Below are 144,179 nucleotides of genomic sequence, written 5' to 3' on the forward strand. Positions count from 1 at the left end.
AGTATAACAAATAATAATACCCCGACTCTATATCTCTTACCTACAAGAATTCTATTCACGCCTACTCACAAAACACTATCTCCATGCATTGGAAACATCTCTCCACGCATAATAACATGTAAGAGGATGAGATGTTCCCCATTTGTGACAATTATGTTATGTGGGTAAAGTTGTCATGGGTAAGAAATCCAGACTCTAATACCCCACTTCATCAACCACAAAAGTATATATGCCCCCACAACCATTTGATCATGCCTATTATGAGATCGTAGGACAATCCAGAGGCAACGGAATTCCCTGCAAGCTAAAACTCTGGACACACTCATACAAACATGGGGATTCATCCTAGGAACATCTCGTGAATTTAACACAAATGTATGAGAGATTTTCCCAATGTGTGACTGGATTTTATGTATGGAGAGTTTTTCCTTGTAGATTTGGGTTCAATCTGAAGACCCCTCAATACCAAGTAAAAGAAAAAAAATAAAAGGGTAAATTGTTGAAACCTCCCATGCACTTTCTAATAGTTGCAGTTCGATACCCATGTTGATAGTACGATCCTCCCCTAAACTTTCAACATTGTTGCATCTACACGCCCTCCCATTAATTCAATGTTAGATGTCATCAGAAATTGCTGATGTCATTATCTCAACATTTTTAAATGTCAAGATTGTTCTTATATTGTATTATATTATATTATATTATATTCTGTAGTATAATATATAATATAAAAATAGGACTCACCACCATGTGTGAGATGTGCAAAGTCAAACCATGTTGGTAAGGTGTTGGAACATTTTTTTGTTGGCAGGAGATCCCCAATTTTTCTCCGTTTTAGATGTGGTGTTATATGAGTGTTTGCAAGGTTTTTGACTTAGTTATTGAGGGCAGGTTTGATTAACTAATAAGATTTATTTATTTATTTATTTATTGGGGGGTGGGGTTGTAGAAAGTCAATATAAACCACTTTACGCTGGTCAAAGTCAAAGTTGGCAGTTAATCAAAGTGATGGTTGTGATAGTGACTATAATATAATAAATAGTAAGCATGATGCGTTAATAATTATTTATATTTTATATATTACTTTTAATAATTTTTTATAATATAAAAATAACAATAATTATTTTTAGATAGGATTGTTTATCAAACCTAAGGATGTAAAGTTTTCCCATTTCCCTGATTTCTATGGGAATCTACCCCAAATGGGGCAGGGATGGGAATAATTTTTCTCCTGTTGGGATGGAGATGGAGAAATTTTCATTCCCGTTGGCGAGGACGGGGAGAGTACTCCCTGCCTCACGTGGACCCCAATCCCCGCTAATATATATATATATATATATATATATCCGAATGGGGCAGGGATGGGGATGATTTTCCTCCTGTGGGGATGGAGATGGAGAAATTTTCATCCCCGTTGGCGAGGACGGGGAGAGCACTCCCTGCCTCACGTGGACCCCAATCCCCGCTAATATCTATATCTATATCTATATCTATATCTATCTATCTATCTATCTATATATATATGTATATCTATATGTATGTATGTATGTATGTATGTATGTATGTATGTATGTATGTATGTATGTATGTATGTATGTATGTATGTTTGTATGTATGTATGTATGTATGTATGTATGTATGTATGTATGTATGTATGTATGTATGTATGTATGTATGTATGTATGTATGTATATGTATATATATATTTTTAAAAATATGGTTGAATATGCTTGAATCTTTTCTAATAGGATTATAAATTCTAATTATTTTATTTTTATTTTTTAAATAAAATAAAAAACAAAAACATAATGGTTGACATTATAAAGAATCACGGGGAGTGGGGATCCTTATGGAGATGGGGATGGGGATTTTCACAGGGACGGGGATGGGGAGAGGCTCTTCGTCCCCACCCCCACTCCGTTGCCATTCCGAATCAAACTAATGAAACTGACCAACCCGATTTCTAGTATTTCAAGTCGGCTTGGGTTCAACAATTTCCCAACCCAACTAGGTTGGATCAGTTTCTCTTTGACCATTTGTAAACTGATTAAAATCGAATGACCCAACCATAGATATATATTAATATTTTATATTTTAAATATATTTTTTAATACGGGAAAGTGGGAAAATTTCAATATTTCTTAGGCTAAAATAGTTTATATCATAAATTTAATTTTTTTAAATTTTAAATTTAATTTTTAAGTTTAAATCTTTTGAACTGACTGACCAAACCGATATAACCTGAGTGACCAACCCCCCAACCTGACCAAGTCGATTTCTTTGGCCAAACAACCTACAACTGAACCGAACCAACCTGTGAACAATAGTTTAATCTCCAATAATCATTAAAACTTTGTAGCGAAAATACACAATAAATTAAATTTAAACTCCAGTAACAGTAGTTTAAACTTCAATAGCTAAATAACAATAGTTTAAACTCCAATAATTATTGAAAATTTTCTATTAAATAACAAAACAAAAATAGATTTGTACATAATTATTGAAAATATATTTATCACAAAAAACAAAAAATAGTTACTGAAATACAATAAATATTAATTTTAGTATAGATAAATATATAATAAATAAAGATTAAGTTTTTAAAATTATTATTAATAAACAATAATTTTTTTTGAAATTTATTTTCTCAAATTATTAATTGGTATAATTGAAAATAGTTAGTTACAATATTATTTATTTATTGAAATAATATCATTATTTAAATTTTAAAATATTAATTATTTGTTGAATTTAATAATCCATAAAATTATAGTACTATTAATGCATAATTTTGTTATTTTCACTATTTAAAATCTAGTTATGTTAAATATTTAGTTATTTAATTAATATTTAAAATCTTAATCTATTTATTATAACTGAAAGTTATTTAGTAAATTTTTAAAGTATATTATTAATTGATTGAAAATATAAATTTTAATATTTTTTTATTTAAGATATTTAGTTATTGAAATATTTACATAATATTTCATTTTTAATGTTAGACTTTTATTATTTGAATAACATTTAGACTAATAATCTAGAAGATTTTAATTTATCTAGAATTTTGTAAAAATATATAATTATTAATAGTATGAATATTATTAATTCGATTATAATTTTTTGTCTTTTTAATAAATATTTTAGAGTTATTATATAATTTTGTTAGAATATTTAAATAATTCTTAAATTTTTTAATTCAAACTTTGTTTAGATAGATGTAAATAAAAAGTGGGGGAGAAGATAAATAAGAATTAGAGATCGTTTAGGAGAAATGATCTCTAGTAAATTAGAGATAGCTTAGGAGAAAGTTGGGGATAGTGGGAAAGGTTGTTTAGGAGAAATTTTAGGATATTAGATTATTTAGGTTATTGGAACCTATGGGAGAGAGAGAGATTTTAGTAAGATTTTTTTGGGGAAAGTAAAGTTCTAATTGGCGGTTTCGAAAATAACATGGATTAAAAAAATTAAAAAATTCTAAAAAGGAGAAAAGTTTTAGACTTCCTTGTTTATATATATATATAATACACCACTTCTGGAACATTGTGCAAATAATATAATAAATAATAATTCCTTACAAGCTAAAACTCTGCAAACTCCTGCAATATGGAAATTCATTTGCACATTGGGAAACATCTCCCCATGAATTTAACATAGATGTACAGGCGGTATTCCCAATGTATGGCTAGATTTTATGTATGCAGAGTTTTTATTTATCGGAGGTTTGGGCTTAATGCGAAGACCCCTCGATAACAAGTAAAAGAAAAAAAATTAAAAGGGTAAATAGTTGAAACCTCCCATGCACTTTCTAATAGTTGCGGTTCGGTACCATGCTCTATGTTAATAGTACTGTTCTCCCCTAAACTTTCTACATTGTTGCATCTACACCCCTCCCACTAATTCAACATTAGCATCTTAGCAGAAATTGCTAATGTCATCATCTCAACATTTTTAAATGTCAAGATTGCCTTTAGATGAAAATATATGGTTTTACACTAACCATATACCTTAAAAAGTGCCATCTATATCCTAATGGATTAGAACCCACCTTGACCCTCACCCACCTCAATCCACTTGCTTTGATCCATATATATATATATCCACCACACTCAACAATTTTCTCAAAACACAAAAAAATAAAAGTATGAGACATAAAAATTTTAAAAATTATACAAAAAAAAGGGTAAATTTTCAGAAAAAAGAACATAAAAATCATAGGTTTTTTGGAAAATATATTTCAACCAAAAAATATCAGAATTGTAGAAAAAACATAAAATGATAAAATTATATATATATATATATATATATATATATATATATATCAAGTAAAAAAGAAAATTTTGGAAAAAACAAAGAAAATGATAAAAAATTGAAAAATATATAGTTCAATAAAAATGTAGAAAATACATAAAATTCATAATTTTTTCACAAATATATATAATTCAAAAAAATATACAGAAATTGTAGAAAAAAAATACAAATTTATGAAATTTATGACGAATAAAAGGGCAAATTTAAAAGCCAATTTACCATTCAAACAATTAAAATTGGGTATTTTGGTAATATTACGTTCAAGATAATGAAGGGAGTATAGATGCAATAATGTCAAAAAGTTCAGGGGAATACAATGCTATTAGCATAAAATATGGTATTGACCTGCAACTACCAGGAAGCATAGGGTAGGTTTCAGTAATTTATCCATAATTAAAACATTAAAAAAACTGAATATAAGGGACACTGATGAGACTTCAAAGTTCTTCAATCACCATCAATATCACCTTTATCACCATCAATATCAATGTTCTCCCTATAGTAAAGTTTTTTTTTTTTAATTTTTGAAACGACCAGGGAATTCCTATCAAACCAAAAGAAAAGATAGAGCGAAGAAAACAATGTGCTTTTAATATTTCTTGGGAGAATGACTATTAATATTGCATTTACCTTTTCAAAAGAAGTAACCTAATTAATTATCAAGCATAGAATGTAAATTTCTAAAGGCTTAATTAATTATATATAGCTTGTAGCTATATTAAAATATGGTTGATGGAAAGAATAAATGAAAAGACAAAAGTGCCCTTAATTTCATAAAATTTTCAAGTGCCCCTCCTCTTCTCGTTAAATTCACTCAATTTGTGATTGGAGCTTTAGGCATCCCACCATTCCAACGAACTTACAATCATGAACTCGATACTCCTTTATGCTCCAATAATTTTCAAAGAGCCTGGGTATGGGATTGGGCATATCTTCATATTAATCCATTATAACCAGTGGGATGCTGGTTATAACCAGTGGCACAAATCATGTTTCTTCTCTGAATCACACCCCAAACCGGTGGTCTGCTGGACCCAATTTACAAGCTCGCAGAGGTTGCCACTCAAGAGCACTTCTGCAGGGTCTAGCACACTTACCTAGACCCTCCAATCATGTTTTGCCACGTCTTCACTCTTTTTTTTTTCTCATTATTTCAAAATTAATGGAAAAGGGAAGACTTAACACTGTTTTCAGTTTTCACTATTCATTTTTCCTACTAGCGATAGAGTTTGGCTTCGGTCAGTGAAACCCTGTGCTTACGCCGTTCGAACAGCCTCTTGCAATCTTGCATTGAGAATATGATATTCCCAATGCAAAGTTGCTCTGTAAAGGTTGTTTGTCGTTGTTTGTCTCATTGTCTTATTTAAGAGATTTACTCATTCTGGACAAAGAAAGAGAGCTTGGGGATTGGGAAAGAGGCGGTAGAATTAGGTTTTTTATTGTAAGATAGGCTTGGATATGTTTTAAGAGGAAGAGTTTTAGGTGGTGGATATGGTATAGGAGAACTTTTAAGAGAGGGGATGATTCAGTTGATTGGGAATATAACAAGAGAGAAGAGAGAGAGAGAGGATTTTAGGAATAAGATAAAGGGAAAAGGAGAGTCTCTAATTGTTGTTTAAAAAATATAGATAAAAATTAAGTTAAAAAAAAAAGAAGGATAGACTTCCTTGTTATATGGAGTGATTGCTTTCTTTCTTTATTTATATAATTGCTTTCATAACTCAGTTGGTTAGAGCACCCGTTTAGTAAGCGAGAGGTCTTGAGTTTGAATCTCAATGAAAGTAATTATTTTATATGTGGTTGTTGCTTGGTTAAAAAAATAATTAAGGGCATGTTTCTTAAAGTACTCCTATGGTTTATAAAATTAATTAACTCGTGATTTATACTTTTTTTCAAAAATTCCTACAATACCCTTTTATGTTTATGATATTAGATTGTAAATGACAAAGAAAACAGACTTCTAAGTCCACTCCATCTCTGCCTCCGCCTGTCTCTGTCTTCATTTTTGTCTCTATCTCGCCTTCCTCAAAATTTTATATAAAGAATGAACCTCCGCCAAAACAAGTATGGAGGTAATCTCTCGGTTTCAATATTGATCAAGTATGAATCTCCTGGTTTCTTTATTTTTATAGTTGCTTTCATAGCTCAGTTGTATTGAGTTTGAATCTCAATGAAACTTTCCTTGCTGTTACTTTTTGTCATTGACTGATTTTTTTTGATAATTCCTAAAATACCCCTTTATGATTACAGTGTTAGACTGTAATTGACAAAGAAAACATGCATTTAAGTCCACTCCATCTCTGTCTTTGTAGAAATTTTATATAAAGAATGAACCTCCGCCGAAACAGGTATGAGGTAATCTCCCGGTTTCAATACTGATCAAAGTATGAATTTGAAATAATGAAACCGGGATATTACTGCCATACTTGTTTGGGTGGAGGTGTTCATTTGTTACATAAAAATTCTAGAAATCTCAGATAAAGCATCTCAAGTTAACAATCTAAACCAATAAACAATCAAAACCCATTGATGATAAAGGGGAGAAAAACAGAGAAAAATGTTGCTCGAATCAAGAAAAAAACATTAAAGACCTCAAATCAATAGTCCAAACCAATAAACAACAATCAAAACGCAAAGAGAAGTTAAACTAGAAAACTAAACAAAGGAAGGTCGTTGGGCATTTGGACTTTTGGAATGCTCGAATCAAGAACAAAAGTGATGAGGGCAGATTTGGCCCTCCAGTGAAATTGCGACACATGGCACTTCGTGACAACTAGGCAAGCACCCAGGCAACAACTTACCAAGTTGGTGTCCCCCTTGGGCACCGGTTTGGTTGGCCTGGCGCGACCTACACGCGGCCTGGCGCGGCCTGCAGGCGACTTGCGCAGCCTGCACGACCTGCGCAGCCTGCGCGACCTAGCCGGATCAGCCTGCCACAGGCGCCGACCTGACAACCTGGCCCGGACACAGGCGCCGACCTGGCAATCTGACCCGGACACAAGCGCCAACCTGACAACCTGACCCGGACACAACGCAGGCCTGGCAACCTGGCCCGGACACCGACCCGCCGACTGACACAGGCGCCGACCTGACAACCTGGCCCGGACACAGGCGTCGACCTGGCAACCTGGCCCAGACACCGACCTGTCGACAGACACAGGCGCCGACCTGGCAATCTGGCTCGGACACAGGCGCCGACCTGACAACCTGGCCCGGACACAGGCGCCGACCTGGCAACCTGGCCCGGACACCGACCCGCCGACTGACATAGGCGCCGGCCTGGCAACCTGGCCCGGACACCGACCCGCCGACTGACATAGGCGCCGACCTGACAACCTGGCCCAGGTGCCGACCTGGCCGCCTGGCACAAGCGCCAGCCTGACAGCCTCGAGGAGTTCATCACCGTACCCCAGTTCTGACGGGATATGACGTCTTACCATTTGAAGGCTTTTCACCCACCTAACCCGCGAGGGCACCACTATATAAGGACTCCGACCCCCAAAGCCAGAGGAGAGAAAAAAGGACGGTAACCCCCACTTTCTAGCTCTCTCATTTCTCTCCAAGCCCTCTGTAATCAGAATGCTAACTTAGGCATCGGAGAGTCCCCGTCGGGAAAATACCCCCGGGTCCTCTGATTCAGTTCTCGCAGGTCCCTCAGCTCCCGCCGTCTACAAAGGAGAGAAAATCACCTCACGTGGAGGGTAGTCGGGTTGCGCTGCACCAGGGAGCTCCACCATCCTCTGAGTTGCAGACCGCCTAGGAGCAAGTCAAGTGACGAGTTCGCCATCAGGCAGTTCGCCACCAGGGAGCACCACCAGGCAGTTTGCTAGCAGGTAGTTCGCCACTAGGGAGCACTACCAGGCAGTTCGCCACCAGGCAGTTCGCCCCCAAGCAGTTCGCCACCAGGTAGCTCGCCACCACGCAGTTTGCCATCAGGTAGCTTGCCACCAAGCAGTTCGCCACCAGGGAGCACTACCAGGCAGTTCGCCATCAGGCAGTTCGCCACCAGGCAGTTCGCCCCAGGCAGTTCGCCACCAGGTAGCTCGCCACCAGGCAGTTCGCCATCAGGCAGTTCGCCACCAGGGAGCACTACCAGGCGGTTCGCCATCAGGCAGTTCGCCACTAGGCAGTTCACCATCGGGCAGTTCGCCACCAGGGAGCACTACCAGGCAGTTCGCCACCAGGGAGCACTACCAGGCAGTTCGCCACCAGGGAGCACTACTAGTCAGTTTTCCACCAGGCAGTTCGCCACTAGGCAGCTCGCCACCGGGCAGTTCGCCACCAGGGAGCACCACTAGGCAGTTTGCCACCAGGCAGTTCGCCCCCAGGTAGTTCGCCACCAGGGAGCACCACCAGGCAGTTCGCCACCCGGCAATTCGTCACCAAGTAGCTCTCCACCAGGGAGCTCGCCACTGGGTAGTTCGCCACCAAGCAGTTCGTCACAAAGTAGTTCTCTCCTAGGGAGTTCGCCACCAAGTAGCTCATCACCAAGGCACGTCACCACCGGGTCAAACAACGAGGTACTTACCCAAAAAATTTATACATCACAAAAAATGGTACGTGACCAAAAGCGGTTACATCAATTGGCACCGTCTGTGGGAAACGCTACGAAAAGCTAAGTTCTCATCCTACAAAAGCTAAGTTCTCATCTTACCAAAGCTAAGTCCTCACTTTTTTGAAGCTATCACTTTATAGTTTACATTTTTTATGAACTCAAAAACTATGCAGGGGGCTAACAGACTAAGTAGCTCTACCAACCTTACTTTCAATTCAGATAATGCCTCATCAGTCCTCTCCGCAAGGTCCCCCCTACAAAGATGAGCTCTTCGTGGCTTCCGTGGGAGTTGACGGCCAACTGACTACATAGGCGCCCTTACCGGTCGAGCCTTCCAAGGCTCCCGTGTGAGCTGGCAACCTAAAGTTAGTAGTGCTGCCCCCGAAGGTCGAGCTCCTAGTAGCTTCTTGTAAGAGTGGGTGACCGGCATTACGAAGCTGATGCAGCACAATCATAGCTCGACACCTCACAGGCAAAGCCTACGGGCCACATTACTGCTTAAGACCCGGTTGCCTCTCCGGCACGGGAAAGTCAAAAAAGAGTAGACTACGAGTCACTCCCAAAGCCTATGGGCCACATTACTGCTTAAGGCCCGGTCGCCTCTCCGGCACGAGCAAAAGTCAAAAAAGAGTAGACAACGAGTCACTCCCAAAGCCTGCGGGCCACACTATTGCTAAATATCCAGTCGCTTTCTCAGCAGGAACAAAATCAACAAAAGTGAACTATAAGTTGCCCTAGAGCCTAAGGGCTACACTACTGAACTGGCGGAGACCCCCTCGTCCTACTGGCAGCTCGCCACATACAGGCAGCTCCCAAAGCCTAAGGAATTGGATCAAAACTTACTAGCTCGTCGACTTACGGGCCAAAAGAAATCTACTCCCTTCGCAGAGTTACTCTCAGCTCGGGAGTGGGGGGCAATTGATGAGGGCAGATTTAGCCCTCCAGTGAAATTGCGACACGTGGCACCTCGTGACAACTAGGCAAGCACCCAGGCAACAACTTACCAAGTTGGTGTCCCCCCGGGCACCGGTCTGGCTGGCCTAGCGCGACCTGCATGCGGCCCACGGGCGGCCTGCGCGCGACCTGGCCGGATCAGCCTGCCACAGGCGCCGACCTGGCAACCTGGCCCAGACACAGGCGCCGACCTGGCAATCTGACCCGGACACAGGCGCCGACCTGACAACCTGACCCGGACACAGGCGCCGGCCTGGCAACCTGGCCCGGACACCGACTCGCCGACTGACACAGGCGCCGACCTAACAACCTGGCCCGGACACAAGCGCAGACCTGGCAACCTGGCCCGGACATCGACCCACCGACAGACACAGGCGCCGGCCTGGCAACCTGGCCCGGACACCGACCCACCGACTGACATAGGTGCTGACCTGACAACCTGGCCCAGGCGCCGACCTGGCTGGCTGGCACAAGCGCCAGCCTAACAACCTCGAGGAGTTCATCACCGTACCCCGGTTCTGACGGGATATGACGTCTTACCATTTGAAGGCTTTTCACCCACCTAACCCGCGAGGGCACCACTATATAAGGACTCCGACCCCCAACGACAGAGGAGAGAAAAAAGGATGGTAACCCCCGTTCTCTAGCTCTCTCATTTCTCTCCAAGCCCTCTGTAATCAGAATGCTAACTTAGGCATCGGAGAGTCCCCGCCGGGAAAATACCCCCGGGTCCTCTGATTCAGTTCTCGCAGGTCCCTCAGCTCCCACCGTCTACAAAGGAGAGAAAATCACCTCACGCGGAGGGTAGTCAGGTTGCGCTGCACTAGGGAGCTCCACCATCCTCTGAGTTGCAGACCGCCTAGGAGCAAGTCAAGTGACGAGTTTGCCATCAGGCAATTCGCCACCAGGAAGCACCACCAGGCAGTTCGCTAGCAGGGAGCACTACCAGGCAGTTCGCCATCAGGCAGTTTGCCCCCAGCCAGTTCGCCACCAGGTAGCTCGCCACCAGGCAGTTCGCCATCAGGTAGCTCGCCACCAGGCAGTTCGCCACCAGGGAGCACTACCAGGCAATTCGTCATCAGGCAGTTCGCCACCAGGCAGTTTGCCCCCAGGCAGTTTGCCCCCAGGCAGTTTGCCACCAGGTAGCTCGCCACCAGGCAGTTCGCCATCAGGTAGCTCGCCACCAGGCAGTTCGCTACCAGGTAGTTCGCCACTAGGGAGCACTACCAGGCGGTTCGCCATCAGGCAGTTCGCCACCAGGCAGTTCGCCACCAGGGAGCACTACCAGGCAGTTCGCCACCAGGCAGTTCGCCACCAGGGAGCACTACCAGGTAGTTCGCCACCGGGCAGTTCGCCCCCAGGCAATTCGCCACCAGGGAGCACCACTAGGCAGTTCGCCCCCAGGCAGTTCGCCACCAGTGAGCAGCTCACTATTCATCGTCTCCTTCGTTGAACAGTGGCAGCACTCCTTGTTCGCTGCGCCTGTGGTTTCTGAACTGTTCACCGCCACTATTCATTGTCTCCTTCGTTGAACATCGGCGACACTTGTAAAATGGACCAGTGATCAGCGGCGGCAGCGATGATTGTTCGGCGCCGGCAAAGGACAAGCCTTGCGCACCAGATACAGTTCGGCACTGTGACAAACTCACTTTCCTGGCCACTACAAATCTTGGTCGCACGGAGGCTGTTGGCCGCTGCTACTGCCGCTGCAAGTCCGACAGTTGCTCTGCCAAATCTTGTGGTCTTCTCTTTACCTAGAACTGGTGACTCCACCGTGATCGCCGGTGGTTGGCCGCTGCTATTGCCGCTGCAAGTCCTTGCTGAATGGAAACCGCCTGGTATGAAGTTCACAACTGCTTGCCTCTTCACAATCTGCCCTACAAGTCAGTCTCCGTTCTTCGTGTATGCAACGACCGAAGGCGTCGTTCTCTGACTCTCAACATTAGTAGCAATTTTCGGCTACCCACCTTCCATCGCCGCCATTGCTGAGTTCGTCGTCCCAAGGAAAGCCGAATGTGGAATCCCCAACAATGCGCCACTGCCATTAAATCCCTGACCGCTGCGACTCCTCTTTGATAGCGGTTCTCGAGTCTTACGGTGAGATCACCACGGAGACTTCCACAGTTGAGACACAGAAAGCCATACCGGTCAACAGTTTCAGTTGGTAGAGGCCATGTGGAGGATCAAATCAATTACACGGGAGCTATAACCCCATTCGTTGTCATACCAAGAAACGAGCTTAACAAAGTTATCGTTCAAGGCAATTCCAGCCTTGGCATTGAAGATGCTTGACCTGTTGTCACCCGCGAAGTCAGTGGAAACCAGGTAAGTTTGGATTTTCACCTCACCAGGTAAGAGTAGAGAACTCGGGGGTTCATTCTCGATCAGAACGTCCTGATCTTTAACAGGTTTTCGGTGAGTCGAAGTTCTGCGGCAGGTTTTAGGGAGATCCAGAGATCGGTTCTCTATCTTTTGTGGTGATTCTGCCGCCGATTGTGGGCTTTTAGACACAATAGTTGGCATGACTGAAAACAAAGAAAAAGGAGCAGAGGCAAAAGGTCGTGGCGGCCAAGTCAAGGCCAATACAGCCAAAGCCTCCACGCAAGGCAATGCGTCTCAAGGAGAATCAATTGATCCAGCCAAGACTGGGTTAAATGGACTGAGTAGTGAGTAGTGGAACATGTTGCTCAACCTTTTGAACACACAAAAAGAGGGGAATCAACAACTAAGTGGTAAGCAAAAACTGTCAGAATGGATAATAGACACAGGGGCTTCTCATCATATGACAGGAAGCCTCGAGTCGATGAGAGACATAAAGAATGTCATAAAGTGCTCTGTCGGGCTACCAGACGGGAAAGCGACAATAGCAGAGAAAGAACGCACAGTTGCACTGGATGATCATCTGAAATTGATTAGTGTTTTATATGTGCCTAGTTTGAATTGCAACTTACTTTTTGTATCGCAAATGATTAAGGAATCAAATTGTATTGTCCAGTTCACTAATAAATTCTATGTGATAAGGACTGCACTACGAGGATGCTTATTGGAGCGGGTGAGCAGCAAGAGGGACTCTATTATTTTCGAAGCATTGCATCAACAAGAGCAATGAAGACTACAGAGAGCAGGACGTGTGATATTTGGCATCAAAGGTTAGGGCATCCTTCTTACAGAATTGTTAAGTTGCTGCCTTTTATTAGTACTAAGAATAATAATGATGATAGTATTAAGGGTTGTGATGCATGCTTCCAAGTTAAACAATGTCGAGAAGAGTTTGTTTATAGTAATAATAAAGCATTCGATATTTTTGAATTAATTCATTGTGATTTGTGGGGTCCTTATAGAACTGCAGCTTCTTGTGGTGCTCATTATTTCTTAACCATAGTAGACGATTTTTCTAGAGGTGTTTGGATTTATCTTCTGGTTGATAAGACGGAAGTGGGATGAGTTCTTCGAAATTTTTTTTCTATGGTTCAAAGGCAATTTAACAAACCTATAAAGGTGATCCATACTGATAATGGGATTGAGTTTGTATGCTTGGCTAGTTATTTTGTTGAAAGTGGTATTATTCATCAAACCACTTGTGTCGGGACCTCTCAACAAAACGGGAGGGTTGAACGCAAGCACCGCCACATACTCAATGTTGCCCAAGCTTTGCGCTTTCAAGCCAGTTTGCCTATTGATTTTTGGGGGGAATGCGTCCTGACCGCATGTTATTTTATCAATCGGACACCGTTCATTCTGTTGAAGGGAAGGACTCCCTATGAAATGTTATTTGGGCGACCTCCTTCTTATGATAATGTGAGAGTTTTTGGTTGCTTAGCATATGCGCATAATCATGGACATGGAGGGGATAAATTTGGCAGTCGAAGCAGACAGTGTGTTTTTGGTGGATATCCTTTTGGAAATAAAGGATGGAGCTTGTATGATTTAGAGTCTGGCATGTTCTTTGCATCAAGAGATGTTACTTTCTTTGAGCATGAATTCCCATATGCACACAAAGATGATGCACAATCGAACAAAGCACAAGGTCAATTTAATTGTGGAATAAGTGAGACAGATGATATGTTGGTACCATCCACTTATTCACCTAGACTAGTAAATGGCGAGATGGAGACTAACCAGCGAGGTGAACTCGCTGAAGAAAGAATCAATGTAGAAGAAAGAACCCACGTAGACCCGAATGCAAATACTAGTGAACCTATGCATTCTTCTGACGTCACCACAAAAAATGCAAGCGAAGACAGTCCTGACGTCAGGGGGGTGGCAATGTTGAGCAACAACAGTACTCTGATTCTCATTTGGGGTGTGGGCATCGACAAAAATAGCAGTCCACAAGGTTAAGAGACTATGTGCTTCACACCACACAGCACTTGAGTCCTTCTCCGCGTCCCTTTGTGAGCTCACTCGGCCAATCACATTCTACAGGTAGTCCTTACCCCATAGATAACTATGTGAATTGTAACAATTTTTCTTGTCGACATCGTGCTTTCTTGGCAACTATTACTGCAGGGGTTGAACCTACTTCTTTTGCTGAGGCCGTAAAGGATGAAAAATGGAGGTATGCTATGCAGAAAGAAATACAGGCACTTGAAAATAATCAAACATGGACTATGGAGCCTTTGCCATCCAGAAAACGAGCCATAGGACGCAAATGGGTGTGTCGAATCAAGTATAACGCTGATGGAACAGTGGAAATATATAAAGCTCGTTTCGTGATTTTTGGAAACAAGCAGGTTGAGGGAATTGATTATAATGAAACTTTTGCCCCAGTTGCAAAAATGGTTATTGTCCATACCTTCCTTGCAGTCACAACAGCTAGAAATTGGGAGCTTCATCAAATGGACATACATAACGCATTCCTGCATGGTGACCTTCATGAAGAAGTCTACATGCAAATGCCTCCGGGTTTCCAATCAAATAAACCAGGTATGGTGTGTCGGTTGCGAAAATCTTTGTATGGCTTGAAACAAGCGCCGAGATGTTGGTTTGCTAAATTAACCACAACCTTGAAGATATATGGGTTTTAGCAATTATGTTCAGATTACTCCCTCTTCACCTTTCGTCGAGACAGGGTGCATGTGCTTGTTTTCGTATATGTGGACGACATTATCGTGTCAGGTAATGATCGAAATATTTGAGTGACTGCTTCCATATGAAAGACTTGGGACCATTGAAATATTTTTTGGGCATTAAAGTTGCCTGAAACTCAACAGGAATTTTTCTGTCTCAACGTAAGTATGTTTTGGATATTATCTCTGAAGTGGGATTACTTGGTGCAAAACTTGCTCATTTTCCTTTGGAGCAGAATCACAATCTCGCCTTGACAGATAGACCTCTCTTATCTGATCCTGAGCGATATAGGTGCTTTTTGAGCAGGCTTATTTATCTCTCAGCAACTCGTCAAGAGTTGTCTTATTGTGTGCATGTTTTGTCCCAATTTATGCAGCAACCGCAAGAAAGATATTGGGAGGCTGCATTGCGAGTGGTGCACTGCTTGAAAGCAAATCCTAGTTAAGGAATTCTCTTGCGTTCAGATTGTGACTTGCAGTTATATGCATGGTGTGATTCAAACTGGGTGAGCTATCTTTTGTCCTGAGGTTCTCTGTTTGGGTGGTTTATTATGCTTGGGAAATTGCCGATTTTCTAGAAAACTAAGAAACAACACACTGTGGCTCGTTCTTCAGTGGAAGCAGAGTATCGGTCTATGGCCACAGCCACGTGTGAATTAAAATGGCTGAAGGGATTGTTATTGGCTCTTGGAGTTACGCATTCAAACCCAATGCGATTATATTGTGATAGTCAGGCAGCCTTGCATATTGCAACAAACCCAGTGTTTCATGAGCGTACGAAACATATTGAAGTTGATTGCCATTTTGTACGTGATGAGATTCAAAATGGCTGCATTTATCTTGCTTATGTGTCGACTACCGTTCAGCTGGCTGACATTTTTACAAAGGCACTGGATCGCAGAGAATTTGAGTACTTTCTCCGCAAGTTGGACATTCACAATCTACATGCTCCAACTTAAGGGGGGGGGTGTTAGGATTGAATTAGGAGTCTCCGTCAAAGATTGAATTAGGAGTCTCCGTCATGTATAGTTCAGTTAGGAAAGATAGATTTGAGTCCTTGTAAACGTAGGAGACTCGACTGTATTCATGTATATATATATCGAGCGTTCTCAGTGAATAAGAACAAGAAAGTAGAAACCAGAAAAGCTATGGTTTTACATTGTATGCAAGGTAAATAAAAATTCAACGATAGAAACTAAATAATGAACAACTAATTAAAATCCAACGATAATGAATTCGTTGATGCTAAAAACACCTTCCTGCTTGTAATGCAGAGACCGTACGAGGCCTTGTAATCCACTCAATGGTCCATTTGAAGGCCTCAAGAATCTTTTGCAATAGAACCATCGCTGGAAAGAATTAATATTTATATAACGAATGACGCCTCTGTGATAGAACCACCGCTCGAAAGAAATAATATTTATGAATCTTCTGTCATTAGTAGTTCAGGTTGCTTCTACACGTTCAGTGGAGAACTTTCTTTGACTTGCAGCGATGGCTAGGACGAAGATTAAAAGAGGAAAGTTTACTTTGCCAATGGATTTAGATTATCTTAGGATTCTTAAAATTTTTTATCAGTTGAGTTTTACTTTGAAAATTTGAGGAATAGTGAAGGGTAAATTTGAAATTTTATTTTTTTAGTTAGTGATTAACAACAATGATGTCAATTGTTAGAAAATTTAGAAATACTTTAAGATAATATGTAAACAAAGGTTTTTAAAACCAGACCGGACAGGAAATTGCTTTGGGGTCTAATTCCCAGGTCGAACAGTCTGACCATATAGTCTCAACAGACGACCTGCTCTGACAAAAAAAAATTAAAAAGCAAAAAATGCAGCCAAAAACCGTTGTTCGGGTTGACAGTTTGATTGCCCGGGATTGTAGTTCGCTGACTAAATCAACAATTTTTGGGCCAAAAAGCGGTTTTGGGGTGAAATAGAATTGGTCAAGTGACCAGCTAGTTCCCGATTTTTCTAGTCTGACTCTCCGGTCTGGTCTGGTTTTGAAAACATTGATGTAAACAATAAGGGTAGAATTAGTCAATTTCATAAACCATAGGAGTACTGTAAGAATTTTTATACTAAACTATTTTATAATAAATTTTTAAATTTTTAATGACAATGAAAAATATTTTGTGTAATTATTATAATATTTAATTATTAAATTTTATTACTTTTATTATTTGTTTCATTGTATTATTTATTTCATTCTTATTAGTCTTTTAGATATTTTTACTTATCTTATTAGTATTTTAGATATAGAAAGAGAGATAGATGATTGGGAAAGAGGCGTTAGAATTAGGTTGTTTATTGTGAGATAGGTTTGGATATATTTTAGTAGGAAGTTATAAGGGCAAATTCTGCATTGGCATCAAAAAACTTCCATAGTTTTAGTACAATCTTTCTAAATTAGAAAGAAAAAAATGAAGTAGCGGATAGAATTATCCAAAGCTTTAAATTTCTCAGGGGAAATGTTTTGAGGCCCATTCAAACATCTGCTTTGCTGAAATTTACCATTTCAAGTATACTATTTAAGAATTTCAATATGCACACAGTATTAGGACGAAAGGAGTAGGAGGGGAAAACCAAGAACCTTGAGATTATAGATAATAAAATATGTGTAGAAGGCAAAAATAAAGAAGAAAAAAAAAAAGAACAAGAAAAGTCTTACCTACAGTCACTTGGAATTTTTATGACAACAACATATAAAGGTCACAACTCACAACAAATCAGCTTTTACATAAAGTACGAACAAAATTGACTCTCATCCTCTACAATTATTGTTTTTGAGATGGAATGGGAGAAAGAAGAGTAACTTCCATCCTCACTTCTTGCTACTTTCTGATGATTATAGTAATTGCAGGAGTCTAGTGTGTTTGTTAATTGAGAATTGAAGGAAGTTTTGTGGTTCTAATTTATTACTCCCAAATGGTGGTTCTGAAAGCCTAAACCCTATTTTTTATTATATTAGAATTTTTTTATTTATCAGCAACACGGAAAAGGATTCATTAAAATTAGATAATATTATGTTAGAATCTCACACTACAACAAAATTGACATTTAGTGGTTGCCAGATCAATGCCTAGACATTGATTACTGGATGCATTGCCTAGGAAAGGCACAATGACTAGTTATGACCCAATTGCATTGATTACTGATGAGAATAAAAATTATCATATTTTTATCTCTTAATATTCAGTATTTTACACTTATTTAGTACCTAATTTGACTCATTACACTTTTTTAGGTTAACAAAAGAAGAAGGGGGCGGCAACCTTGAGCAGACACACATTCAGATCCTCTTTAGTGCTGAAATCAAAAGAATGAAGAATTAAGCATCCCTGCAGAATTCTTTCTTGCCGCCTCCCTGTTCTTGCCGCCCCTGTTTGCCAGTTCGATCTCTAGTTGTGGGAGAGGTCAAGATTTGATCTTGACATCAGTTCTTTCAGAAATGATTGATAGGAAGTTGTCCCCACGTGCCATCCTGCTGATTCTTGCGAAGGACAGAGTTCTTGGAGAAGAACACTGTTGATTCTGCTCCATCCTGCACTGCACCATCTTCAGTGGGAGTAGTCTTTGGATCCTTCCTTGGGCGTGAACACCTTCGTTGGGGATATTACTTCTCCGTATCAGGTATAATCCTCTCCTACTCCTTTTGGTTCAGATCTGGTTCAGTTTATGGTTCAAGAATGATCCTTGAAAATATGATTTTCTAAATAAGGATTGCGATTCCCAGTTGAGGGGAGAGAAAAATTATTTAAATTCGCCCCCTTATTCCGCAATCTTTGGGTGTCCATAGGATGGATCTCTCATCCCTTCAATATTTGCACCATGACTGTTGTACACAAACAGTGCATTAAGACATAAAATCCAGTAACATACTCCTGGATGAAAATCTGGAGCCTCGTGTTTCTGACTTTGGCCTTTCTGAAGTGTTGGTTGATGAGTAGTAGGTCACTTAACTGATATTTTGCTTCCAAGTGTGTTTCTTCATCTTTCTGATCTAATTATAGTCATTTAGGGTTGCCACATGGGAAATATCTGGATTGTTTAGGAAGCTATATAATCCAACACACGTCTTTGGTTTGAAAGAAAATAAGAGTAACATAAATCAAAACTTTCAACATCTAGAACAAGGTCTATAGTTTCTAATCTATTCAGAGGATATGCTTCCTTTAATATGTTTAAATTTCAAAAAATTAGACTTTATTGGCTAGAACAAGGTCTATAGTTCCTTAAATAAGTTTTTATTCTCTAACACTCGAAGCCCCCAACCCGACTCAGAATTGGATTTGGGTCAATTGGGTTTTAGTCTTTTAGATTGAGCGTACTCAGCACATTGAACACCTGAACTACACTCTCGAACTCAAACCACATTTCATTGTTCGTAGATGGAATTCCAAAAACTATAGGGAGAAAATAGGAAGAAAAGATATGAGGAATGAGTCAGTTAATAAACTTGGAGGAATCCTGTCACCAATCCTTGGCAAGCTCAGTAGGTTGCAGAAACTAGCACTTCACCAAAACTACTTACATGGATCAATTCCTACTGAAATTGTTATTGTACTGAACTCAGAGTGTTAGACAGTTTTGTGTGCCCTTAGCTTCAATCAGAATGATGTACTTTATGAGTTTATTGTAAATGAATAAAGATACATATTTGATTCATGTTCCCTTGGTATGTTTCTGTGTAATACCCTTAAACTGGACACTTAATGAGACTCGTGTTAGTTTAGAATGTTCACAGCCAGTGGGTCGGTCTGGGGAGACCTATCCTGACAAGGCTGACACTGTAGTGCCACCAAGTCGGTTGGGGTGGCTTGTCTCAGCTGCCAGGGTGAGACCCTAGGCACATACAGTGTAGGATTAATAGAATCTTTGAACTGGACCAGATTTCCAGTATTGCCCTGGACCTTGGAGATTGATGGGCAAAACTGGAAAGTTACACCCGACCCCTAGACTCGATTATGATACTACACAAGGTGTCGGATTGGGCTGCCTTTGATGTACCAATTAGTGAGATCCTTAGCGGGGGTCAAAACCTGGGTATGTTGGGACAGTCCGAGAATTCATCTGAGTGGGTGATCATAGTGACAGGATCAGCCCCTTTGTCGGACAAAGGTAATGATCGGGGATGCACTCTCACTGATGGAAACCAAGACTGCCGGCAGCCGATTTCAACCGTTGAGATTTGTTTTGCAAAATATATTTTATATAAGATATAAAAGTATATATGTACGGTTTCTAAATTGTTTGCAAGAAGGTTTTAATTCCCGGGATCCATATAAGTGGAGAGTGCAACACTGTTCCTTGCAGCCGAGGGAGAGGTCCTCTCTTGTCGGGCAGTGTATGATCATTATGGGCTGAGAGGTTAAGTGTAAGACCATTGAGGATAATACCTGATGGGCTAATCTTGCATCTGCCCACAGTCCCTGGGTGTTACAAGGTGGCTTGGCCCAGGGACCACTTAGTGTAAGTGTTGGGCCCATAGAGCCCATTTGATGGGTTTCAGGGGGTGCACTGTCATTAACAGTGTATTCGGCCAGGCCTTGTAACAAAGGCTGGGCCGAACTCATGTGGCTGATGTGTAGATCAATGCTTGGGTCCCACGCCATACAAGGAAGCCCAACTGGGCAGCAATTTGGAAGCCTTTTGAGTACATAACCTTAAATGGGCCTTAAGCCCATTTCGAACTGGGCTGATTTGATCAGTCATTTAAAGGGGGCGAATTCTTAAGAGGGTCAGCTGAAAGGATTGGGCTTAGACCCTATCCACTCAGAGAGTCCAAGATCTAAATGAGATTTAGATCTGGAAACCTCCTAATTAGATTAGGAGACAGCTGATCTGATCTGCAGATAAGATAAGGGTTATCCCTTAGGGACTTCTAACCCAAATATGATTTGGATTAGCAGCTCCTAATCTGATTAGGAGCTGATCCCTTTAAGATTATAAAAGGGGAAGGGGGCGGCAGCCTAAAAACACAACAAGATCAACAACATTCTTCTCTTTGAAGAAAGAGAAATTGAGAGATTTCTATATACTGCGAATTCTCTCCTGCCGCCACCTTCCTGCTATTGCCATTCCTTCAGTTCGATCTCCAGTTCTAGGGAGCAATCAAGATTGGATCTTGATTTCAATCTTTTGTGAAAAGATTGGTTGGAGCTATACTCAAGTCGTCCAGTTGATCCTTACGAAGGGTCAAGTTCTTTTGAAGAACGTTGCTGATTCTGCTCCACCCTGCACTGCGCCATCTTCAGTGGGAGCAGTCTTTGGATCCTTCCTTGGGCGTGAACATCTCCATTGGGAGATATTACTTCTCTGTATCAGGTATAATCCTCTCCCATTATTTTTGGTTCAGATCTGGTTTAGTTTATGGTTCAAGATTGATCATTGAAAATACGATTTTCTAAATAGGGAATACGATTCCCAGTTGAAGGGAGAGAAAAATTTTTGAAATTCGCCCCTTATTCCGCAATCTTTGGGCGTCCATAGGATGGATCTCTCCTCCCCTTCACAGAGCACTATACTTGAGGGCCAATTACCGCCAAGGAAGTATTCCACTAGAACTTGGAAATCTTTTCCAATCTCACTATATTAGACTTATCTTGAATTTGTTGAAGGGATCCATACCATCTTTTATTGGACATCTCACATGTTTACATTTTTCTAAACTTATCCACCAATTTCTTTCTTAGAGAAATTCCAATTTTTGGAGTACTGGGCACCTTTGGTAAAAGGTTGTTTATTGGAAATTTAGATCTATGTCATTTAGATCAGTGTAGCAAACAAGTTAAGAAGCCATGTCTAAGTTCATTGGGATTCCTTGTAGTACTACCAAATGTAGATACTGGTGAACCACCAGTCCCTACTAAACGATTTCCTAATTTCCTCAATGAAATCCTTATTGGTGCTATAAAATGGGTCTAGCACTTGTTCTGCTACTTGCATTCCTTTGGATATGTTTACTTTCAAAACAAGAAAGAATTGCCAAGAAATATACAGAAGTCAATAAGCAAACTGATTAGGATTCAGGTACAAAGCTCATCACATTCCATGGGGAACTTCCAAATTCCTCCTGTGAAATCATAGAAAAATGTAGACCTTTAGCCTGAAACCTTGATGCTCTCATATAGAATCGCAGTCCTTGTATCAAAATAACAGTTCTACTCTCATAGGGCTATGATTTGTCCATGTACAATACCTTTAGGACATCTAACACTTTCCCTATAATCTACCTTCATTACATTAAATTTTTCTAACATATCCTTTGCATTTCGGATTATATTATCTTCAAATCTCAGGCACAACACCTTCAGGACATCTAACACTTTCCACTCCTAATCCTAGAATTTCCACTCCTAGTCCTAGCTTCTCCTATTGCACTAGGACACTTCTTCCTATTGTACAGGTTATGTATACATTCTACAATTGCATCAGGGGAGTAATCAGCTACGCTCTTGGAATCATATCAAGGGCTATAGGTAGCAGCCATATATGATTCACTCTAGATGATAAATGGGCAGATGTATCATTGACTTTGTTCTTCAACTTGTATTAGAGTTATTTCTTTTATCATTATAATTCCTTCTTACCAATGTGACCAGGGCACTCTTAGAAGGTTATAGGGAGCTTCAATTGGGCATTGAGTAGTTGATGAATTTTAATTCTATGAACAAGAATTGGATTTATTGACCAAGGTACCTTAGTAAAAAAAAATTCACAATGAATTTTTATCTCTAACTTAAAATTTCTTCCCTAGATAATTGCCTCAGGACACGCATGGCTTACTTGGAATGAATTTTTATCTCTAACCATTGTTTGCTTTGGACTTTTTGTTTTACAATCTTAGTTCCAAATCAATTGCTCTAAAGCAAAACACTAAAATGATGTAAACAATGGTGCAACTAATTAACAACATTAACATCTTTTAGTTAATTGGCTATGAGCTCATGTGCCTATTTTGATGAATTTATACCTTAAAATATGTCCCTTGGTCATAATACAATGTTATGAACCATTAGAATCTTGATTGCCACTTATACAAAAAGTTTTGCATAAAGTTCCTTATGCTTTGTTTCAATAACTTATTGGAGACTTTTTCCTTTTTTATTTTATTTATTATTATTATTATTTTTTTCTAAAGAGAGTGGGATAACTAACATACCCAATTTCTTAACCAACTAAGGTTCTCATTAATAAATTAAGTGTTTATATTATTACATATGCACTTAGAAATTACATTATTTGTTAGAAAATTTACATTATTCTTTGATCATTAATTGATCAGTGAGACTCTAATGATTTAGCAAAAGCAAGTGCACAAAACAGGTTTACCATTGCAAGAGTAAAATTCAGCTGCTTGGCTCAGCCCCTATCTAGCACTTATTTTTACAGGGAAAAAATTGCCTACCTGGAAACAATATGGCCCTAGTACAACTTCTCCCAATTGAACTTCCTTCCTGGTTACTCATCTTTTTAACAGTTGGCTATTCTTCTAACTTGCCTGAACAAAGTATTCAAGTTTGAAGCTAGATATCTGATCTCACTTAGAGTGTACCCATGGGATTTATACCCTTCTTTGCATCCACACTATGATTCTATTAATTGGCATATCCACCCTATGACACTTTAGAATCTCTTACTTTCAACCTTCTCAACTTCAAGGAGTAGCACTGATATAGACCACAATACAATTACAATTTAAACATTGTTACTTTGTTTTCCTATGACACATTAAAAGTTTTTAAAATGTTTTGAAATGGAAATCTCATTTTACCTGATGGAGGGTGATTTGACCCGACCTCTTCATAAGAGGACACGTGGATGTGACTCAGCATAAGTGACAACTCAGCACGATCAGTCTGCCAAGATCTAGCGTAGCAGCTCGGTACCAGATGACACTCCGATTACCCCGAGCTAAGATTCTTCCAAGGAAGCACCTTGAGCTAAGATTCTCCCAAGACAGGAATCTCCCAAGCTCAAGGCACTTCGGGTTGAGCTCGGGAGCCACCTAAGTTAGAAAAAATTTACTCTTGCCCAAACCTAAGTAGGCCATCTCGGGTAGAAGCACCTCGATATGGCACCTGCAGTTCGGCACAGGGTAGCTTGGTACAAGGCAGCTCGCGGAAGAGAAGCTCGGCGTATCACAGGAAGATCTCCTGTCTGACAACCATACTTGCCAAATCTGGAGACTGCACCCACGTCTCTCGCCAGGCGGCGTCGTGCCTGCCAACCCTGAGAGGTGTCCCCCGCCTGGCAGGGCCGTACTCTGCAACAGTTACCTGCGCAACCCTGGCAAGTAACAGTTGCGGCAGAGAATTAGAGGCGGTTATGCCTGATTTGACAGGACACCGCTATATAAGAGCTCCGACCCCCAAAGAGCAAAGGTATTGCAACTTGCGTGATCTGCACTCTAGCCCTTTTATTTTTCTCTGCAACTATCTCTTTCAGTTCTCAGCTTTCTCTCCCAGTTACTAACTTAAGCATTGGAGTGTTCCCGCCGGGCAAGCCCCCCCTGGGACCCTTCACCTTCTTCTTCTTCTCAGGCATCCCGTCTGACGCCAGCTAGGAGCACAGCCGCTGCCAACTGGGAGTGACCAGGTCGTGCATCATCAATTGGTGTTGTCTATGGGAATCGCTTCAAAAAGCCTTCTTCCACTAAACTTGCAGACTTCAGTTTCCATGGCTTCCTCCAGCAACGTAGAAATGAACACTGCCGGAGAGCAACACTAGGTCCCAATGGTGTGCATTGGACAATTCACCGTCCCCCTCTCTGCAGATGGAGTTCCTACTCTGAACATGTCTCAGATAATGGCACCTACGAACGCTCCACTTCCCTCCATGGTAGGAGCAACCTTCGCCGAACCTTCTATTGTTCCTCCGGTGACCGACCAAAGCCAGCTTGAAGACTTGGTGCACTGCATGTAGGCTATGCAGGCTCAAATGCAATAGTTTTAACAGTTTCAGCTGTATCAGCAGCAAGTGTTGCACCAAGTCTATCAGCACCAGCATCAACAACAATTTCCACCACTGCCCTAGAACCAGCAACAAGTTCCCCCTCGACACCCCACTGCGCAGCAGGCCAAGCCCCGTCGTTGCAACGAGCAACCCCCTCGCCGAGGCGAGACCTCCCAAACTCAAAACCCTCTTGGGAGTCAGGTCTCATCCTGCGGGAGGGAAATACAAGTCACTCCTCCCACCTCGCAACATGTGGTCAGGTCGGGGGACTCTCAACCAACCAGGCCCGCATCACCTCGGCCTTCGTAGTTCAAGATCCCGCTTGATGAGAACCAGTTTGAAGTCTTGGCTGTGGATTATAGACAAGGCCCTTCGGTCCACAGCCATCGGCAATAGTCTGAGCCCCTTCTCGGGCTTACCGTGCCTGATAACACAAAGGCTAGCAGCACTAATGCAGAGCCAACAAAGAAGCAGCGGAGACGTCGCCGAGCTCGCCGAGCTATAGCCCAGCACCTGCCCGAACTCCCCAAAGAAGAGGCGAGCTCGGGAGCGGTGAAGACCACCCCGCTCCCCTATGTACCATCTCCTCTATCTCCCGAGCTCCTAGTCGTCCCAATGCCCAAAGACTTCAAGGTACCTCCCCTAGACAAATACGATGGATCATTCGACTCGAACGATCATGCAGATGCTTTTCAGTCACAGATGCATTTAGCCGGGGCAAGTAAGCCCTGCATGTGTGTAGCCTTCTCCACCACCTTCAAGGGAGTAGCTCACACGTGGTACAAGAACCTCGTGCTCGGGTCAATCAAAAGCTGGGTACAGTTTGTGCAGGTTTTTACCTCCCACTTTGTCTCCAGCAAGAGATGCCCGAGGACACAAGAAAGCCTTCTCGGCATAGTCCAGAGGGATGGGGAGTCCATCTGCAGCTACATCAAAAGATTCAACGATGCATGTCTACAGATACCCGACTTGAACCCTGTAGTGAGGCTCACAGTAGCCAAGAGAAGCATAACGCACAAGGAGTTCAAGTGGCATGTGGTTGTCAATAGACCTAAGGCTGTAACTGAATTTCTCAAGCTCGCGGACCGGTTCATCGGAACAGAGGAGGAGATGAACTAGAAAAATGAGAACCCGCCTAAAAAGAGGAAAAGAGAAAGTGAGTCCTCGACACACGGGGATAGCAAGAAGAAGAAAGAACTAGCTCAGGGAGGAAGGCCAGACTAGTCTTTTCGAGCTCCTCCAGTCGACAGACCAAACTACATGCCATTGAACACGAAGCGAGCTGAGATCCTCATGGCGATCAAGGGCATGCCTTACGTGAAGTGGCCACCCCGATTGAGAGGAGACCCAAATGTTAGAAATAAGAACTTGTATTGTCATTTTCATAAAGATCACGGTCATAGTACCGAAAGTTGTAAAAACCTCCGCGATGAGATAGAAGAACTCATCCGTCGCGGATATTTAAGAAATTTTGTACAAAATGATAACAAAACAGGACGACAGGGGAAGAAAAGTAGAAACGCTCCCGAGTCCAACAGCAGACAAGGCGAGCAGCCACAGAGGCCGCCCCCTGAAGAGAGGCCAGTTCGGGGAACAATCCACATGATCACCGACGGGTCGATCGTCGCGGGCTGCACCTCAGCTACAGCCAGGACCTCGGCCCGCGAGGTTGAAAGAGAAGGGCAAAATCCCCTAAAGCGACTGAGGACGGAGGAGCCGATTTTCTTCACCGAAGACAACGCACGCGGAATCCACTACCCTCATGACGACGCGCTCGTTGTGAAGATAAGAATCAATAATTTCGAGGTGAAGCATGTCCTCGTCGACTCCAGTAGCTCGACAGACATCCTCTTCAAAGCAGCGTTTGACAAGCTTTAACTTCAGGAAAGCAACCTCAAGCCCGCGAGCACTCCCTTGGTGGGCTTCAGCGGAGAGGAAGTCAGGCCATTGGGGAGGATTTCCATACTTGTGGAGGTCAGCACCTGGCCTAGCATAGTGAGGCTTGAGCATAGATTTTTGGTGGTCGCAAGTCCCTCCCCGTACAACACCATAATAGGTCGGCCCATCACCCATGCTCTACGAGCGGTGGTCTCCACCTATTATTTGGCCATGAAGTTCCCCACGGACTTTGGAGTTGGGGTAGTGCGAGGCGATCAGCTCGAGTCTCGCAAGTGCTATGTTGCCGCTCTCAAAGGAAAAACCAAGGTGGCAAACGACCTCGAGTTGGAGCGACCTGTGGAGCACTATGAAGAGCGAGCTGCACCTATAGAAGAAACGGCTTCCGTGCCTGCTTCAACAGAGGACCCAACTTGTACCCTCCAGATCGGCATTTTAATCGATGAGCCTCTACGATCTCAATTGGTAAGCTTGTTGGCGAAGAAAAAACGGCCTTCATAACCGAGCTCGGCCTGTACTGCAACTAGGTCATGCCCTTCGGACTGAAAAATGTTGGGGCAACATTTCAGAGACATGTAAACCGACTGTTTGAGCCGTTGATCGGAAAAAAAGTAGAATGTTATGTAGACGACATGGTCGTCAAAACTCAATTTTCAAGCGAATTAACAAAATATTTGCACTCTGTTTTTGAAATTTTGCGCAAGTTTAATATGAAGTTAAACCCGAACAAGTACGTTTTCGGTGTCACCTCGGGTAAATTCCTATGTTACATCGTTAATCGACGTGGTATTGAGGCCAACCCTGATAAAATCAAGGCCATCTTAGATATGAGACCACCCCAAAATTTGAAGGAGGTTCAGAGGCTGAACGGCCGCATAGCCACTCTGAGCCACTTCATGTCTAAATCGGAAGATCGTTGCCTGCCTTTCTTTAAGGCAATTAAAAGAAGCAAAGACTTTGAGTGGACCAAAGAGTGTCAGCTCACTTTTGACAAGCTCAAAAGGTACATCACTAGTATCCCGGTGTTAACCCAACCCGAGGAGGGAGACATTTTGGAGTTGTACCTCTCCGCGAGTGACAAGGTAATCAGCTTGGTACAGACAAAAGTAGTAGATTGGGTCCAACGACCCATCTACTATGTTAGCAAAGTGATGTAGGAAGCAGAGATGAGGTATCCTGAGATCGAAAAGTTGGCGTATGCGCTACTTGTTGCAGCTCGGAAACTACGACCGTACTTCCAAGCTCATACAATCGTTGTCCTCACCAACGATCACAGCACGGAATGTGCAGAACTTCTTCTAGAAGAATATAGTTTGTCGTTTCGGACTACCCCAAGTACTCATCTCTGACAACGGCAAGCAGTTCGACATTAAATTCCAGAACTGGTGCAAAGATATGGGAATACAACAAAATTTTACCTCAGTGGCGCACCCTCAAGCGAATGGTCAAGCGGAGGTCACAAACAGAGCCATTCTCCGCGGACTGAAGGCATGCCTAGACCGAGCTAAGGGACTGTGGCTAGATGAGCTACCCAGTGTACTATGGGCTAAACGAACCACGGTGAAGACCAAAACAGGCGAGACCCCCTTCAACCTCACATACGGCACCGAGGTCGTGATCCCCACCGAAATCGAGGTCCCCATGTTACGCTTGGAAGCATACGACGACAAGGCAAACAAGGATGAGCTATGCACCAACCTCAACATACTTGATGAGGTACGGGACCTTGCATACATTAAGACCGTGGCCTACCAACAGAGAGTAGCTCGGTACTATAACGCCAGGGTCAAGAAGCGGAACCTCATCGTCGGTGACCTAGTTCTTCGTAAAGTCATGGTATCTAAGCCCGGTGTTGGTAATCTCAGCCCAAATTGGGAAGGACCCTACCGAGTAAAGCGGGTACTCGGGGAAGGAACGTATGAGCTCAAAACCCTAGAAGGGAAGCAGGTACCTCGAGCATGGAATATTGTCAACCTAAGGCAATATTACATGTAATTACCGAACTCTAGGAGAGTGGACTATAAGTCGCTCCCTCAGCCTAAGGGCCAAAACGCCGAGCTAAGGGCCTCGGTGCTGAGTCGCCTCTTCGGCATGGGCAAACCCTAGAAGAGTGGACTATAAGTCGCTCCCTCAGCCTAAGGGCCAAAATGCCGAGCTAAGGACCTCGGTGCCCAGTCACCTCTTCGGCATGGGCAAACCCTAGAAGAGTGGACCATAAGTCACTCCCTCAGCCTAAGGGCCAAAACGCCGAGCTAAGGACCTCGGCGCCCAGTCACCTCTTCGGCATGGGCGAACTCTAGAGAGTGGACCATAAGTTGCTCCCTCAACCTAAGGGCTAAAACAACGAGCTAACGAAAGACCTCGGTACCGTGTAAGACCTAATCGCCTCCTCGGCATAGGCTAAGTACTTGTAATGCCCAAGGTGCGGGCAGCTCTGGTATGAACCTAATGATGCATAGCCTGCCCCGGCATACAACAGGTTGAACTCGTTAGGGATAGCCGATGTCATCTTAAGTAACCTGGGTGCAGACAGGTCGGGCATATACCCTACTATGTTGCTCGCCTCGGTGTAGATAAAATTACCCCTACTAAGTACTGGGAGATAGTTCGGGGCGACAATAGTCGAGAAACCTCCACTTCGGGTACTTAGCTTGATAGCTTAACAGTTTGGGGTAAAATAGTTACTTCGGCAAATAAAGTAAATTGCACAACACTTAGAAAAAAGTATAATTTCATTACAAAGATGTATTTTGTTACAAAAAGTTTATTACAAAAGGGGAAAAGAAAAGGAAAAACTGAGCTCGCAGGTTCAAAGTACAAGGACCGTCCGAACTACTTAAGGGACCCATCACTCTTGCTCGGAGCCTCTGCAGAAGTGTCAGCCTGGTCGGCAGCCTAGTTGGTAGTGTCAGCCTCCCCAATGTCTTCGTCACCCTCCTCCTCAGAGTCTGGGTCTTTAGCAGCCTAACGGGCCACATCTCCCTCGATTCACGAGGTAGTGATAGCGCTTACATCGAGCTATGGAAACTCGCACTTTATCAGCCACCTACTGAGCTTGAAGCCCTTGCGGTAGGCATCCACCATCACCCCGTCGAACTCCTCCGACTTGACGTAGTCTTGGACGGCCTTGACCTTGGCCTCCTCCATAGTGCCAAAAAGGATATTAGTTCGCTCCTTGATATCGGCTTTGAGGTTCTCTACTTGGCGCATCAAAGTTCCCTTATCCGACTCAAGGTTCTTCACCTTGTGCAGCAATTCCTCCTTCTCGTGTAGCAACTCTTCCTTCTCGCGCTGCCACTCCTCCTTCTCTGACATCAACGACGTAACTAGCTCTTTCTGAGCTAGCACATCGCCCTCCAGCCGGTGGATTTGGCCGCGAGCTAGCTTCAGATCGGAGTGAGCTGCGCGGGCTGAGTCTTCGGTATCCAGAGCTCGCTTTAAGTGCTACTCAGACTAGTAGGTCAGGGCGTGCACGACATTGTTCACCTGCCAAGAGAATACCAGTTAGCACCAGTAAAGCAACAATTGCAGAAATTGAAGTTGAAATACAACGAGACTTACCACCATGCAATGGGTAGCTACTCGAGGTCCGAGCTGAGCAGGCGATAATTCGGCCTAGCTGGAGACCTCCTCGGCACACGTAGCCCCTTTGCACTTCTGGAGGCTGTATTGCGGGTTCAAAATACTCTGGGCTGATTACCCACTTCCTGAAGTAGTAGCAGCAATCTTAGGAGCGGGCTCCATAGTTTTCTTGGGAACGGGCTCCACAATCGCCTCGGGCTCCCGAGGTGAGGGGTTCTCCGACTCCTCCAAGTTAATCAGCGGAGGAGCATCAGCAGGCAGCTCGGGCTCGGGAGTAGGAGCCCGTGGAGATTCAATGCGAGCTCTCTTTGCAGCTCGCTTCTTTCTCCCCTTCATTTTTCCAAAGAGTTTCTCTGCACTAAGCCGCTCCATAGGACCTGCAACAGAGATCAACATCAATAACGCTACCAAGAAGTAGAAACTGGCTATCGAAGAAAAATACTAACTCTAAACAAGGCGACCTACCGGGACTTAGACCGGCCTCAATGAGCTTGTTCTCGGCAATGAAGTCCTTGTAGTCAAAGTCGAGCTCTGTCCAAGACTGGAGCGTCTCCCTTGTATCCCGGTCCAGCATAATGCCAGAGTCCTGAATGGCCACCCTCTAGTGAATAGGGAAGAGCCATCCCGCAAGGTTCCGAACTACAAAATAATCCCATTTCCAGGCCGGGATTTTATTGGGGAGGTCATGTAGCAGCTTGTAGCCCGGGCGAGGGGACAGGTAGTTAGTCCGCTTGTGCTTGGGGAGAATGCTAGAAGCATTCTTCTTTATGGAAAGTATGGAGGCAAAAATGTCAAGGTCGAGAGGCAGGGCGTAGTTGAAGCAAAGGGAGATGGTGCCGACCACGTTCCGAATGGAGTTCGGGTGGAGCTGGTCTATAGTGATGTCGAAGTGATTTAACACTTCAACAATTAGGGGGTGCAGTGGAAGGCAGAGTCCGGCCACGAGCTGTTCCCGAAAATCACGTTCTCGTCGTGACCGTGTTCCCAAGGGAAGTCACGCGCAAGAAGGAGGTAGGTATACTCCCTAGGAAGGTTATACCAAGCTATCAGGCTCCTAAGCCTGTCTACCATCATGGTAGAAGGACCGAACTTGTCTACTATCCGACCTCGATTAGAGGTGGATGCCGGGTTACCCGAGGTCTCTCGCACCTTGTAGGTGGAATGTATCTCGGAGGCACCTACTTGAGCCGAGGTACCCACCTCGGGCTCATCTAGAAGACTATCAAAGCTATGGTCTGACATAGCTACGAACTGAAAAATGAACTAAGGGAAGCTAACTACGAAACTAAAAAGACTGGAACCGAACTAAAGAGGAGAGGCTAAGGAGACTCACCAAGGGAAGACGACCGAACTAGGAAGAATGGCGAACTAGAAAAACCCGAGCTGAAGAGCTTAGCCGCGACCTCAAGACGAGCGTTAGTGAACTTATGGCAGAGAAAATGACTGGGGTCCCCCCTATTTATAGCCGATATGCCTGAGATTCAACGATTGAGATCAAGACGATCTAACGGCTCTCAAGAAAACCAGTTGTGCGACCCCCGAGGTGAAATCAGTTTAGCATGTTTTTTGACGTCTGCGGAGTCTATATATCGCGTGACATCTACGAACCGGGTTATCCTTGATTGAGCCAAGCAGCGAACTGGTCCGACCAGCGAACTCTGACGAGGCGGCCTAGACTTCAGGCCAAATCCACCCATCACATAGTGAAATCCCCACACCAGGTCAGGACCCCTGGCTCGGGGAGTGGGGGGAAATTGATGGAGGGTGATTTGACCCGACCTCATCATAAAAGGACACGTGGACGTGACTCAGCATAAGTGACAACTCAGCGCGACTAGTCCGCCAAGATCCAGCGTAGCAGCTCGGTACCAGATGACACTCCGATTACCCCGAGCTAAGATTCTTCCAAGGAAACGCCCCAAGCTAAGATTCTCCCAAGACAGGAATCTCCCGAGCTCAAGGCACTTGGGGTTGAGCTCGGGAGCCTCCTAAGTTAGAATAAATTTACTCTTGCCCAAACCTAAGTAGGTCATCTCGGGTAGAAGCACCTCGATACGGCACCTGCAGCTCGGCACAGGGTAGCTCGGTACAAGGTAGCTCGCGAAAGAGCAGCTCGGCGTATCACAAGAAGATCTCATGTCTGACAACCGTACCTACCAAATCTGGAGACTGCACCCACGTCTCTCGCCAGGCGGCGTCGTGCCTGCCAACCCTGAGAGGTGTCCCCTGCCTGGCAGGGCCGTACCTGCACAACCCTGGCAAGTAACAGTTGCGGCAGAGAATCAGAGGCGGTTATGCCTGATTTGACAGGACACCGCTATATAACAGCTTCGACCCGCAAAGAGCAAAGGTATTGCAACTTGCGTGATCTACACTCTAGCCCTTTTATTTTTCTCTGCAACTCTCTCTTTCAATTCTCAGCTTTCTCTCCCAGTTACTAACTTAAGCATCGGAGTGTTACCACTGGATAAGCCTCCCCGGGACCCTTCACCTTCTTCTTCTTCTCAGGCATCCCGTCCGACGCCAGATAGACCAGTTAGGAGTGACCAAGTCGCGCATCATCATTACCTAATTTTTAGTTTCTGAGAGACAAAAAGGTTTAACTTTCAAATTTATTTCAAGACGGGTATGCATTCAAGGTTATGACTAATAAGAAAATTAGGACTTTGAATTATGGAAGGAACCTAATGTTTAAGTAGTATTTCATCCTCTCCATGTTAATTTAAGTTCAATCACAAAAACTAGACTTTTCTTTTCCTTTTTGTGGTTTGCACCTTGTTGGACATGTACAACTTTCAGTGTGTTAGCATTTCGAAAGAATCAAATAAATGGATCCTACTACTTCTGGTCCTGGGGTTTCCGCACTTGAAGAAAAAAACCTGGGGCGTATCGCTCAAATCATTGGTCCGGTACTGGATGTAGCTTTTCCCCCGGGCAAAATTCCTAATATTTACAATGCTTTGGTAATTAAGGGTCGAGATACTGCCGGCCAGCAAATTAATGTGAGTTGTGAGGTACAGCAATTATTAGGAAATAATCGAGCTAGAGCTGTAGCTATGAGTGCTACAGATGGTCTGATGAGGGGAATGGAAGTGATTGACACGGGAGCTCCTGTAAGTACACCAAAGTTCTACAGAAAATTCAGTATTCCACTCACTAAATTATGAGAGATAAACTGAATAGTAACTATCTGAGTCAACAAGTAAAAAAGAAATCTTTTTGCTAAAAAAAATATAAGTGAGGTATGGAGTTCTAATGAATTAAATGAGCACGGGCAAAGATCGATGACAGAACAAAGGGAATAAGAAGAATTGAATTATTGAATCCCAGATGATTATGTAAATGAGTGTTGTGGATTTTTTTTTGGTAAAAGAAAGTTTTTTTTTATTTTTTTTGGTTGGTTCAGACACTATTTTCCTATGATGTATGATGTTTAGTTGTACTTGATACACTAAAGGTGAAACTATTTTGATACCATGATGCAGAACATGGGGCTGGTTAATGTGAAGATTAACATGGGTGAAGGCTGACCACATTAAGAGATACTAAAATATGCAACTAAGTGGTCAAGGGTGTAATGACCAAGAATTAAAGCTCTGAAGGGAATAATTAAAATGGTGGGGCTGAAAATCATTGAAATTTTAAATTAAAATAGGCCCACATTTGAATTTGAACTACATGAACATGGATCTAAATGATGTATGCCATAATAGGATGAAATGCTAGTGAATGATCCCAAAAATGGGTCCCAAGCAAGAGAATGAGCGGACTGATTTCCATTTTAATTAAATAGTAATAAAATGATGTTGTGTTAGGTGAAATAAGATAGGAAACTGACAAAAACATTGTTCATCTTTCGAATGGCCATTGGATCAAGCCTACTGGGCTACTTCAAAAGGAAATGACAACTAATAACAAAAGCTTGCTAATCAAATAAAAAATTGGTCCATAGAACAAACAAAAAATAAGAAAGTGGCTCATGATTTAATAAATGGAGAAAATCAACATACCAAAACGACTAGAAGTTTAGACTCATACGGAAACTACTAGAGCCATATGCAGGGACTGAGCGAGGATTTATTATCAATTACAGGCCATGGTTTGAAAAAAAATGCTCTGAAACTTTCTGCAACTTGTTGCATTTCTTTTGATGGAGCAATACATCACCCCAACGACATATCCTGCACTAAGACAATTTGATGGAGAGCCCTGTGTCAATCTTATGTCATTCTTAAGAGAAATATGTTGCCTAAACGGTGAGGGATGATGCTGGATGTATTTGCTTCTCTGCTATACTATCTTTATTTCAAGAACACTTCATGCTTCACTCATGGACATAAACACAACCTGAGGATTTTTTTTTACTATAATACCGGCATGAGAGGAGTCTAGGGAGGTTGGAGAGTGAGTGGGGAAGACCTTGGACGTGAGGGGTGTACTCTATAGGCTAATGGGGATAGAGTTCTCTCCCTAAGCTTGATTGTGTGTCTTGAGTGTGAGAAGGGGGGTATTTATGGATTTTTTGAAAGGGGGATGGAGGTATGTGACAGGAGACAAGGGATATCAATGGATGAGATTTAAAGGGTTTTTAGAAGGAGACTGATTGAGAGAATGGGCTGTCAATAGCTTTGGGAGAGATCCTCTCAATCAATCAAGACAATGAGTGGAAGATGTCACCAATTTACCTAAATTGGACATTCCAAGTTTAGGTGATTGGCTTGATCTATTGGAGGCTCCTAGCCGGTCAAATCCTGGATTTTAAGATGGTTCTAGATATTGGGAGAAAAGTTTGGTTGTGGGATGCCCTAGGTTTAAAGTTGTAGTGAAGGGATTCCAAACAGAAGGCCTGGATCGAGTCTAGCTTTGGGTCTCAAGATGGAGGGGTTAACGATGTTGGAATTGGATGATCTTGGTACCGTTGGACTTGAAATTTTGAGATCTACCCATATACAAGATTGGATTTCATATTTCATGTGGCACAGGGTTCAGGATAAAAAATGATCCCGATCGGATGATTGGAATCGGTTCCAGTTTTGGATCTTGAGATGAAGGGGTAAACGATGTCAGATTTGGGTGATTTTGCTGTTGTTGGATTTGGATTTGGATTTTTGGGATGTGCATACTTATGATTTTAGATTTCTGATTTGATGTGAAATGAGGTTCAAGATCAAAGTGACCCTGATCGAACGATCAAAATCAGTTTCAACTTTAGGTGTTAAAATAAAGGGGTAAATGGTGTCAGATTTGGGTGATCTTGGTGTTGTCGGGTTTGGATTGTCGGGCTCTGCGTACTTGTGGTCTCAGCTAATTTAATGTGAAATGAGATTCAGGATCAAAATGATCCCGATCGGACAATTAGAATCAGTTCTAGCTTTAGGTCTTAAGATGAAGGTGTAAACGGTGTTGGTTTTGGTGATTTTGATATACTGGATTTAGATTTTTGGGATCTATGTACCTATGTTTTGGATTTCTGAATTAACGTGAAATGAGGTTTAAGATCAAAATGACTCCGATCGGACAATTGAAATAGATTTCGAGTTCGGGTCTTAAGATAAAGGGGTAAACGATGTCTGATTTAAAGTGATCTTGGTGTTGTTGGATTTGGTTTTATGGGCTCTACATACCTATGGTCTTGGATCTTTGAGGCCCTGACTTTTATAAAATTTCAAAAATACCCCTAGGTCAACAGTGAGGTAAGCTAAAACATACTTGAAGCTCGAAGTATTGTAGAAAGACTAAGAGATGCAAAAATAGGGTGTTTACAAGGGCCATGGTGTGAAAATCAAAATAGAGCCCATTGCCTTTAATTGGGCGTCAAAATGCCATAGATACGTGGAAAAGAGATTGAATATACCTGAGCCAACAAGCTGACTACAAAATAGTCATACCCATGTTAGGAGAAGAAGGGCTACCAGTGTTCGGCCCAACACCAAGCAGCATGAAAGCTTCCATGGACAAAAACCAAAGGTGGATTTTGTGTGGATTGGACTCCCATTGTAGAAGCTCTCACAAGGACCAAGACAGGCTTTCTGACCCTTTGGGTGTTAATAGATTTTATGCAAAGGAGAGCTTTGGGTGTTAATAGGAGCTGAAGTGTAGATTGAGAGAAGAGCAGCCATGGTTGGTGAGACTTCTACTACCAGAAGCAATATCACCACTCAGGTTTTATCTCAATACCTTTTGGACTCTATGTAAAGAAGTCATCTACTAAGTTGGATGAAGGAAGATAATGAAAGTTGAATGTAATGTTTTTTCTTGTTCTTAGAAAGAAGATGAAAGGCATTTAGTGTATTTTTTATTGTTTAATAGAATCATCATGGAATCATATTTATAGATGTATCTTTTTGAATGAAGTGGTATAGATATATTTTATACAAGTTTTATCTTAATATTATATACATGTTACTACAGGTTTTGTATATGATAAAATCACTTTAAAAAAAATGAAACATCTTTAGAGGTGGCCAAAAGTGCCTTTAAATATTAAGGCATGTATCTTTAAAGGCGACAAAAAATGTCGTTAAAACATTTTAATCAAGATTTTTCTTCTTCTTAAACAGTTTTTAGAAGCACATAAAGTTGCTTCAAAAGCAATTAAAGGCATTCAAATGTGCCTCTAAATTAGACTTTTAGAGGCACTTGTAACTACCTCTATACAGGACTTTTAGCGTCAATGCAATAAAGGCTGATGTTGTATTTAAAATATGTTTATATTGTATTTTTAACTTTTTTATAAAAAGACATGTATATATATATATATATATATATATATGATAAAAAATAATTGAAAAAATGCTTGTATTTTTTTTGTTTTTCTTTATATAGACTATTATATTTGTTTTTCCTTTTAATAATTTCTTAAAAATCAAATCGGACTGGATCAGATTCGGATATTTGATATCCTTAGTAGATTCAAATTTGGATTGACCTTTGTGAGATCTGATGAAATAATCAAACCAGATCAAATACAAGATTTATATTATCATATCAGATTCAAATATACCCCAATTCAAATCCGACCCATTTGCATCTTTAATTTGCAACATGATTTCTCAGCCATCAATATCCAACACTAGAAATCAGGTAAGGACTTATTCTCTTAGCACCAATCCAAACCCATTCAATCCTATGATTGTCTTTTTGATGAAAAGAATATTAAGGACAATTACTCTTTTACCCTACACCCATGGTAATGTGTCATGCTCGAACGTTTTCAACGGCACAAACAACCAATACATGTACAAATTCATTTGGAGGAATCAATAAAAACCCCAATAATATAATAGCCTTGCCATTCATAAGTATTAATGTAAAATGTAGAACAATCACTTATTGCTGAATCAATAGCCTTTTCAAACATAAATCGCATCAAAGTGTGGAAACATATTGCTCAAACAACCCACCCGGGTCGGCCTAATGTTCGGCCAAATCCGAAATCAGAACTCGACCCAAGTTGTAGAGTTGAAGTTAAGCTTCTTGCTTAGTGTTGGGCCCACTCTGGAGCTGTGAATTCAATCTTCAACTTGTGGTTTATGTTACAAGCAATGCCAGCGAATAACGTCAGCGTGGAAAATAAACCCAAGAACCTGGCCCATGTTAAGCCCATTATATGTAAGTTTGTAGGCGTAGAAGCCCAGCCTCTGATCACCTTACAAAATTTGAAAATTGGCATTTGGAATTCAAACGGGTACCTTTTCCTCCTAATTTCCTAAACCCATCCCAAACCCGTCTAACCCGTCCTACCTGTTTTGGCATATCCCACCACTTATAACATTAATTATCTTCATCTTATAATTAATTCAATTAATTTTATTTAAATATATTTGAACATAGGTTGCTTACTTTAAATATTAGTATTTTAACCACTAGGCCATTTCATGATATCCTGTTAAATTAACATTGATAAACAACCATATTATATCTGTGCGTATTAAAGTACATAAAATATTCATTTGCAAATAGCCAAATACCTAAGTCTCGAGACATAAATCCCATAATCAAACCAATTTTCAATGCTTTTGCCTCTATAATCTCAATATATATATTCGCAGGAATTTTAGGGTATTCAACCCGTCCTGACCTAATAAGACCCGATTATGGTTTGGGTTTTGACCTTAAGGTACCTATATATATATATATATATATATCAATATTGTCTTATGGTGTGCTCTCTAACTGCCCTATAAAGTCTGGTGATGCACTTTGGAGTAGTTTTCTAGCATTTCTGCTATTTTCATGAGCATAATTAGATGGCTGAAACAGAATATATATTCATTTTTGTAATGTTTTCCTTTAGAAAATTTGCATTAAAAGAATTGGTTTATTTTACTTAAATATGTGTATAATATATTAAATATATACAAATGTAAAAAATAGAAATTTATTCTATAATTTAAGAATATATAAAATTAAAAGTTCCTGAACTTTTGGTCCTATTGATTTGAAAATTCTAAGTTATTCTTTACTATACATTTTTTTAAATTATTCATTTATTTTGTAGTTTTGCAAAATATGTAATTGAGGACATTTCTTCAAAAAAATGTCAATATATTTTAGAGAGATAGACAGATGGAAGTGTTCACTCGCTCATCAGCCCTCTACCCTAGACCCCACTTTAAATTTATAACCCCCCAGGGCTATAGCCCCAATGAATTTGAAGAAAAGGAAACACTTTCCTTCTTTTTTGTTTTTTTTGCCCAAACATGTCAAATCCGTGGTAGTAGGAAGGCAGCCCAATCCATCCGGAAGTTTGGGGTTTAAGTTTGAAGCCAGGCAGCAATGGTGGAAATCAGACGGTCAAAGTTCATTTGATCTTACTGATATTTGGTATGCCCCACATCTTAGATTTAGATGCATGGAGATTTCATTACATGCATGCATCATGCATGTAGTAGGCTGACACTTCTCCTGTCAATCCAGTGTTTGGTGTTCTTGTTCATCAGTAGGAAGTAGGTTAATTTGCTTTCCTGATTATTGTTGAGTTCCTCCAAAAAATTATTAATTGTTGTTTGGAGATTTATTAAAGAACAACACTACTATTACAAACCTATAATCTACCCAAAACGATGTCTCTGGTTGGTTGGCAACTCAATTCCGTCAGCGTTTCGATAGTTGAATGCTCAAGCAAAAGTCCACTCAGAAGAAGGAGATTACCAATATGCCACTATCTGTTCATCGAAACGATCAACCTGATCCAATTTGATTAGAGTTGGGCGGTTTTTTAATATTTTTAGTTGATTTTCGTATGGCGATCAAAACTAACTTGATTCAATTATAAATATATATTAATATTTTATATTTTAAATTTAATTTTTTAATATAAAAAGCTGAAAATTTCTTATATTTCGATTATTTTTAATTTAAATATTATAAATTTAATTTTTTTAATAATATTACTATAATTTTATTTTTTTTAACCGACCAACCAAATCAATAAACCGATCCAGTTTTGATTAATGATCCATCAGTTTCTGGTAACCCATTCCCCGTTCGATTCGGTTGGTCAAACAGCTCGAGCGAACCGAGCTGTGAACACCCTCTGAAGGCTATTTTGGTTATTAAGGATAGAAGCTGTGGTTAGGTTAGGTGATCCAGCGACCAACCCCACCACCTCTTAACAAGGAGGTTAAACCTCACAACCTCCGCCAGTCCGCCATCGTCACGATTCGAAAAAGAAAGCTTACAAAAACATCAAAGCGTTCCTGAACTCTTATCTTGTTCGTGTTCTATTTTTCTCGTTTAATATAAAATACAAAGGAAATAGCCTTTTCGTTATCACCAAAATCAATCTCCTTTCTTTTAATGATATCTTAATTCTCCTGGGGAGGTTTGCGGTTGAAGAACCGTTGCTCTCAGCTTTCTACATTTCAGACCTTTTATTTTTTTTATTTTTGCTTCTTAAATAAACCAATTAACGATGAGAAGTAAGTTAGGCCAACAGTTGGTTTCCACGATTCCCTTGGAACGGAAGCAAAGCTGTTAGATTTTTGGTCACCATCTGAACCCAACTCGATCCACCTGCTAGCTAAGCTTTCTGCTTCTTCTTCTTCTGCTGCTACTGCTGCTTCTCAATCCCATATTTACAGTTGAGCTTGATGGCATTCATCAATCCATGACAACCCACTACAACGAACTTCTAATTGAAGAAAGTTCGCTGGTTCAATTGGGTGATCATCTGGTTTTTTATTTCAAGTTTTTATGTCAAGTAATCTCCATGTTAAAGTAGGAGTTCAGATCGATAATGCTTTGATTGGATTACCATTGCTTGGCATTAATTGTTGCTTATTCCAGTCAATCTCCTGGTCCTTGTTGAGATTCATATTCTCTTCTTCGAATTCAATTTCATCATTACCTCCCCATGAATACTCGGTATTACTTTACGCCAGATTCATTGTATGGTTCTGGTATTCAGGTTACATTTTCATCACCTTCTCCGGCTGGAGAAGGTCATCATGCGGCCGCCGGCGGTGTTCGAAGCGGGTCAACCCGCACGCCCTCTTCGTCATTCCTGGTTAGGACGGCGATGAGGATATCGAGAGCAAGGTGGTTCAATTTTCTCAGAAGAGTCTTTCATTACCAGAATGCATCAAGGTCCGACCTAGGATCAAATCCTTTCAATTCTGGCACTTGGATCACGTTGGAGCTACTAGTTTTAATCGTTCAACTAACACTCATAACAATTACTCTCTCAATTTCCACGGAGGAAAAGCCAGTATGGCCTTTGAGGGTGTGGATTGTTGGCTACGACCTCGGCTGCCTGCTCAGTTTGCCTCTACTATACTGGCGTTATCAGCATCCTCATGCCGCCCAAGGAAACAATTCTGGTCTTTCTGATGTAGAGCAGCAGAGAAGCAGTGATGAACCAAGGTACTGAATACTTCTTGATCTCTGTCCATCTTCTTCACTATTGTTGTATAGCTTTATTCCCCATCACCTGCATCCTAATTACCAGTATTAATTCCATGCAAACAGGAGGTCACACCTGATGAACAGAGCCCGGACTTTGCTTGAGCTGTTCTTCGCAATATGGTTCGTGATGGGTAATGTCTGGGTCTTTGATTCTCGCTTTGGATCTTTCAACCGAGCTCCAAAGCTTCATGTCCTCTGCATCTCTCTGCTGGCTTGGAATGCTGTCACCTACTCCTTTCCCTTCCTATTGTTTGTGTTACTCTGTTGCTGCGTTCCGTTGATCAGCAACCTCCTTGGGTACAACATGAACATGGGGTCTGTCGAAAGAGGAGCCTCTGATGATCAGCTCTCGAGGCTCCCCAGCTGGAGATACAAAGAAGTTGAAGCTAACATAGAGCTTGGTGATGATGCTCAAAGCAGTTCAGAACTTGCAAATGAGAACTCGGTAAGTTTTACTTTTCTCTACTATGGAATTAATTGCATGTATATTTCAGCAGATCATTGTAGTAAGGGTCCATTTGGTTGTAACTGCTTGGATCAGAATCGATTGTAACTGCTTGGTTGGGTGAAATTGGAACCCGATTGTCATTCTTGATGGAATGTCATTTCTCCATTTGATCAGGGAATGGTCATTCGCTCCCCTTTCTTGGGAATGAGAATTCCATTTCAGCGGATTTCGATTCTGATTCTTGTCTGAACCAAACGTGACGGGAATAAACAATTCTGATTTTGATTCTGAATTCCATTGCAAACCAAATGGACCTAAGATGAAAAAAAAAAAAAAAAAAAACCATGATAAACTAACAGAGTTGTCTTTTTTGTCTCTCCTGCTGTGCGTTGGATAACAGGAATGTTGTATATGCCTAGCGAAATACAAAGACAGGGAAGAAGTGAGGCAGTTGCAATGTTCCCATGTGTTTCACCTAAAGTGTGTAGATCAATGGCTCCGAATAATATCTTGTTGTCCTCTCTGTAAGCAAGAATTAGAGAGACTATAAAAATCAAGATATATGAAAGCTGAGGTGCTAAATTCCTACGCGAGGATCTGTTCATATTCATGTATTTACAAGATTATCTGAGGTTGTTTGTCCTGTGGATATTCTATCTTTATTATCAGAAATTCAATCCCTGTTAGCAGCTGTGAATGAGACTCTACTCGAATCCATGCATGGCTATCAACACCTAGGGGCTACATAATTTGGTATCATTTGTCATTAATTAAGTTTGTAATCCCAAAAGCACAAAACCCCATTTTTAAAAAAGCAATTCATTCCAAGCATTCAAAACACTTTTTAATTTGTCTCTTTTTTATTTGTCCTGGCCCAAAGCTCAAAAGGAAAAAGTTTATATCCAAATGAAGGCTCATGCAAATAAATTATTTATTATCAATTTTTTTGAACATTCAAAACTATTGGTAAATATTTTAGTAAAGAAACATTTAGATTGGAAAAGCATTTAATTGTTTAATTTTTTTCTTCATCACCAATTTACCAAAACTTAACTAACAAGTTAGAACAGGCCAAATAATAATTTTAGGCATTGTGTGGTTTAAGGTTGTGGCTTTAGATTACTAAGTTTTTGAAAGCAATTCTTACCAAACACTCGAAACACTTTTTGGAATTTTTGGTTGATTTTTATTTCTATAGTTCTATCGGCCCAAAGCTCAAAAACAAAAAGTATATTGAAAGGAAGCCTCACACAAATAAATTATTTATCATGAAATTTTTTAATATAAAAAACTGTTAAATATATTTTAGTAAAGAAACATTTAGGGTCGGATTAGTTTGTTATCAGAATTTGAATTGGTATCAGTATCAAAATTCCTTGGAATTGGAATCAGAATGGTCTATTCCCACATTCTATTTGATTCAAACAAAAATTGGAATAAATTGGAATGAGATTTCATTCTTAAGAGAGAAAGAGGGAATGGTCATTCTCTTAAATGGGGTACTAGCAAGAATAAAAATGGAATTTCAATTCTACCAAACCAAACAGTTAGAATAGGAATGACCCATCCAGTTCTGATTCCAGGTCCTATTTCTATGAACCAAACATGCCCTTAAATTAGATATACATTTGATTGCTTAATTATTTCTTCTTCGTCAATTTACCAAAACCTAACTAACAAGCCTAGAACAGGCCAAATAACAATTTTAATCCAGTGACTTCAAAATGAATCAAATAACCACACCCATACAAATAGGATGAGTCAAAAATAAGCTATTTGAGAAATACTGATGGAATAGCTTGAATATCCTAATAACGACAATGGAAGAAAGTAAAATACTTGATAAATAAGCATAGTCGTCTTAGCCTTTCGATGAACGTCTTGTTTTTGTATAGCAAAAAAAGGATGATAAAATTGTTTAGCTGAACATGCAAGAAGTTTGTATTTTAAGATAAAATACTATGTAATTTGAAAGGAATTGTATATAAATAGAGAAAGAAGGTATAACAGGTAAGTCGGTAAATAGGATTTTTCAAGGAATTCAGCTTCAGCCCATTTGAAGAGCCTTTACAGCCTTACATTGGGAATATTTCCGTACTTATGTGCTTTATTTCATGGGGAGATATTCCCGATGCAAAGTTGCAAGAGGCTGTTGGGATGGTATGAGCATGGGCTTGCCCTGATGGAAGCCGATCTCTTGATCAAGATACTCATGCTCTTTTTTCAGATTTATGTGGGTCCATGGAAAATTTATTTTCCCTAAATATCACTTACCCAAGTACCCATCTCCTAGGTGGGTAACTTTTCCACCTAAGGGGAAAATTGCCAATACTTGAATGGGACAAAATTACCCCTTTTAATAATAGATTTATGACTAAAATGGTCATTGTATTATTTACCTCAGAAATAAAAAGAACATGAGTAAGTGTTTCCTGGTAAATACTCATCAGGATAAGTAACTTCTCCAAAAACAGACAGGGCCAAAAAAAATGATGAAATGATTGTTCTCATTTAGGCCTGTGGACTGATATGGTCATGAGCATTATAGGTACTTCAAAAGGACATATATGAAATGTAAACAACAAATTCTAAGCATCAGCAATAGATGGAAATTATACTTTTATCACATCACTTGTTTTACCATGTTACCTGAGTGGATGGATTGCATAGAAATATTAATAGAGCACAAATGTCTTGTACATGTTTGGCATCGATGCTGTAGAAAACGGTGCTGCTGATGTGTGGATTAGAAGCACCGTTTTTTGAGAAAATGGTGTCTTTTTTTCTGTTTGGAAACATTGCTGCCAGGTAGGACATTTCCTGGAGCAACAACAAACAGAAAGTATTGAAAATAGATATGAAACACTGGAACCAAACAAAAAGTGTTTCTGTTGCTCCAGGAAACATCCTATCTGGCAGCAATGTTTCCAAACAGAAAAAAAAAGACACCATTTTCTCGAAAAACGGTGCTTCCAACCCACACATCAGCAGCACCGTTTTCTACAGCATCGATGCCAAACATATACAAGACACTTGTGCGCAGTTAATATTTCTATGCAATCCATCCACTCAGGTAACATGGTAAAACAAGTAATGTGATAAAAGTATAATTTCCATCTATTGCTGATGTTTCTTGGAGCAACAGCAATACTTTGTGTTTGGTACCAATCTTTCATATCTATTTTCAGCACCGGTACCCATTATAGGAAGTCCATGTCACTGCCACATCATGTCCTTGTTGGTAACAATGAGCTGCAATTTGAGAAAACGTCAAATTCGACATTGCTCCAAACTACACCTTCTTAATTTCAAGGCATGGCTTGGAGCACCATTTTTTTATGGAAAAATGGTTTCAAACATATTGGTGTTTTCTAGAGCACCATTTTTTCTGATGTGACGCTGATGTGTCACCATTTTCTGAAGCAACGACATCGATGTCAAACAAATGCCTTAAAAACACTTGTTATGCATTTTCTTTATTCTCCAAATTGAAGAGTGAGGGCAAAAGTTCATGTTCCAAACCAAAGAGGGAAAGAGGTGCATATCAACTATTCAACAAAATTTATTTGTTCTATATAACTGTGTTTGGTTGCACAAGTTTGCATTGATGCAAAATTATGGTAATGCAAATGATTTGGATGTAAATTTTGATTTAATTTTATTTCAAATTTTACCTTATTTTGTTTGATTGTAATACAAATGAAGTAAAATAAGACCTAAAACAAAATTAAACCAGAATTTGCCTTTTTTTTGTTTGCACTCCCATGCATTTGTAATTTTGTACTAGTGCAAATAAAATTGCACTTCAACCAAACGCAGCCGGTGATGTACCATGATTCACAAACACTGAAGTAACTACTTTTATAACAATTTACAGAGTAGAATTTATTGTTGCATTCTATTGAGAAGGGTAGCGTGAAATAAATGAGGTGTCAAGTGGTTTGGCAACAGCTAATGGTGACCTTTGGCTAGGGGTGCAAATCGGGTGGGTGGGCCGGATTTAGCTCAACCCAGGCCTAACTTTAAGAATTGAACCAAGGTTTGAGTCCAGATTAAGCTCAAGGTCAAGCCCAAACTATCCAACCTGAGCCAAGCCTGCACTTAAATTTGGTGCACTCGAGTTGGGCTTGGACCTGGGCCAGACTCAAGTTGATTAATCAGCCCACACTAAAATTGATATCAATGTATGTATACATGCATATATATATATATATATGCAAATATGCTTTACCAAAAACAAGTATGCATGTATGTATGCAAATATTTGTCTATATATGCATATATACATGTATATAGTGGGGTTGGACTTGGATTAGGATGAGATTGGGCTGGGTTTGAACTAATTAAGGGCTAGGCCCAAGCCCAACCCAAAAAATAAAAAAGACCAATCTTTTGGGCGAAGCACATCCCATATAAAATTATTAACTGGATCAATCCGGGCTCAAGTTGGGCCTACCCAAGTTGCACCTCTACCTTGTCATCTTGTGAAGCTAATGAGTATATACATCAGATTAAAAGAAAATTAGAGAAAGATGTGCAGAGGATGAGTGCAGTAAAAATGGTTGTAAATCCAATAATATTGCATGGAACAAAGTATTGGGTAGTGAAGAAATAACATGTCCAAAAAAATCTAGAAGTAACTTAATAATTGATAAAATGAGGGAAGTTGGACTGAGATAAATTGCTTACATGTAGAGAATACCATCCATGACACCAATTAAAAGATGTGATCTGTCATCACAAGTTGAAGGGGAGAAGAGGTAGAGATAAAAGGAAAAGGACATTTGTGAAAGAATGAGAAATGATTTAAAGGTTCATAATTTAATTTAATGATGGATCATGGTGATATATTATATTATACAACTTTATGGGCTATAAGCCCAACCCAACCTGGTCCATGATCACTGTAGTTGTGATTACCAAATGCCCCCAAAATGAATAATGTTTTATTCTTTAGTTTCTATATGTTTGAACATTCAAAGGTTGAGTCTTTGAATGTAAATGTGGGGCCTAAGTGTAAGGCAATGGGCTAGAGTTTCACTCAGAGGATCTGACGAATAAGGTTTCAACTTGGAAGAGGAAAAGGAAGAGGGGAGAACAGAGAAGATGTGGCCGGACCCTTGAAGGGACTGCCTATATATCCTCTCATGAGAGATTAAGTCTTTATTTAATTCTTGAATGGCTCTAATGTAAATGCAAAAATAGTAATAAATTATTAAAAAATGCAACGCAATGAAAGAAATTTAAAACAAATCTAAATTGGTAATTCTTTGATGGAATCCATTCATTCAATTCTAAATTTCCAATAACCACATAGCCAATCCTGAGGCCATATGTTGGACCACACCAAACCTACCTCCTAAATTATATAACATATAACAATAACGAAAAGGACGAAGAAAACCCGTGACTTTATATGACATCAATTATTATGTTGGTCTCCATCACCAAATATATATATATATATATATATATACTAGTAATTAAGTACATGTGTTGCACGTGAAAAATTTTTCTTCATGTTAATTACTTGAATTTTAGATATATCATAGTTAAGATAGAAATTAACAATATGATTAAAAATACACTTGAATGCTTGTACCAAATAACAATTATTATTATTATTATTATTATTATTATTATTATTATTATTATTATTATTATTATTATTATTATTAAATTTTGTATTTCATTTTTATCATAAATAAAAATAATTTTTATTTTAATAATTATTTTTATTTAACATGATGAATATATAACATTAGAAATGTTTTCAAGTGTTTTTGTCAAAATTCTATACATTTTCATTTTTGGTGTTCTATCTTTTTTTAAATATTTATTATTCAATTATGACATCATGGGTTTCTTAGAAAAGTTGGATCATTGACCCATCAGCTAGATAAGAAATATTATAGTCATAACCGGCTATGCATTTAAAATTAGGATACAAGTTAGTCTAGAAATCAACAAAACTCTAATAATCGGCTCTACATTTCAAATTATAAAATCCCCTGCCATGTCATCATAGGCTTATGTGGTTATTGCCAACATGGGACTCTTAATCCATGTTGGACACAACAAAAAGCTTATACTGAAATTGCCCTTTAATGTTGGGTGATTGAAAAATAAGAAAATGGTTTTTAGTCTCTCTCTCTCTCTCTCTCTCTCTCTCTCTCTCTCTCTCTCTCTCTCTCTCCCTTAATCTTTCTCATTCTCTTTCTCGGTCAATCTCTTCTTCTCTCATAATTTCTATAGTTCTCCCTTAGTTTCTCTCACACTCCTCTTGTTCTTTTTTTATTTTCTTACACACTTATATAGTATTAATTAGACCGTACAAAAGAACATGACCAACTTGGTATAGTTCAGAAATCATTATACCAATTTGATAAAAGTTCACAAGAAACTCTTGGCTATGAAATTTACACCAACTTGATAGAAATTTATAACTTGATTGTACAAGTGGTTTGTCCCTTTAGTGAAATTGATCCAACCTGATAGAAATTTATAAATTTCATTAATTAATTTTAACACCAATGTAGTTAAATTAATTAATTAAATTAATTTGGGTAGTTGAAATAATTTGTAAAATATTTTTTATATTTTCAATAATTATTGATATTATTGAATTTATTTAGTAAATATCAACACCTATACAATAATTTTCATAAATTTGCTAAATTGAAAATTTTAATTACTAAGAATTACTTGCTGAAAATTACTGATTTTGGTAATTTAATTTCAGAATTTTTTGAAAATTAATTATTGAAATCAATAATTACTAAAAATTTAATAATTAATTAAAATATTAATAAATACAAATTTAATAATTAAATTTTATCAGTAATTTAGTAGTTATTGATATTTTTAGTAATTGTGTTCAATTTATTATTATTTGATATTTAATGATATTATCAAATAATAATTAAAACATTTCAATAATTTTTTAGTGGAAAATTAATTTCAATAAATATAAATTTATTTTTATATTTTTAGTAATTTTGATATTTATTATATTTTTTAGCAGTAATTAGTGATTTTGTTAATTTAATGAAAGTCAAATTATAAAACTTCCAATTTTTCAAATAAATAATTGAAAATTTTTAACAATTTCCATAAGCATTGGATGCTATATTATAATTACCATAATTAATGGAACTATATTTATGGGTTTGGTGGGTGTTATGGGTTTAGGGAATGACCCCTAGGGTAGGAATGGCAATGGGCGGGTTCGGGGTAGGGATCATAGTCCCCATCCCGAACTCGAGTTTTAAGTTAATCCCTGTCAAAAATTTTAGCCTACATCCTTGGTCCTCAATAGAGAGGGCTTCCCCATCAGGGACCTGAATCCCTAAATTTTTTAATTGAAAGTTTGTGTTTAGAAAGGTATTTATTTAAAATAAAGGAAAAATTAAAATGTAAATAATATTTTAAATATATTTTGATATATATAATATAAATAATATTATATATTTAATAATAATATATACACATATATTTAATATATATAATTGGGGCCAAGGCAAGGTGTGGACTTCACTCCCCGTCCCCCGATTAGGTATTCTTATTAGTACGACTAGTAAATTACCAAAATTAAATATGCTTATTAATTATTGTTATTAACTAATTCATCATGATATTTTAGAGTATTTTGGGTCAAATACTAATATATTCATGTTAATGAACAACATTTTATAGAAATTGAAAACTTTTTAACTAATTTCTATAAAATTGAGAATTATATTTAACAATTATCAAAAAGTATAAAATTTCAGTTATTGCTTTTATTATAGTTAATAACTGAATACAAATGGGGGAATAAAATATTATAATGTTGGAAAATAAAATTATTAATTAATTCATATTGGAAAATAAAAGATAAATTAGTGTAATTTTGTTAGTAAACTACCTAATAAAATAAATATTCAATAACAATTTAAAATATTTTTCAATAAATATCCATAATTACACAAATGTAATAACATTTTCAAAAATTTTCATAAAACTACATTTTCGTAAAATAACATGTTGGAAATTAAAAGATATAAAATTTTTGAAAGTTTATATTTAAAATGTATTAAATAATTATTAAAAATTATTGGAATATTTTGGAAATTTTAGGAAAACTTCTTACATTTGATAGATTTTGGAAAGATATTAAAAAATTATGTAATTTTCATTGTAAATTATTGAAAATTATTAAAGATAAATGAGTATGGGAAAGGGAAAACTGTAATTTGAACCAATAATTATAGAAATTATTAAGATAAATTAGTATAATATTGGAAAATAAAATTATTGATTAGTTTATATTAGAAACTGTAAGATAAATTAGTGTAATTTTGTAGGTAAACCATTTAAAAAGAAAATAAATTATTTAATAAAAATTTAAGAATAAATTGAATAAATTTTTAAAATTACGCAAATGTAATAAATTTTCCAAAATTTTCATAAAATTACATTTTTTGAAAATTAAAGACAATTTAGTGTACTTTTAGAAATTTACCATGTGACTGATATTCACTATATCCTTTTGATCATTTTTGTCATCAAATTGAATATTGGGTTTACGGAGAGTGGGTGCCTTGCCTTGAACCCACTTGACACTAGGGATGAGGTGGGGAAAATTCGAGTATTCCCCATTCTTGACGAGGAGTGGGTACCTTGCCCTGAACTCACTCAACACTGAGGACGATGCAGAGAAATTCAATGATTCCCTGTCCTTAATGGGGACTGAGTGCCTTGCCTTGAACCCGCCCGACAGTAAGGATGGGGCAGGGATGGGGTAGAGTGTCTTGACTACGGGGCGAGGACAGGGATGGGGTGCCCCACCCCGAACCCACCCCATTGCCATTCCTATATAATTGTTAATTGTTAGTAAAATTAATAAAAAGGTTAGCTTTTGTAACTATTTTAATTTATTTAAAGTCAATCAATTTTTCATTTAAAAATAATGAAAATAATAACAATTACTAAAATTACTACAAATGATTAATAAATTATATTTATTAAAAATTATTTGTTCATATTAAATTAATAACAATAAATATTTTTGTATAAATCAACATTAAATGAAAAAAAAAAACACAATTATTAAAATTTTAAATATTAACAATAACTTTGAATACTTTTAGTTAATTAATATCAAATTTTGATTATTAATTTATCAATTAATTAATAGTAAATAAAATTATTCGATCTTTCAAATTTTCCCATGCATCACATGGGTCCCCACTAGTGATATATAAAACACAACAATCTAAAAATTTTCTCTTTTTTCTAAATTTTTTATTTTTTTATTCCATGTCATTTTTTAAACAACCAATGAGATGCTCTCCTTCCCCATAAAAAATTATCTAAAATCTCTCTCTCTCTCACACACACACACGCACATACACACACACACACACACACACACATTCCCAATAACCTAAATAATATCCCCTCTTAAAATTTCTCCTAAACTACCTCCCCCACTATCCCCCACTTTCTCCTAAATTATCTCTGATTCCTATTTATCTCCTAAATTATCTCCAACAGAGAGCTTCTCTCTTAAATCATCTCTAACTCCTATTTATCCTCTCCCCCAATTTGTATCTATATCTATCTGAAGTTTGAATTACAAATAAAAAATATATTTAAATGTTCTAACAAAATTATATAATAACTTTAAAATATACATTAAAAACATAAAAAAATTAATTATAATAAATTTAATAGTATTCATATTATTAATAATTTTATATTTTTACAAAGTTCATCTTAGTACTATGTACTAATAATATAAATTATGGTTTTCAGGATTATTCAATTTAAATGTTATTTAAATAATAAAAACTTAACATTAAAATATATTATTTAAATATTTCAATAAGTAATTATCTTAAATAAAAATATTAAATATAGATAACTAATTATATAAAAAAATAGTTAATATTATGTAATAAATTTAAATTAAATAAAATTCAAATAATGAAAATTTTAAATATTTTATATATTATTTAAATATTTAAATAATTAAGTACTTTAGCTAACACAATATTTTACATAACTATATTTTAAATACTTAAAAATAATGAATTTATGTAATAAATTTAAATTTTTTCTTAAAACTAGATAAATAATAATAATATAATATTAAATTAATAATAATTTAATATTTAATAAAATTAATTACACAATTATGTAATAGTAGTACAAATTATAATTTCATAGATTATTAAATTCAATAAATAATCAATATTTCAAAATTTAAATAATATACAATAACTAATTTTACTTATATCAATTAATAATTCTAGAATATATGTTTCAAAAAATTAATATTTATTAAGAATAATTTTAAAATCTTAATCTATTTTTATTATGTATTTATATATACTAAAATTAATACTTGTTCTATTTTCATTAATTATTTATTTTTTGTTATTATATTTTCAATAATTATGTATAAATCTATTTTTGTTTTGTTATTTAACAGAAAATTTTCAATAATTATTAGAGATTAAACTACGGCTATTTAACTTTTTAAATTTAATTTATTGTATTTATTGTACTTTTGTTATAATGTATTGTTTAATATTTATTAGAGATTAAACTATTATTTGATATTACATTATTTATTGACTATTTTAACATATTTTTAGTATTTATTGTATTTTTATAATTTTTGTATTTCTTGTATTCTTATTATCAATATATTTTCAATAATTATGTATTTTTGCTATAAAATTTCAATAATTATTAGAGATTAAGCTATTGTTATTTATTAGTGATTAGACTATTAATTTAGCTGATATTAGGAGTGTTTATGGGTTGGTTCGGTTCAGTTGTAGGTTGTTTGGCCAACCAAATCGACCTTGTCAAGTTGGGGAGTTGGTCACCTGAAACTATCTAAACATTAGTGAAAATTGGCCAACTCGGGTTGTTTTGGTTTGGGTCAATTTTTGGTTTGGTCAATCAGTTCAAAAGATTTGAACTTAAAAAATTAAATTTAAATTTAAAAAAAATTACAGTGGCATTACTAAAAATTAAATTTATGATACAAATTTTTTTAGACTAAGAAATATGGAAATTTTTCCACTTTCCTATATTAAAAAATCTATATAGATAGATAGATAGATAGATAGATAGATAGATAGATAGATAGATAGATAGATAGATAGATAGATAGATAGATAGATAGATAGAAAGAGAGAGAGAGAATGGTATAAATAAATTAGATAAAAAATGATTAAAATATTATATAGTATTAATGAAACTAACTAAAATGACTGATATTATATTTTATGAACAGAAAATAATTAAAAATTACTTATACAAAACATGAACATATTAGTAAAATACAACATGCAAATCAATTTTACTAATAAGTACAATATAAACATATATATTCAAATTGAATCAAATCCAATTATATCAAATCAATAGGGGTTGATCCATATTCGAACCAATTATAAATGGATTGAATCCAAATCATTTTTAATGGGATCGAATTCGAATTCAAATTCAGACATTCAGATATCATTTACAGCCCTATGTGGGCATGACCCTCATACTCTTTTAATCTCTATACAGCCAATAAACTCAACCCAAGCTCTTCATTACTTAGGGTCCGTTTGGTCATAGTTGGAATTAGAATCGGCATTGAAATCCTTTAGAGCCAGTAGGGGTGGATTTGAGCCGAGCCGAGCTTGAATAGATAGAACCTTGAGCTCGAGCTCGACTCGAGTCAAAAGCTTGTAAGCTCGAGCTCGACTTGAGAAGAATGTTTTATAAAAAAAATTATATATAAAAAATATTTTTTATTTGATAGTTAAAAAATTAAGAATTATAATAATTTGTTATTATTATATATAAAAATAAAAATATTATATATAATAATAATAATAATAATAATAATATATTATTATTATTATTATTATTATTATTATTATTATTATTATTATTATTATTATTATTATTATTATTATTATTATTATTATTATTATTATTATGTAGCTATTCGAGTTGGCTCGGGAGCCTCACGAGCTGAGCTTTATTAGGCTCGAGCTCGGCTTGATAATAAACAAGCCTGTAAATTAGGCTCAATCTCCTCTCGAAGCTTGTTGAAACCGAGCCGAGCCGAGCTCGAGTAGCTCGTGGTCACCCCTAAGAACTAGAATCGGAATGGTCTATTCCTATAGTCTGCTTGGTTCAAACAGGAACGTAAATGGGAATTGGAATCAACAGGTATGGGATCTCATTCCCAAGGGAGGGGGATGGAATTACCATTCCCTCAAATGGGGGAATGCCATTCCACCAAGAATGGGAATGATTCCACCCAACCAAATAGTTGGAATTAGAATAACCCATTTGTGGTTGATATTCCAAACCCCTATTCTTGCAAACCAAACAGGGCCTTAATAAATTACATAACACAGTTCACAAGTGACTAAGAGTGTAAATTGATCGAATCCGAATCAAATCAAGCAATATCTGAATTCGAATCCGATTAGAAAATCCGATATCCAAATTCGACTCGATATTTGACGGATATTGAAAATTAATATTCAAATTCGATTAAATATCCGAATATTCGATTCGATTTGATTCAAATTCGACCAATTAATTATTTTAGGTTATTAATAAATATTTTATTTATTTAAAGTATATAAACATATAAATTATTTATACAATTTAATTATTATATATATTATAAAACATTTAAATATCTTATATATTATATGTAAGAATCAAATAATCGGTTGAATTTGGATATTTATCGAATCGAATCAAGTCATATCCGAATTCAACTGGTTAGATATTTGAATTATCTAAATTCGATTCGATTATATTGAATCTCGAATTTGAAATCAGATTTTTTAACACCCCTACAAGTGATCACTAATCAAATATATACCACAACTATTGATGCATATATGTTCCAAATTGTGCAGAACTGTTGCTATGGGTTAGTTTGGAAAGAGTACAAATATAAATATATATAGTGCAAATACTTACAAAATAATATAAAATACAAGCTAAGTTTCGCACTCTACATATTTTTTATTTATACTAGCCCTAGGGTTAGCGGTTAAGGGGATGGGATGGACTACCCACATTTTTGTAGCCCAATGAAACATAAACTTTTAATCAGTGATGTTGGTAACAAGATGGAGACACTATAGTAAAATAATATTTTGACTTTTTTGTGAATATAATATTTTCACACATTTGATTTGGTCACTATGGAACTTTTAATCTTATGAAAACTTTCTTCTCCCGTCTATATTTAAGGGGGTGTTCTTTAAAGTGGATGAGAAATTGATGGATGTAGACTGGTCCACACCACACCCTGTGGTAGGGACTAATCTGCACCATTGTCTACAGTTGTTCTGAATTGTGGACAAAACTATGTGGATATAAGTATATTAAAAAAAATTAAAATGGTTCATTGTTTAGAAAAAGAGGTCTTCTTTCTATAATATATAAATATATTAAAAAAAATTAAATGAAGGTCTTTTTCCTTGGTGAAACTATGTCTTTGGTAATGGAGCAAAGTGATAGAAGAGAAGCTCTCTTCTAATGGTAAAAGATGTAGGGCAACACAAGGGTAGTGATGCATTGTATCAATGATAAAAGCATAAATGGGCGTGGACCAAATGCATCCACATGAAAAATCCATTGAAGAGAAATTTGAAGTGATGAGATATCCTTCGTGTGGACGCTCGAATCTTGCGGAATAGAATGGGCGAATTTCAAAAAATTTTTCTCCATCTTACTGAGAATCGTATTCCCTATTTTAGAAAAATCATATTTTTCAAGGATCAATCTTGAACCAAGAACCGAACCAGATCTGAACAAAAGCAGTAGGAGAGAGATATACTTGATACGGAGAAATAGTATCTCCTAATGAAGGTGTTCACGCCCAAGGAATGAACCAAAATCTGCTCCCACTGAAGATGGCGCAGTGTAGGATGGAGTAGAATCAACAGCCTTCTTCACAAGAACCAGATCCTTCGCAAGAATTAGCTAGATGGCACGTGAGCACTACTTCCAATCAGCCCTTTCACAAAGGACTGATATCAAGATCCAATCTTGATCACTCCTACTGGCAACAGGAGATTGAACTGGCAGATGTGGCGACGGCAGGAAGGATGCGGCAAGAGAGATTCAGCGCAATGATGCTGAATTCTCTCTTCTATGATTTCAACTCTGAAGAGGATGTGAATATGTGTCTACTAAAGGCTGCCACCCCCTCCTCCTTTTATAAGCTTAAAGGGATCAACTCCTAATCCCATTAGGAGTTGCTGATCCAAATCATATTTGGATCAAAATTCCCTTTAAGTGATAAGGGTAAACCCTTATCTTATCCGCAGATTAGATCAGCCCCCCTCCTAATCCTATTAGGAGGTTTCCAGATCTGAATCACATTCAGATCTAGACTCTCTGAGTGGATAGGGTTAATACCCAATCCTATCTACTAATCTAATATCAGAATTCGCCCCTTATTTAACTGATCAAATCAGCCCAGTTCGAAATGGGATTTAGGCCCAATTAGGTTATGTGCTCACTTAGCCTTCCAAACTGTTGCCCAGTTGGGCTTCCTTGTATGGCGTGGGACCCAAACATTGATCTATACATCAGCCACATGGGTTCAGCCCAGCCTTTGTTACAAGGCCTGGCTGAATACACTGTTATAGACAGTGCACCCCCTATAACCCATCACATGGGCTCTATGGGCCCAACACTTACCCTAAGTGGTCCCTGGGCCAAACCACCTTGTAACACCCAGGGATTGTGGGCAGATGCAAGATTAACCCATCAGGTATTACCCTCAATGGTCTTACACTTAACCTCTCAGCCCATAATGATCAAACACTGCCCGACAAGAGAAGACCTCTCCCTCGGCTGCAAGGAACAGTGTTGCACTCTCTGCTCACATGGATCCCGGGAATTAAAACATTTTGCAAACGTTTGGAATTAAACCAAGACTGTCGGGCAGTGTTGGAATTAAACCAAATCTGCTCCCACTGTCCGACAAGAGAGAGTGCATCCCCGATCATTACTTTTGTCCGACAAAGGGGTTGATCCTGTCACTATGATCACCCACTCAGATGAATTCTCAGACTGTCCCAACATACCCAGGTTTTGACCCCCGCTAAGGATCTCACTAATTGGCATATCAAAGATAGCCCAATCCGACACCTAGTGCAGTATCATAATCGAGTCTAGGGGTCAGGTGTAACTTTCCAATTTTGCCCATCAATCTCCAAGGTCTAGGGCAATACTGGAAATCTGGTCTGGTTCAAAGATTCAATTAATCCTACACTGTATGTGCCTTGGGTCTCACCCTGGCGGCTGAGACAGGCCACCCCAACACTTGGCAGTACACCAGTGTTAGCCTTGGCAGGATAAATCTCCCCAGACTTATCTAATGGCTGTGAACATTCTAAACTAACACGAGTTTCATAAGTGTCCAGTTTAAGAGTATTACACAGAAACACACCACATGAACATGAATCAAATATGTACTTTATTCATTTACAATAAATTCATAATGTATATCATTCTGATTGGAGCTAAGGGCATACAACTGTCTAACAAAATTGGCTTGTGGACAAGGAAGGTTCACAATATATTGTGGACCAGTCCCGTCCACACCACACCAAACATCTATTTCATCTTGTGGAGTGGACCGAAATGGTCCATCCATGAGATGACCACACTTTCGAGCACCCCCTAAGTTGATACTATTAGAGGGCCAAAGACATTTCTTTATTCCATTGGTTAGGCATAGTATTCATCATCTAGGACATGGTTTTGAAAACTGAACCAGACTAGACGGTCGGACCAGTTGATTCAGGAACTGGTCAAGCAATGAGTTTTATTTCACCCTAAAACCGTTCTTGGGCCAAAAACCATTGATTTGGTTAACAACCCATGACCCGGGTGGTGGAACCTTCGACCCGTCGTCCCAAACAATGGTTTTTGGCTGTTTTTCATTTATATATATATATATATATATATATATATTTTTTTTTTTTTTTAATTTTTTAAAATCAAAATGGGCCATCCATTCGAATCGGACAATTAGACTATTCGACCCAGGAACCAATCTCCAAAGTGGTTCCATGTCTGATCCGGTTTCTTAAATCTTGGCCTAGGATACCATCAATTTAATAAAATGATTTAATTTTTTAACAACAGATCGGAAAAACAGAGAATAGACAATAGATCATAACTTTTCTTTTTGGTAATTAAACAACATAACAAAATTTAATCTTACTTTTTGCTCCTAAAACCATCCAACCATGCTATTTCCTTCATCTTCTTAGTTGTTGGTTATCTTCCTCTTCACCAGAGATTCTGCTATCGTGGTATAGAGAGGGAGAGGGCTAGGTCCTGTTTTTAAGATTTTTAAATAAAAAATTTTATTTGATTTTCTTTCAGAAGCATATGAAAGTTTTTCCATAAGTAGTTTCTAGACAATTAACCATAATGTGGCTATAATAAATACTTGAATCCTTCTTATTAAGTCTACCCCTATCTTTCACTCAACTAAAAAAAATTATCCAACTAAACCCTAAATTAGCATTAATCGCATAATAGGGATTCTTATTGTCTAATTAAAATTAATATTAATTCAATAAGAGGTGTCTTTTGTATTTTTTTTTTCAAGTTTTGGTGTTTAGATGATTCCATATGCATGTTCATGAATTTTTAATTTTTATTCTAAATAATAGGGGGAATTTATAGAGTAGTTGATTGATATAGGATTTCAGCAAAAACATAAATAATGATAAATTATTGATTATGGGATCTCCACTCACCATTTAGTGGTACTTATGTGTGTAATTGAGAATTTATGGACAGTTGCAATGAATTCAATGAAAATTTGAAAATAATAGGTGTATAATTGAGAATTTATGGAGAATTGCAGTAGTAAGTTTAATAAAAATAACAGGTAGCATCAAGCAGGTCACCACCGAATAGTGTACGTGGCAATTTATGATAAATCAAATACTCAAAAGACAAAAAAAGAACATTCAAAAACAAAACTTGTTGAGGGCAAAGATGGAAAGTAAAATCAAAATACAAAGTTTGCATTTTCATTTTTATCATTGAAAAAGCTTTGATGGGGTAGGTACAGACTTCTTCTAAACTGAACCTAGATACTACAACTTCTTACCTTTTACCATAGTTTTTAAAATCGACCCGGAGACCGAACCAGTTAGGGGTTCGGTTACCGAGTCGAATGATTAAAACTGTTCTGCCAAACCATTCGAATGGTTAATCATCCGGGTCAGCGGTTTATTGATCAAAATCAACAGTTTTTTGAGAAATCCCGATTTTAAAGAAAAATGGAACCGATCTGACTGATTCCCGGTTTTTCCGGTCCGACCGTCCGGTCCGAATAACCTTTTGGAAGAAGGTTGTGTGTTGGAAATCAAATTTTATTGGTCATCATCGTCTCGACTCTCGATAGTCCACAAAGCCCAGCTCTGGAATTCCGTTTCTATCTGAAAGAGAAAGGCGGAATAAAAAAAGATAGCGAAGAGAGGGGACATAAGAGTGTTCAAGAAAGATGGCTTAATCTATTGACTTTCCACAATTAATTAGTAATTACTACATCAGTCTCAAGTCCAAAGTCTGAAGTCTGAAGTCATAGCTGATCAATTCCACCTACAATCCGTTCATTCACACAGTTCAAATGAAATTTGTGGACTTGTTGAGCGGCAGCCGGAGCAACCTAATCAATAAGGATATATCTGATGGTTCTAAATTTCTGATCCTGGGTTTCCTGAATTGTAAGAAATAGAAATTTCAATTGTCGACCACCATGAAATTCAACGTTCAACTAGATGAAGGAAAATGAACAAGTTCTGAAACGAATGCTATTTTACAGTGTTTGATTGTTTCAAATTTTACCTTGTTTTGTTTGATTTCAGTACAAATGGAGTAAAATAAAACCTGAAACAGAACAAAGTAAAACCCAAATCAAAATTAAACCAAAATTTGTATTCTTTTTATTAATTTGCACTTTCATACATTTGTATTAATACAAATAAAATTGCATTATAACTAAATCAGCCTTAAGCTTAGTTTGGAAAGAGTATAAATACAAATATATACAGTATAAAACCTTATATTTTGTATCATTTTGTGTTTGAGATATTTTTTATATTAAATCATCCTCTTTTGTCTCTATAAGGACCATATTTGAGTTTAAATCAGCCTCCACAAAATTACCCCCACAAAATCCTACAGCCATGTATTGAGAATATTTCCCGATGATGATATCATCATTTTTGATATTATCATCGGAAAATATTCCTAATAGACGGCGGGAATTGGGACGTTGTAGGGGTCAATCTTGTGAGGCTGATTTGATATCCCATATTTCATTTTTTTTCTTGACACAATACAATACTTTTTTCAACAACTTAACAAATCTTTTCATAATGGGGCTCAAAACCACATCATTTCTGGGACTATCCTGTCCACTTACCAACCAAGCCTGTATCTACTCGGTTTCTCCTTTTGACAGATTATTCTACAATTTTCTAATAATTTTATCAACTCATCATGAGTGGCCAGCTGTCAACCATATGCATGTTTTTTTAGGTTGATTATTAGATTGGGTCTTATGGCGGTTTATTAGTTTCTGCTCTTACAGAAACCCCGACCATTTAAAAATTATTTTCCAAGGAAAACATTGGTGATTGATTTTCCTTCACCTATAACTAAACACAACAAAAGTAATAGACAACAGTTTGGTAGCATAGCATCAACACAATTATATCTGATGTTGAAATGTCTCTCTTATGTCTTAGTAATATATTACAAGACACCCGTGTGATGCACGGGTTGGTGTCAAAAAGATCTAAATTTAAATAACAACATATTTAATTTGAAAAAGTACAGACAAGTCCAATGCAAATTCAAAATGTCAAATACCCTCATTCTATATATCAATGTCCGCCATGAATTAGCATTAATTCCGAACTGCCAACTACCTTAACTGTACTTTGGGCCTAAAAATTTTAATCCTGAGCTGAACCATCATTCTCCTTATTTAATTTTATATTTGTAAAAGTTTAAATAAAATGATTGCGAAGCAATTTTAGAATATATCAATATAATATAGAATCATGTACACAAGTGCGGGGTGAGGAATACTTCTACGTGGAGAACAGGATTTTGTAACTTAGAGCTATGAGAGAGAGAGAAGAGAGAGAGAGAGAGAGAGAGGTGTGCAATTTTTGCTGCAACGTTGGAACTTGGGAAAAATTGCTTTTAGCATGTGGGGAAACAGAGACAAGCTACACTTTTCCTTTCTACTAGCATGGTGGGAAAAACATCTTTACATGTTCTAAAGCCAAGAAGTGTTGTGTACCAAAAATAAATAAACAAAAAAAGCCAAGAACTGTTTTATTTTTTTATACACTAGCTGAAGAGCACATTCTTTTCATGTGTATATAATGTTAAAAATATATGGATATTATGTACATTCTAGGTTTTAACTAGCTTCTCATGTAAAAAAAAAATAAACCAAATTATTTCTTCATCAAAAGAAAATGTGAAAAAGTTTCTCATCTTTAGACAGTAGATTGGTTATTAAACCTGAACTAATAATCAATCACAATGTAAGAATTGTTTAAAGTCCAAACCTTAGGACTGTGTTTGATTGATGTGTAAATGTGAATCAACGTAATACTCAATTGTCGGTTTGCATTTACGCTTATTTGTATTCAGTGTAAAAGTGGACCGATGTAAAATTTTACTTCCAGTCCACTTTTGCAGTTGCTTATTTTTCATGTAAAAGTTACATAAAAAATCAATGTAATCATGTTTTTTGGCTGACTTTTACATTGGTAATCGATGTAAATGATAATTGATGTACTTTTACATTCATTATCACTTAAAAATTCTCAATGGTTTAACAGTTTTAAATCAATGAACTTTTTACACAATAGATTTTTCTATCGATTGACGTTTACATGATGGATTTTTCCACCGCATTCAAACACGGCCTAGGTGAATTCTAACGGATAAAGAAAGAGCATAAAACAACCTAATAAGTAGAAAATTAATTTTCATTTCCTAATCGAGACTAAAAAGTAGTTAAGTCACATGGATCTGATATATATTAAAACCAATGTATATTATAATACAATCAAATTCAAATTTTAGTTTAATTAGACGAAGTTAAACCACATCAATAAAATACATGTGTGTGAGAGATGGACAATCTATACTATTAATAAAAGAGCGAATAGCCCCATTTTCTGGACTTTTCATTAGACATTTTTACCTCTTATCTAAGCAACATACAATGGGCATAAAAAAGGCATATATATCCTTTACTCCCACTCCAAAAATTGCCCACTTATAACAGTTAAGAAATTGCCTAGTTATAACTATTCAAAAACTATCCACTCATAAACTACTCAAAATCTGTCCATGAATTATAAATAGTTGTTTTAGAGATAAGGTCACATGCAAATGCATGTACGTGTTTACTAGTAATTACAAAATAGATGAAAATAAGAAAAACTAAAGACCTTCTAAAATTTGGAAACTGAGATGCATGCATCACATGTTTAATTAGATAAATGGATCAATAGACCCCACCCAATTATCATATCTAGGCATCTATGCATTCGACAAAAAAAAATGTGGGACTTATTAAAAGATTAATTCGTAAGTATTAGGCCAGGTTCTAATGCATGATCTGATTCCATAGCCAATTCAATTCCTTTCGAACGACCATTACAGTGGTTATAAAGTTATACCTACCACCTATGCTACAAAAGGATTGATTCCTTGTTTGTGATTGTATGATGAAATTGACCATTGATCTTTAGGGTAGTGGGTTTCAACCCTATCATGTGCATTACATGCCAATATGATAGATATTACATGTTAATATGATAGATAATTTATAACAGAAAGATCTTTCTTATCAAATTGTGTCAATATGACAGATAGCTTATAGCAAAAACACCTTTGTAAAATTCAAATTGTTGTGGCATGTGGATGCACATGTGTGCAGAAAGAAAAATAAAAGAAATGAATGAGAGAGAGGAGAATAACAAAGTGGGTATTAATGAATTTAGAATGATATCAATAAATTGCCGGTTCCAAGTAGGGATATGATATTATCAACAAATTGGGTTAGGTTCAGGGCTGGTCCAACCCAAACCCGACCCAACCAAATGAAAAGGAACCATCAAACCCAACTCAACCCATTCTATATCTAAGTCCATATTAAATTCTCTAGTAGTTTCACATATAATGTCAATGTTTACTAATAATGATGGTACGTTGCACAGATATTTTAATCTTGGGAGAATGACGGTTCAGCGCAGGGTCAGAATTCCTAGACCTAAAGTATAATTGGGGTAGGTGCCAGTTTAGAATTGATGCCAATTCATGGACGGGCATTGATGTATAAAATGGGCCAGTCCACACTTTTCTGTTTAATCTGCCAATCTAATCATTGTGTTAAGACATTTTAAGTACAGTTAAATGATTGTAAATAAATAATAAGTATAGAAAAATTAAATTCTAAATGTCTTTTCATTTTTTTGCAAATGGTGGTTGTTTAAATATTTTAATTTTTTAAATCTAACCATCGAATTATGACATTTAAAGTATGGGAAAATTAAAATTTAAATGTTTTTCATCATTATCCTTTTAAAATGTAAAATTAAAATCAAAATCTAACATATTTAAAGTCATAGGCCCAAAACTTGGCCTACCCTATGATCACCACTAATTATAAGGGGCACCATATATTGCATATTTTTATATCTTTATTTTATTGCCCATATTAATTATATATGAAAAGGAGGGAAACACTTAGGTGGAATGCTTCTCTTTTTTTATAATTTTCCAGCATTTTTCTCACAATTAAGGTCTATTTTTAAGTGGTTCTGTTCATATTTCAATCCGGTTCATGAACATAACCAGCGTTGTGAAGAACATTTTCAACTTGTTGGGAGTTCTAGAACCACCAAAACCCTTATTTTTTGAAAACCATGGAAGATAGATTTTTGAATAAAATCACAAAGAACACAAATGTAACCAAATGATTCTGTTCTTGGACAAATGGATTGGATCAGATTGGAATGGTGAATATCCAAATCCAATCCAATAATACAAATAGTAGGTTCGCCTGATCAGATCTCACAAACATCAATTCGATTCCAAATCCGTTAAAGGATATTGGATATCCAAATCTGATCAAATTCGATTTAACATCTGAAAATTTTAATAATTTAAAAGGAAAATATAACAGTTTATATAAAGAAAAAGAAAAATACAAGTATTTTTTTCAACTATTTTCAATATATACACATTTTTTATAAAAAAATAATATAAATTACAAAAATGCAATATATATATATATATATATTATTTTGTATTAGATAAGGGGTGATGTGAATTTGATTCAAAATAAGATCGGATTTTGGATTGGATCGGATCATGATAAATAAATGGTCATACAATCAAAGTTGAATGGTAATAGATGAATTCCTTATATACATAAACCAGTATTTTCATTTTTTAAAAAAAAAGGTGATATGGTTCTTGAGCATAACTATCCTTTTTTTGAACCATGGACCAAACACCACCTATGTATTTTTTTGTGTGAGATATCTTCTTTTTTTTTTAATTGAAAACATGGCATGAAGTTTAAGCTGTTGGGTGAGGTCCTTGAATAGAGAATAGATTTTATTCTGTAACATGCCTTCTCAAGCTAAAACTTGTGCTAAAATTTAATTAATTATAATGGGGTGATAAGGATCAAACACTAGACCACTTGGTCAAATAGGCTCTAAGACCATGTTAAGGAACTATTCAACCTAAAAGCTTTAGCCATTAATTGAGGCCCTTGAATAGGATTTCATTTTCTCTCTCTCTCTCTCTAAGGGGGCCTTTGATCACAATTGAAAATGGCTGAATAGAATGATTTATTGCTTTGTTTTTTAGTGAATAATTTATTGAGGTTGTGATGAACTCCTTAATGGCTATGGCTTAAACAGTTAAACTGAACTTGAGTTGATTACCATGCTCTTAAATATTTTGTTTACTAAAAAGGCAAAACAATAAGCCATTCAGTTCAGCCATTTCCCCTAAATTTCTAACATTCCGTCTCTTCTTCCTCTTCCATTTAGAATCTACCAAAGTGGCACATTTCTATCTTTTGCTCATTTTAGATTGATGGTGCAGCGTGCTACCATTTTTTCTGTACAATTTTCTCTTATTCTTAATATTTTATTTTACTGTTTGTATTATTAGTTTTTGGTTTTATTGGCTATCATACTACTGGAGTAGGCATGCTATCCTCTCCATTTTTTGTTATTTTTGTTTTTTTCCATGACATTTTTTCAGCACATGACCAATTACCAAATTCCACCTCTATCAAAACCGTTTCTATTACTTGATAATCACTCTACCTTAATTTTGAAGTTTTGTTCAACAGTTAAACTCACTATCACCTCTTTAGGGCTGCTAATGGGTGGGTCTACCCGATGGATCCGAACTGATCGAATAAATTATAACGGTTTTGGTTTTATAATTTTGTCTCAATTAATAATTGGGTTGGTTTTAATTCTTGTCTGTCCCGAATTGATTCAGACCTGGAACCGATTATTTTATTATATATATTCTTTATTTTCTTATAATTTTTATCATATTTTATGTTTAAAATGATACATTTGATAGATAATAAATAAAATAATATTAATTAAAAATGTTTAATTTATTAATATATAAATAATTTAATATTTTTTTATCATTAATCAGGTTTATTGTGTTAGACCCAACTATTAACTATAATGGTTCGGGATCTGTGATTTTGTTCCTATTAATAATTGGTCCAGGACTGATTGTACGTACCTAGACCCAACGCATTAACAGGGGGTGTTTCGGGGCTTCCCATATCATAGCTATGGTTTTTGATACATTGCTACAAGGGTTTTTTGGGGTCTGACCTGGTTCAAGAGGTAGAAGGGCCTTAAACTAACTGACTTGAAACCAGATCTGTTCCTCACACAGGGTGCTTCACACCTATTCATACGCACATCCTACCATACATTGGGAACATTTCCTGTATTTATAAGTTATTATTCATAGATGTTCCCAATGTACGGTGGATGTGTCTGTGAGGTGCCCATGTGTGAGGAACAGATCCCGATCCCTCTGAACCAATTGAACAAGAAAAATAAAAAAGAAAAGTTGAGCCACGATATAGGCTGATATGCCCTGTATAGATATTTTGAACATTTGCTTTTTCTTTTGGCAGCTCCCTCTCTCTCTCTCCTTGTTTGTTCCAACTTCTTTTGCATTTTCTTTTGGCAGCTCTACAAGGAACCCATACAGTGATCTACGGTAAGCTCAAGACTTCCATCCTTTATTTTTTGCACCTTAATTTGTTACCTATCTTAAATCGATGCCTTTTCTTATCTTAATTTTCTTTTCTCTTATCATTCATTGACTGTTGTTCTTGTTTCTTACTTTTTTAATATCAAGGTTTCTTTCAGTCTTAGTTTTGCTTTCACTAATTTTGATTTTTATGGTGAGGTATATTTTGGTTCCGGTGGAGTTTACAACACTGTTTTCAAAACCAGACTGGACTGGATGGTCAGACTGGAAAAACCGGGAACCGGTCACTTAATTGGTTTCGTTTTCCTCCAAAACTGTTTTTTCCTCCAAAACTGTTGATTTTGGTCAGAAAACTATTGAACCGGCTGGCTAATTGTTCGAATGGTTCGAACGGTTTTAACCGTTTTCCAATTTTTTAATCTTTTTTAAAATTTTTTATTTTTTTTTAGAACGGGTCGACCGTTTGGGTCAAACGGTTGGACCGTTCGAACCGGTAACCGGACCCCTGACCGGTTTGATCACCGGTTCATTTTTAAAAACCATGGTTTACAAAGAGGCCATTTATTATTTTAAGCATTTATATGTACTATCCTACTTTAAATATTTTTTATTTTAAATGGTTTTTACTTTTTTTTTTTGTTTAGATAGGCACTTTAAACATTTATTGCTTTTCACCTAAGATTAACACTCATAAAAACATGCCACATCAGCATTTAGTTTCAAAAAAATGCTGGAGTGTTAGAGAAACAAAAATCTGATGTTTCCCTAAATGTCCCATGCACAAAAAGCCAAACATTTTAATTTCTTAGTGTTTATTTGATAAATAATAAAACCAAACACTGCGCAATAAACACAAACACCCTTATACTACTCATTATGACATTTTTTCAATAAACTCCAACGGAATCAAACATCCCTTGGGTTTTCTTCCACATTTCAGCTTGCGTTTAACTTTTGCTTTTAGTGACTTTAGAACAAAAAACTTTTGATTTTAGTGTTTGAATCCACTTCTCACTTCTAACCAGAGACCACCTAACCCAAGTGCTAAATGCTCATTACTATCCAAAGAAAAAATTACATATAGTATGTATAAAACTAATTACATTTCTTTGATTTATTATTTTCACAATTAAATTATTTTTTTACAAAAAAGGTACTATTCAGGCCATTTTTTTATTCAAGAAATTCATGAAAACACTGTTTAATATACAATTTTGTCCAAAATATAAAATATAAATTTACATACAAAAAAAATTAAATTCTAATTGTCGTGATGTAAACAAGTGCAGCTGTGAATGTGAATGGAAGAATTCTCCGAAGTTGGTATATACCATACCATACTATTCCTTTTGTGGAATTATCAAGTAACATCTTCCTTTTATTTTTTCATGGATGTCACATCCTTTTACTTGTCTTTTGTGATTCTTTGTAGTGCTTATATTCACATGGGCATGAACAAGTGACCCTCTGTATCATCTCTCCCGGTCATCTCCTGCGTCTCCGCATTGCGCTACTTGTCTAGTCTCTACCATGGCGGCTTTGAACGGAGCAGCGACCGATATGAAGTCGACCTTCCGCAGGGTATACTCTACCCTGAAATCTGAGCTGCTCCAAGACCCCGCTTTCGACTTCACCGATGATTCTCGTCAATGGGTCGACAGGGTAACGCGCTCTTCCGCTTCCTCCTCTTCTTCGTTACTGCTAAAGATCCGTAATTGTTGTTATTCTTTTCTTTGTTCCTGCTAATACTGAATGTTTAGTGTTTGAATGCTTAACATCACTCAATTGGATGCAAAAGCTCTGGTTTGATTGTTCCAGTAATCTGGGTGCTTGGTAGAATTATCTTTGTTGTTTTGTTTTATTCTGTTATCTATACATTAGTTTTCTTTTACTTCTTGGGGAAAAAGGGTTGAAAAGGGGGATTCTTTTTTTGCTTTGTTTGCTCAAGTCATGGTGCAGAGCTACGATAATTAAGTGGAAATCCGTTTGATTAAGCATGATATCCTTGAATAAAAGGAGATGAGGAGCTTGAGGGAAGTAGGAGAGGGGAAAAAGGGAATTGCTTTTATAAAGTAGATCTAAGTCCTAACAAGTCAGATCCTATAAAGGGGTCATATGGTAGCACAGGAGAGAAGTAATGGAGTGAATGAATAAATGATCTAGCTTGATAGATATAATGATATGGGTTTATAAAGATACTACCTACCTTGTCAGAAAGTTGAAAAGGAAGACTTTGCTACATGTGTAAGCAATTAGAGTAGAATGTGCAGGTTACTGAGCTGGAATTGGATACCTATTGTTGCCAGAGGTTTTGCTGGTTCTCTGTCACTTTACAGCGATAGGAATGATATTGCATTCGGATGATTTTTCATCTTTGTGCATATGTTTTGCCCATCCTTGTAAAATCGTGATCATCTAAGCCTTACCCCAACTATATAGGGTTGGATACATAATCCTGTTTTATCATTTTGGTTCTGTTTGATGCTATATCTATTGTTAAATTATTGGATCTTAAATCATTTCTTACTACTTCTATCCATGTCTTTTTTGGTCTACCCCTATCCCTTCTAGCTCCTTCAACTTGCAAAAAATCACTTCTTATGGTGCTGTCCATCCTTGTAAAAGTAGAATCTTGACTCTCCTGGACCATTTCCATGAGATTGTGTTCTTGCTATATAACCACCTCTTAGGAGATTTAACTACTACTTCAGTTACCAAACATGTAAACGCAATGCTGTTGAAGTTGGTAAATTTTCTCAACTAAAATATCCCTTTCAAGCACCTTTTTGTTTTGACTCGCCCCAGAAAAATAAAGATTGCAGATGTCAAAGTGCCAAAGTGGAACCATTAATTCTACTTGCATATGTATATGCTCCCTTCCCCCTTTGCCAAAAAATAAAATGAAATGTGAACAGAATAATAAAACAAACAGAAATTGTCAAATTATGTTTATATTAGCTAGCCAGGTTGCAACTTTAGATCTTCTTTTCCATTCGCACATTAAATTCATAATACACGGATAAGCTTTGGTACCAGAATGCCAGGTTGTAAATCTCACACAAGGATGGAAATAATAAATTAAGTCCTAATAAATGTTCAAGTAATTGAAATATGTGAATACTTCTTCACAAAATGATTAATTTTTTATTCATGTTATTTATTTTTCATTGTTAGTTTTTATTCTGAAAAATTTAATGGTAATTTCTAGAGGCCAGGGGAATTTATAACATAAATATTGTCAGTATCACTTTCAAGCCAATGAGAAGAGAAGCCAATGCATTTGCTGACATACTGGCTAAACAAGGGGTAGGAAGGAGCAATTTGTTTTGGGCTATGTTGTAACTTGATTCTTCCTTGGGGAGAGCTAAGAGAGTTTATCTCTCCCCACCTTTTCATTCAACTTAATTGTTCTTTGTTAATGAAATTGCCTTTGTTATTGATAAAAAAAATTAAAAAATAAAAAGAAGTATCATTTTCAAGCATAAATATGCATTGTGCATATCTTAGATAATGAGTTACTTGAAAACTTTCTGTGTATTTTCTACTGCTTTTTATGAGGTGGGTTTAGCTTGTTCGTAGTCTAATCATGTTTGTTTGTACCTTCTATTGCAGATGCTGGAGTACAATGTTCCTGGAGGTAAGAAGCAGACTATTTATACTACTATCATATTCTGTTTCAATAAAACACACACACACACACACAGAATCTGATATTTCATGATATTGTACTTAAAAATTCAACAAGCAATTGACTGAAATAGGAATGTATTATCTATAGTAACATGGCCTACTCTTACCTTAATAGTTTGTTGGCAGGAAAGCTGAATCGAGGTCTCTCTGTGATTGATAGCTATAAGCTGCTGCAAGAAGGAAGAGAACTTCCAGAAGATGAAATCTTTCTAGCATGTGCACTTGGTTGGTGCATTGAATGGGTATGGCACCGGGCACAATCCTTGGCTTCTAACCACCCTGAACTCCTTACTAGAATATTGTTGTACCAATTTTGTTATCATTTATTTGTTAGTGTATGAGATTGATTCCTTGACAACTAAACATGCAGTTTCAAGCTTATTTTCTTGTTCTTGATGATATTATGGACAACTCTCACACACGCCGTGGTCAACCTTGTTGGTTCAGAATGCCCGAAGTATGTGGCTATAGTGAGCATGTTCTACAGTACTTTTAGTCCATTTGGTTTTATTTGTCATTCAACTTAACATTACTAATGTAAATTTTTTCGTTATAGGTTGGCATTATTGCTGTGAATGATGGGATTATCCTTCGTAACCATATTTCTAGAATTCTCAGAAGACACTTCAGAGAAAAGCCTTACTACGTGGATCTTCTAGATTTATTTAATGAGGTTGTTGTCTTTATGCATGAGAAATTCATTTCTTTCATTTTAGTCAAATACTGAAAGTCTAGCTGGTTCCTCTTTTGTTTACCAGGTGGAGTTCCAGACAGCCTCAGGACAAATGATAGATTTGATTACTACACATGAAGGACAAAAAGATCTATCCAAGTACACGATCCCAGTGTAAGTGAGAAAAGAAATGTTTCTTAAGCTGTATTTACTATTTATGCTGTGTTTGGTTGCAGTGCAATTTTATTTGCACTAGTACAAATGTATGGGAGTGCAAATGAAAAAAATGCAAATTTTGGTTTAATTTTGTTTTAGGTTTTACTTTATTCTGCTTTAGGTCTTATTTTACTTCATTTTTAATGCAAGCAAACAAAGTAAGGTAAATTTTGAAACAAAAATAAATCAAAACTTGCAGCCAAATTGTTTGCACTATTATAGTTTTGCATCAGTGCAAATTCTTCGCACTGCAACCAAACACAGCCTTAGAGACGAGGATTTCTGACATGCATTCTACTACACTTGTTTGCATGACTGGTATCTCTGACTGATTAATTGGTAAGTCTCATTTATGGTGTGAAATGCAGGAAATTAAATATTTCCCCTTGGTAGAAAATACCATATTGCGTTTTTCTTAATATAGCAATGTCAGAAATTAACAAGTGTTTGGTAGAGGATTACGGCTTGGTTTCAGTGATGCATAAACTTGTTCTATATACTCTTTTCTACAAACACCTCTATTGTAACCAATCAATGCCTAGATAAATTTATTCCATGATATAGAATGCATGAACTGAAGTTTTGTGCCATTGATGGACAAACCAATGTCTCCATTAACTTGTCCTAGTAACATACTGCATTGGCCTTTGGACGACTAATCATCATTGTCATCTAAGCCTTGACCTAATTATATGTGGTTAGCTGGCCTTGGCATATATGATGTCTAGGCCTCTAGAAATATCTTTTATTTCTTTGATAATATTATGTTTTCTTTTTGCCCATGTACTGTCCCAAAACTCTTCCCATTGTTTCTCAATATTAACTTCCACTATGGATAAGTTTTGGTTTTAATCATGTCAAAATTCTGATGGTCTTTGCTAACTTTATGATTTGGATGCGTGCAGTCACCATCGCATTGTCCAGTACAAGACTGCCTATTATTCATTTTACCTTCCGGTGAGTGAAAATGGGAAAAAAATCTTTATTCTAATGCATCAATATTTAGGTTTTAATGATAATATTCATCTCTTTCGTAATGTTTTCTTAAAGAACTACTCAGTGATGCTAGTCCAGTACAAATCTGTTTTTGTTTTCCTATACTTCTTTTCTGAAACAGGTAGAGTTTCATTATCATATAGCAGTGATTACAAAAGGTCAGCACCCATGTACACCAATGCACTGTACAATAAAATAGTAGTATATGCCAAGAATTACAATTCATGAACAGACTATCAAAATAAATAAATAAATAAAAGAGTTGTATAACTTGTATGGGATTCCTTTAAATGCTTTGTGATCTGACAGCCAACAACAATGAGTACTCAGTGCCTTCTTCACTAGCATATCGGTTGAGCATATCTTATTTTCAATAATAAAAGTATTTATCTCCCCTCCAAATACTCCAAAAAATCATCTGGGGTATCATTTCCCATATCAACTTTCCTCTTTTGCTCAAACCTTTCAGATATCAGGTAAGGAAGAAAACTTCACCCATAATTGATTTGACACATTTCAGTGGAAAAAAGACGATTTGTTCTCTCCACTGTTGCTGAACATAGAATATACCACAACGAGTCCAACTCCAACCATCTCCTGCTTAGGGTCTTAGGCTATCCTTTATCACTTCTGTCCACACCAAGAATGCCAACTTCTTCTTGCACATATTTCATGATATCCTAGAAATACTTGAATATAGAAGCTTTAGTCTTGGAAGCTTGCTTGATGCTCACTGCTTTGATTTAAAATCTTTTGTTTTGCCTCTTTTTTTTTTCTTATTTTCAATTGTCTGTATGGTCATTTCATTTTTTTTCTTGGTATCATCCAACAAGTTTGCCAACCTGCAAGAAGATCCATCGACTTGTTATGCTTGACTGCCCACTTGAACATTAATCTGCCTCTTTGAAATATGTAGAGTTTCAAATCGCTCAACTTCCATATAGTTGAATGCACATATTTCTTCAGAATCTTATTTATACTATTTTATTCTTAAAAAGAAATAACTCTGTAGATTTTGTTATTGCTAGAGAATGACTTGCCACATGTGGTTTGCAATTTACATAATTTTTTGTACATCAATAACTTTCTTAGATTGCTTTCTATGATTTGCAAGTGCCAGTACTTCGGCCTGGTAATGAGGAAGGAGGAAATGGTCCTCCCATACATGCCTGTAAGGATGGTTAAAGATCTCACACTAGCAGTTGGCATTATCACTATGCCTTGATCATCCAACAATATTAGTCTGGATTTTTTATTTTACTACTTGGAAATTGCCCAAATGGGTGCAATTGGTGGATGGATGGTCAAGAGCACACCACACAGATAAGATTTTTTACCCATGATTATCTTCCAAGTGAACCTAACAATTACTGGTCTGCAAAATCCAGACTAATATTGTTGGATGATCAAGACATAGTGATAACTCCAACTGCTAGTGTGAGATCTTAAACCATCCTTATAGGCATGTACGGGAGGAGCATTTCCTCCTTCCTCATTACCAGGCCAGAGTACTGGCACTTGCAAATTGTAGAAAACAATCTAAGAAAGTAATTGATATACAAAAAATTATGTAAATTGCAAACCACATGTGGCATGTCATTCTCTAGTATTGATCTATCTCCAGTACTAGAGAATAACCACTATGCAGAACTTATTTCCATTATTTCCCATTGGTTCCAACTTGAGTATTCATCATCTGCAGTAATCTTAATCAGGAACTCTCTGCCAGAGTTGTCTCTGCTTGATTTATTTGTGGTTCAAAATGCTTTCCTTGCTCTTTAATTCCTTGGCTTGCGTATTACTATATTATTCATTTATATCATCTTACCTTTTCCTTAATTATCCAAAGTGAACCAGAATATGTCACTCTAAGAAAGACGCCTTCTTATGCTTCATAAATTATATCAATAACACTAGATCCTACTTTTATTATAATTATCAATATTCTTTTTGGTAGCAAGATAATAAATCTGACAATTCTTATTTATATATGTCTTGATCTCATAGGTCGCATGTGCATTGCTTATGGCTGGTGAGAATTTGGACAAACATATTGATGTAAAGAACATTCTTATTGAAATGGGAACCTACTTTCAAGTACAGGTGATTGTCTTTTGCACTATTGAAATTCCTAATATCCCTTGAGTTCCATTATTTGCCTATGTGGTTTTCTGGTGTTCATGTGAATATTCCGCATTCTTTTTCTCTTTTAGGATGATTATTTGGATTGTTTCGGTGATCCTGAAGTGATTGGTAAGGTAAGGTTTTGACTTGTTCTCAACTTCTCAACTTGTTCTCAACTTCTCATTGTGGTTTCTTAATTATCAGATAGGAACAGATATCGAGGATTTTAAGTGCTCATGGTTGGTTGTGAAAGCTCTTGAACTTGCCAACGAAGAACAGAAGAAATTATTACATGTAAGATTACAGTTTTCATGTCCATTGCTTTGAAATTTCTTATTTTCCCTAGTGAATTTGCTTATTTGTAGTTATTTTATTTTAGGAGTGTTATGGAAAACCAGATCCAATTTTGGTTGCAAAAGTAAAGGAACTCTATAATGCTCTCAATCTTCAGGTTTGCTCTCTCTTTCTCTCTCTCTCTGTGCGCACGCCAAGGGTTATTCATGCTTTCTTTGTATATAGTATTCCAATTGGTATCAGTTATATTGTTGTAATTTATAAAACTTAACATTCACTAACAACGAGATTCTGTACAAAAAGCCACAGGGCGGCTAAGAATTCTCAAAAAGTAGTCCACAGCCAAAAACAAATGGCTGAAATTACCCACGAATAAGCTATTACTTTTCAGCCAAACCCTGATAAATTTGAAAGAGGAATTACACATTCAACAGGGTGTTAGACTGAAATATCTTGCATTTCCTTTCTAACCAAACAGCCCAAATTACAGCTAAAGGAACCACGGATCAGCATTTTTTATCTTTAAAACATATGGTAGCTGCAAGTACATAGAAGGATATGACATGTAGAATTCATGGTGTGGACCCCAATCATTATTAATGTATCTTACTACTGTAATATTTATTTTCTGGACATAGAAGAGGTAATCGCATAATCAGACCTTTAGCAGAGGTTGATGCCTCGTATTATAAGGGTCTTTGATAAAAAAAGACTTGAGTGAAAGCTTTATGAAATTGGGCAGAGCTAAAATGGTTGGGTGAAGAAATGGTATTACATTGTGAGACACGATGGGATTTCCTGCAAGCAGAAAACCTGCACACACTCTGCAAGCATGAGAATCCAATCACACATTGGGAAAATCTCCCCATGAATTTAACAAACATGTAGGCGGATATTCCCTACGTGTGTGTCTGGATGCTATGTGTGCAGATTTTTTGCTTGCGGGAGATCTGGGCTCTCATGAGACTGCATTTTGATACTAGGATGCTCATAGGAAATTTATAACAAGGCACTCTTGAATTAGTTGTAATAATCAGTCTTGTAATTCTTTCTGATTTTGCAATATCTTGGAATCTTTAGAAGAACTAAATTTCTGCCTTGCCATGTTTCCTATCGTGTATATATGTTACATGTTTGGATGGAATGGATTTAAGGCCCTTTGTAACATTGCAGGGTGTATTTGCTGAGTATGAGAGTAAGAGCTACGAGAAGTTAATCTCCTCCATTGAAGCTCATCCAAGCAAAGCAGTGCAAGCTGTGTTGAAGTCTTTCTTGGAGAAGATATACAAGAGGCAGAAGTAAGGCTTGGAGAAACAATTGAGGAAAGGGAAAGGATAAAAGGAAATGGAATAAAATGTTAATTCTTTCTTTTCCTAATTTGTTTGCAATTTTCTCACGTAAGCAAACATTGATGTCTCTCTCGTTCAATTTACAAACACTTGATATATTGCCTCTTCTGCTGATTTTCTCCATCGAAGTTGTTTTGTTCTTTGTCTATCCCTTCCCCCTCCCCCAGGCTTTTATGCAGCGGCTTCTGGTGTTACATGAGCTGAAGAACCTGGAATGTCATGAAGCCGTGTTTGGTAAAAACCCGGAAAGTCAAAAATAGGTTTTTTATAAACTGTAAAATTGACTTTCAGGTGAAGTTATGTCAGGTACCTTCTCCAAAATGGTTCAGTCAATGCAGTTCAATCAACACAGAAACCCTCCCAAATGGTCTCTAAGACTGCATTTGGCATTCCTTATTTTAAGGACTTATCTCCCTTTTGCACTTAAAATGCCTCTATGAACACTGAAAAAATGAGAAAAATCCTTAAAATAAGGAATGCCAAATGCAGCCTAATTCGGAATCAGAGCATCAGACGCACTGGTCCAATTTCAAGTTTAACTGAAATAAAATTTCTTTGGGTCGAATGGTAATTGGTAAGACAAACCGTCTCACACTTGGCATATAAAATGTAGAGTTTTGGTTAGGGTTGTCAATGGGTTGGGCAAGGTATACTAAGTTTTGATTAGGGTTGTCAGTATAGAATCTGGGTCTGCATTAGTATCTCAATTATAATTGGGTTAGAATTTTGTTTTTGAAGGAAACCAGCCATAAGGCAGAGAGCCCTGTGGAAAAAGGAAAATTTTCATTAACATGTTCTTTATAACCCACTGCTAATGTTTCACATAAAAAATCAGGTACAATGGACCAAGTATGGACACAAGGAATAGAGAGGACGCATTTAGCAATTTTTATGAGTAGCCTTGGGGGCAATCCAATGAACTGAGCAATGAGGGAACCTCCTTAAAAGCAGTCTGCCATATGTGCTATCTGCTATCAAGTATTTGATGCGCCAAGGAGGTTCAAGACTTTTCCCAAACAGACTTTTAGCAACTGTACTGGAGCCTCTTCAAATTCAGCATTAGAGGCACCCATTTGAAGAGCCAATTGAATTCCAGCTTGCTTGGGCTTCGATCTCTTCAGGAGAACAGTGAAGGGCTTTTGGCATGGCCATAACAAAAGGAACCAGAAGAGTCCCTAATGATCACTCCAATACCACCATGCAAATTATATAGAGCACCATCATAATTTCTCTTCACTGCTGAGACTTTCTAGTAGTAGAATGGGCCAAAGGATTTAAGTTTGCTTTTCCAGAGATTTCTTACACTAACTCACTGATCTAAGCATGAGTAGCATGAACTGATTGGCTGTCAAAGCGACAGATATCGAATTTGGTCCTCACAAGACCATGGTCCCCATGAAGAACAAGCATGCAAGTAAAGAGATATTCCCAATGCAAGGATGCAAGGGACTGTATGAACGGTGTGAGCAGTCTTGTGAGGACTGAATCCGATCTCAAAGTGACAAACCTCCCTTACTTTTACGTCTCGCTTTCTAAATATGTCACAAAAGAATAAAGCATTGAGCTACCAAGGAAAGCCGATTTGAGCACCACAGGCCATCTCGATGGGCCCATTCATTCGTCCATTCTTTTAATCCTCACTCTCTATTGCAACCAATCCGAATGAAAGGTGGAAAGGGAACCAAATAGGGCAGGTGGCAGAGCATCCTAAGAAGAGATGATCTTCTCTGTTTCATCCACATCCACCCTAAAGCATGGCGTCTGGTCAACTCTGAAACCGCTGGAAGAACATGTGAGAGACATCTCCAAAAGAAAAATAATGCTCTATCTAGGTGGGATATTCTTAACTCGCCAAAACTGTTTCCAACAAATATTACCAAATGCCAGCCTGATTTTGAAGAAGATGGAACTTCAAATAGAAAAATTTGATAAGCCGATGCTCTCTTTAAAGGCTATAAATAGAGGAGCAGGGAGAACCTCCAATACACAATTCTCAGTTCACAGATTACAAAGATAGAAGAATCTGCAGTTCGACTGCTCCTGTCTTCTGCTCTTTCTTACTCTTGCCCCCCTGTCAGTTCAATCTCCACCTATAGGAGTGATCAAGAAAGGTTCTTGATATTACCTTTTGGTTGAAAAGCTAATATGAAGTCGTGCTCACTAGCCCTCCATCACATTCTTGCTGAAGAACTTGGTTCTTGCTGAAGAGCCATCTTGCTGATTCTGCTCCACCTCACACTGTGTCATCTTCAGTGGGAGCAGTCTTTGGTTTTTCTCTTTGGGCGTGAACACCTTCGTTGGGAGTTATTGTTACTCCGTATCAGGCGTATCCCTCTCCTACCTTTTGGTTTCAGATTTGGTCCGGTTTTGTTTCAAGATTGATCCCTGAAAATGCAGTTTTCTAAAATAGGGAATGTGATTCCCACATGGGAGAGAGATAAATTCTTGAAATTTCGCCCAACCTTCCTGCAGGGTTTGGCCATCCATATGATGGATCTCTCATCCCTTCAATGGTATCAGAGTCAGGTTCAAATCTTGAACCAAAATTAACCAGATCTGGATCTACTCAAATGGGCAGAAGGCGTTCTACCCGATTTGCGCAGATTAGCGCTTTATGGGAAATTTGTTCCCAGTTTTTGGGCAATTGATCTGAAATTAAATATTTATAAAATTGTTCTATATATTTTTCTTGACTTTTGGGCTGTTTGTACGATGGAGATCGAATTCTTTAATGGCGCAAGAAATCTGCGCACCTGCTGCTCTTTTCATTCTTGGTCTGTAATTAATTTTTTCTTTTTAATTTTTAGACAGAATGTATAGGAATTTAATTCTGATGTAATATTAATAGAAAATTGATTTTTCTATTTTATTCCACTCGAAGTTGAAGCAGATTGCGTAGAGGAAGAGAATTTCGTAGATTAGGGTTCGACCATCTGCGATTTGCAGTTTTGGAAACTGCATACTGCGAACTAACCTCTGTTTTGTAGGGTAGCAGTCCTACGAACAGCCCTCCTACTTATTCTTGATTGTCTTGTTTCAGTTATTTAATTTCAAATCAATTTTCTTGAATTAAATATCAAACCCTAGACCCATTCGAACCAGATTGGACCAAACTGGTTAGACCGAATCTGTGGTTCGATGGGGCTGTTCTCAGCCCTAATTTTCTACATATGGGTCCAGGAGTTGATGGTTAATTGCAAGATGCAATTCAGCCCACATCTGTAAAACCCCGTTTTAATATATTAAAACTACTTTAACCCATTTCAGCATAAAAGCTATATTGGCCAAACTGCTACTTGCAATTCAGCCCATATACCTAGATAATATTAATTAGTAATATTATGAATTTTTATGGGCTTTAATTATGGGTTTTACAGTTATTAAATTGATTGGATCAATTATGATTTTCATGCATGTAATGTATGGATGTGTGATGTGCAACGTTCATGGGCCATAAGTACTTGGCCCATGCTGATACGATAGTGGCTCTTGCGCACACCATGGCTGAATGCACATCTTTGCCATGGTGTCCCTAAGATCATTAGATGATCTCCCTTCATGGTGGGCCCCACTCCAGCTTCCTCCCCAAGAGAAACCGTGCGAAACCCTAGCCGTTTAGGGCCCATCTAAATCTGTCTTTATGAAAATTAGTAGGAGCCACTTTGGTTTGACCTAAATTAAACTAAGGCGTAATATTTCGTTCCCTCCACTGAAATATGAGTGCATGTGATAGGGAGATTCATATGATGAATTCTCTAAAGGCCTTCCATCATTAACATGAAGATGAGTTCTTTAGTAATGAGGAAACGCACCATAAAATTGGGTTATCCATTTGCTGCTGGCTCTGTTGGATTATTTCACAAGATGATAGGGGCGTCATAGACCGATGTGGGAGGGGCCTATCATAAAATGAAAGACTCTCTCACGGTACCTTGGCATTCACGAATATGATGGGTGAGCACTCACTGGACATAAAGGTTTAACCTAAAATGGCAATGAACCTTTTCTGACAGAGGCCAAAGGGAAAGCTCATAAGATGAGTGGATATGATCCTTCATAGAAAGGTGATGGGGTTATGCAGCTGAAACAGTTGGCTCCATGCACCTTATGTGATTTCCCACATTTCCAGAGACATAATTTGCAGTCTCCGTCATTGAGATAGGAAGGAAATCTCAGAGATGAATAAATGGAAATGGAACATAGATTAAAAGCCATATCTATCTAGATAACATGAATCAAATAAGGTTGTGGACTAATATTTGTTTTACCCTTTATTAGAAATGGCTAACGGTCAATTCGCTAAACTGTTGGACAACAACAAGCTTAAGGGCCCAAATTATGCTAACTGGTTCCGTAACCTTATGCTCGTCCTAACGTCCGAGAAATTGGACAAAATTGCTAAAAACCCTGCTCTGGATCGTCCGGGTGATAGGGCTTATGAGGCCAGACGAAGAGAGTATCAAGAATGGGAGGAGAAAAATTCTCTTGCCCGGTGTTACATTATAGCCTCTTTAGATAATTCGATACAGAGGCAATTCGATAAGATCGAAGTGTTCAAGGACATATTGGATAGTCTAAAGACTATGTATGAAGAGTAGGTCCATTCTACTCGTCAGAAGGTCTTAAAGTTGTTTATGACCACACAGAGGACCAAGAACCAACAGGTTCATGACCATTGTCTAAAGATGATGGGTTATATTAATAAAACTGAAGGCTCTCGGGTCAGGGCTAGACCATGACACTAAAATTGATGCTATCCTCAATTCCCTGCCTCCCTCCTTCTATTAGTTTACCATGAACTACAACATGAATAAGCTAAATTTTAGCCATCAGGAACTCAACAATATGTTGTAGAGGGCTGAAGACTGACTAAGAAGGATAAAGTGATAGCCATGCTTGTTGAAGGTGGCAAATCGGGCAAGAGAAAGTGGAAGGCTAAAGAGAAGGCTCAGAAGAAAAGTAGCAAAGTTAAGAAGCAGAATAAGGATAAAGCATCGAATGCCTGTCACTTCTGCAAACAGGCCGACTACTAGAAGAGGAACTGTCCTCAATATCTGGAGACTAAGAAGAAAGGTAATTCGAATCTTTTATCATAGAAACCAATTTGTTGGTCACTTCTGCTTCCTGGTGTATTGACTCCGGGGCTTCAATTCATGGGTGTAACTCACTGCAGGGGTTCAAGATAAGTAGAAGACTGAGTGGCGGAGAAGTGACGCTCTACTTGGGGACTTCTATAACTGTTGCAGCTACAACCATAGTAACTATACAATTAGTTTTCAGAGAAGGAATCATTGTACTAAAAGATTGTCTTTTCATACCAAATTTAAGAAGAAATTTGATTCCTATCTCAAAATTGTGCATGAATGGTTATTCCATCTTATTCAGTAATGTCATTACTATTAAACGTAATAACAAATTCCTCGCATACGGAGAACTTGAAAATGGTCTCTATGTTCTCCATCCTTATCTAGAAACGAACCTTACCGAAACTACGTCGGAAATAATCCCTAAGAAGAGAACCCATGATATAGTGAATACTACGTGCCTGTGGCATTACCGACTTGGCCACATTAATATAGATCGTATCACAAGGTTGGTAAAGGATGGTCCTTTGGGTTTTCTAATTGTAGGAGATTTTCGAACTTGTGAACCTTGTCTTCAAGGTAAAATGATGAAACGGCCATTTAACGGTAAGCCTAAAAGATGTAAAGACACACTTGACCTTATACATACTGATGTATGTGGTCCCCTGAATGTTAGGACACGTAACTAGCATGTTTATTTCATAAACTTTAACAATAATTACTCACGGTATGGTTATGTGTACCTAATGAGACATAAGTCTGAATCTTTTGAAAAGTTCAAAGAATTCAGACAACAGGTCGAGAAACAGTTAGGGAGAGAAATTAAGACCCTTCGATCAGATCGAGGTGGCGAGTATCTCTCTGACGAATTCAAAGACTACTTAAAGGACAATGGGATAGTATCACAACTAGCTCCTCCTGCTACACCACAACTAAACGGTGTGCCAGAGAGGAGGAACCAAACTTTATTAGATATGGTCCGATCACTTGTCGTACACTCAGAGTTACTTACATCCTTTTGGGGTTACACATTAGAGACTACGACATACGTGCTGAACCAGGTTTCAATCAAATCAATTCCGAAGACTCCCTATGAGCTTTAGACCAATAAGAAACCAAGTGTGAGACACTTGAAGATTTGGAGTTGTCCGACACATGTTAAAAGAACCGGTGCTGACAAATTGGAATCCAAGACCAGTCGTTGCCTATTCATAGGCTACCCCAAAGGCTCTGTGGGTTACTTATTCTATGATCCAAAAGAGCAGAAAGTGTTTTGCAATCGAAATGCCCACTTCTTAGAAGAAGAGTACATCCTGGATAATCATCATCAGGAAATTGTTCTTGATGAGGAGCCCAGGAATAGTGGGAGATGTCCCACCAGCTCTAGAAAATAACCAACCTAGGAGATCTACCCGGGTTTCCAAGCCTCAGTCCGTTTCAGTTCTGACCAAAAAAGTTACTTAGTGGAAGCCACGACCAGTGAGGAGGATCCCGTGACTTATACGGAAGCTATGTTGAACATAGATTCCTTGAAGTGGATAGATGCCATGAGAGTTGAGATGGACTCAATGGAGACCAATGGAGTTTGGACTCTGGTAGATCCGCCCCCTGGGGTAAAAGCAATTGGTTGCAAATGGATCTATAAGAGGAAGAAGGGCCTCGATGGTAAGGTTGAAACCTACAAGGCTCGTCTTGTGGTGAAAGGGTACATTCAGAAAAAAGGAATCGATTATGAGGAAACCTTTTCACCCGTGGCCATGCTTAAATCTATTAGGATCCTACTAGCTGTAGCAACGTACAATGATTACGAGATTTGGCAAATGGATGTCAAAACTGCGTTCCTGAATGGAGATCTTACTGAAGATATCTATATGCAGCAACCACAAGGTTTCATAGCTGTGAGGCAGGAACACATGGTATGTAAACTAAACTGATCTATATATGGACTTAAGCAAGTTTCTAGGAGTTAGAACATCCGGTTTGACTTTACCGTCAAATAGTTTGACTTTGAGCAAAATCCGGATGAGCCCTGTGTCTATAGGAAAACCAGTGGTGATAAGGTTACGTTCTTGGTTTTGTATGTAGATGACATTACACTCATTGGGAATGATGTAGGAATGTTAACTATGGTAAAAGTATGGCTTTCACAGCAATTCTCCATGAAAGATCTTGGAGAAACCTCCTATATACTCGGTCTTCGACTCTATAGAGATAAATCGAAGAGGATAATAGGATAATCCCAGTCTGCTTACATTGACAAAATAGTCAAGAGATACAGAATGAAGAACTCCAAGAAAGGAAGTGTTCCTTTCAGGCACGAAGTCACTCTCTCAAGGGGCATGTCTCCCAAGACTCCTGAAGAGATTGAGGGCATGAAAGAGGTTCCCTATGCCTCAGCCGTAGGGAGCATCATGTATGCCATGCTATGCACTCATCCTGACATTTCTCAGACAGTGATTGTGGTAAGCAGATACCAATCTAACCCAAGGCAGGAGCATTGGACCGTTGTGAAAAACATACTAAAGTACCTTCGAAGGACAAAAGAGTTTTGTTTGGTATTCAATGGTAGTTCACTACAGATCCAAGGGCATACAGATGCCGATTTCCAGTCAGATCCAGATGATAGAAAGTCTACATCTAGTTATATCTTCACGATAGGATCGTATGCTGTTTGTTGGGAAAGTAGGAAATAGGGGTCCACGACGGATTCCACAACCGAAGCATTGTCGCAAGTGAAGCTACCAAAGAAGTCGTATGAATGAAAAAGTTAATTCAAGAACTGGGAGTAGTTTCATCCAGCACATCACCCATTACATTGTTGTGTGACAACACTGGAGCTATTGCTCAGGTTAAGGAGCCAAGAGCCCACTCGAAGTCGAAACACATCGAGAGGAAGTACCATGTACTGCGGGAGATAGTTGGAAGAGGGGAGTCCTAATTCAGAAGGTAGCATCAACGGAAAATGTAGCAGATCCATTGACTAATCCACTGACACAGAAAGTGTTTGAGAAACATGTGGAAAGAATGGGACTCCGGCTTATACCAGATTGGACCTATGTGCATGTGGGAGTTGTTAGGCATTGTATGGCCTTAGCTCTAATCAGAATGATATACATTATGACATTTAATATAAATGAATAAAGTACATATTTGATTCATGTTATTATGGTTTGTTTCTGTGTTAGTTTAGAATCTTCACAGCCGTTGGATAGATCTAGGGAGATTTATCTTGCCAAGGCTGACACTGATATGCCGCCAAGTTGGTTGGGGTGGCTTGTCTCAACTGCTAGGGTGAGACCTAAGGTACATGCAGTGTGGGTTTTCTAGAAACCCTGAACCGGAGCAGAATTCCAATATTGCCTTGGACCTTGGAGATAGATGGGCAAAACTGGAATGTTACACCTAACCCCTAGACTCGATTATGATACTACACTAGGTGTCGGATTGGGCTGTCTTTGATATGCCAATCAGTGAGATCCTTAGAGGGGGTCAAAACTTGGGTATGTTGGGACAATCCGAGAATTCATCCGAGTGTGTGATCATAGTGACAGGATCAACCCCTTTGTTGGACAAAGTGAATGATCTGGGATGCACTCTCTCTGATGAAAACCTAAACTACCGGCACTTGATTTCAACCGTTGAAATTTGTTTTGAAAAATATATTTATATAGAGATATACATATATATATTATGGTTTCAAAATGTTTGCAAAAGGTTTTAATTCCCGGGATCCATGTGAGTAGAGAGTGCAACACTATACCTTGTAGCCGAGGGAGTGGTCCTCTCTTGTCGGGCAGGGTTTGATCATTAAGGGCTGAGAGGTTAAGTGTGAGACTATTGAGTGTAATACCTGATGGGCTAATCTTGCATCTGCCCATAGTGAGACTATTAAGAGCCCATGGTGATGTACTCAGGGGTTCACTATTTCCTACAGTGAATTCGGCCAGGCCTTGTAATAGAGGCTGGGTTGAACCCATGTGGCTGATGTGTAGATCAATGTTTGGGTCCTATGCCATACTAGGATAGAAAACTAGGTAGCAGTTTGGAGGTTAAGTGAGCACATAGACTTAATGGGCCTAAAGCCCTATTCGAACTGACTTAATGAGATTTAATTAAAAGGGGGCGGTTCTGGGATTTAGATCAGCAGATAAGATAAGGGATTATCCCAATCCACTCAGAGAGTTCAGATCCAAATAAAGATTTGGATCAGGAAACTCCTAACTTGATTAGGAAGGCTAATCTTTATCTGTAAATAAGATAAGGGATTATCCTTATCTCTTAAAGAGAGTCCAGATTCAAATACAAGATTTGGATTAGAAAACTCCTAATGGGATTAGGAGATGCTCTCTTTAAAGGATATAGATAAAGGAGTAGGGAGAACCTCCAATACACAATTCTCAGTTCACAGATTACAAAGAGAGAAGAATCTACAGTTCGACTGCTCCTGTCTTCTGTTCTTTCCTACTCTTGCCCCCCGTCAGTTTGATCTCCACCTGTAAGAGTGATCAAGAAAGGTTCTTGATATTACCTTTTGGTAAAAAAGGTAATCTAAAGTCGTGTTCACCAGCCCTCCATCATATTCTTGCTGAAGAATTTGGTTGTTGCTGAAGAGTCATCTTACTGATTCTGGTCCACCTCACACTGTGTCATCTTAGTGGAAGCAGTCTTTGGTTTTTCTCTTTGGGCATGTACACCTTCGTTGGGAGTTACTGTTACTCCGTATCAGGTATATTCCTCTCCTACCTTTTGGTTTCATATTTGGTTCAGTTTGGTTTCAAGATTGATCATTGAAAATGTAGTTTTCTAAAATAGGGAATATGATTACCACATGTGAGAGAGAAATTTTTGAAATTTCGCCTAACCTTCCTACAGGGTTTGGCCATCCATATGATGGAACTCTCATCCCTTCAATAGTTAATCTACCATGAAGTCTTATCATGGAGAGAATAAGAAAATAACTTTGTGGCCATACGGTAGAATAGGTGTGAGGATCAAAACAGCCTTGCCGGCATAAGACAGAAAGCTATCCTTCCAACCCTAAAGTCTTGAATTTATTTTGTCAATATTTCTTGAACCATCTTCCTTAGTACTTTCAATAGCATGGTAGCTGCAACCAAATATTTTTCATGGCTATCCATACCTTTCACCCCTAGAAAAGAAGTTATCATTGCTAAAAAGAATAGAAGGCTTGTCATAGCTCACTTCCTACACTAACTAATTGCAAAAAAACTGATCGAGCATGGCCGCAGTTCAATGACAGAAATGTTTGCATTAGAAATAACTAGAAGAGACATGTGTGATGCATGGACTGGTGTTAGAAGGATGTCCATGTTATATTCAGTTTCTTAGCTGAAGTGGTTGTGGGTGAGCTTAAATAATTCCATATTTAATTTTGTATTTTTAAAAATTCAGAAAAAACCACAAAATTCTAATGGGTGGGAATCAATACAAGGAATCTCATGACGTGTACAACTGCATTTTAAAAAAAAGCAAACTATTGGATATCGTTATAAAAAAAAGCAAACTATTGGATATCGTTACCAAGTAAAGTCGGGGCAATGATTACACAACCATATAATTATATGGTTATAAAATTAGCATATTACAAAAATACCCCCAATCAAATACCCTTGTAATACCATCATTACAAGTTATCAAGTTAGACCCAATAGTCCCGATTGATAATTGTGTTGGTTCAGATCTATCATTATAGACGCTATGGGGTCTGGCTCAGAACTGGTTCTACACAAAAGGAAGGTCAAACCAAGTGCGGCTTTGGATCTATCCTGATTGAAATTAGACCTCTATGCATCATTCCGAGTTAAGTTTGATGAGTTTTTGAAAGATCGGGTCCTAAACCCCTGATACATCTAAGTCCTAACTAATAACCAGTAATCAATAAACCACTCAACTATCCTTTCCAACCTTTATCCTTGGCCTTGGAATGAGTATTGTAAATAGTAGGAATGGCAATGGAGCAGGTTCAGGGCGGGGATTACATTTCTCATCTTTGACCCTGACCCCCAAATCATCTCCCATTCTCGTCCCCGATCCTTGTCGGGGAAAGAAATTCCCCTCCATCCCCGATCCCGACGGGGAATTCATCCCCGTCAGAAACCCAAATCCCCGATTTGAGAGGGAGACTCTAGACTTGCGATTTGTGAGTAGATTCAGATCTGTACTGAAGTAGATTCAGATCTGTAATCTGTTTGAGATTTTAAAAATCAGAAATCAAAAGCATTGAGAGAGAGATGACCATTACGGGCTTTGAGTTGGGGCATTGCCTCACCTAAGAGAGAGAGAGAGAGAGTGAGAGAGAGAGAGACGAAGAAGGAAGAACAGATCAATGAAAGAAGAGTAGGGCATTACCATACCGGGGTTTTGAGTTTCAGGCTTTCAGCCGCCACATCTGTTCTTTCTTCTTTGTCTATCGAATGGTAGTAGAAGAATCTCTCAACGGAAGAAGAAGAAGAGTTGAAGAGTAGGGCACTACCATACTAGAGTTTTGAGTTTCAGGCTTTCAACCGCCGCATCAGTTCTTTCTTCTTCGCCTGTCGAGTGGTAATAGAAGTCTCTCAAGAGTTTTAAGTTTTTGTCTTTTTAGTCTTTTACTATTTTACTCTTTTTTGAGTTTTTGTAATTTGTGTAATGTTTAACTAATTGTTAGTTGAAATTGTTATTTGTTAATCAAATAATATTATAATATAAATAATATATTATACATATTATATTAATCGGGGCCGAGGCGTGGCGGGGATTGCATTCCCCACCCCCATTCCCATCCTCGATCGGGGATTCAATGTTTGCCCATCCCCAACCCCGACCCCACCAAAGCACTCTCCAAACCCGGCCCCGCCGGGTCAGGAAGCTCGGGTACCCATCGGGGATGGGGAAAATTGCCATCCCTAGTAAATAGCCATCAGCTCAACTTCCTCCACCATATCCTGAGACTCAAAAGAACCACCCCCTGTACCTACAAAAGAGCCATCAGGATGCATACAAACAAAATCAAAATTGCTCAAACAAGGGTTAATAGTTCCTCCATCACAAAATAGAACCATTTGGCAGCTCGTAGCCTCCTAGGGATGAGGACCCTTTGGGGACTAGCTTCTGAGGAAGACCTCGTTCCCATGCTCTCAGAGCCAATAAACATATTAAAGGAAGACGAGATTTTATTCAGAACCTAGAACACTCCCCTATTTACTTCTTTAAAGATTACCTCATTTCTAACCAGCCAGAGGAAATATATGCCAATTGCAATCCAAGACAAGATTTCAAATTTAAGTTGTTTATTTGGGGCCTCTTCTACTATCTAGAAGATCCAATCTTTAAGACGGATGGGAGAGGGTTGTAGATTCTAGGGGGAGCCAAACCAGATGGCCCTAGCCAGTGGACAAATGAGAAAGAGGTGGTCCCTCGTCTCCACTTACACATGACATAAGGGTCATAACCCCTCCTCACTCTCCAATCCTAGTTTAGATTTTATTGGATACAAATCCATTAAGGCCCTCTATAGGCCAATTTGAAACGACCAACCAACTTGAGCTTTCAAGCCCATTTCAGGCCCATGGCTAAGTGAGGGTCAAGGTTTGTCCTAACTAGGCCTTTTGACAGGTAAGCTATCTTTGCAAAGAAAAGGCCTGTTTTACTTTTGGTCCAAACCTAGTTGGGCCCTTGCCCCAAGGGTTGAATTGGGGTACTTTATATTTGGTCCACCTGTGAGTCCTGAATGAAGGATTCAGGCTTTGCTCTATCCCAAGAGCCATCAAACCTGAACAGATCCAAAATTCTTAACCGGTGGGTGACAAGATCCAAAGGTTGATCTAAACCTAAGAAACCCTAAGAAGACCTTACCCAAGGAACAAACGCTAGAAGGAAATGTGTATCTTGGACTACTAGATAGCCCACTTCCTGAAATAGTTCTTGCAGAATAGGTTCGACCGATTTCCAAAAGTAGGAAGCTTAGTTTTTTATTCTAAAGGGGAACAATAAACCCCCTTTAAGGTACTTCTTAAGGAAGGACCTGTTGACCCAAGCCATGTGACGAAACCCAAGCCCACCTTAAGGTTTTGAATAACATAAATTTTCCCACGAGACCCACCTGAACCCTCCTTGGCCCACTCTATTACCCCACCAAAAATATCTTTGGATTATCTCTATTGCTTTGATTATTTTCTTGGGAAAAAGGGCGACTGAAGGGATGAGAGATCCATCATATGGATGGCCGAACCCTACAGGAAGGTTGGACGAAATTTCAAAATTTTTTCTCTCTCCCATGTGTGAATCACATTTCCTATTTTAGAAAACTGCATTTTCAAGGATTAACCTTGAACCTAAACCAGACCAGATCTGAAACCATATGGGAGTTGAGGGATATACCTGATACGAAATAGTAATAACCTCCAATGAAGGTATTCACACCCAAGGAAAGATCCAAAGACTGCTTCCACCGAAAATGACACGGTGCATGATGAAACAGAATCAACAGGATGGTTCTTCAGCAAGAACCGAATTCTTCAGCAAGAATCTAATGGAGGGCTAGTGAGCACAACTTCAGATTAATTTTTCTGCCAAAAGGTAATATCAAGAACTCTTCTTGATCGCTCCCACAGGTGGAGATCGAACTGGTATGGCGGCAAGGCCTTGTATGGCATGGGACCCGAACATTGATCTACACATAACCACATGGGTTCAACCCAGACTCTGTTACAAGGCCTGGCAAAATTCACTATAGGAAACAGTGAACCCCTGAGTCCATCACCATGGGCTCTTAATGGGCCCAACATTTACACTAAATGGTCATTGGGTCAAGCCACCTTACAAAAACCCAAGGACTGTGGGCAAATAAGAGATTAGCCCATCAGGTATTACCCTCAATGGTCTTACACTTAACCTCTCAGCCCATAATGATCAAACACTGCCCGACAAGAGAGGACCTCTCCCTCAGCTGCAAGGTACAATGCTGCACTCTCTACTCACATGGATCCCGGGAATTAAAATCTTTTGCAAACATTTCGAAACCATAATATATATATATATATATATGTATGTATGTATATCTCTATATAAATTTCAACGGTTGAAATCAATTTCCGGCAGTTTAGGTTTCCATTAGAGAGAGTGCATCCCCGATTATTCACTTTATCTGACAAAGGGGCTGATCCTGTCACTATGATCACCCACTCAGATGAATTCCCGGACTGTCCCAACATACCCAGGTTTTGATCCCTTCTAAGGATCTCACTGATTGACATATCAAAGACAGCCCAATCCGACACTTAGTGTAGTATCATAATCGAGTCTAGGGGTCAGGTGTAACATTCTAGTTTTGTTCATCTATCTCCAAGGTCCAGGGCAATACTGGAATTCTGGTCCGGTTCAGGGTTTCAAGAAAACCCACACTGCATGTACCTCAGGTCTCACCCTAACAGTTGAGACAAGCCACCCTGACCAACTTGGTGGCACATCAGTGTTTGCCTTGGCAGGATAAATCTCCCCAGATCTATCCAATGGCTGTGAAGATTCTAAACTAACACGAGTATCATATGTGTCCAGTTTAAGGGTATTACACAGAAACACACCATAATAACATGAATCAAATATGTACTTTATTCATTTACATTAAATGTCATAATGTACATCATTCTAATTGGAGCTAAGGGCATACATTGTCTAACAACAACACCCATACCAAGAAGGGGGTCTTGAAGAACTGACTTAATTAAGGTCTATCCCCAAGCAAGGGACAGGGCCATCACTTTCCATCTTGCCACCTTGGCTTTTAGAGAATCCAAAATAAAGGAAAGAGAATCATGCTTTTGTCTATTCCAGAAAAGGGGTAAACCTAAGTATATTGACTTAGGTGCTAGGTTTCCCATTCTCAACTAACTTCTGATCATCCTTTGGTGTTTGGGTAAATGTTCTTCCTAAAGATGAGGCCCGGATTTTCATTATTTATCAATTAACCTGACATTCTCTAGAAGTTTGCCAAGATGTCTATAAGGTTATCAATTTCGTCTCTATGGGCTCTTAAGAAAACAATTACATCATCTGCATAAAAAATGTGAAACATCTAGGGAGCATCTTTAGTCACCTTGAAACCTTGGATTTTCCTTTCCTCCTCGGCCTTTAGCAGGAGCCTAAAGAGACCTTCCATGGCTAGGAGAAAGAGGTATGAAGAGAGAGGGTCCTCTTGGCTAATTCCCTTAGAGGGGAAAAAATGCCCTTTAGTAGTGTCATTAATCAGAATTGAAAAAGACGCAATTGAGATACATCGATTGATTAATTGACACCAAGCCTCAAAGAACCTCAAGACCCTTATGACAGCCAACAAGTACAACCAATCAAGCCTATTACAGGATTTATCCATATCTAGTTTTAACCCTAGGTACTTACTTTTCCTTGGCTCTCCTACTTTTCAAAGAATGGCAGACTTCATGAACTACCATGACATTATTCATGAGCTACCTACTAGGAAGGAAGGTTGCCTAGAAGGGGAGATGCATTTACCTATAACTTTTTTTAGTCTAGAAGCTAGAATCTTGGAGATCACCTTGTATATGACATTACACAAACTAATTGGATGGTAGTCCTGAACTTTGGCACATTCTAACTTATTGGGGATTAGACACAGAAAGGTATGATTTATCCTACGAAGGATTTGCTTGTTTAAAAATATGGAATAAAATCTAGAATTGATGAAAATGTCTTGGAGTAACAATATTTCAATACATGTTCAGCCAACCCATGGGCCATTTAATTACAAGAGCGAGTTGTAAAAAAGCAACATACTATATGAGAATTCTAAGAGAAGATTCTTGTGGTCCAGGATGGTTGCATGAATTGACCATGGATTCACTTTCAAGTACAATAGAGTGCCATAATTTGTGCTAATTTTAATCCCTTGAGAGTCAACCAAGATTTAGATTCAATGGGAGAAGAGCAGGTTATGAGGAGAGCTCAACCAACTACCAAATTGCCCATATCATCACAGATCATTATTCTAGAGGCTTTAGATTCAGTCTACACTAGAAACTGTAATTCATGAAAAAGTGACTCAAATCGACTGACTGGTCAACTTAACTAAAAAAGTGATGAACCAGTCCAAGTTTTATGAAACCGTTCAGGTCATAACATGAATAGAAACTTCAAAATGTTGATGGAAAGACTTAAACCCAAGACCTCCTATTTGTGTATTATCTTGCTACCATTAGCCCATCTCTTTGTTTGCATTTATTTGTACCCAGGGGTGGAGCTAGAATTTTTTGTTAAGGGGGGCCAAAACCTAGAAAACATGGATAGGGGGGGCCAAAAGCTAAGAAATATGGATAAAGGGGTCAGAATATAAGTGGAATTTAAATGGATTTTGTGAGAATTTTGAAGTCATAGGGGGGGCATGGCTCCCCTCTGCCACCCCCTGGCTGTTTGTACCTCTTTGACATATTTATTATTTAATATACACATAATTTAATAAAATGTGAGTTAAGAGACTTGAACCCTGGTCATTTATTTTAAAAGCTTAAAAGTAAATCATCTATCCACCACATGCAAGTGTAATAATATATGTAATATTTATATGACTTATATATGTATATGCCATATCATTATAGTTCAACTTCTAGTTTGACTGTAATTAAACCTTTGACCCATGAACCTCTCCCTTTTTTTGATTTTATGCCTGCTCCGATTCTTTAAACATTGGAGGTACATGTTAAGTGGTTTGAAAAAGCAATAGATGTAGTGCCAAGCCCACATTATTACAACATAAGAGGTCAGAAATATGAGCATTCATTGAGGTGATTATGTGTTTAATAGAAAAGTTCTCATTGTAAAAATAACTTTGTTTTGCAATTTGCAAATGTACCATAATATGATAGTAGCTCGAGCAAACATGGGAGTTGAACAAGAAGCACCATGTAAGTGATCTAATATGTGTCATTCCTCTAACCACTGTTTCAAGTCCCTAACTGCTACAAAGATCCATAACCCATAAAAGAAGCAAACCACAATGGGTGCATTGATTGACATTGAAAAAATAAGTGATCAATGGACTCCCTTTGAAGATAGCATAATTGACATTCAAGATCTATTCTTGAGGATCTCTTGGCCAATTCTGCATTTATTGGTAGTGCTCCCATACAATAGTGCCATATAAACATTTAGTTATCTAAAACTGATGAGGTTCAGACCTGTTTAGCAAGAAGCAATCAGAAAGAAGAAGGAAAGAACATAGATGAAGAGAAGAGAAGAGAATAGGAGAGGAAAAAGTAAGATTAGAGAGAAAAGAGGTGCAAAAAAATCTATCTAGTCTATCGCCCTAGGTGTTATTTATATTAGTCTTACAAGAAAAGAGGTATAATGATAAGAATACCCCTATTGCTAGAAACAACAATAAAATACATTCTAACAACAATATAATCAGTAAGAAAATGTCAAGAAATAATGAAGAAGTGGGACAACAAGCTGGTAAATCATTTTCTCTACACTCCCCCTCAAGTTGGAAAAAGATATGTCATTCCCAACTTGCTTAAATTTGTCTCAAGCTTGATTTGACTGCCTTGGTGAAGACATCAACAAGTTACATATTAGAGGCAACATAAGGAAGGCGTACTTCTTGAGAGGCAACTTTCTCTTAGATGAAATGTCTATCAATTTCAATGCATTTGGTTCTATTATGCAGTATTGGGTTATGAGCAATGTTACTGGCTGCTTGGTTATCACAATACAACATCAAGGGTCTTTCAGACTAATTTGTTAATTTTTCAATGAGTGATTTCAGCCATAATATTTCAACAACACCATTATCCATAGACCTATATTTTGCTTCAACACTGAAATGAGCAACAACATTTTGTTTCTTGGTCCTTTAAGAAACTAGATTTCCTCCAATAAGAGCACAATACTTTAAGGTAAATCTCCTATCATCAATACAGTCTACCAAATCTGCATTAGTGTATACTTCTATCTTTATATGTCCATTATTTTTAAAAAGTATACCTCAGCCTTTACACCTTTTCAAGTAGGCTAAAATCCTTTCAACAAAATGGAGGTGAGTAGTCTTGGGAGAGTGCATGTATTGGATAACAACATTGACAGCATAAGACTGTCAGGGCAAATTAGACATAGGTAGAGAAGTCTTCCTACAAGCCATTGATATAAACCTTTATCATTAAGAGGCTTATCATCTTCTGCATTTATCTTATGATTTTGCTCAATGAGTGTATTTGTAAGTTTAACCCCCAATTTTTCTTGTTTCTTCTAGGAGATCAAGAACATACTTCATTTGGAAAATAAAAAATGTCATGCTTGAACCTTGCCACTTCAATCCCAATGAAATACCTCAACTCACCCAGATCCTTTACTTCAAACTCTTGATTAAACAATCGCTTAAGAGAATTAATTTCATCAATATCACTTCCTATCACAACAATGCCATCAATATACACAACTAGGAGAGTCAAAGCAAATTTCTTATTTCTTAATGAAAAGAGTGTGATCAAATTCTTCTTTCTAAAGCAAGTCTAAATCTATCAAACCATGATCTTGGAGATTGTTTTAGACCATAAAAAACTTTTTTTAACTTACCAACTTTCTTACAACTCTTTGCATCATAAAAACTAGGAGGCAACTCCATATACACCTCCTCTTGCAAGTCACTATTTAGAAATGCATTCTTAACATCCATTTGAAACAATAGCCATGAGAAATTAGTAGCAAGAGACAACAAAACCTTGATGGTGTTTATTTGGAAACTGGTGCAAAGGTTTCCAAGTAATCAATACCATAAGTTTGAATGTATCCCTTAGAAACTAGTCTAGCCTTATATCTTTCAATTGTTTCCATCAACATTATACTTTACTGTGAATGTCCACCTACCACCTACACCCATCTCGACCTTCATTGCTTCCTTCCACTCATGGACAACTATGCCTTCTTGCATAGTTCTAGGAATAGGAATGGCAGCAATGGAGGATAAAAATGACTTATATGATGATGAAAGGTGGTCATATATAAGAAAGAAAATGGGAGATACAATGGGCAGTAGATGAGGTACAACGACACTTCCCCTTGCATAATGCAATTGGGAGGTCAAGATCATTTGAGGGTGTCTGAGGCTCAGTAGAGGAAGTGGGTATGTCATTAGTAGTAGGAGTGGGTAAGGGGAGGCAATACCTGAATTTGGTGCCCCAAAGGAGACTGAAACTGGCCTAGACTGATCATTACTGGAACCAACTTGCCTCCACCATCATCTGTAAAGCACTCTCAATTCTTTAAACTTTTGACAAGTCCCCTCCATTCATAGGAATAGGCAAAGGGGCATCTTGAGCAAAAGAGTCCTACTCACCACTCTCCCCCTGAGATAGGACTCTAGGATAATAGGGGATATCTTCAAAGAAGCTGACATCCATAAATATAAATTGGATTTTTGAGACATCGGATCCTAGAAAATACAATGATTAGGGAAAAAGTCATGAACAATTATGATGTTTAGTGATACTGACTGAAAGTATACTAGTATTTAGTTTAGGAACATGTAGAATTGAAGATAAAGAAATAGCATTAGAGACCTTGATGTCTCCCTTTCCTGAAATAGGGACAAGAGAGCCATAAGCAATAGACACTTTGTCTCTACTGGAAGACAAGCTTTAAGTGTGAAATAGGGAAGACAAACTGGTTATATGATCAATGCTCCTAAATCTCAATCCAAAAATGGCTAGTGTTACCTAGGTTGAGGTATGATAGATAGTGACCTGTGTACCTGATTGAGCAAAAGCTGAAGTGGGAGGAGTAGAATGAGAATATCCAGAGATGCCTACTTCACTCTCTTGCCAAGATAAAGTAGCTCTAACCATAACCTATGCATTAAGAGAATTGGATCTAGTATTGGGTGTGGATGAAGCTCTTGTGGTTACAGTTGCACTAGAATTCCCTTTATTATTCCTGAGTCTTTCTAGAGTCAGTTAAGGATGGAATCAGTTGAGGATGGAGCTTCCAACAAGTGTCCTTCGTATGTTTTGGCTTCTTATAATAGTCACAAAACACATCCCTCTTTCCTTCCTTCTTTACTTCTCCTTATCACCTCCAATCTTTAGCTTTATGACTACTAAAGCTGATTCAACATATGGAATTTGTAGCATAACTTTCCTTATTATGTACCAAAGAGTAGGCTTGAGATAAGGAGACACTATCTCTAGTGAGTAGTTGTCATCTTACAATGTCAAAATCAAAGTTTAACCTAGCTAGGAATTCAAACACTCTATTTTTCTCAACTAATTTCTTCTATGTGGCAACATCATCTTGGCTCTCCCACTCAATAGTTTCAAGATGATCAATCTCATGCCACAATGATTTCAAGGTGGAGAAATAAACTAACACAGGTTTCTCCCCCTGTTTAAGATTATTCATCTTATTTTTTAGTCCATAGGCTCTAGCAGCATTAAGGGGCTGAAAATAAGTTTTTTTCATATTGTCCCAAATCTCCTTAGCCTTCTTTGCCCATAGATAGTTTATATTGATATGAGGTTGCATGGAATTGCATAACCAAGTCATAACCAAGTCATAACCAAGTCATAACCAAATAATTTTCTTGGACCCATTTAGCAAGAGAAGGGTCGACCCTTGAGTTGGTTTCTTTGTGTCTCCCATCAAATACCTCAGCTCTCCCCTTCCTCCAATGGCCATCATGGCTAATTGGACCCATTCTAAATAGTTTGTTCCATCAAAATTGACTGTAGTAATCTGAAATGAACGGTTTCTAGTAGCATTTCCAGCTCCTAAAAGTCCTCCATAAGATTTAGATGCATTTCTAGTAATTTCCATGTTAGAATGATCAATGGATAGTCATAGAATGGAAGATACAACACGGTTCAACCTCCTTTTCAAAAAAAAAATGTTATTTCAAGTGTTGTCCAACAGCACTCAAAATAAAAAAAAAAAGGTGTTCTGAGGCCTCTCCACTAACCCAAGATGAGAGGCTGAAGTGAAAAACTATCAAAAACTCAGCCCAGAAAACACAGTCCGTAGAGAAACCCTAAACTTAGTCCAAGAGAAGTGAGAAATCTGATAGTCAATCCTCCTAGAGGATTCCAAAAGACTTTAAACATCTATTAATCCAAAAAGAAGTATGAAACTACCCATAAAAAACTGGGCACCACTTCTAATATCTGATTTAAGCCCTAAATCATAAACTGACATGTTTTCTCTGATTCTTCCTGGTCACTGGGCAGCTCTCCAAGATTTCTGAACCTTGGGCACCTCCTACAATCTTCAATGGCCTCCAAGAACTAGGCGATTTAAGCTTAAACTTCTAGCCCTAGAAAACTCTCATGTAGTCGGGTAGACTACACCTACATGAGAGCCCTAATGAGTCTTAGACTTGCTCTGATACCAAGTTGTATAAAACTAATGAGGTTCAAACCTATTTAGCAAGAAGAAATCAGAAAAGAAAGAAATAACAGAGATAAAGAGAAGAGAAGAGAATAAGAGAGGAGAAAGTAAGAATAGAGAGAAAAGGGGTGCAGAAAAAATTATCTAGTCTGCTGCCCCAGGTGCTATTTATATTAGTCTTATAACAAAATAGGTACAATGATAGGAATACCCCTGTCATTAGAAACAATAGGAAAATATATTCTAATAGCAATATAATCATTAAGAAAACATCAAGAAATAATGAAGAAGTGGGACTACAAGCTGGTCCACCATTTTCTCTACACATTTTAATATAGGATAGGAGGAATTGCATCTTCCAAATTTTTTTTCAAGTGAGGTTAGAGCAAACAAATGAAGCTTGAGAGGATTTAAATCGCATAAGAGCTTGTAATCAGACTTACAAGTGTACTTGCCATGTGGCATAAATAGCCATATTAACTTGTCATTGAAAATTTGCACCATCATTGGAAGCTTGGTCAACATAATAGCCTTAATATGTTCTTTGATAGTGATAGAGCCAAGAATTTTCTCGGGGGGTGGGGGAGGGAGAATGTATTACTCTCCATCTAAAATCCAACCAAAAAGTTCAATATGAAGTTTTTCTTAAAGTTAAGATTAAAAAATATGAGTCTTATTTAACTTTGCATTAGGCTAAGATTGAGGCATTGTCTAACCCGATCCTGTAACGTAACATAAATAAGTCATTCCAAATCAAACCCAACCTATAAATGCAATTCAAACAAATTGAATTGACATAGGAAAATATAATAGATTATGTTAAAGTTAAAATTAGGGTTTCAAGAAATAAAAAATTGGGCAAGGATGAAGATAAATAAGTATTAATGTGACTTGTCTCACCAATAATATTTTATTGAAAAATTAGGGGGGACCAAGTTATCTATATTACTAATAAAAGAGTGAATAGCCCCATTTTCTGGACTTTTCATTAGACATTTTTACCCCTTATCTACGGGCATAAAAAGGGCATATATATCCTTTACTCTCACTCTAAACTGTTCACTTATAATAGTTAAGAAAATGCCCACTTATAACTGTTAAAAACTGTCTACTTATAACAATTAAGAAATTGTCCACTTATAACTGTTCAAAAATTGTCCATAAATTATAAATAATTTTATCTTGAAGATACTATCACGTGCAAATGTATACATGTTTACTAGTTAATCCAATTGTGAGTATAGGGGATGAGTTACTAACTGCAATAGGCTCCACCAAAGTGGAGAATATGAAGATTTATGTGGCTGTTTCCAAAATGAGGCATCTATTGAGTATTTATGCTCACTAAAAGTTGACTCTTTTGTCTTTAAAACCGAAAAATTAAGAATCTGAAAACAATAGTGTGAGTAGACAACCGCAAATTGTCTACAGTTTTACTCGTATTACTAATCGTCGGAAGGCGGAACACCGTACCGCCTACTTGTCAGCTTCATTCCACGTGGGTCCCCGAAGCTTAACGCGGTACTTCGGTTGAATTAATATTTTTTCAGCACAAGCAAGGGTATTTTCGTAAATGACACCTAGACGAAAGAGGTTAAGTTATTACCCTAATTTCAAGGAAAGAGTCGTGATAGGCTGATGGCGTCCGTATCACTCAAGCTGAGGTCCTGGAGACACAGTAGACTTTTATTCTGATTCCGTTGTATGGGAGTTATATATCTCTTATTCTAATCCAACGGTAGGGGGGCCATAGAATCAGAAAGTTGAAGCCGAACAAAAAGAAGAAGAATGAGAAAGTCAAACTTTTCTTTTGACCAAAGATGTAAATTCGAGTCATCATTTCCTCCCTCCCGCTTGCCTAATGGTTGGATTAATTAATCGCTACTGGTCCAAACAGTAATCAAACCAATTCAATGAGAGAGAGAGAGAGAGAGGGAGGCGTTTTCAATTACTTGAATGAACGAACGACAAAGAAAATGGAAGAGGAGAAAGATCTCTTTTGCACTCTTCTTCGTTCCTCTGTGACTCTGTCTCTGGTCTTTCCGTTTCTTGTCAAATTGGATGTTGCCGTTACTGACCTTTTTTTTTTTTCTTTAAGTGATCTTAATTTTTTATTTTTCTTTTCTCGCCTCATTCGGTTTGGTTTCTCTCATGACGTGTTCGTCATTTGATCTTCATTTCCCTCCCCAATTTTCACTCTAATCCCCTTCCCTTTTACTTTCGTCAGCTTCAATCTTCCGTTTGATCTCACTTGGTCTGTAATTCTTCTCCCCTTTTTTTGTTTGAATTGATTCTTTTATTTACGTTTGTTCCATCATCTTCACTTGTTCTGTAGTTCCTCCAGTTTGTGATAGATTTAAGGCTTTCTGCAGCTAACAATGGGCCCTTTTGTTTCTGGTAGTCTTTAAATTGTAATAACGAAGAAATGAGATTGTTGTAACACTCGTTTCTGAAGGTTCTCTGTTCTTCCAAGTATTTTCGGTTTTTTCCAAGTTTGTTCTTTAATTTAAGTCACAGATAGAAATAGCTTTTTAAGTTTTGCAAACAAAAAAGGAAAAGAGAAAAGGATGAAGCTTGTGGTACGTGTGCTCGAAGCGCGGAATCTACGCGCAATGGATCTGAATGGTTCAAGTGATCCTTATGTTAGATTGCAGATTGGGAGGCAAAAATGTAAGACTAAGGTGGTGAAGAAGAGCTTGAATCCTTGCTGGGGAGAGGAGTTCAATTTTCGGGTTGAAGACCTCGATGAGGAGCTCCTTGTGTCTGTTTTGGATGAAGATAAATACTTCAACGACGACTTTATGGGCCAGCTCAAAGTGCCCGTGTCCAAGGTCTTTGATGCCCAGAGTAAGTCTCTCGGCACGGTCTGGTATACCCTGCAACCCAAGAACAAGAAGTCCAAGAACAGAGACTGTGGTATGTAATTCCAAAATCAGCTTCCAAATTGTTCGGCCACTTCTGTTAATTGGTTTCTAGATTTTTTATTATTATCTTTTCTTTCTGAAATTTGTTGTTTCTTTAGCATTTGGTTTTTCATTTAAGTCGTTATATATGAAGTTCATTTCAATTATTTTGTGTTCTAATTTGAACTGCATTCCTATTCGTATTACTTCATTGTGCTAAAAATGCTTGAAGTAGCCTATTGAGTCTATAGCTCATGATCTTTGAAACCAGTCCTTTTCTTTGTTCTTTTTTTTTGTAGGTGAAATTCTTCTCACCATATCTTTCTCTCAAAGTAATTCTTTCTTAGACGATACATTGTCCTGTAATGGTGATCATGTGTCACAAATGAGGAATTCTTCTGAACTAAGAAGTGAATCATCTTCTAGTTCTTCCAGTGGGCCCTTAGCGTCATCTTCTTCAATGGGAATGGAAGAGGTCAATTCTGAGAAGGAAGAGAAAACGCCACCACAGACATTTGCTGGTTGGCTTTCTCAATTCTTTCTTAAACATGGAGAAACACCATCCACCAGCAGTACTCTATCAGATCTTCCTGAAACCACCAAGGTTGAGAATTACGATAAAAAATATGAACAACAGTCATTTCATGGCAGTTTTGAAGAAGCAATGAGAAGTATGTCAGAAAGAGATCAGGGTGGAGAGGTTCCAAGCAATTTACCAGGGGGAATACTTTTGGATCAATCTTATGTTGTTTCACCATCAGACCTCAATTTTCTACTGTTCTCACCTGATTCAGATTTTCTAAAATCTTTGGCGGAGTTGCAGGGAACTACTGAGCTTCAACAAGGTGCTTGGAGATTTGAGAATGGCACTGACAAGTTGAAAAGAGTAGTCACATATGTAAAGGCTGCAACTAAATTGATCAAGGCTGTGAAAGCAACTGAAGAGCAGGTGTATCTGAAAGCTGATGAGAAGGTCTTTGCAGTTTTATCAAGCGTGAGCACACCAGATGTTATGTGTGGGAGCACCTTCAAGACGGAACTGCTCTTCTGTATAACACCTGGACCTGAGCTTCCGGATGAAGAACAATCATCAAGGTTGGTAATTTCATGGCGCATGAATTTCTTACAGAACACGATGATGAAAGGTATGATAGAAGGTGGAGCCCGACAAGGCCTTAAGGACAACTACGAACAGTTTGCAAATTTGCTATCTCAAAATGTTAAGAAGGTTGATTTGAAGGACCTTGGGTCCAACAAGGAGCAGGTTTTGTCTTCTTTGCAGGTGGAGCCACAGTCTGATCGGAAGTTGGCAATTCAATATTTTGCAAATTTTACAGTAGTTTCCACTATTCTTATGGGAATCTATGTGCTTGCACACATCTTCCTGGCAATGCCCAGCACAATCCAAGGGCTTGAGTTTGATGGGCTTGACTTGCCAGATTCAATTGGTGAAGTGATTGTGTGTGGGATTCTTGTTCTTCAGGGTGAACGGGTTTTGGAGTTGATAGCACGTTTCATGCAGGCCAGAGTTCAGAAAGGTAAAACATGTTTAATAACCCTCTATCCTTGTTTGCTCTTATGCTAATTGATTTTATACTCTTAAACTATAAATGTCCTAAAACTCAGATAGGATTTGAGAAAAAATCATATAGGACACCTTGGCAGCAGAATCATGTTTTGAGAGAAATAAGGAAGTTAGCACAAGACTTACGAGTTCAATTTCTGTGGAAAAAAAGGGATGCAAACTGTTTGATGCTTTATTGAAAGAAGGGGTTAACAGGGAAAACTTGTATTGGAGAATGATAATTGGGGAACCATATATCTATGGGATTGATAGTTGATGTTAACTAGAGATGCAGTATGATGTTTACACTAATAGGACTTTTTCAATTAATAAAGGGATGCACTTCCTCATGTAAATTAAGCTTTTTCAATTAATAAATTAACCAGTTATCAATAACAAAATTATATAGGACTTTGATTATTTACTAGGATAGTGCTTGGTGTATTAACTATGTAGTACGATGTTTACACTAATAGCAATAAGGTACTAACTTTTTGACTAGTTTGTATCATTTTTCTAGCTGAAGTTGGAAAACGAGCATAACTATATGTGCAACCTTGACCTTGAGGCTGTCATCAATTGTTTTGGAATGCAATCTGATGCAGCATGAACTTTGAGGCAAATGTGTCTTCAAGTTGTAGGAACTGTGATGGAGGTTATGCTCCAAAAGGGAGAAACAACTGAAGAAAATAGAAAAAAAAATAATGGGATAAGTAACTGAAGAAGATAGAAAAGAAAAAGAATGGGACACATAACTGAATCTCACTATCAAATTCCTAAAGCCAACAAAATTTTTAAAAATCTAAAATTTTGGGCCAACAAGATATGAACAGGATAGGGCTCACATGGTTTACTTGGTATGATTGCTCCTCATCATCTTTGCCCAATAAAAAAAAAATACAAAATGATACTCTAGGTTATCCCCCTTCCAGGCTCTCCAATGATGGGTCTGCTGGAGTGGGCTTCAGATTTGGACCATGGCTTGTCTGGGATTTGGGTAGTTGGTGGGCCTTGTTCTTGGCCTTAAGATATGTATCCCCATAGCAGGTTCTGTATCTGCAGCTTAACTTCCAAAATAAAGTGTGTTGGCCATTTCTCCCCAACTTTAGTCTTTCCTTATATTGTATTTTAACTAATTCTTTTTTCCCAAGTCTAGGCAGTGATCATGGAGTCAAAGCACAAGGCGATGGATGGTTACTAACTGTTGCCTTGATTGAGGGAAGTAATATAGCAGCTGTCGATTCAAGTGGGTTTCCTGATCCATATGTGGTCTTTACTTGCAATGGTAAAACCAGAACAAGCTCTATCAAGTTCCAGAGAACTGATCCTCAATGGAATGGTAAGCTATCCTGTTGGTATATCTACTTCCTAGTTTCTTGTGCTGTATAGAGCTTCTACTTTTTGCAGACACGCACATGGTTCAGTCTCGTGTAGTTAGGACTCAAATCTCTGTCAACTGGGACAAGCACTATGAAATTCAAATTCCCATATACTGATTTTATGTTGAAATCCTGTTGGACTTGCAGAAATATTTGAATTTGATGCAATGGATGATCCTCCATCTATGCTGGATGTTGAAGTTTATGATTTTGATGGACCCTTTGATGATGCTATATCTCTTGGGCATGCTGAAATCAATTTTGTAAAATCCAACATATCAGACCTTGCAGATGTCTGGATTCCTCTACAGGGAAAATTAGCTCAGGCATGCCACTCTAAGTTACATCTAAGAATATTTTTGAACAATACAAGAGGTAGCAATATTGTTAAGGAGTATCTAACAAAGATGGAGAAGGAGGTTGGCAAGAAGGTACATTGCTGTTCTGGCATCAGATTTCTTCTTAATGAGGGTTCATGCTGTTGTCTTTCAGTTGCATATTGTTAATAACCAAAATGTTTTCAGATAAATTTGAGGTCACCTCAAACAAATTCAGCATTCCAGAAACTGTTTGGGCTTCCACCCGAGGAATTTCTCATCAATGATTTCACTTGTCACTTGAGGCGGAAAATGCCACTGCAGGTACTGTTACATTCAGCAGCACTTGTCAAGCCATTTTTATAAGTTTTGATTTTAAGTATCTTGATATCTCTTTAATTTCCAACTATGCCTTGTGGAGGGAGGGAGTAACATAGGTTAAGAACCTTGTATTTCTCTCTGTGATCCACACGATGCCTATGTTGCTAGGTTAGGTTATTGACCTGTGGTTTCATCTGTGCAGGGCCGCCTCTTTTTGTCAGCAAGAACAATTGGGTTTCATGCAAACTTATTTGGACATAAAACCAAATTCTTTTTTCTCTGGGAGGACATAGAAGACATTCAAGTTGTTCCTCCTACACTTTCATCAATGGTCAGCCCAATCATTATCATTACTCTTCGGAAAGGTAGAGGTATTGATGCAAGGCATGGTGCAAGGACACAAGATGAACAAGGGAGGCTGAAGTTCCATTTCCACTCTTTTGTATCTTTCAATGTTGCCCACAGGTACTTAATGAATAACAAATCTTTTATAGTCTTGAAGAAGTGTTATGGAATCGTTTCTTTACATGGTCTTTCTTTAAAAAGAAAAATCAAAATCAATTGTTATGTTGAGACACAAATAAAGGAAACACAAGTGTACAAGAAAAGGCCACTCCAGCCTTGAAAGAATGTAACTAATAGCCAACCACTAGAACAAACTAACTAACAAACTAGACAAGTGAAAGGCTGGTATAACAGAATTGTAACAACAGTATATAAATAAGGAAAGGAAGCTAGGAGGGTATTATCGATTTGGGAATACAATCTCTCTTTCTATCTCTCTCTCTCTCATTCAGGAGGCAGGCTCCCTCGAAAGAGTCCCTGAGTTAGGCAGCCCCTAACAAGTTGGTATCAGAGCCAAGATGCCAAGCACAAGGTCATCTGCAATGGAGAACAGAGTCGACAACATGGAAGGAGAAATGCAAAGAGTATTGGTTGGCGTCAAAGAAAAAAGAAAGCTTCGCATCCTTGCTTGAACGACTGGCACAGGCACCACCTGCGCCGAATCAGGAAGAACGCAGTGACACCAATCATCGAAGCGAATCAAGAACAGCAAGAATCGAGTTTCTCATCTTCGCAGGGGGAGATCCCACATCCTGGCTTCTACGAACAGAAAGATACTTCGATTACCACGACACATAGGGACCTGATCGTTTCCCATTAGCTTCTGCACACCTGGAAGGAGAGGCGATCGTCTGGTACCAGTGGTACAGGCGACGGCACCCAAGAGCCACATGGGCAGACTTCACCGACGCCTTAACCATGCGATTTGGAGTCTCGTCTTTTGAGAACTATGATGAAAGCCTCACTAAGCTACGACAAACTAGCTCCGTCCAAGATTATCAGATGGCGTTTAAAAGATTAGCTGTGCGCGTGCAAGGTTGGCCAGAAAATGCGCTTGTCGGCAGTTTTGTTGGTAGACTCAGGGAAGAATTGCAATTGGAGGTAAAAGCCATGCAGCCCACCACCGTTCTTGAAGCACCAGCATTAGCTCGACTAACGAAGACAAACTGAATCGGGCAAGGATTAATTGATCTCTGGGAGCTGCGATCAGATTAGGTATACCGAACCCAGAACCAGGTATCTTGGGTAAATCGGAGCCCAGATCAGGAGTAGGAAGCACAGGCAAGGACGCCAACTCTAGTTCAGGCCCCGGCTCAGCCAAGAGGTTAACCTAGGCTGAGATGCAAACCCGACGGGAAAAGGGCCTTTGTTATGCATGTGGAGACAAATTCAGGTCGGGCCATCGCTGTAAGATCCCTCAAGTTTTCTTCCTTCAACCTGAAACCGAATATGTCGAGCAATCAACAGACATTGAAGAGCCAATGGACAACCAAGAATGGGGGCAATGGACAAAGGAATACCCGGAAGTATCCCTACAAGCCTTGACGGGTCTTGCTTCTTCTCAAACTATGAGAGTAATCGAACTGGTACAAGGGTGCCATGTGTCGGTTCTGATAGACAGTGGCAGCACCCTCAATTTCATTACCCAAACATTGGTCAGACAACTAGGGATTCCGGTCCAACCATGTACAGCCTTCCGGGTGCACGTAGCTAATGGGAGCAACCTGGTGTGTGACAGTACGTGCACAGAATTAAAGATGAAGATACAAGGACATGAGTTCGATGTAGATCTTCACCCCCTGGAAATCAGTGGAGCAAATGTAGTTCTCGAAGTCCAATGGTTAAGGCAACTAGGGCCGGTGATATGTGATTGGGCCCGTCTCACCATGGATTTTCAAGTGGGCAGCTCACAGGTGCATATTCAAGGGCAGCTGTCCAAGGGTCCAGAACCCATTAGTCTTGCCTCCTTAAGGAAACAGGCAGTAGACCCAGCCCACATCATATTAATGTAGATGAACTCCCACGGGAATGGCCCCATTCTAGCCCAAGGAAGCAGATCCGAAGAAGGCCACACACAACTACAACAACTACTTCAGAAGTTCTCAGTGATCTTCCAAGAACCTAAGGAACTACCACCGAAACGTGCCCATGATCATTGCATTCCATTGCTGCCCGGAACTGCACCCACAAATGTAAGGCCCTATCGTTACCCCTATTTTTAGAAACTAGAGATTGAGAGGCAAGTGCAAGATATGCTTGACAGAAAAATTATACAACCCAGCCAAAGCCCATTCTCCTCGCCAGTATTACTTGTGAAAAAGAAGGATGGGACATGGCGACTTTGTATAGACTATAGGACTCTGAACAACATTACTGTGAAGGATCGATTTCCCATACCGGTAATCGATGAACTACTAGATGAACTCGGCAGGGCCACCATATTCTCTAAACTAGACCTGAGATTGGGATATCATCAAATATGGGTCCATGAGGGAGACATCCACAAGACTGCCTTTTGTACACACGAAGGGCATTATGAATTTCTGGTCATGCCGTTTGGGTTGACCAATGCGCCAGCTACGTTCCAAGCCCTTATGAATGACATATTTCGACCCCATCTGCGCAAATTTATACTCGTTTTTTTTTATGATATACTTGTATATAGTGCTACATGGGACGAACACCTAGTACATCTACAAATCACCTTGGAACTGCTAAGGACCCATAAACTCCTTGCAAAGGAGTCAAAGTAAGCATTTGGACAGACACAAGTACACTACTTAGGGCACGTGGTCGAAAACGGCATTGTAGCAACAGACCTGGAAAAGATCTCAAGCATGATAAATTGGCCTCGACCTCAAAATGTTAAGGAGCTACGAGGCTTCTTGGGTTTAACAGGGTACTACTGGCGATTCATCAGAGGGTATGGACTGATTACTGCCCCCTTGACAAGTTTACTTAAGAAGAATGGGTTCTGCTGGACTAGGGAGGCCCAACAGGCCTTCGAGACACTCAAAACAACTGTCTCATCCCCACCAACGCTTGCACTTCCAGACTTCTCAAAGGACTTCATCATTGAATGTGATGCGTCAAGCCAAGGAGTTGGTGCAGTCCTCGTGCAAGAAGAAAGGCCAATAGCATTTTTCAGCAAAGCAATGACAGCACAGAAATGGGCCAAGTCAGTATACGAACGCGAACTGATAGCAATTGTTCTCGCAGTTCAGAGGTGGTGGCCCTACCTTCTAGGAAGGAAGTTCATCATACGGACTGACCACCAGAGCCTGAAATTTCTGTTGGAGCAGTCCGTACTATCCCTGGAACAGCAGCGATGGATAGCCAAATTACTCGGCTACGAATATGTCATTAAATACAAGGCAGGGCACACTAACAAGGTGGCGGATGCACTGTCACGCCAGCCACAACTATTTCCCTTACTTCTCACGAACCCAACTTGTTCCATCATGGGTCAGCTAAGGGAAGAAGCTGAAAGGCACCCACAACTGAGCAAGCTGCGTTCACAGGTCCAAGAGGACCCTACTAGCCACCCAAGGTACATAGTGGAGAATGACTTGCTGCTGTATAAATGCCGAATGGTGATACCACAGGATTCAGCCCATATTCAGCAGCTTCTGGAAGTGTTCCACTCATCACCAGCAGGAGGACACTCAGGGATCCTGCGCACTTACAAGAGACTAGCCACCCAATTCCACTGGAAAGGCATGTGAAATTCGGTCCAAAAATTCATAGCCAAATGCATCATTTGCCAGAAAAATAAAGCGGATACCTAGTCTCCAGCAAGACTGCTACAACCATTCCCAATTCCTACACAAGTGTGGACAGATATATCCATGGATTTCATAACGGGGCTTCCCCTTTCCTGTGGCAAGTCCATCATTCTCGTAGTGGTTGATAGACTCACCAAATACTGCCATTTTCTCCCTCTGTCCCACCCCTTTACAGCCTCAATGGTGGCTGAGATTTTTACTAAGGAGGTGGCACGACTGCATGGTACCCCTAACTCTATTGTCTCAGACCGTGACCCTGTTTTTATGAGTCGTTTCTAGGCAGAACTTTTTTGCCTACAGGGAGTGAAACTCTTCAAATCTACCAGCTACCACCCTCAAACAAATGGGCAGACTGAGGTGATCAACCGGAGTTTGGAAACCTATCTAAGGTGCTATGCAGGGGATAGGCCACGCCAGTGGCTCAAGTGGCTTCATTGGGCAGAATGGTGGTACAATACCACGTATCATAGTGCAACAGGAATGACTCCCTTTCGGGCTCTATATGGACGAGAGCCACCTCCCCTACTCCCATATGAGAAAGGTTCTACAGCAGTAGCAGCAGTAGAAGACCAACTCCTCCAGCGAGATAGGTTGTTACAAGATCTCAAATCTCACCTCCATCGAGCCCAACAATACTCCTACAACAGAAGGCATAGGCCTGTCCAGCACCAGATTGGGGAGCAAGTATTCCTTAAATTACAACCATACAAGCAAGTTTCAGTAGCAGGCCACAGGTGGAACAAACTGAGCCCTAGGTACTTCGGCCCATTTCGGATTGTGGAACTCATTGGATCGGTAGCATACAGGCTTGACCTCCCAGCAAAATCAAAATTGCACCTGGTATTCCATGTATCCCTATTGAAGAAATGGCCAAAAATAGGAGCAATAACAACAACCACCCTCCCATCATTCTCCGAAGATGGCCAAGTTCAAACTGAGCCCACCCAGATAACAGATTTCAGGTGGATACGCAAAGGGAATCACATTGAACCAGAGGCATTGGTGGTATGGTCAGGTCTCCCAATTGAGGATGTAACTTGGGAACCTTACTTGGATTTACAGAATAGATTTACACATCTTGACCTTGAGGGCAAGGTCGCTTTCAAGGGAGGAGGGACTGTTGAGACACAAATAAAGGGAATACAAGTGTGCAAGAAAAGGCCACATCAGCCTTTAAAGAATGTAACTAACAGCCAACCACTAGAACAAACTAACTAACAAACTGGACAAGTGGAAAGGCTGGTATAACAGAATTGTAACAACAGTATATAAATAAGGAAAGGAAGCTAGGAGGGTATTATCGATTTGGGAATACAATCTCTCTTTCTCTCCCTCTCTCTCTCTCTCTCTCTCATTCAGGAGGCAGGCTCCCTCGAAAGAGTCCCTGAGTTAGGCAGTCCCTAACATGTTCTGCTAAAATTTTGGTTTTACTTATCAAAAGATGAAAAGAATTGACTCTACTTGTCTTGTACAGCAATGAGAAACATGAAATAAAACCAGATAATTGATGGAGAAAGAAGGAGAAAGCAGTAGAGGTGAAGAAAGAACACTTAATTGTGAGAGCCAATGTGAGCCCCCATTTGTTTTATCATTAACAGGTTTAACTGAATAAGAACAATTGCAATAATTCCCACTTAGATGGGAGCAATAAGAAATCTATAAAACTTACGGCCCATGGCCCAAAACAAAAGAAAGACCAATAATAAGCAAACATAAAAAAAAAAAAACATTTGATTGTCAGCCTATTATCTTGGTGGCGAGTATTTACAAAACATAAAAGACACTGGTTATCCTCAAGAAAGTTTGTTTTGACTTGTCTCGACCTGACAGATGTGTTTGGACCCCCGATCCTAGAGGTTTTTTTCTCGTGCACCTCCTTTAGCTCTTTGTGCTCTTCTCCTACTTAGTTGTTCCCTTCCAAAGAAATTTGGTGCAGGCCCATCCCCCAAAATAGGTGCCTTCTGCTAGGAAGTCTTTTATCGGAACTTGGGAAGATTAACACTAATGACAATCTGCAAAAAAGAAGACCTTTCTTTATGTGTCCTTGAATTGGTGGACTCTTTATAATGCTAATGGTGAGAATTGCTACCACTTGCAAATCTCCTGTCCATTTGTTATAGGTGTTTGGGAGTTTTTTTTTTTTTTTTTGAAACTGTAAGGTAAAGTAATTTTATTAATAATCTTAAAACCATACAACTATGGAAACCCCTGTACAAAGAGAATCTGTACAAGAGGAAAGAACCAGTATACCCAGTACAACCAGTCCCAAATCAAAACGACTATAAGCTCCTTACAAAGAGGAGATCTTGATAAAAAAAAAAAAAAGAACATGAATTTCTGTTTTTGAATAATGAATGATTTACCAGCTTGGAATGCACCATTCCCGAAATCCTTCTAAACAGCCCTTCTTTTGTACTTTGTCTCTCTTCAAAAATTCTACTATTTCTTTCACACCACACTGCCCAGAGGACTGCTGAAAGGAGGATGCTCCAAGCTAAAACCTGAGATGGATTTGGAATCATAGAACTGTTATCATGTATCCTATAGAATAGATGTTGGTCTCAGACATGTCAACTTTCAGAAAAATGGAGTATCCTTGATATATGGCTAAATAAGGATCTTAGAGTTCGTTGGCTATGTAGATCTGGTTTATGGCCTGTTGATTGATTAGGAAGGAGTGTCCTTATGTTCAATATATTACTTTGCACAACTTTGGTTATCAAATTAAATGGCCATCTTATGTTACAGATAGAGTTCAGTATATTTGTAATCTTTCTTTCTTTGTTGGGAATAGAGCATCTAATGTCAATTAAACAGGACAATCATGGCTCTATGGAAGGAAAAATCTTTGAGTCCAGAGCAGAAGGTGCAAATCGTTGAAGAAGAATCGGAATCAAAAAGCCTCCAAACTGAAGAGAGTGGCTCGTTCTTGGGTCTGGAGGATGCCAAAATGTCAGAGGTTCATTCCTCTGTTCTCCCTGTTCCTGTGAGCTCTCTCTCTCTCTCTCTCTCTCTCTCTCTCTCTCTCTCTCTTTGTGTGTGTTCATGGAGTCTGGATTTGGTATGAACACAAACATGTGAACCTGTCTAAGTAACCAATCACGAATGAGCACCCAGTGTTCTATACACATTGGGCCCAAACCACACATTTGTACGCCAGTTACCCATGTGTACAGAACTCTGGTGTGTTCACTCATGATTGGTCACTTAGCCAGGTTCTCACATTTGTGTTTATAGAAGATCCCGTGTGGGGTGGGTGGGTGTGTGCGTGCATGTGTGTGTGTGTGTATGTGTGTGTGTGTGCGCGCGCGTGCACGCATGCGCATGACTGTGATAAAGTCAGTATGTCTTGCATATCTGTCTGCCCTTCTATGAACCTGTATTGCAATCACTCAACACACTGCACTTTGTGGAGATTTTAGGCAGGGCAGGGTTTCAATTGGGACTGGAATTAAAGTCAATTCCTAGTAGAACAGAATTGGAAGGCTAGCAGATTTTAAGCCTTTAATTCCATGTTTTTCGTGGATTTTGAATTCCTTGGGAAACTACGCATTTGAATTCTTTGGAATTGAGGCAGGTTTGAATTCAATTCCAATTTCACTTGTCCTAACAGACCATAACGTAAAAATGTCAGAGCAACTAGCTGATTGACCATCTGAGTCACTACATTTTGGTAGATTGTATGATTACAAATTTCCTTAGTGGTAGAACAATTGGGTTTCCATGTATACTAGATATTTCTTGGGTGGTGGAGGTCATAGATATTCAGAGTGTGTTTATACATTCATTGTTATGTTTTGTGCAATGTTTATTTCAGTCTGGATTTTAGGATTGTTTCCTGTCCAATATCTGATGTTAAAGTTGTTTTCTGTGGGGTGATCTGCAGACCAATTACTTCATGGAACTATTTGGTGGAGGATACTTGGACCGTAAAATAATGGAAAAAGTTGGATGTCTTAATTATTCTTACACACCATGGGAAAGGGAGAAGGCTGATATATACCAAAGGCAAATTTGTTACAAATTTGACAGGCATGTTTCCCATTACAGTGGAGAAGTGACAAGCACTCAGCAAAAGTCTCCTCTTTCTGAAAGAAATGGATGGACTGTCGAAGAAGTTATGACGCTCCACGGAGTTCCACTTGGTGACTATTTCACTGTATGAACACTTCGGCATTCTTCTGATAAAATATCTCCTTGTTACACTAGGATGCTGGATATGAATCATTCCTTAGCTTTAGAGCCTTGGTTGATAACTAACAGAGTACATTTCCCCTGATTTGCAGCTTCATTTAAGATACCAAATCGAGGATCTACCATCCAGATCTAATGAATGTAATGTTCAAGTATTCTTTGGTATTGCATGGCTGAAAAGCACCAGGAATCAGAAAAGGATCACAGAGAATATTCTCTCAAATCTGCAATATCGCCTAAAGATGATGTTCAATCTAGTTGAGAAAGAATTCGTACCAGGAATGTAGATAGAATCTGTTCATCATTGCTGAATGTTTATTTGTGAAACTTTTCCTGAAAGAGCTTTATTTTCATGACGTGCTGTTTTCTGTTGAACTACACTTTGTTCGAAGAATTTGATTCAAATGCAGTACCTGGTCAAAGTGGATTTTGTGATCAAGGTGGTGGCGTTAGCTACCTTCCTATCAGATACAACCACCTGAGATGCATATCTTAAGAGAAATTTTGAGCTTCAGCTTTGCCAGTATGATTTCTAGGAACTAATCTGACTGATGTTACTGCTGGCATGTTTTCAGATTTGGGACATGGGAGTTACTATTGACGAGGACAATTTGACTCTTTTCCATGATGGTACAGTACAGAGATGGTCACTTGTTATGTAACAATACGTGTATAGGATGGTAGAAACTTAATTTTGTCTAACAAGATTAACATGGAAAGTTGTTTCCTATCCATGTTGCCATGTGTTTGAGCACAATAAAGTCAGGATATTACAGATACATTCATGTCTTGATCAAGAAGTTGGAGTGTCTTACCTGCTTCAAGAAGATCAAGATGCGAATTATGGTCATATGTCTCTGCTTCATGCAATCGTATCCATTGTTGTCTCAAATGTATATCTGTATATACTCTGACTTTGCTAAACATTTAATTTGAATAATTTCCTTTTTATTTATTTAGACTTCAGGCTGCCAGGAATGAGCTTATTTTGCCGCAAAAAAAAAAGAGGCATGTCTTGAAAGAAAGGCTTTTTTTTTTTTTTCAAAAGCAAAAAAAAAAAGGTTTATTTGAAACAAGAAACTTATGAATATTTTTTTATTTTCTTCAGTGAAGTATACTTATAGTTAACTTTCTTTTTTATATTTTGTTCTCACATGTTTGGTTTTACAGAAACAAAGGAAATATAACGTTGAGGGAAGTTCTTTAAGCCTCAGTTTGGTATGAGTACAACAATACGGTACAAAGCTTGTATTTTTATTTCTAAACCTTGTATTTACACTCTACATATTTGTATTTGTATTCTTTCCAAACTGATTGGAAGAGTGCAAATACAAATATGCAGAGTGCAATACAAGGTTTACAAGTACCAATAAAAGGTTTTGCATAGTACATATTTCTATTTACACTCCTCCCAAAGGGAGCATAAGAATGATAAAAGGAAATTCCCCAAATCGAAATCCTTCTGAATTAGAATGGTCTATTCCTCTTGCTTGTTTGGTTCAGGTTAGAATTGAAATTGGAATCTGAGTTGGTTGGAATGGATTCTTTCAAGGGAGGTAAGGATGCAAATAGATCAGATCGGATCGGATTCGAATCTGATCGAATTTGAATCATGGTATATCCGAATACGATCGGATTCAAACCATGGTATATTAGAATCTGATCCGATACTATGGAGAGTAGATCCGATCCAATCAGAAGTCGGATTTTTGGATCTAATCCAATTCGATTTAATTTTTAAAAGAAATAATAAAATTATTAAAATAAAAAATATAACGATTTAAATAAAGAAAAACAAAAAATACAAGTATCTTTTCAACTATTTTCATTGTATATATATATATATATGTTTTTATAAAAATAAATAATATAACAAATTTATAAAAATACAATATAAATAAATAAATAACATATAAATGTGTTATATATATTTATAAATATAAATAAACAAATAACATTTATATCGAATTGAATCTTCTCGGATCGGATAGGGGGTGATCCGAATTGGATCCGATTTCTGATCGGATCCTATTATCTGATCCGAAGATCCGAAGTGGGGATATCTAAATCCGACAAAATGGGATCGGACTCCAGACCGGATCAGATCATGATATGATCCATTTGCACCCCTAAAGGGAGGGAGAATGAATGGGAATGGTATTAAGATTCTATTTCAGACCCTTATTCACACAAACCAAACAGACCCTTAATCAACCACACAGAACCATAGCAGAATAGGCACCTATACTATGGTTAAAATTTGGTAGCCTGAACCACACTACACCTATATAGGCATTATGCAAGGTGTGGTGTGGTTTAGGCTACACTATATTTTGTTTTCGTGTATTTTATATACATTGTGAGGTGATCTACATCATTAATCAAGAGTAATGTATTTTTTGGGCATTTTTAAGTAAATTGCAAATAAATAATATTAATTAATTTAACATGTGATAAAAATTAATAGTAATATAATTAAAAATATAAAAAAGTTAAAAAATTCATATTGATCAAAAAAATTAAAAATATTAATAATAATAAAATTAATAAAATAATAATACTAATAATAAATTAAAAAACTAGTATTGATCAAAAAATTAGAAGTAAACACAAGCTTGCAAAAAGACGAGCCTGCAAAGTAACATAACCAATGTTGGGGCTATAGTATCCCGTGGTATAATTACAACTCACAACCACGTTAAAATGTTGTGATTGATATTTAGGGCGTGGTGTAAACTACACCACGATATATTGGGTTTTGGGCCACATCACACCACAATAGATTGCCTGAATTCGTTATGGCGTGGTTTGAAACCTAATATATCATGGTTCCATAACTCTCCCAAACACCGCCTAAATGTACGAGTATGAAATACTCTGTATATTTGTATACACATGCTTATATCACTAAGCACATGTAAACAAGATAAAAACATGAAATATTTATATGTAGACTTTGATTTTTTTTTACTTTACTACCTTCAATTAATGTCATAACTTAGTAATTAAATTAAAAAATTAAAGCATTTGGACAATCACCATTTTCAAGTATTGACATTTACATGATAAGATTAAACTATTCTGATTTACCTTACGATATGGACAGCTAAGCCTGAAGCCAAGGCAAGTGGCGTTATATAGTAAAAATATAATATTATATGCTCATTATATAAAATTTAATTGAACTCAAATCTTAAATGGAACAGGTTGGGCGGGATCAAATCCAAATCTAGTCCAATTAAATGATTTTGGTGTCCATAATTATGTAAATGAATTGAAACAGATATCGGATCAGCGCCCCCTTGCTTAATAACTTATTCACTAAACACAAAGTGTAAGCATATGTTGTTCATCACAATTGTGATTGATGTGAAGGTACTAAACCAGAGTCACAGAAACACCTATGGCAACTCATAGGTTGGCATGGATATGTGACGAGGCTCATAATTCGCCATAGAACTTGCGATGAACCCAAAACTCATCAAACACCCACAACGAGTTGCGGTGAACGAAAACTGAAGGAATGAGAGATCCATCATATGGATGGCCGAACCTTGCAGGAAGGATGGGCGAAATTTCAAAAATTTCTTTACTCTCATCCGGGAATCCTATTCCCAATTCAGAAAACTGCATTTTCAATGTTCGTTCTTGTAACCAAACCGGACCAAATCTGAAACCAAATTAAGGGAATGATATACCTGATACGGAATCCACGCAAGAATGCTCCTCCCAACGTAGGTGTTCACACCCAAAGAATGCACCAAATCCTCCATTCACGGAAGATGACACAACTTAGGATGATGAGGCAGGACTAGCAGGTAGTTCTTCACCAAGAACTTGTGATTATTCAGCAAGAATCGAATGGGACAGTGAGCACAGCTTCTAAATTGTTTCTTCTGGCAAGAAAAATATCAATGTTAAATCTTGATCAAATCCAATAACTGGAGATCGAACAGGGTAGGGCGGCAAGAGCAGGAAGAAAAATAGTAGAAGGCAAGAACAGTCTAACTGAGTTGTCTTCTCTCTGTATTGAGTGAGTGTGTTTTGAATGTTCACCCTGCTCTCTTATTTATATCCTTAAAGAGACAACTTCCTAATCTCATTAGGAGTTTCCTGATCCAAAGCTTTTATTTGAATCTTGACTCTTTAAGTGATAAGGATAATCCCTTATCTTATCTGCAGATAAAGGTCAACCTTCCTAATCAAATTATGAGTTCCTTTGATCCAAATCTTTATTTGGATCTGAATTCTTTAAGTGGATAAGGATAATCCCTTATCTTATCTACTGATCCAAATCCTAAATCCGCTTCTATTTAATTAATCTAATCAACCCAGTTCGAAATGGACTTTTAGGCCCATTAAGCTTTCAAGCTCACTTCCACTTAATGATGGCTAGCTTGGCTCTCTTTGTATGGCGTGAGATCCTATCATTGATCTACACATCAACCACATGGATTTAGCCTAGCCTCTGTTACAAGGTCTGGCCGAATTCACTGTTGAATACAGTGAACCCCTAAGTCCATCATTATGGGCTCTTAATGGGCCCAACATTTACACTAAATGATCATTGGGTCCAGCTATCTTATGAAGGCCCAAGGGCTGTGGGCAAATGTTAGATTAGCCCATCAGGTATAATCCTCAATGGTCTTACACTTAACCTCTCAGCCCATAATAATCAAACACTGCCCAACAAGAGAGGACCTCTCCTTCGGCTGCAAGGTGCAGTGTTGCACTCTCTACTTGCATGGATCCCGGGAATTAAAACCTTTTGCAAACATTTTGAAACCATAATATATATGTATATCTCTATATAAATATATTTTGCAAAAACAAATTTCAATGGATGAAATCAACTGCCGGCAGTTTAGGTTTCCATCAGAGAGAGTGCATCCCCGATCACTCACTTTGTCCAACAAAGGGGCTGATCCTGTCACTACGATCACCCACTCAGATGAATTCTTGGGCTGTCCCAATATACCCATGTTTTGATCCCCTCTAAGGATCTCACTGATTGGTATATCAAAGACAGCCCAGTATGGTCGAGTGCACAACATGGCATACATGATGCTCCCTACAGCAGAAGCATATGGAACTTCCTTCATGCCCTCAATCTCCTCAGGTGTCTTGGGAGATATACCCTTCGAGAGAGTGACTCCATGCCTAAAAGGAACATTTTATTTCTTGGAGTTCTCCATACTGTATCTCTTGACTATTTTGTCAATATAAGTAGATTGGGATAATCCAATTATCCTCTTCGATCTATCTCTATAGAGTCGAAATCCCAAGATATAAAAGGCTTCTCCAAGATCTTTCATGGAGAATTGTTGTGAAAGCCATACTTTCACCGTAATCAACATTCCTACATCATTCCCAATGAGTAGAATGTCATCTACATACAGAACCAAGAACGTAACATTATCCCCACTAGTCTTCCTATAAACAAAGGGTTCATCCGGATTCTGCTCAAAGTCAAATTGCTTGACAGTAGAGTCAAACCGGATGTTCCAACTCCTAAAAACATGCTTAAGTCCATATATGGATCGGTTGAGTTTACATACCATGTGTTCCTGACCTGCAACTATGAAACTTGCGGTTGCTACATATAAATATCGTCAGTAAGATCTCCATTAAGGAACGCGAATTTGACATCCATTTGCCAAATCTCGTAGTCATGGTATGCTACTACAGCTAGCAGGATCCTAATGGATTTAAGCATGGCCACGGGCGAAAAGGTTTCCTCATAATCGATTCCTTTTTTCGGAGTGTACCCTTGATGAGACTAAAAAGTACCCTATTTTTATCCCCAAATATTCACTTATTTTCATTATTTTAGCACTTAATTAGACTCATTACTCTTGTATTTTGATTCAAGGCAAACAAGAAGGCGATTGGAAGAAAACAAGGCTAATCGGATGATTTTACACAGTTTCGGCACCATTCAGTAATCTGGGCATAACTCTCTATTCCGAACTCCGATTTGGATAATTCAAGATGCACTGGAAAGATAATAACGGATAAGCCCACAACTTTTACGTTTTGGGTTTTGACAGATGCGGCCCGCATCGAAGACGAAATCGGGCCCAAAGTCGGAGCAAGTTCGCAGTAAAGCCCATTTCACAGCTGAAGCCCAATTCACAAAAGAGCTTTGTAGTAGCCCAAGTTATTAAAGCAGCACAACTCGAATTCAAGAGCCAAGAATCCCAATTTTGAATGTAATCTCCAGAAAGAGAGTCTTATCAGATTTAAGTTTTGAATGTAATCCTAGAAAGATAAGATGATTGAGATTAGATCACTAGATAAGAGATATGATAGGATTAGTTCAAAACAGATCAGGACTTTCTTAATTGAGGTTAATCTCCTAAAAGGAGTTGGAAAACAACCCTCTCCCTCAGCTATATAAAGGGGGGGGACTAGCTTTAGGCATCAATCAAAAAATCCATCAATCAACGATCAAGCAACTCGATCAATCAAGAAAGATCAGTTTGGCCTTCTAAGAAGCAGAGCATGGAGGATTCGAAAATCATGAGCAATTAAGCTTTTCTTTTCTAGTTCAAGGGGGGATGTTTGAATGTGTCATCGTGAGGTTCAGTATTTAATTCAAGTTCTTGCTTTTTTTTTCAAGTATTCGTTGATTCTTGTGCTTATTCTCTATGGATGTTAATGTTAATTAGTCTGACAAATTAGTTAATATTGATTTTCCTACTGCTATCCATGGTTCGGTGATCCGTAATTGTCACAAATAGTAGTACAAGTAGCAATTAGGTTAATATCTTTCTGAGTCAATTGTTCGTGACAGCCTTTGACCAATGTATTGACATGTTTTAACCTAAAGGGAATCAATGGAACAAGATTCGATAATTGCAACTATCTCAATTATTGTTATTTTGGTTTAACTGTTTTCATAAAGTTTAATGCTATCACTTGTTAATATGGAGCGCTATTGTACTCAGTCGATTAGTGATAAGTGTTGATCGGATGCTGGGTTTGGTTAGATGATTTAGGAAAACACAAGGTTTATTATGGCTATCCTAATAAATCTAAGGTTAAATGCTTGAATTGCAAGACTACCGAAGTCTACCTAGGATCGATGACCAATTGATTAAATCTGAACCCTTGAATCAGAATTCGGTAAAACTGATTTCTCTTAAGTTGATATTGCTCTCTTGATTCTTTTTGAATTTTAATTATTTAATTTTCCCACTCTTTATATTGCACACTCGGCTGGGAAATTATCTCCCTAGCTCCCTGTGGGATTCAACCTAATACCACTACTACTACAAATTTATTGTGAGACTAGCATTAATTTTGAGGGCTTCGACAACCCATCAAAATTTTGGCGCCATTGCTGGGGATCGAACCCGGGTCGCCCGCGTGACAGGCGGGAATACTCACCACTATACTACAATGACCACCGAAAAAGAGCTATTAGCAATTATTTTTGCTTTAGATAAATTTCTGTCATATTTGCTTGGCTCTAAAGTGATTGTATTTTCTGATCATGCAGCTTTGAAATACTTGCTGGCAAATAAGGAGTCAAAACCGAGGCTGATAAGGTGGATACTTTTGATCCAAGAGTTCAATTTGGAAATCAAGGATCGAAGGGGAGTCGAAAACTCGGTGGTAGACCATCTAAGTAGGTTGGTAAAAGATGAAGACTCCCCATCCATCTCTGAGTTTTTTCGGGATGAGCAACTGTTCCACATAAAAGGTATGGTCCCTTGGTATGCTGATATCGTGAATTACTTGGTCACCGGAATTTTGCCTAATTATCTCAACAAGTCAATGAAGAATAAAATCAGATATGAGGCAAAATATTATGTTTGGGACGAACCCTATCTGTGGAAATTCTGCTCCGATCAAGTGATTAGGAGATGTGTCCCTGAAAATGAGCATATATCGATTTTAAATTTTTGTCATAATTATGCTTGTGGTGATCATTTTGGGCCAAAAAGAACTACTCGAAAGGTCTTAGATAGTGGGCTACATTGGGCAACCTTATTTAACGATGCATACTTGTTTTGTAAAAATTATGAAAGATGCCAACAAACAGGTGCATTGTCTCACAGAAACGAGATGCACCAAACCCCCATTCTTATTTGCGAAATCTTTGATGTTTGGGGTATTGATTTTATGGGACCCTTTCCTCCCTCTTGTGGTTTTGTTTACATACTTTTAGCAGTTGGTTATGTCTCAAAATTGGTGGAAGCAAAAGCCACCAGAACTGATGATTCTAAGTGTGTTGTAGGTTTTATCAAATCTAACATTTTCAATAGGTTTGGTATTCCTCGAGCCATCATAAGTGATCAAGGGACCCACTTCTGCAATAGAGTTGTTGAAGTCTTGTTGAAAAAGTATGGGGTGCATCACCGAATCGCCACTGCCTATCACCCCCAGACAAATGGACAAGATGAGGTTTCCAATCGAGAGGTCAAGTCCATTTTAGAGAAGACGGTGAACCCTTGTAGAAAGGATTGGAGCCTACGTCTAGATGACATACTTTGGGCATACCGAACTGCATACAAAACACCAATAGGGATGTCTCCTTATAGATTAATTTTTGGCAAATCTTGTAACTTACCAGTTGAAATCGAGCATAAGGCCTATTGGGCAATCAAACGCTGCAATATGGACATGGAAGAAGCTGGCAAGGCAAGAAAACTCCAATTACAAGAATTGGAGGAGTTGCGATTAGAGGCATATGAGAATTCGAGAATCTATAAAGAGAAGACCAAATTGTTCCATGATAATTTGCTTTTAAGAAAATAATTTATAATTGGACAAAAGGTTTTATTATACAATTTTCGACTCCAACTCATGCCAGGTAAGTTGCGTTCCAAGTGGATGGGCCCATTTGTTGTTACTAATGTATTTGTTTATGGTGCAGTAGATACCAAAAGTCTCGAGACAGACAAGGTTTTCAAGGTGAATGAGCATCAATTGAAGTTGTTCCATGAGGATGCAAATTTCTCCTCTATGGTAGACATCTCATTGGACCTTCCTCATTATTCATCGAATTAAGGAAGCAAAGGAGGACGTCGAGCATAACGACGTTAAACAATTGCGCTTGTGGGAGGCAACCCACTGTGTATAGTTATTTTTTGTTTCAATTATTGTTTTCAATTTTAGGAACATGGTCGTGTTTAGCAGCTGATTTCACATTTGAAAAATCTCAACAATGCGTTCAGGAAAGTCACTTAAATCCTTCTATCGTATGCATAATCATATACATTGAGGATAATGTATACCTTAAGTGTGGGGACTAAAGCATGCAATGGATAAGGCCTTATGTTGAGAGAAAGAGAAATTAAAAATCAGTAGGTAGTTTCTTTTGTTTTCTTGAGTTTTGCCTTGCCCGAAGACGGGCAAAGTTTAAGTGTGGGAGGATTTGATGAGACTAAAAAGTACCCTATTTTTATCTCTAAATACTCACTCTTTTTCATTATTTTAGCACTTAATTGGACTCATTACTCTTGTATTTCGATTCAGGGCAAACAAGAAGGCGATTGGAAGAAAACAAGGCTAATCGGATGATTTTACACAGTTTCAGCACCATTCAGTAATCTGGGCATAACTCTCTATTCCGAACTCCGATTTGGATAATTCAAGATGCACTGGAAAAATAACGGATAGGGCCACAACTTTTACGTTTTGGGTTTTGACAGATACATCCTACATCGAAGACAAAATCGGGTCCGAAGTCGGAGCAAGTTCGTAGCAAAGCCCATTTCACAGCTAAAGCCCAATTCGCAGAAGAGCCTTGTAGTAGCCCAAGTTATTAAAGCAGCCCAACTCGAATTCAAGAGCTAAGAATCCCAATTTCGAATGTAATCTCCAGAAAGAGAGTTTTATCAGATTTAAGTTTTGAATGTAATCCTAGAAAGATAAGATGATTGAGATTAGATCACTAGATAAGAGATAGGATAGGATTAGTTCAAAACAGATCAGGACTTTCTTAATTGAGGTTAATCTCCTAAAAGGACTAGTTTTAGGCATCAATCAAAAAATCCATCAATCAAGCATCAAGCAACTCGATCAATCAAGAAAGATCAGTTCGGCCTTCTGAGAAGAAGAGCATGGAGGATTCGAAAATCATGAGTAGTTAAGCTTTTCTTTTCTGGTTCAAGGGGGATGTTCGATTGTGTCATCGTGAGGTTCAGTATTTAATTCAAGTTCTTTCTTTTTTTTCAAGTATTCGTTGATTCTTATGCTTATTCTCTATGGATGTTAATGTTAATTAGTCTGACAAATTAGTTAATATTGATTTTCCTACTGCTATCCATGGTTCGGTGATCCATAATTGTCACGAATAGTGGTACAAGTAGCAATTAGGTTAATATCTTTCTGGGACAATTGTTCATGACAGCCTTTGACCAATGTATTGACATGTTTTAACCTAAAGGGAATCAATGGAACAAGATTCGATAATTGCAACTATCTCAATTATTGTTATTTTGGTTTAACTGTTTTTACAAAGTTTAATGCTATCACTAGTTAATATGGAGCGCTATCGTACTCAGTTGATTAGTGATAAGTGTTGATCGAATGCTGGGTTTGGTCAGCTGATTTAGGAAAACACAAGGTTTATTATGGCTATCTTAATAAATCTAAGGTTAAATGCTTGAATTGCAAGACTGCCGAAGTCTACCTAGGATCGATGACCAATTGATTAAATCCGAACCCTTGAATCAAAATTTGGTAAAACTAATTTCTCTTAAGTTGATATTGCTCTCTTGATTCTTTTTGAATTTTAATTATTTAATTTTCCCACTCTTTATTTTGCACACTCAGCTGAGAAATTATTTCCCTAGCTCCCTCTTGGATTCGACCTAGTACCACTACTACTACAAATTTATTGTGGGACTAGCAACCCTTTCGCCATAGGATGAGCCTTGTAGGTCTCAACCTTACCATCGGGGCTCTTCTTCCTCTTATAGATCCATTTGCAACTAATTACTTTTACCCCAGGGGGCGGATCTACCAAAGTCCAGACTCCATTGGTTTCTATTGAGTCCATCTCAACTCTCATGGCATCTACCCACTTCAAGGAATCTATGTCCAATATAGCTTTCGTATAATTCACGAGATCCTCTTCACTGGTTGTGGCTTCCACCAAGTAACTTTCTTGGTCATAACCATAATGAACTGGATGCCCGGGTAGATATCCTAGATTGGTTATTAACTGGAGCTTGTGAGACATCTCTCACTATCCCTGAGATCTCCTCATCAAGAACAACTTCCTGATGATGATTGTTCAGGATGTAATCTTCCTCTAAGAAATGGGCATTTCGACTACAGAATACCTTCTGCTATCCTGAGTCATAGAATAAATATCCTATAGAGCCTTTTGGGTAACCTACAAAAAGACAATGACTGGTCTTAGATTCCAATTTGTCAGCACTTGTTCTTTTAACATGTGCTGGACAACCCCAAATCTTCAAGTGTCTTACACTTGGTTTCTTACTGGTCCATTGCTCATAGAGAGTCTTCAAAACGGGTTTGGTTGGAACCCGGTTCAACATGTATATCGCAGTCTCTAATGCGTAACTCCAAAAGGATGTGGATAATTCTGAATGTATGAGAAGTGATCGGACCATATCTAATAAAGTCCGGTTCCTCCTTTTTGACACACTATTTAATTGTGGTGTAATAGGAGGAGCTAGTTGTGATACTATCCCATTTTCCTTTAAGTAGTTCCTGAATTCGTCAGAGAGATATTCGCCTCCTCAATTTGATCGAAGTTTCTTAATGTGTCTCCTCAACTGTTTCTCGACCTCTTGCCTGAACTCTTCGAACTTTTCAAAGGATTCAGACTTGTGTCTAATTAGATACACGTAACCATATCGAGAGTGATCATCGGTGAATGTTATAAAATAAATGTGTTGGTTACGTGTCCTAACATTTAGGGGACCACATACATCCGTCTGTATAAGGTCAAGTGTGCCTGTTGATCTTTCAGGCTTACCGTTAAATGGCCGTTTTGCCATCTTACCCTAAAGGCAAGGTTCGCAGGTTGGGAGATTTTCTACAGTTAGAAAATCCAAAGGACCATCCTTTACCAACCTTGTGATACGGTCTATGTTAATGTGGCCAAGTCAGTAATGCCACAGACACGTGGGATTAACTTTATCACGGGTTCTTTTATTGGGGTTATTATCTGACGTAGTTTCAGTTACATTTGTTTCCAGAGAAGGATGGAGAACATAGAGACTATTTTCAAGTTCTCCATATGCGAGGAATTTATTAATCCTTTTGATAGTAATCACATTACCAAAGATAACAGAATAAGCATCTGTACATAGTTTTGAAACAGAAATTAAATATCTTCTCAAATTGGGTACATAAAGACAATCTTTTAATGTAATTATTCCTTCTCTGAAATACAATTCTACAGTTCCTATAATTGTAGCTGCAACGCTTGTAGAAGTCCCCAAGTAAAGAATCACTTCACCATCACTCAGTTTTCTGCTTGTCCTGAACCCCTGCAATGTGTTCCATGCATGAGTAGATGCCTCGGAGTCAATACACCAGGAAGCAAAAGTATCCAACATATTGGTTTCTATGAAAAAGGATTCGAAATCACCTTGTTTCTTGGTCTCCAGGTACTGAGGACATTTCCTCTTCTAGTGGTTGGTCTGTTTGCAGAAGTGATAAACATCTGATGCCTTGTCCTTCCTCTGCTTTTTAGGCTTGCTAGTTTTTTTTGAGGTTTCTTCTTTGCCTTTCTCTTCTTCTTGCCCGATTTGCCACCTTCAACAAACATGGCAATGGGCTCATCCTTCTTTATCAGTTCTTCGGCCCTCTGCAACATATTGTTGAGTTCCTGAAGGCTAACATTTAACTTGTTCATATTGTAATTCATTATGAACTGGTTAAAGGAAGGAGGCAAAAAGTTCAAGATGGCATTAACTTTGGTGACATGATCTAGCCCAGATCCAAGAGCCTCCAGTTCATTGATGTACCCCATCATCTTAAGACAATGGTCATGAACTAGCTGATTCTTGGACATTTGTGCGGTCATAAACTATTTTAGGACCTTCTAACGAGTAGAATGATTCTAGTCCTCATACATTGCCCTTAGACTATCGAGGATATCTTTGGACACTTCGATCTGATCAAATTGTCGTTGTATCAGATAGTCTAAGGAGGCTATGATATAGCACCGGGCAAGAGAGTTTTTCTCTTCCCATTCTTGATATTCCCTCCTACGGGCCTCAGAAGCCCTATCACCCGGACGATCTGGAGCAGGGTTCTTTGCAACCTTGTCAAATTTCTCGAACGTTAGAACCAGCATAAGGTTACGATACCAATCAGCGTAATTTGGGCCCTTAAGCTTATTATTGTCCAATAGTTTGGCGAATTGTTCGTTTGCCATTTCTGATAAAAGGCAAAGCAAATATTAGAACACAACCCGATTTGATTCATGTTATCTACATAGATATGGCTTTTAATCTATGTTCCATTTTCATTTGTTTATCTTTGAGATTTCCCTCCTATCTTTGAGATTTCCATTTTAATCTATGTCATTGGAAATGTGAGAAACCACATAGGGTGCATGGAGCCAAATATTTCAGCTGCATAACCCCACCACCTTCTAGGAAGGATCATATCCACTCATCTCACGAGCTTTCCCTTTGGCCTCTATTAGACAAGGTTCATTACCACTTTAGGTTAAACCTTTCTGTCCATTGAGTGCTTACCCATCATATTCGTGAACGCTAAGGTACCGTGAGAGAGTCTTCCATTTTAGGATAGGCCCCTCTCACATCAGTCTATGACACCCCTATCATCTTATAAAACAATCCAATATATCTAACAACAAATGGATAGCCCAATTTTATGGTGCATTTCCACATTACTGAATGACTCATATTCATATTAATGATGGAAGTCCTTTAGAGAGTTCATCATATGAATCTCCCTATCACATGCACTCATATTTTAGTTGAGGGAACGAAATATCACGCCCTAGTTTTATTTAGGTCAAACCAAAGTGACTCCCATTGGCTTTCTCAAAGCCAGATTTAAATGGGCCCTAAACGGCTAGGGTTCCGCACGGTTCCTCTTGGGGAGGAAGCTAATATGGGGCCCACCAAATGGGGAGATCATCCAATGATTTTATGGACACCATGGCAATGATGTGCATTCAACCATGGTGTGCGAAAGAGCCACTATCGAAATAATCATGGGCCAAGTACTTATGGTCCATGTACGTAGCACATCATACATCCATACATCACATGCATGAAATAAATTGATCCAATCAATTAAAATATCTGTAAAATTCTTAATTAATTAGATTAAATTAGTATCAGCACTGTGCCTTGCAGTCGAGGGAGAGGTCATCTCTTGTCGAACAGTGTTTTGGATCATTATGGGCTGAGAGGTTAAGTGTAAGGCCATTTAGGGTTATACCTGATGGGCTAATCTTGCATCTGCCCATAGTCCCTGGGTTTTTATAAGATGGCTTGGCCCAGGGACCACTTAGTGTAAGTGTTGGGCCCATGGAGTCCATGTGATGGGCTCAAGGGGTTCACTAGGCTTTCTAGTGAATTCGGCTAGGCCTAGTAACAGAGGTTGGGCCGAATCCATGTGGCTGATGTGTAGATCAATACTTGGGTCCCACACCATACAAAGAAGCCCAACTGGGCAGTAGTTTGGAAGCCTATTGAGCACTTGATGCATATTGGGCCTAAAGCCCATTTCAAACTAGGCTGATTTGATCAGCCACTTAAAGGGGCAGATCTGAGGTTAGGTCAAGCCAAAAAGGATTGGGTCTTAACCCTATCCACTCATGGAAACCAAATTCAAATTAGGATTTGAATCTGGTAACCTCCTGATAAGATCATGAGTGGGTTGATCTAATCTGTAGATAGGATTAAGAAGACTCCTTATCCAAATACAGATTTGGATTAGGATAACTCCTAATGAGATTAGGAGGTTTCTTAATCACTAAGAAAAGAGGAGAAACCCTAATTTCGAATTACAAGAATTCGAACCTTAAGGGTATTCACAGAACACACTGCAACTTGAGATAGGATCTCAGAGAAAACCCTAGAGAGAAGAAAGCTATTCGCCACCTTTTGCTCTAGCTCTCTTCTCCAGCAGCCACCGCCATCTACTGCTTGTTTGTTTTCTCTGTAAGGGAAAGATCAAGAAAGGTTCTTGATATCAATCTTTGCTGAAAGGTTGATCGTGTGTGGTGCTCATTGCTTCCATCGAGTTCTTTAGAAGGACCTGGTTCGTGGGACGAACACTGCTGGTTCTGCTTCATTATCACTGTGTCATCTTCAATGGGAGCGGTTCTTGGGAGTTTCTTTGGGCGTGAACACCGACATTGGGAGATACTATTTCTCCGAATCAGGTATATCCCTTCCCTTCTCTTTTGGTTCAGATCTGGTTCGGTTTTGGTTCAAGTCAGATCCTTGAATATTGTATTCTAAATTTAGGGAATATGATTCCCAGTTGGAAGAAAGGTAAGAAATTTTTTAAATTCACCCACCCATTCTGCACCCTTTTGGCGTTCATATGATAGATCTTACCATTCTTTCATTAACAACTAAAATAAGGCACACATACTCCAATAAGTATAAAAGGAATTACTCTTCACTGGGTATTACTTATCCAAAATGATTTTATCTTTGTATTTATAGTAATAGCATCCTAAATTAAAATTTTCTACTTAACAAACAAAAAAAGTTATTGAAATGCTATAACTCATAGTATTTATTGTTCCAGTGATCCTTTAATATTGTGAACTTTCTTCTTTCTTTTTTTCCATATGTTTTCCATTTCTTTTTCCCATCAAAGTGGAGTGAAAGACAAAAAGCAAATTGTCGTTGTTAGTTTATTATCTATAAAAAATTTGCTATTGCAAGGCATGTGCACAAAAATCTTAGGAATAAGTTCCACGTTTGTGATTATCCTACTTAGACAATACAATCTACAAACTTCTGAACTTAGGAATAACCATTACATAATTCTAATAGATATGGCAGGTCTATATCCCATGCCCCATTGAACACACTGATTCCAACTGAATATTCACCACTACATTTAAATAAATAAGTAAATGAACAAATAAACATTTTCTCATTTTGAAGGAGCTTTGAAATGAGACAAAATTTGAAACAAATAACTTATAGTAGGCAAACATAAACATAAAATATTTTATTTACTAATTAATAGGGGTTTCAACAAGTTTAATAGGTGATTTAACTAGTTTAACAAAGGATTCAACAATTTTAATAGGAGGTTCAACTAGTTTTACAAGGGATTAAACAAGTTTAACAAGGGATTCAATGAGTTTAATAGGGAATTTCAACAAGTTTATATTAACCAAAGAATTTTTTATTTTACAAGAGATGAATATCTTCCTATATAGGCAAACATTATAGGAAATTAAGTTTTCTCTGTAATATGGAAAGATTATAGGAATTTCAACAAGTTTACATTAACCAAATAAATTTTAAAGGGGATTCCATCTCTTCTCTTCCTATCAAGAATGACGAATACCATATATTTTAGGGAATTAAGTATGGAGTCATAATAAAGAAACAAACAGAGAGATTTCTGGACAAATATAGACTTACATGAACATAAAAGGTAAACAATTTAGTTAGAAGCTAATATGAACCTGAAAAAATACCAAAAAAAAGTTTTTATATGAGTTTATCTTCACATCCATTGTTTAAACCTTACAATGGACAAAAACAATTGGTTTGGAACTTAGATCTATAAATGAACACAATCAATTTGGATGAACACATTTGATTTGAGCTCTAGATCGAAAAAAAGTTGAAAAGGAACATTCTTAAACATAGATCTACATCTGGACAAACATAATTGCTTTTAGTTCAAACTTGAAAAAAAAAAGTTGAAAAGGATTAGTAAACACAATCAATTTGAGTTCCAGGTTGGCAAAAAAAATTGAAGATCACTCTCTACCCTAGAACACAAATCTACATATGGATGAACACATTTAAGTTCTACATCAAAAAATAAAATAGATGAAAAGAATCAACCTATAAGTGAAATCTACTCTTACCTTGGATGTAATTCAAATATGGAAGGAAATACAAACGGTCTTCCCTAATCGACTCTATATCACGATGTATCAAAACCCTCAACAGAAGGATCCCACAAAGCAGATGGTAGATCTGCAAAGGAGATAGCAAGATCAATTCTATAAACAAGATCTGAAGTAGTGGTGGTGGGAGATGACCTTGCTGTGGTCGGAAACGGAAATTTGGAAGTTACCATTGGGAAGGACTTACCAATGAAGATGGAGGTCTCTCTCGTTTAAACAAACCATTCAACAATCTTGTTTACATTGTCTTTTCAAAGAGCACAAGTTTGTATCCAAAAAATGGATATGAAAGTGTACTTTATTCATGATATGTAAGTGTTAGAGAATACACTTTTTTCCTCCTTCACGATTCAAAATGTATGGGAATCAAATGCTCAGGTCACGATTATTTGAGGTGTAAATTTGAACTAGGGTAAACTTTACACTCCAATCCAATTTTGCTAGTGTTTAGATAGGATGTTGTTTTATATCACAAATGAGTGTAAAACTCCACTCTGGGCAAGTTTTAAATCGAGAATTGATGGAAAGTTACCACCGATAAAATCATTGTAAAACTCTATATTCTCAAGATTTGATGGGAACCTCTCTCTCTCTCTCTCTCCTTCTTCTTCTTCTTCTTCTTCTTCCTCCTCCCTGGTTTCACCCTCCTTTGTTCCTACCTGTCGCTGCAACTTCCGATAGTGGTGGTTCTCCACCATTTCTTCTTCTTTTCTCTCTATCTCTTTCTTTATCTCTTTTTTTCCATGTTTTTTTCTCTCTATCTCTCTCCTTCTTTGCATCATCCCCAACCATGCCCCTAGTCACTCTTGTTGTTGTAATTCGTTGTAGTGACGAACTCGAATCCAGTGGTGATCTCCTTCTCCCCCGATCTACTCTCTCTCTCTCTCTCTCCCTTTCTACCTCTCATTCCCACCATCTTTGTCTTTGATATCCCCTGTTTCATTTTCTTCCTCATTGAACTGGTAAAGCTCTTTCCATTGCTCACTACTACACCAAATTGGAAAACAGAGCACTGCCCTAGCCCCCACTGCTATTTTTTCTCCCAAACCTCTATTGAGTGTCACCCAATTCGTACCAAATGACAATCGTGTAAATCTTAAAAAATCAATAATAGTTCCCTTTTGCATCGTTTAGCGAACCAAAAGCCTCTAAAACAACATTATAAATATATGTATTACACCTAAGGATTAAAATATCGATATGGTACGCCTGATACGCCATTGTATCAGGGTGTATTGTGCAATATCGACCGATACAGTCCGATACGCATCGATACAGAAGCGTATCGAACCTCAATTTGACAACATGTGTGGATTTAATATAAAAAGTGCTACTAGCGTGACTTGAACCCAAGACCGCAACTCGCTTAGTGCCCAAGAACAATGCATCTTTAACAAGTCTGGATCTCCTGCCCACGAGAACTCTACTCACGTTTATCACAACCACATATGGAGAACATCTCATCCTCTACATAGTATTATGCAGGGGGAGATGTTCCCAATTTACGGGGGTAGTGTATTGTGGGTAGGCGTGGGTAGGAGATCCAGACTCATCTTTAACCACTGAGCCAACTTTTATTTCATGTCAATAAATGGAACACATTAACTTTTATTACTTAATATCTACATAAAATCCCAACAACCAACATACATTTATCTTCAAAAACTCCAATTACAAATTAAAAAGAATAATATTTAAAATTAATATTTTATAAACCAATAGAATAAATAATCTATCAAATCCACATTTATATCAAAAATTTGATTTTTAATTTAAAGAAATTTTAAAATATTAATAATAGAATAATTATTTTAATACTTAAAATTTACTAATTTGAACATGATATATATCTTGAATTTTTTATAAATTATTAATTAATATTTTAATTTGCACTAAATAACCATGTATTTATTATTTGCAAAAATAAAAATATTATTTATAAAATGTTTAAAAATGTAATATAAATTGAGTCTATCAAATCCACTAATCTATATTTATATTAAAAATTATTATTTTTATTTTATAAATTTATAAAAATAAAAATATTAATAATGAAATAATTATTGTAGTAATTAAAATTTATAAATTTTTATATAATATGTATCTTTAAAATTTAAATAGATTTGATATATTTTAAGTTAGGATTATATACTTTTATAAATTGTCAATTAATTTTGATTTGCATTTTATAATAACATATTTATTGTTTACGAAAATGAAAATATTGTTTACCAAAATTTAAAATTTTGAGAATTAATTTTTAGTTAACATTTTTGTTAATGTTAAAAATTATAAGTAGTAAAATAAAAAAAATGATATAATAATTGAAATATAATAGTTGCATATGTTTTGTGCCTTGGACTTTAATATAAAATAAGATAATAATGGATTTGTGCATGTATTAATTTGTAAAAATTTATATAATAATGTTTCTTGGAATCTTGATTGATGCATATCAATAAAATTGTATGATATCTATGTTTTCTGCTATATTAATTGTAATATATTTCTTCATATATATCGTCAAAATATACAACCCTTATGTATTTATACATTATTTGTAGTTATTTTGACATTAAACCTATTGTTAGTAATATATTTATGGAATTAATATTTATTTTCTTAGCGTATCCAAGTGTTTTCATGTTTTTTGTCCGTATCCATGTATTTTCAAAGCATATCCGCATCCTTATCTGTATTTGAGTTATCTGATACGATACCCAATACCGATACTTTACTCCTTAATTACACCTAAAAAAATAGCCTCACAAACTTGAATCGGAGTACATAAATACCTCGATTCGATCTATGCAGCTTAGTTTGGAAAGTATACTTGTACCGTACATATTTGTATATATATTTGCATGTAGTAATAAATATGTATGTGCATTTGCACGTGGCATTTTCCGAACGTTTATAAGTGGGTAGTTTTTGAAAGATTATAAATGGGCACTTTATGAATTGTGAATAAAAAACATATATACCCTCTTTATGCCTGTTTTTGAATGCTTATAAGTGTGCAGTTTATCAAGTGAGAGAAAGATATATACACCCTTTTTATACCCGTTCAATGGTTAGACAAGAGGGATAGATAATGCCATGACCCCTCACCATCGGACGGAAGTAAAACAGCCCCAACCCAAATTAAACAATGATCCGATGCTCCCAGATTCTAAGCCCTAATCACCGTCCGATTGGTTCAAATCGTTGATTTTGGACAGTTCGGGATTTTCCTTACAATAAGTTGTTCTTCGGTTCTTCCTTCAACCGGGAGGCCGTCTTTCGCGTTCGCGCTCCGTACGACTTTACCTTTCCTCTTTCCACTGTGATTTTAATCTCTTCCGTTCCTCCCCTCCTCTATCTACTCTTTCCCCTGTGACCAACAAAAGGGAAGTTCGTAACGTTAAATCCAAGTTCTGATTCTGATTCTAGTTTGCGTTGTGGTATCACTCATACTCCTCCAGACTTCTCCTCACCCCCACCCCACGCCATCCTTCTTTTTTTCTGTTTCCCTTTCTCCTTATAATCCATCGAAAGAACTTTGATTGGTTTGTTTTGTTTATTTGATATGCTTGGATGAAATGAACCTGCAAACGTATATCATTTTGGTTTTCTACTTTGTTTTAGTGGAAAATTAGGTTTTCCCCTCTTAGATCCCGTTAGCTTGTCAGATGTTCTTCTTGTATGCGTTTGTATATTGATGCATATTAAGTCCTTCCACCACCCTCTTCCCGGGGTTTTCTTTTGGGTTTATTGGTGACTGATGGATCAAACGGGGTTTACGAGTTTCGGTTTCCTTTTCTCTCCCCATCCCCTCCAATTTTTTCAGGTCATTTGATCAAAATTTGGTCCTGAATTTGAGGTTTGAATGTTTGTGCTTGCACAGCATCTGTTTGGCTCTTCTTTTGAGTGGAATAGGTTGCAGATTGGTGCAGTTGTAACTTGTAAGTGCCCGAGCTATTTTTGATGGAGCAAGAGTTAAATCCACTAAGGTTTCATGTGAAGTTCTAGTGAATTCTTGAAGAGGGTATACCTAAATAAGAAGGTAGAGATGTATGGAAGAGCGGGTCTCGACAGATTTAGGAAAGCTCAGTCAATAGAGCCATTCTCTGTAACTCTTAATTCATCTCCTAAAACAGCTACGGCCAGCCAACCTGCTGGGAAAACAACTGCTCCGTCTTCGGTTTCATCCTTCCAGTCTCAGACGTCCCATCTGCAAAGCCAATTTCAGCAGCAACACTATGCTCCTCAAAGACCTGTTGGACTTGGACAGGAAACAACAGTGTCTGCCGTACCATCACAGCAAGTTACTCAGGTTGGTGGTGGGCAATCCACATGGCAGCCTCCCGATTGGGCAATAGAACCACGACCTGGTGTTTATTATCTTGAGGTTTTGAAGGATGGAGAAGTTATTGATCGGATTAATCTGGATAGAAGGAGGCACATTTTCGGGAGGCAATCTCTCATCTGTGATTTCGTGCTAGATCATCAATCTGTTTCACGCCAACATGCAGCAGTTGTCCCGCACAAGAATGGAAGGTTACATGTTCGAAATGTTTTTACGTTGTTCATTTTGTTTGGTGATTTTGTCTGTTTTAGTTCTTTGACATATTTTGCTTAAACTTTATTGCTTGGCTAGATTCTTTGTAATCTTACAAGCTTATTAACATGGTTGGGCATGCCATGTACTGACTTATCTTTCTGTTGATTTGGTCATCTGCTTTTTTTATGTCCCAAAACCAAAAGAAAAATGAACAAAGAGGAAGAGGAATCACTTAACCGATGGAAACTAATGTTAGATTTGATGTTGTCTTGGTAAGAACTTTAGTTAAATACTTAAATGTGTCTTTTCTGACACAAGCTCGAGAACCCCTCACTCAAAGTGGAAGATAATTCCTGCTACTAGCTCACTACTACTGTCCACAAGAATTGTGGGTTAAGTTTAGTGAGATGGGAGATATGTAATATCTGCTGGCTTCAACAATGAGTTGAAGTTATGGAAAAATGTCATACATTGGGGGGATATTAATTTGGCATGGTTATAAGGTTGTTTCTGCCTGGTATCAGATTTGCTTTCATTTTGTTTTGCCCCCATAAATGGTACACATTATATTTACCTATATCAAAAGAGGATTAGAGGAATGAAATCCTGACGATTCAAAATGATATGGTCCATGAGCAATGTTTTAAAACGCGGAGGCATGATGCAAGGCATTCCACTACCTAGAGGCGTGAGGCGTAAGCCTCCTAAACACAAGGAGCCGTAAGCCTCCTTAAGAGGAGGGGGGTCAAGAGGAAGAGGAAGGGGGATCTCATTTTTTCTTTATTTTTAATAAAAATCTTTTATATTAAGAAGAACAAAAATGCACAACACTATTTGAATGGGGGGGGGGGGGGTGTTTGGGGGCTTTGCCCCCAGTCGAAGGGGCAGGGGGCAGACCACTTTCTTTCCCCTTATCTTTTCTTCCCTTCCCTTTCCTTTTCTTTTTTTTTTTCTTCTATTTCTTTCTTTTCTTTTCCTTTACTTTCCTTTTTTTTCTTTTTTCTTTTTTTTTTCAGTCTTTTTATATGAGGTGTATACCTCTAGCATGCCTCATGAAAAAAACGCATAGGCGTACGCCTCTTGCACCTGAGGCGTAGGCCTCGGAGGTGTCAGCGTCTTTGGCATACACTTAAGGGCGTTTTTGGAGTGCCTCGCCTGGAGGAGGCGCACCTCCAAGCATATGCCTCCCATGCCTTTTAAAACACTGTCCATGAGAAGTAACCATGTGCAGCCATATGCGAATATACTACTATATCAAGCTATATCAAAAGTAGCACTTAAAGTAATGTTTCCCATTGTTGAATAAAGTGATCAAAGTTATTGACCAAAAAAAAAGTGATCAAAGCTAAATACTTTGAAATTCTTATATATCATAGCCCACTGAGTCGAGGTTCTCTCTATCTTGCTGGTGATAGTCTCCAAGAAAGAATACATGTTGTCGCGTATGCACCCATTATACATTTTTTTTTTCTCTCCATACATACCAACAGAGAGTAAAGGGAAGCTCCAGAGAATGGTACTCCAATGAGTAAAGCCTCTTACTGCTACTTGCCATATAGAGATGTGCATTGGAGGTAGTTGACAATATCCCATTTTCTGCTACAAAGCCACAGAAAATGATACCAGACCTTGTAGAAACACAGTGGATTAGCAAGTGAGAAGCTGATTTCTCTCCTGATCCACAAACTTATTTAGGTGCTCTCTCAAGGTTTCACCCTCTCAAAATCTAGTGATCAATAGTAAGAATCTTGTCCAAGGTTGCCTTCCACATAAAGAAGAATACATCAGAAGAACACATGAGCTTCACACACAAATCAATTTCCAAGGGAAAGAGTGAATCATCAACCCAAGGACAGTATCATAACATGACTTTCCTAATCCCTTTGGAGGTAAGAGGTCAGATTGAGAAACTTCAACGTGATTTTTTGTGGGATGATGGTGGAGAAAAAAGGGCTCATCTTGTAAGCTGGGAGAAGGGCATATTAAGGAAAGAAGCCCTGCTCTTCTTGGCAAATGGTTGTGGAGGTTACCCCTTGAACCAAATACCCTTTGGACAGCCATCATCAGAAGCAAGTATGGGCTAAACACGAACCGATGGATATCAAAGTCCACTTGATCTGAGAGAATGCTGCAAACCCTTGGGAAGGTGTTTCCTCTTGTTATACTACTTTTATTCCTTTATTAGATACAGGGTGGGGGATGGTAATAAGATTAAGTTTTGGACTGACCTTTGGTGGGGAAATCAAACCTTAGCTGAATCTTATCCCCACTTGTTTCTTCTTTACCCAAATTCAGGGAACTACCATTGCCACCTGTCTCCTTTCTTCTTCCTCTGGGATTCGTTGGAAACTTAGCTTTAGAAGACCTTTAAGGGAAGTGGAGATTGCTGAAGTCATAGATCTCCTACTCTCCTTACAGGAGGTCTACTTCTTACCTTCCTCTTTAGACAGGTGCATTTGATCCTTAACCCAGCCGGAAAATTCTTGAACAAGACTTTCTTCAAGGCTCTCATTTCAGGTGAGCAGAAGATCTGGAACACTCTTGCTCCTTTGAGAGTTTCCTTCTTCGTGTGGAAGCTTGTCTAGGGAGAATAGACACCTGCGACCTAATCCAGAGAATGAACAAAGACAGATAATGTATTTCTCCGCATGTTTGCATCTTGTTTCTCCAAGGTGGTGAATCTATAGAGCATCTCCTTATTCATTGTACCGAAACGAGCAAAATTTGGAACCTGGGAAAAAATGAGGAAAATTTGGAATCATTTTCTGCATATGTTTAATTACAGTTGGGTAGCCTGACAGATACTCTAGCAAAACTAGGAGTTGATGGGCCTACTCTATTTTGCGCAAAACTGCAGCTGGTTGTAGCAAAACAGAGAGATGATGATCCTTGTAATCTAGGACAAATTGTATATTGCTATACTCTGGACTGCAGAGTACTAAAGCACTTGTAATCTCTTTCTAAACTAATAAATAAAATCTCTTTGCTGATGAAAAAAAATTACAGCTAGGTAGCCCCTGAACATGTTTCAGATCTTCTTAGACAATGGCTTGGTGGTGGCTTGGGACAGAGAGGGAAAGCCTACTGGAGAACTCTACCCATGCTGTGCTGTGGGGAGTGTGGGAACTGGGAAGAACGAAATGAGAATTTTTGAAAACAAGAAAAGAACCATTGAAGATCTTATTTCTCATATAACCTTATTATGTAACATGTGGATGACTGGTTCTGAGATATTCAACGATACCCATAAACCTGTAGCCTGATCCGATATCCGATCCGATAATCTTGGATTCGGATGGGGTAAATGTCATATCAGATCGGATTCATATGGTAGAAGTAGAATCTGATTAAAAATCGGATCGAACTTTGATTCACCCCCATCCGATCTGATAAAAGTTTGAGTCCAATATGTATATTAATATGAATATATTTTTTTATACGTTAGTGTAATAAATAAAATCTCTTAGGGGTAAATGAGGAAATCTGTTCCTCAAACCCCTAGTCGGCCAGTCCTAAACCCTAAACCACTCGACATTTTCTTCTCAGCCCAGGTTTTCTTCTCTCTCGCTGTTGCTTTGCCGTTCTCTCCTCTCTCAACTCTCACTCTCTGCAACAACCAACAAGATTACAAGACTACAACTCTGCATTCCCCGCTCAACTCTCATTGTTGCCGTTCTTTTTTGCTGTTTCCACCCTTTTCTTCATTCTTGCCATTCCCCTCTCTTCACCTGCAAGGAGTTTTCTTCTCCCATTCCCCTCTCTGCAACTGAAGTCCAAACACAATACTTGAGCTAAACAGTGGACTGATTCGACTGAAGAGTGAATCTTCTCAATTGAAGCAAGCTACCACTTTTGAATCTTCTCATTCTCTCAACTAAACAAAAACAGCAAGTTCCTTAATCCTTATTTTTTCATTTTCTTTTGATTATTTTGTTTGATAATTTTTTACTTGTTTTGTTATTTGGTTTCTTCCTTTAGCTGTAGGGCAAGTGTACACAGATTACAGGTTTAATTTAGTTACAGGTTACATGTTTAAATTACAGATTACAGGTTTAATTCGATCTCCAATCTCCTATTCTTGTTTGTTCTGAATAAATTACAGGTTACAGATTATCTTTTCATTTGTTCTGAATAAATTACTTTTGTTTCAAGTAAAAAATTGTTTTATTTCAAAACTTTTGAATAAAAATTTAAGTTTTACAGATTACAGATTTTTTTCAAAACTTTTCAGTAAAAATTACAGATTACAAAATTTCTTTACTTTTGTTTTATCTATGGTAGCATCAGTCGGGGTCGGATTAAAATCCGAAATCCGAAAAATCTGATCGGATTCAAAATCAGATGCCCTCCACACAATCTGATTGGATTTGGATCAGAGTCGGATGCAGCTAACGTCCTGTCGATTCCAACTCGGATTTAGACGAATCCAATCCGATTACAGGCCTAATTCAAAGGTGTTACTTTTTCGGACCTTCAAAGGAACGTAGTGGAGGTTCTCAACTCCTCTCTATTGAACCTAGCTGCTGTCAGAGCTCTTCCAGGCCAGGAGGAGGCGGGTGCAACTTTAAGCTTTGAAGGAAGTGCTTTTAGTAATCCAGGAGAGAGAATACGAGGTGTGATCAGGGAGGAAGATGGAAATATTTGTTGGGATTTCAGTGGCCCAATAGGGGTTGCGGACTCTATAAAAGCTGAGATTTTGGCTCCTCTAACAGGTCTTTGAATTGCTAAGGTCTTGGGTATCTTCCAAATAACCATGGAAGGAGATTCTGCAAACACTATAAAATGGTTAGGGGATAAGGACACATTGGGCCTTGGCGTTTTATTCATTATTTGGATGAAGCACGAGACATCATAACCCAATTTGAATATAAGGATTAGATGGATTCCTAGGGGATTAAATTCTGTGGCTAATGGTCTAGCTAAATCAGGGGTTCTTAGGGATTCTTTGTTTAGTGACTCCATGTTACCCTTGTATTTTATTTGGAGAGTCTTTGTCTACAGCTGTAAACCTTCTCGTGTACCCTATGCTTCTTCTTTAATGGAATTGTTAACTTCAAAAAAAACAAAAAAACAGAAGAAGAAGAAGCATTATGGTTAGCCTTCCAAAATCTTGAAACTTCCTCCCCCTAAGGAAATTCTGGTTCTATTAGGCATGCCCAGAAGATCTACCAACATGCCAGCTTCACAATCACTGATGTGGTAACAAAAAAAATCATGGGTTCCATCAGTGTTTTAAAAGCGCAAGGCACAGGGGCCAATTTGCGCCTGAGGCGCAAGGCGAGGCGCATGCCTTTTTGAAGCAAGGCGCAAAAATACAAAAAAAAAAGCTAAAAATAAAAAATGTCAGAAAATAAAAAATTCCAAAAAATTCAGAAAAAACTTTAAACATAATATTAATAAAAAATATAAACTTAAATTTTAAAATAAATGTTTAAAAAAACCTATTGTCTAAAATTAAAATACATAAACATAACATGTATTCAAATGAAAATTAAAAAAAAAATAAACGTATAAAACATTTTCAAGCATGTAAAACCCACTAACTCTTTTTTTTTTTCCACAATTGCATTACTTCAATTAGCTAATGTGATGTAAAACATATAACATATTGCATTACTCTGAGAGTCCCGTATTTGCTAATGTTGTTCATTCATTCTAATAAAATATCTTCTCAAAAGGCAATTAAAGTTATAAAATCACTGTTTTTATGAGAATTAAGAATTTATGACCCTAACATGGACTTGCTTGGGCTTGCCTCGAGGGGCATTGCACGGGGTCCAAGGGCGGAGCCCCCGGCCCAGCCACTAGGCTCAAAAAAGCAAAAAAAGGTGAAATTTTCAAAAGGTGCACGCCTGAGCTGAGGTGCAAGGTGCATCAGGTGCATTGCCTAGGTGCACCAGGCGTGTGCCTTTTGAAAGGGCTATGTGTAGGACCTAGGCAAGGTGCATACCCTAAAATGTGCCTCACCTGTGCGCCTAGGCATGCCTCAGGCACACCTTTTAAATCACTGGGTTCCATACCTCCTGACTGCCCACCACCTCATAGCATTCCTTGGGAGTGGCATTTTGAAGTGCAGCCAGACTCTACATGTCTAATTAAATAGTCAATAGCCACATATAAGGTCTTTGTCTGCAGCACCACCAACTCCTATCTTTAACATTATAGCGTGGCCCTTGCATTAATAGTATTGTTCATTATTCAAGTTTTGTCATTTGACTGGATTTCCAAGATCAGATGGTGTCTTGTAGTCTTGGTAAAAATGTGAGGATTTCTAGCTATGTTCTTTACCAGTTAATGATAAAAAGGTTCTAGCAATGTTATGGAAGTCATAATTTTATTCTGATTCATAGATAAAAGGAATCATACCAAACATTTGGTGTGGTCCAAAAGGCATACCGACACTTCTTAATAGGAGTCAAATACCAAAACAGGAATGGGCCAAGGGTCAGATTTTGGAGAGACCCTTTGTGGAGTGACTTCCCATTTATCTATTTCTGTTTGCCATTGCACAAGGAAGCACTGTTGGCAGAATATGTCATGATTTATAATGGGGACCAATGTGCTTTGGTGCCCACAGTTCAGAAGGAAAATGAATGATTGAGAAGTTCAGTCTTTCGCTGACCCATTGTCCTTTTTCAACAACCTGGACCCTACAGCTGCAGGAAGCTTTCTTAGTTTAAAAATATGGTGACCAGTTGATTCTTTGAAGAAGGTAGCCTTTCTGGCCTGGATGGATAGCTACACTGGAAGTGTTTAACAATTGAAAATCTCAAGAGGGGAGGTATGTTACTGTACAATTTAAGTTTGTACTATTCTCACCACACCCAAAAAAACAGTCAATCACGTATTTCTGCAGGGGTTGATCAAAAGAGGCAAAGTGGTATAAAATATGACACCTTGGAGAGGATGCTTGGATTTTTTGAGAATAAAAGTAGTTTTTGGAGATGTTAGCAAGGAAGAAAATTGGCATGGTTATTTACATATATGGTGCATGCACATCCCATTGAACAGTGTCTTGTTAAAAATGAAATACTTGTTTGGAGTGAAAGCAAGGTTCAAAATTAGGGGTGCAAATGGATCAGATGATCTGATCCAAGATCCGATCCTATTTGGTTGAATTCGGATCACCCCTGTTTGGATCTTCAGATTGGATAATAGGATTTGATTAGAAATCGGATCGGATTCGGATCACTCCTATCCAATCCGAGAAGATCCGATCCGATATATATTATATATTTATAAATATAAATATATATATATATATATTTGCTATTTGTTTATTTATAAATATATTTTTATTATATTTTTATAAATTTGTTATATTATTTACTTTTTTACAAAAGTAAATTTTGATCCTTGAGTGAAAGTTATCCCATTGTCAATCCACATCCAGCATATGAGTAATTGCTACCACCAAGCAATGCTAAAATTGCAAAGGTGTGAAGTAAGGCGCTGGGATTTTTATATGCATGAAGGTGGGGCTTAAGCCTCTTGAGGAACCATTTTATTAGGAAAAATATGAGACTGGCTGGAGAAGTATAGAACAACTGAGAAGAACAGTATTGGGCCACTCTACCTAATGAACAAAGACCTTTTTAAATGGTTGTGGCGCTTTGGAAATGAGAACAGTCTCTGTGGAAAACTGATAAGTTGTAAATATGGTGAATCAGGTCTTGGATGGAAAACCTCTCAGCCGCAGGCACCCTATGGTGTCAGTGTTTGGAAGGACATTGTGAAGGATAAGAACTGCTTTTTTTAACCATATATCCTTCAAACCAAGCAATGGTGAGAATATATTTTTCTGGAAGGACACATGGTGTGGCAACAGTCCTCTAAGCTAAACTTTCCCCAATTTGTATGAAATAGCTCAAGACAGAGGCCAAAATTAGTGATTACTTTGAGGAAATTGCCAACCAGATTGTGTGGAGTCCTTGTTTCAGAAGGAATGAAAATGATTGGAACTTGCCCAACATGGTAGTTCTGCTTAATACCCCAAGTCAGATCACTATCAACCCTTTGGGGAACTGTTTTATGTGGTGAATGGGGATAGTTCAGGAAAATTCACAGTTAAATCCTTTTATCACATCCTGGCAGGGGCTGATGGTACTCCAATTCCTTGGAGCTGGATCTATAAAGTTAAGTTTCCATCAAAGGTGTCATTATTCATTTGGACAGCTGTTAAGGGGAAGATACTCATGATTGATAATCTCAGAGGTAGAGGTTTTGTCATTACAAATTGCTGTTTTCTGTGGCTTGGCTGCAGAATCAGTTCAGCATCTGTTAATTCACTGTAGCTACACATAAAGGGTGTGGTTTCACTTTCGGAAGCTATTTGGTGTTTCAAGGGTATGCCCCCTTACCTGTGCTGCCTCGTCTCTGCCTGGAAATCAAATGCTTCTAGTCGACATGGAAGAATTTCCTGGAATGTCACTCCGGCTGCTATATGCTGGTTCACATGGGGAAAAAGGAATAGGCTTTTCATAACAGCAGCTGTCCAGTTGAGAAAGTATGTGCAAAGGTGGAAAGGAACATTGCAAGATGGGTATTGATAACCAAGGAATTTGCTGGTTCTAACTTTCCCCATTTTGTAGCTAGTTGGGATAAAATCATCTGGGATGTTTCCTTCAGCTTGTACTTGCCTATCCTTGTTCTGAGTCTTTGATGGTGCTCTTGGTGTCTCCCTAGAGCTGTACTGAGGGAACCTCTCTTTCGCATTTCCACTTTTTTCATTAACGCATTTCATATTGATCTTTACCTTCCAAAAGAAGTATAGAAACATTGAGGGGTATCTTTTATTATAGGAAGGGCATATTGTAAGAATAAGAGATCATTTTAACAAGAATTATAATAGTATCCGGGTCTTTAGAGAAAGTCATCACATTCTTACAAACCATTTAATAACTATTAAAAAGTGTTGAATATAAAATACTACATCAGAATGGTTTGCATATATTTAAGTGTAGATACCAGCACATAAACATATAGATGTGCACATAAACGTCTATACTATCTCCTTATCTATTTTCTGGGATGAACCTCAAGCTTGAGCTTAAGGCTTTTTCCTTGATGCTAACTAACCTTAGGGTGAGCCTTAAGGCATGAGCCTTGTATGCTTTTTTAAATCACCAAGTTTGGCGCTTGTAAGTTCTAGCTCACAGAGAATAGTTTAAACCTTGTATTAATGATGCATGGACTTAAAAAAAGGCTTTAGAATGGATTAAAAGCTTGAACTAGTTTTTTTAGTAAGTGTTTTAGAGCAGTAGTTCCTTTACATGAATTGAATAAATTGTAATACTTTAATCAGAAGATTCTTCTTGACAAGAAAAAACTTGATGATTAGATTGAATTAAAATCCTTGGGATTCCTACTTTGAATTGTGAATCTTCTCTTAAATCATGTGAACTTTGATTTACAGATTTTTTTTTTTTTTAATTTCTCCTGCAGCATATATGTAATTGATTTGGGGTCTGCACATGGTACATTTGTTGCAAATGAGAGATTGACAAAAGAAAGCCCTGTTGAGCTTGAAGTGGGACAATCCTTGCGATTTGCTGCATCAACAAGAAGCTATATTTTGAGAAAGAACAAAGCAGCCCTTTTTCCTCCCCCACCTCTACCCTCAGAAGTCAATCTACCACCCCCTCCAGATCCTTCCAATGAAGAAGCTGTTTTGGCCTATAACACAGTCCTGAATCGTTATGGTCTTGGCAAAACAGACTTGTCTAAATTTGCCAAGAGTTCAGGAAGCTCTACGGTTGGAACTGATGATGGCAAGTCATTGGAGAGAGCTTCTAAAAGAATTAGGAAAACAAGGGTGGCTTTCAGAGATCAAGTTGGAGGAGAGTTGGTTGAAGTTGTTGGGATTTCTGATGGGGCAGATGTTGAAACTGAGCCCGGCCCAGTTGGTGTAAAAGAAGGTAGTCTTGTTGGGAAGTATGAATCCCTTGTACAGATCACTGTTATACCCAAAGGAAAGGAGCAAGCCTCATCCAAAGAGGACAATTTCTCCCCAAGGGGTGTGACTGATAAATTACAACAAGTCTTGAACAAAGTCAGAGCTGCTCCAAAGAGTGGTGGAATTTATGATGACCTTTATGGGGAATCATTTTCTGGTAAAGTGGGTTCATCTTGGGCACATGCTTCAGGTGGTAGTGGGGATGGACAAACTGCTATATCTAAAGATACTGGTGGGAATGGTACAAGTGGAAAGCAGGCTGCAAACCTGGGTTACGATGATGATGATGATTTATTTGGTGATTCAGTGCACGATTAAACACCACAAGCTTCTTCTGGGTGGTGTCATCCTGTTACTGATTTGATGATATTCGGTTGGAATCATATTACCAAGGGGGACTTCTATGAGGTATAGTTTCCTACTTAAATCTGTACGTGGAAAGTTTTCTTGTAATTCCTGATTTTCTTCCTTTTCTTGTTTCTGAATGATACGCGGCTCCAGGGTTGACCCTGTTAACTCATTCAATTTCTTGCAGATTTAATACCATCTTCTTGTAGAATAAAAGATTAGGAAAGGGAAATGTGGGGAAATCTTTGGCGATACCAGGTACTTAGGAGGTCCAGCATTGAGCCATGTTAGCTTGGATATTCTTCTAACCCAAAGGGGCATTATAATGGTGGAACCATTGTCTTGGGTGCAAGAACTCCAGAGCCTCTCTAAGGAGCCATATTTTATGCGTCTCTGAATATTATTTTCTTTGCACATGGCGTTTTCTTGTTTTTGAAATGGCATTTTTACAACAATATTCTTCACCCCAATATTTTTAAAATTGAATCCGGTTATCCTTGCAAGTCCCCAGCCTTTTTGCAATTGGAAAATGGCCTTCTTCTTCCGTTTTGTTTCATGTAGGTTGTTTTTGTTTTT

The 144,179-nt window shown here is 38.0% G+C and overlaps 4 protein-coding genes and 1 non-coding gene across 7 annotated transcripts; 4 read left to right on the top strand and 1 right to left on the bottom strand.

The window, feature by feature from the left end:
* Positions 1 to 40,093: 40,093 nt before the first annotated feature.
* On the top strand, positions 40,094 to 42,407 carry LOC104588690 (E3 ubiquitin-protein ligase At4g11680-like). The gene is made up of 3 exons (XM_010246725.3): positions 40,094 to 41,186; positions 41,292 to 41,673; positions 42,077 to 42,407. The coding sequence occupies exons 1-3, from the start codon at positions 40,678 to 40,680 to the stop codon at positions 42,224 to 42,226; spliced, it is 1,041 nt and encodes a 346-aa protein (XP_010245027.1). The 5' UTR covers positions 40,094 to 40,677; the 3' UTR covers positions 42,227 to 42,407.
* Positions 42,408 to 67,460: 25,053 nt separating this feature from the next.
* Positions 67,461 to 75,514, top strand: LOC104588689 (farnesyl pyrophosphate synthase). The gene is made up of 12 exons (XM_010246724.3): positions 67,461 to 67,713; positions 69,664 to 69,688; positions 69,868 to 69,983; positions 70,112 to 70,198; positions 70,298 to 70,414; positions 70,500 to 70,588; positions 71,536 to 71,587; positions 73,634 to 73,729; positions 73,840 to 73,884; positions 73,955 to 74,044; positions 74,130 to 74,201; positions 75,218 to 75,514. Exons 1-12 carry the CDS (start codon positions 67,582 to 67,584, stop codon positions 75,344 to 75,346), a joined length of 1,050 nt encoding a protein of 349 aa, XP_010245026.1. The 5' UTR covers positions 67,461 to 67,581; the 3' UTR covers positions 75,347 to 75,514.
* A 23,282-nt stretch (positions 75,515 to 98,796) lies between these two features.
* Positions 98,797 to 112,630, top strand: LOC104588688 (C2 and GRAM domain-containing protein At1g03370-like). Of its 2 annotated transcripts, XM_010246723.3 has the most exons (9): positions 98,797 to 99,779; positions 100,066 to 101,304; positions 102,487 to 102,669; positions 102,857 to 103,140; positions 103,234 to 103,350; positions 103,550 to 103,812; positions 110,295 to 110,463; positions 111,364 to 111,636; positions 111,764 to 112,630. In XM_010246723.3, the coding sequence occupies exons 1-9, from the start codon at positions 99,431 to 99,433 to the stop codon at positions 111,956 to 111,958; spliced, it is 3,072 nt and encodes a 1,023-aa protein (XP_010245025.1). In that variant the 5' UTR covers positions 98,797 to 99,430; the 3' UTR covers positions 111,959 to 112,630. The 2 variants fall into 2 exon arrangements, with proteins under 2 accessions (XP_010245025.1, XP_088753599.1); XM_088897473.1 differs by lacking the exons at positions 110,295 to 110,463; positions 111,764 to 112,630 and having other exon boundaries at positions 98,846 to 99,779; positions 111,364 to 111,550.
* A 6,378-nt stretch (positions 112,631 to 119,008) lies between these two features.
* Positions 119,009 to 119,080, bottom strand: TRNAD-GUC (transfer RNA aspartic acid (anticodon GUC)). The gene has a single exon. It is a non-coding gene; the product is annotated as a tRNA-Asp (tRNA).
* Positions 119,081 to 132,006: 12,926 nt separating this feature from the next.
* On the top strand, positions 132,007 to 144,106 carry LOC104588687 (protein phosphatase 1 regulatory inhibitor subunit PPP1R8 homolog). Of its 2 annotated transcripts, XR_016082350.1 has the most exons (3): positions 132,007 to 133,296; positions 142,745 to 143,663; positions 143,791 to 144,106. XR_016082350.1 is itself a non-coding variant. In XM_088897572.1 (2 exons), exons 1-2 carry the CDS (start codon positions 132,809 to 132,811, stop codon positions 143,571 to 143,573), a joined length of 1,317 nt encoding a protein of 438 aa, XP_088753698.1. In that variant the 5' UTR covers positions 132,007 to 132,808; the 3' UTR covers positions 143,574 to 143,796. The 2 variants fall into 2 exon arrangements, 1 of the variants encoding a protein (XP_088753698.1); XM_088897572.1 differs by having other exon boundaries at positions 142,745 to 143,796.
* The last annotated feature ends 73 nt before the right edge of the window (positions 144,107 to 144,179 follow it).

The sequence above is a fragment of the Nelumbo nucifera genome, chromosome 1 (assembly GCF_055504915.1).
Source record: "Nelumbo nucifera cultivar China Antique chromosome 1, China Antique-T2T, whole genome shotgun sequence".
In the NCBI taxonomy this organism is placed as follows: Eukaryota; Viridiplantae; Streptophyta; class Magnoliopsida; order Proteales; family Nelumbonaceae; genus Nelumbo; species Nelumbo nucifera.

Coding starts and splice junctions, on each gene's coding strand:
- LOC104588690 (XM_010246725.3), top strand. CDS start 40,678: ATGAATACTCGGTATTACTTTACGCCAGATTCATTGTATGGTTCTGGT. Junction 41,187..41,291: donor AGAAGCAGTGATGAACCAAG/GTACTGAATACT, acceptor CCATGCAAACAG/GAGGTCACACCTGATGAACA. Junction 41,674..42,076: donor AACTTGCAAATGAGAACTCG/GTAAGTTTTACT, acceptor GTTGGATAACAG/GAATGTTGTATATGCCTAGC.
- LOC104588689 (XM_010246724.3), top strand. CDS start 67,582: ATGGCGGCTTTGAACGGAGCAGCGACCGATATGAAGTCGACCTTCCGC. Junction 70,589..71,535: donor TCCAAGTACACGATCCCAGT/GTAAGTGAGAAA, acceptor GGATGCGTGCAG/TCACCATCGCATTGTCCAGT. Junction 73,885..73,954: donor ATCCTGAAGTGATTGGTAAG/GTAAGGTTTTGA, acceptor CTTAATTATCAG/ATAGGAACAGATATCGAGGA.
- LOC104588688 (XM_010246723.3), top strand. CDS start 99,431: ATGAAGCTTGTGGTACGTGTGCTCGAAGCGCGGAATCTACGCGCAATG. Junction 99,780..100,065: donor GTCCAAGAACAGAGACTGTG/GTATGTAATTCC, acceptor TTTTTTTTGTAG/GTGAAATTCTTCTCACCATA. Junction 110,464..111,363: donor CCTCTGTTCTCCCTGTTCCT/GTGAGCTCTCTC, acceptor GGTGATCTGCAG/ACCAATTACTTCATGGAACT.
- LOC104588687 (XM_088897572.1), top strand. CDS start 132,809: ATGTATGGAAGAGCGGGTCTCGACAGATTTAGGAAAGCTCAGTCAATA. Junction 133,297..142,744: donor GTCCCGCACAAGAATGGAAG/GTTACATGTTCG, acceptor TTTCTCCTGCAG/CATATATGTAATTGATTTGG.